A 138,820-nucleotide genomic window follows, 5' to 3' on the forward strand; every position below is an offset into this window, starting at 1 on the left:
CCCAAATAAGTGAAATGCAAAGGGATTTCTAAAGCTCACTGAGATAGAAAAGCAGTTACCTTTTGTTTTTGAAGAGAAAAAGTTTGAAGAAATCAGAATATAATTTTTGGCTTAGGATTGGTGTATAAAGATGAGAAAAGGAATAGAGGATTGTAAACATTGACATCAGAGTCAGAGAATTGAAATGTGAACTAGAGACTGGAGTTTCATACAAACATAGTTCACAACCATATTGCATACTGGGACAAAACAGCAATGGGACATTATAGCTGAATCACTGCTTTAGACTGAAGATAAGAGAGATCCATATTTAAATACATGCTAAATGTTAAAGTCATTCCAATTTTCTTTATTTATTTATTCCATCAACATTTCAAGCTTTACTCTGGTCTGCTCAGTAAGGTTCTTCTGGGCTAAAATAGGAGTGATGTGATATTCTCCCTTCCCTGCCCCCCCCCCCCAATTTTTCTTTATTGAGGTAATCTCTTTTTTAAAAAAAAGTTTTTTATTTTAAACATAGTTAAAAAGACATACATAGACATACAACATATACAAGAATCATAATTTCTTTTTCAGCTACACAACAGTGATCCATTTCTTACTATATATAAATATTTACAGATATTATAATGTTAACTTATTCAGCCTTTTTCTCCTATTATATTTCATTTCTACTAACATGTTAATTGACCTATCACATTTTTTTCTCTTTCCCTTCTTCATTCCTTTAATTTTATTTCCTTATTTTTCAGCCATTCATACCAATTATTCCACACTTTATAGTATTTGGTTTCCTCTTTCCCCTGAATTTCTTTAGTAAGTTTATCTAGTTCTGCGCATTCCAAAATCTTTTTAATTATATCCTTATCTGGTGGTAATTCTTCTTTCTTCCAGTATTGCGCATATATAATATGTTCTGCTGTCAATATATGTAGTATGAGATACTGTGTTTCTTTAGCATAATTTTCTATTGATATCCCTAATAGAAACTGTTCAGATTTTCCCTCTATTGAATTCTGGATTATTTCTTTGATCCAATTTTTAATTTTCTTCCATAAATTTTTTGCCATTGGGCATGTCCACCATTGGTAATAAAATGTTACATAATTAATCTTACATTTCCAGCATTTCAGAGAATTGCTGGGGAACATTTTCGCTATTCTCGCTGGTGGAAGATGCCATCTGTGAAACATTTTCATCTGGTTTTCCTTGTATGTAGTTGAGATTGTTAATTTCATATTTGTTTTCCACATCTTCTCCCACTTCTCCAACTCTATCGAATAATTAAAATTTTGGGCCCATTTGATCATGGGGTAATCTCAGTAAGGCTGTTGAATTTTTTTCATGATCATTGCCAAAAACTGACAGCATCTTGTCCTACTATTTTGTTTATAAATCTTAAAATACATTATAATAGATTTTTTTTGGGGGGGGACCCAAAGCCCCCTGCCTCACCCACATTTGCAACACAGCTCCATTTATTTGATTGCCTCCACTTTCCAAGGGTGTCTTAACTGTGCTCACTAATGTTGAATTGTCATGACAGAAGCATAGCTTCATTGGAAGGCTTCTATGCTGGAGAGGGGGGTTTCTATGTTTAATACAACTGGGATGCTGAGCCTTTGTTTGGCCACTTGCCTGAACCTGCCTTGTAGCAAATAGTTAAACACTGTGGGGCAAACACCTGCCCCCCCACCTATCCTTTATCAAAGGGTGTGATATTGTGGTCCCAAAGCGCTGAAATAGTAACACCTTCAGCGAGCATTCCAAGTTTAGAAACACATCTTTGAGGCATGCCTAATTAAAATTAGAATAAATTAACACAGAGTAGCCCAGGTCCCCAGATGCAATACATTAGGTGAGATGCGTCTAATTTACACTGGATTGTTTGTGCCGAGTTTAAAATGGATTGAATTCTCTTTTATCTGAGACTATGGATGATAATTTTGTACTGGTTATCAGGATTCACATGAACTTCCTTTATTTGATCAACAAATGCCAGGTGATTTGGCCTGTTATTTTGTCAGTTGTTTGTACAAGGCTTTTGAAGAGCCAGAGGATTTGGGAAGGAAAGTCTCATGGCAAGAGATAAGAAGGGTCCATCTACTCAATCAAAGACCATTGAATCAAGCGTTCTGTCCCTGGAGGTGCTGAAGGCAGACTGGAGAGCATCAGCCCTGTCCTGTTTGTATTCCCAAGCAGCTGGCAGGGGTAGACTTACTGCCTTTGTACTTGGGATAATCCATAGCCATCCTAATATTGGATACCATTACCAAAACTGCATCATGATGTCTATAACCTTCCGCAAAGAAGACTGCAGTGGATTTGTCACAGTTTGCAGCAATCCAACCAGCACACAAGTAAATAATTCAGCAGGATTCATTTATAGAAAAAACGTCTTTATATACAATAATATAAAACATGATGTATGTATACAATATCCATGCAGCTCTTGCAATGTAGTAGCAAGGACAAGAAGTAGAAGTGGAAGCAAGAAATCACAGAAGCACAGACTCTATAATCCAAGGATAAAACTAACTCTTATATAGAGACCAGATAAGCTAAAGCATGCCCAGGCTCTGAGCTGTCTCACATGGCTCACAACAGATCCTGTTTCTTAGTCACCAAACAGTTCCCATTGGCTGACTTGTTATGGCTATCCCAGCTCGTAATTTCTTACACACTGACAGGGTTGATTTGGTGCTATAGCAGGGGTGAAATGCTCCCAGTTTGGACCGGATCACCTGATTCGGTACCAATGGAGGCGGCTGGTTTGGAGAACCGGTAACAAAAATTCCTGCCCACCTCCCATGCCCAGCTGAGCCACATGATCATCAGAGGCCTTTTAAAATAAAAATTTAAAGCATTTTTTCTACAACCTCTTCGGCCAAAAAAATCTATGCCTAGGATAATCTATGTCTAGGATAATCTATCGTCAATTTCTGGAATAAAATATCAAGGCCGAGTTCTCACTAGATCCACCAATGACCAGGTCCAATACTTTGGACACAAAGTAAATAAATATCTAGCTGTCCGGAGAAGAGAATGTTGGGGAAAGATGAAAAGAAAGAGAAGAGGATGCCCAATAGCAAGATGGATGAACTCAACATCACCACAGTGGTGTTTGTTAGGAAATCTGAAAGACTAGGTTAGGGACAGATTGCCATGGAGAAAATCTATGTAGTTTGGTGGGATATAATCAATCAATCAATCAATCAATCAATCAATCAATCAATCAATCAATCAATGTAAGCTAGAAACACACACACACACACATACACACACAAGAATTTAATGGCAAATCTTTCACATTTTTGCTAAGAAAGCTACATGGACAAGTCTACCTTGTCATCAGAAGTCAAACAGGGAGATGTTACCTTTTAAAAGTTTTTACTAGAGGGAAGGTTGCAGCAGATTGAAAAGAATACAGGCTTTAAATGCAGAAGGTCTTTATGTTTCATATTCAGAATCTCCAAGCAGACTAGGAAAGTTTAAAACTTGAAGAATTGCTGCCTGTACAGTAAACCATGATGACTAGGAAAGGCCGATGATTTGACTTGGTATAAAGCAGATTTGGTTTTGTATAGACATTTAGCTTACTGAGGCTGATATTTTACATCCACTTTCCCAGCTAGGGTGAATGCCATAGAAATAGAAGCATCCCATAAAGCTAAAAAAATCCTAGTTATTGAGCATGCCTCATAAAACTTTCTAGATTCTATATTTTTGGGAAATTTCAGGAATTAAATGATTATATGAATTGGAGTCAGTTTGGTATAGTGGTTAAGTCGCCAGACTAAAAACAGAGAGACCATGAGTTTTAGTCCTGCCTTAAGCATAAAGCCAACAGGATGACCTTGAGCCAGTCACTCTCTTTCAGCCCTAGGAAGGAGGCAATTGAAAACCATTCCTGAAATCTTGCCAAGAAAATGGCAGGGACTTGTCCAAGCGCTCTCCAGGTGTCATTACCGATTCAAAGACACACATACACAAATGAATTAGACTGTGATTCTGATAATGATGAGAGTCTTTAATGCCCAATTAGTATCTAATTTGTGAGATACCAGGACCAGAACCACATCAGAAGCTATATCCTTCAGTGCAGCACCATCTCTCCCTACCAGCAGAAAATGGGCTGCTTGCATGGAAGGATTTTTTGAGGAGAGGAATGTAGAGAGCAATTGGCTTTGATACTTTCAGGCACTGGAAAACAAATCACGCGGCTAAACAATAGTTAGTATCAAAAGATTCTTCTGTTGGAATACCAGAAAGGTGGTGGTGGGAATAAGAAAGGGAGCCTCTGATTATGGTATGAACTAAACATAGTTTCATGTTGGCCATATTGCCAAGAGTTACCTTCCCTCATCCGTGATGTTCCACTCCCGCACCCACCCCATGGAAACTGTAACAAGCATCTCATCAGAAAGTCAAGAATGTGTGTAGTCATGGGAAACAATGAGCTCTCAGAGGGGACAGAGCTAAGCAAAGAATAGCCCGTCTGTCCCATCGGAGGGCCTGCTCTGCCATCTCTCAGCTCCTTGGAGACCAGACATAACTGCGGTATGAAAGCACCTGAGAGGGCAGTTAATGACAGAAAAGCTGAGCTGGGGGAAGAGAGCGGCAGCTGTGGACTGAATTAACTGACACCTAACAAATATTTGGGGTGTCCAAGATGTTATCTTCTCCTCCCAGCTCTTGATTTTTAGAAAGTGGAAGTCCACAGTTCCAGCTGTTACCGAGAAGAATTGCTGGAAGATCTCTGCATTTATGGCATGTCTTTGAGATGAAAGGCATTCTGAAACCTAAAATAATCTAGAAATGTGCCGTTCCAGTTTCAAAGCTTCCTTTATCATTTCTATCCATTGGTCTTTTAAGGGAGGAGTGGAAAAGGTTAGCTGGTAGATGTCATTACAAAACACCCTAAAAGCTCCAAAATCTCCTGATAATGTTTTTAAAAATCTTATTTGTTCCAGGATTTCTATGTTGCAATCCCACAAGACCTCCTGATAATTTTAAAAATCTGAATATAAACCCCACACCATTTATTTAAAATTAATAAACATCTACCAGCACAAACCCTGGCATCAATATTAAAGTCACTATATAAAATGCTCATTACAATTCATTGAAATTATTTAAAAGCTCTGTAGGAAAGCTTTACTTTGATAGCTTTCCTAAATGTCATCTGAGAAAGACCATGTAGATCTTTGGGAGTAAATATTTTTAAAGCAGAAATACTTTAATTTTATAAATGTAAGCTCAAAAAAGTTTGCAGTGTATAAAATGAGATAAATGATACACTACATACTTTTCTAAAAGTGAAAATAATTTGGGAGTGGGGAATCTCATAAGAGGTGACATATTTGATTCATCCTGATAGCAAAGCACAATCTCAGAATTGAAACAATCAAAATAGTAAATAGCAAATTGTAAAATTGCAGAGTTGTCAGTTCTCTTATTTTTTTTAATGTTACTCTTATATTATTGAAACAATTTTACCAAGAGTTGTCAAACAAAAATTGATCTAACTTAATTATAATCTCCTGTGGTGACCCAGCAAGACTTTTGAGTATGCTTTGGGGTGGATATTCAGAACATTCATAAGGACTTTTCTGCTCCTTTTATTTCATACACACACTTATTAGGAGGAAAGAAGGAAATAACATTTTTTTAAAAAAAGTGCTATAGCTGAAATTGTTTTGGTTTTTTTAAAAAAAATTGGACAACACACTTTTCCCATCAGGTCCAATGCCATCCATTTTATTTTCTGCCAAATAGTTCTGCTTGAGTTTTTGTGCTGATGTTTTGATTAGGGATATACAGGCTCTCTGATTCATCCTGAAAATGAATCAAGCTTTTTAAATGCTCAAGATGAATGCTTGCAGAAAAGCCTTGAAGTGTTTTAGGCATTCAACTAAAACACACATCAAAAGCCTAATTTTCCCCAGTCTACTTAGTAATAACCATTTTCTTCAACATAAAAGTCCACAAGGGTGGTCCTCAGTTACTAATGGCACTTACTGACCAAAGGATCAGAGGGTTTGGAGTAGAACAATGTTTCGACAAGAGTTCCACCATAACTATGAAAGGCTTCAGCCAGTTATTACTAGCTATTCCTTCCCTAAAGTGTTTTTTTTTCCTGGATAAATGTGGCAGAAATGGCAGAATAAAAATATAAAAGCAAGGGTGTTATTCAGCAGGTTCTGACAGGTTCTGGAGAACCGGTAGCAGAAATTTTGAGTAGTTTGGAGAACTGGCAAACACCTCTGGCTGGCCCCAGGAGTGGGGGTGGGAATGGAGATTTTGCAGTATCCTTCCCCTGCCATGCCCACCATGCCATGCCCACCAAGCCACACCACACCCACCAAGCCACACCCACAGAACCGGTAGTAAAAAAATTTGAATCCCACCATTTAGACGGTATAAAAGTCTGAGTTGGACTAAATTCTATGGAAGCTTGACTATGGGATAGGATCAAATGGAGTTCCTTCTTGAGTTATCATATTCTGAAATTCTGGTCTTCTTTCGGTTCTATTTCAAGGAAGGGGGTATACCTTTTATGGCTAAGTGCTACAAGTTACTTTTGTGGGAAGAGCCATATGAGGGAAAGAAGGGAGAAGTAGATGTATCTTAGTTAAATATCTCACTATTGTTGTTGTTGTTGTTAGTTGCGAAGTCATGTCCGACCCATCGCGACCCCATGGACAACTTTCCTCCAGGCCTTCCTGTCCTCTACCATCCTCTGGAGTCCATTTAAGCTCACGCCAACTGCTTCAGTGACTCCATCCAGCCACCTCATTCTCTGTCGTCCCTTTCTTCTTTTGCCCTCAATCTTTCCCAGCATTAGGTTCTTCTCCAGTGAGTCCTTCCTTTCTTCTCATTAGGTGGCCAAAGTATTTGAGTTTCATCTTCAGGATCTGGCCTTCTAAAGAGCAGTCAGGGTTGATCTCCTCTAGGACTGACTGGTTTGATCGCCTTGCAGTCCAAGAGACTTGCAGGAGTCTTCTTCAGCACCATAGTTCAAAGGCCTCAATTCTTTGGCGCTCAACCTTTCTTATGGTCCAACTTTCACAGCCATACATTGCAACTGGGAAAACCATAGCCTAGACTATACACACTTTTGTTGGCAGGGTGATGTCTCTGCTTTTTAGTATGCTGTCTAGATTTCCATAGCTTTCCACCCCAGGAGCAAGCATCTTTTAATTTCTTGGCTGCAGTCCCCATCTGCAGTGATCTTGGAGCCCAAGAAAATAAAATCTGTCACTACCTCCATTTCTTCCCCACCTATTTGCCAGGAATTGAGAGGGCCAGATGCCATGATCTTAGTTTTCTTAATATTGAGTTAATATTGAGTTTCAAGCCAACTTTTGCACTCTCCTTCTTCACCAGCATCAAGAGGCACTTTAGTTCCTCTTCACTTTCTGTCCTTTTCCAATCCTGTGGCACTGTTGAGTTCTCCAAATTTGCTGGCAAATTGAGTGTAGCACTTTTACTGCATCGCCTTTTAAAATTTTGAAAGCTCAGCTGGAATACTGTCACCTCCACTAGCTTTGTTATTGCTCAGATTTCCTAAGGCCCATTTGACTTCACATTCTAGGATGTCTGGCTCGAGATCAGTGACCACTCATCGTGGTTATCAGGGACGTTAAGCTCGTTCTTGTATAATTCTTCTGTGTAATTTTGCCACCTCTTCTTAATCTCTTCTGCCTCTGTTAGGTCCCTGCCATTTTGGTCCTTTATCATGCCCATCTTTGCATGAAACGTTCCCTTCATATCTCCAATTTTCTTGAAGAGATCTCTGGTCCTCCCTATTCTATTGTTTTCTTCTATTTCTTTGCACTGTTCTCTGGAATTCTGCATTCAATTGGGTGTATCTTTCTCTTTCTCCTTTGCCTTTCGCTTCCCTTCTTTCCTCAGCTATTTGCAAAGCTTCTTCAGACAGCCATTTTGCTTTCATGCATTTCTTTTTCTTTGGGATGGTTTTAGTTGCTACCTCTTGTACAATGTTGCGAACTTCCATCCACAGTTTTTCAGGCACTCTGTCTATCAGATCTAATTCCTTAAATCTATTTGTCACCTCTACTGTATATTCATCAGGGATATGATTTAGTTCATACCTGAGTGGCCTAGTACTTTCCCCTACTTTCTTCAATTTAAGCTTAAATTTTGCAACAAGAAGCTCATGATCTGAGCCACAGTCAGCTCCTGATCTGAGCCACAGTCAGCTCCTGATCTTGTTTTTACTGACTGTATAGAGTTTCTCCATCTTTGGCTGCAGAGCACATAGTCAATCTGATTTCTGTGTTGACAGTCTGGTGATGTCCATGTGTAGAATCGTCTCTTGGGTTGTTGGAAAAGAGTGTTTGCTATGACCATCGTGTTCTCTTGACAAAATTCTATCAGCCTGTGCCCGGTTTCATTTTGTACTCCAAAGCCAAATTTGCCTATTATTCCGGTTATCTTTTGGCTTCCTACTGTAGCATTCCAATCCCCCATGATGATAAGGACATCATTTTTTGGTGTTAATTCTATAAGGTGCTGTAGGGCTTCATAGAACCAGTCAGTTTCATCCTCTTCAGCACCAGTGGTTGGGGCATAGATTTGGATTACTGTGATATTGAATGGTTTGCCTTGGATTCGAACTGAGATCATTCTGTCATTTTGGGGATTGTATCCCAGTATTGCTTTTCCTACTCTTTTATTGATTATGAAGGCTACTCCATTTCTTCTGAGGGATTCTTGCCCACAGTAGTATACCTGATGGTCATCTGAATTAAATTCATCCATTCCTGTCCATTTTAGTTTGCTGATTCCTAAAATGTCGATGTTCAATCTTGTCATCTCTTGTTTGACCACGTCCAGCTTGCCTCGATTCATGGATCTTACATTCCAAGTTCCTATGGAGAAAAAAACTTTACAGCATCGGACTTTCCTTTCACCACCAGATGCATCCACAGCTGAGCATCCTTTTGGCTTTGGCCCAGGCGCTTCACTCTTTCTGGCGCTACTAGTACTAGCCCTCTGCTCTTCCCCAGTAGCATATTGGACACCTTCCGACCTGAAGGGCTCATCTTCCAGCATCATATCTTTTTTTCCTTTTGGTACTGCCCATGGGGTTTTCATGGCAAAGATACTGGAGTGGGTTGCCATTTCCTTCTCCAGTGGATCACGTTTTATCAGAGCTCTCTGCTATGACCTGTCCGTCTTGGGTGACCCTGCACGCCATAGCTCATAGCTTCATTGAGCTATGCAAGCCCCTTCATCATGACAAGGCAGTAATCCATGAAGGGGTATCTCACTATACGGAGACTCTAAATATGTTCCATAAGTTAGCTTCTTCTCCAGTTTTCCAACTTTTCCAAATCTAAAATAATGTGTAGAAGTATTCATTGTTTAGGGCTGTCACCAGAGACGTCTGTATCTGATACCCTGTAATAGTCATTTGCTGTTGGTCAAGAATGAATCAGGTCCAGTCCATTAACAAAAGCTAATTCCACTCTTGTTCAATAACCGTTGCCTATTAGCCAGTCTACTTGCAGTTATGTATTAGCTATCATTCCCAGTGATGGGAAGATAGCCCTTTAAAATTGAAAATGGCATTTTACAGATCTATTACCACTTGACTGGCTTTACTACTCACTTTCTCTTTTTCAAACAACCTCAGTATTTTCATCCCTCTGAGAAGCAAGACTGGAGAAGCCCAATGAAGCTAAAAAAAACTCTGACAATTTTAGCAGGCTTCCTTTGATTTATAGTAGAGGTGGATGGAAAGATTGGTCAATGATACAATTTTAAGACAAATAAATGAATATCATAGGTTGATAGGCAGATATGCTGAATTTGACAATTGTTCTTCCATAGCAAGCTTGGCATCGAGAAAATGATTTCTTTTTAATGCTTATGGGAGGGAATAGAGAGACAGAATTTTATACAAATGCCAACAATTTAGCTGAACTTTCTTCTTTTTCTAGTTTTGAAAAAAGCGCTGAAATTATTTTTGCATCTTTAAAAAGTAGTGCTGTAATTCAAGGATAATGCCTTTTTACAAAAGCGATTAATCTACACCTAAAACAAATGGTTCATTGGTTTCTTGTAAATCCAGGCAAGGTTGGAGAAAATAGTAGGCAAGAAAACTCCTTGAGTAGGTTTCACTGTAAGACCTTGGCAGTTAAATATCCCCGTTATTGCTACATTCAGGTTTCTGCATTAATTAAAACCAGAGGATTCTGGGTGCAACTTGAGAGCATGCCTCACTGAACTTAATAGGGCCTGCTTCTGAGAAAGTATCTGGGGGTTACACTACATGTGTTGTTAGCATTGCTGTCCTGGATGTTCTGCATTTCACATTTATTTAAGAGTCTGTTTTACCCTACTGAACCATGAAGTGCTACCCAGGCAGGCAGGCAGGCAGGCAGTGGAATAGTGAAAGCTAACTTTGATCTATGATCTTCATGGAAAACAGTTTGATCGAGCTATTCACAGAATTTGGTATTAATGATATAACCCAGATACATGCCCTGCATTTTTTTTAAAAAGCAGTGCCTTAAAATGAGGTTAGATTTATTAATGCTACACATTGCAGCAGCTGTTCTTGACCTCATCAAATAACCTGTTATTTCCTGTCTCCTGTTATTACTCCTCTACTGTATTCTACAAAAGAAGGCTTGAGCACATTCGTTGTATCCAGTAGGATATAGTAATACATTACAGAGCAATTCTGCATAGGGTTACTTTGAAGTAAGTCACCGATGAGTGGGATTTATATTCATGTAAGTCTCCATAGGATTAGAGTGTTGGTCCCTTATCACAGAAGTAGGGAAATTACAGTCTTGCAGAGTCTTTGGAATTATGCCTTTAACCATTTTGATAATAAATTCTACTAATAGGTTATAACTAAGGAAATTCTTAGTTTTTATTTTAAGAGTAATTTATTAATTGTGTCTACTTTGAAAGTGCCCTAATTCATTTTAGTACAACTGTTTCGTTTTTGGTAAGGTGGTGAGCTTTGAAATATTCTGTTTTTTTAACATAATTTAGTTGGAATTGGAATCACATTTGTGCAAATATTATCTTATGAATATACCTTTTATGAATATCAGATCTATTGAGCTCAGCATTGGTTACTGTAAGAGTGAACAGATTTTTAGAAGCAATGTTGCAAAGCCTGATGCCCTCCATATGCGCTGGACTATAACTGCTCCCATTCCAACAATAAGTTTTACTCTTGTATGTTTTAATATGAATGGTTATATATTTCTGAATTTGAATTATATTGTAAATGATTTATTTTACCTCTGATGTTTATTGCTACCTTTCTTCGTATTGGATAGGAAGATACAGTAACCATAAAAATAGCTAAAATATTACAGCCTTCTTCCTATTAGGTAGGAAGTGAGGCTGTTGTGGAACTACTAATTGGTGTATATAAAGTAGATTTTTGTATTATGTTTTGCTAATCTGGAAACCATTGATTGACTTCAGAATGGAATAATTATTTTATATATATATATACATATACATATACATATACATACATACATACATACATACATACATACATACATACATACATATATATATATATATATATATGCATATTCTTTCTAGCCAGGTTTTACCTACGTAAAATATGGACATAAATACGTAGAATATGCACATAAAATATGCACATAAAAATACGTAGAATATTCACATAAAAGCCTACGAAAAAGAAAAAGACATATACATACACACACACACACACACACACACACACACACACACGGTTTAACATATATAAAACCAGAGACAGAAATTCATATTTTACCATTCATATTTTAATATGTCATATTTATTTTAGTAATTCTCATTTAAATGGAGTTTGGAGAAATTTGCAAGTTGCCAAATGATGAGTGGAAGGAACCACAGTGAAAATAGAAAAACATGATTTCTGTCTATCAAGGGAATTTAGGTATTGAAAAAAATAGGTGTGTCTCTGTGTGTATCTTATATATTTTTAGAGAGGAAAAGAAGCTAGAGTATGTGCAATTGAAATTACCTGCTCTAATAAAGATCAAACATAATTAATTTCCAGACTGGAAAGTTATCTTCTAGTCTCCCAGTTAAGTCCATCTTCTCTTTTCATCATGCTGTTTGGGAGTTACAGCCTTTGCAATTTCAAGACATCTGGTGGGCATCAGATATTGTGAAGGCTAAATTTTAAAAATCAGTAAGGCTAATCCTAGTGCATCTGGCAGCAGTGATGGGGAGATGGAGGGAGACTTAGTAATTATTAGACATCCCAAAGATGCGACTATTTCATTTGACCATTGAGTTCAAGGTAGTCAAATAGGAAAAGCAGTGTTGAGAATGTAGTTTGCAATTTTTAAGAGCTGTAGATTCTGAGATTTCATAACTACTTTATTCTAACTCTCAGTTCTTATTTTGCACCCTGTAAAGGGTGGTACAAAAAGATAAATGTCCTTAAAATTATGATCCATCAATAGAAAGTACAAATGTATTTTAGATTAGAGATGAACTTACTTTGGTTACTCTGCAGATCAAAGCTTCTATGGTATTTATTACTAGAAATTTCTGATGGCTTTAGTAGCTGGTTCTCCATTTGCAAAGTGGGCCCTAGGACTCTTCGTAAGTCTGTTGTCCAGAGAGCTCATCCACACAGCAGACAATATGCCCCTCCTAGCTTCTTGAGGTAAAGGAAACCATAGCAGAGGAGCTACACAAGGCAGGAGTTAAAAAGCACATTCAGTACCAAAAGATCTAGGCATCCAGTCAAATATTTCTTTTGTTTGCCCCTTGTCCAGCTGCCAGTAAAGCCCTTTTGGAGAAAAAGAAAAGCAACTACTGACTTCAATGTTCTCAGGATGCTAAGCCTGGACTGAATGGATTTTGTAAGGTGCTTAGTCACAGCAAGAGAGGGGAAAAGCTCATAATAGAAGAGGGCTCTAAGGCATAGCAGAATATTGATGCTGTCACTTCAATGGTTGGACGACTGATAAAAGGCAGGGATAAGTGTCTGAATCTCATCCCTGAGAATATCAAGGCTGGGAAGGCACTGGGTTTGGGGCAAGGGGGAGCTAAGTGCAATCAGAGGCTCAAATGCAGAGAAGGAAGCAGCTGTGACAAGACAGGGATGGGTGAGCCCTTTCTGCTATGTCTTAGCTTAGGGAAAACTTTCCAAAATGGGAGGAGGAGATTTCTCCCCAGGTTCTTGGCTTCAAGAGCTTAGCAGGAGGGACATGACTAATACACATCCCACTGGGGGAGTTAGATCAAAGGTACTGAAGTAGATACAAGGGGTTTCTGCTTCACAGGATCTGGTTAAATACAGCCTTTGTTACTAAGGCCCTCCAGAGTCAGGAATGGAGAAATACCTGATCTCTTCCTGCTTCTTTCTCTCCCAACTACGCTGCTCCAACCAAGGGCTTTGATGCAGAATCAGCTCAAGTATGAAACACAACAGTAGCTGCTTGGCTACTTCTGGAAGGGAGGGGCAGGGGGGTGGCAGGAAAGGGAGGGGTCAGGGGCTTCAAAAATGAGCCAAGTTGGGTTAGATACTACTCACATTTCTAAAGCTAGGAGTGGTAGAGTGGGAAGCAGCATCATACACAGGGCTTGCCACCAGCTGGATTCCTTTGGTGTTTACCAGGCAAGCAAAAGAATCTTTACTCTTTGATAGAAGCCGGTGTGCACAGCTGCAGTGGTGCTTGCAGCTGTGGTTCTTAAGGCCTGCATTTAAGCCACTCATCATGGCATACAGTAGTCTCTGAGGCCAGGAGGTTTACCTGCTGAAGGTGAGGTCATCTGTCTTGGGTGGGTTGACCTAGAGTTTTAGTGTTAAACCTAGCTTCCATCTGTTTGCAGCTCTTATTAAGAATATTGTTCAGTATGCTAAGAATGAATTAGTAATGATAGCAGGCAGAGAAGGGGTTCTAATTGTCACCTTGGAGGGAGTATCTTTGAGATTACTCAGGATAATTGGACTTTGATTTGATGAAACCACACTTGTGTTCCAAATTGCTTTGTAATATTTTTGTGTGTCTTGCTATATTCTCTCTGCATGTGGTGCATAAAAAGCTAATTGCAGTTATTTTGTGCTAATTCACCTGGAATAAAATATTATAGCATTCCAAAAATCATTTTAAGAAAGACTTTTTTTTTAAAAAAATGAACTGATATTGTAGCTTAAGATTATAATCATTATATAGTATTTACTTGAGAGTGAGACATTCCGAACTTGGTGAAACTTGCATTTTGGTAAATTATACACAAGATTGTACTCTATGACTGGATGTATTATTCTAATGTGCTAATGATAAGAAAGACAAAGATTTAATATATGTTCTAAACCAATGTGGCATTTTCATTTCAGTTAGAGGTGTAGGAAATAGAAAAACTTCTAAGCCTTGTAGGTAACTAAGTAGCAAAATAAATATGTACATATCTCACTTTGGAATTCTTTGGTTAGTATTTAATGTTACTGTTAAATACTAACTAAAGAATTCCAAAGTGAGATATGTACATATTTACTTTGCTACTTAGTTATCTATAAGTCTAGATCAGTGAGTCTCAAACTGTGATCCACCAACCATTGAGGTTGACTAGAATTGACATTACATGCATTGCAAATCAGTTGGGCAGTCAGTTAGCCGGCCAGGCCACAGCGTGCTCATCACCCCATCCATGGTCACTGCCACTCAGCTGGTTTGCAAAGAAGGATTAGTGGTGAAAAAGTGAAGTGTATAAGGAGATAATACAAGTAATAGCAGAAATACTAAAATTCAGGAGATTGACAATAATGAACAGGAATGTCCACAAATTATATGCTAAGTAAAACTATGATCTTGCCTAGCTACTCCAAAAATAAAAACCTGAATAGGAAATATGATAATGCATTTATAAAAAATGGATTTCAGTCAGCTGGAAAGCCACTTGCATGTAGTCATGTAATATGGAGAGATTTCTTTGGACAAAATGTTGAGTATTTTTATTTTTATTTATTTATTAAACCTCTATGCTGCCCTTCTTGCCAAGGTGATTCTCGGCTTACAATCATTTAATAAAAAATGCCATGTAAAACACTAAACAATAGATAAAGAGTATAAATTTAAAATTTAGTTAAAATTCAATGGATCATGACGGAGAGGAAAGAAGCAAAGTGTGTCCGGGGAGATGGGGAAGTTTGCCTAAGTAGCAAGTTTGTATGAAGAATGATTTGAATTATGGCATGGATTATATAAAATAATTCAGGTGGTAAATCTTTATGTTTGGATTCATTTTTAAATAATTTTTAATATTAAAACTTCTTTTAAAATGGAAAAAAGAAGGCATATATAAATGCAACTATAGTCATATTATTTGCCAAAAAAGAAAAAGAACTCCCATGCTCTTAAAAACAAGTTTACAGAGAGGAGATATTTGATCAATTGGGGTAGTTTGTGTGACATTTTCTGAATGTTTATCCAGAATGTTTGAGGAACGCAATTCTAGATTTTTGTTATGTAGAAGTACAGCTCGCAGAATAGAGTTCCTTAAGGAGCAGCTGGACATGAAATGCTGTCAAATATCACCATGGATAAAGCTTTTATCACTAGAGAGGTTTGGCAGCTTTTGTGATTTACGTTATACAGTTCTTGATACAAGTCTTGGATTTTTGTGACACGCCATTTTGTTTTTTCTTCCTTTTTGTCCAACCATAATTCAGAATCCTATCATCTTAGAATGAACAGGCCATTGGGGGAAAAAAGAGAAAACAGCATTTATTCTTTATAACTTTAAGGTTATAAAGTTCTTCCATGTATAGAGTAGTAAAACTCTTGAGGAAAGAAGTTTGGGCTAGAATTCTTGGTCTCTGCTCAAGACAAAGGGGAGAAAGAAGTCTCAAATGTAGTGTAGATATATTATTAATTCATTGCAGTATTTCAATATACTAAGTATATAGCTGATTATCTCAAATAAATTACTCTGGGCTGCTTACAACTGCTAAAAACCAAACTAACCCAAACCAAACCTAAAAGAATGCAATATAAAAATATATTAAATCATATTAAAAATTGATATGCCTCATTCAGAAGTAAAAGAAATAATATATCTTCCAAAGTCTTCAGCTACAAAACTGGATTACTAACAAGGAAATTCATGTTGAAGAAAGTATTCTTATATTAAGCATATGTGTCTCCTTCAAAAAAAAAAAAACCGGTATAGAAAAGATTCAGCAAGTAATATTAGTAAAAAAAAAAAAGGAGATAAACTTGAATATTGCAATTTAGACAGAGGCCAAATTTAGAAATAGTCATATTACATAAAAGCATGGTATATCTCATTATCGTATAACCTATTTGTGAGCAATTTCAAGATTTCCACTGTTCCTTCTTTTAAAGTAAACAGCCTTCCAAAACGGAAGCCTTCAGATATTTTTCTTGGACAGTCTTTTAAATGGAGGACTTCTGTTCTCTGTAAAATAAAATATGTTTTATAAGCATGTCCTTGTATCCTTCATAGCACATATAAAATTGCTTATGTCACCTAAATAGACCATAGCTCAATTTTTTTTAGTAATATGGAAGTAGCCATCTTAATATGAAATATTTTGCTTATTTATTTAATTTATATCCTTTTTTTTCTTGGAAAGTTTAAGATGGAGTGTGGTAAAATCTCCCTAATTTCAGTAAAAATCCTGTGAGGTAGGTTGACTTGAAAGACAGGCACTTCCCCAAAGTCCTTCAGTGAGTTTTGTAGCCACCTGGAAATTTGTACCTGGCTCTTTCTCTTCAATACTTTAAGCTCTACTCTGCAGTGTTACAGCAACACAGCTATAGTACATACTTTTTACTGTACTTAAAGAGCAAAACATGTATTTTTCTGATTTTTGTAAATACAGATAATAGTAGCAACAAAAATGAAGTAAGTATACAATAAAGTTGGGCAAGAGATTTTAATCCCACTTTATGGCTGAATTGTTGTCTTGGAAAATAACAGTAGCTTACCCTATTTTTATGTTGATTTGTGGATTGTAGCTTGTTGCAACTTTTTCAATATTAGAGCACAATTTATGCTGATGGGAGCTCTACCTTTCTATCATCTAGTGCAGGAACAGGAAAACATGTAACACACAACAAGTTATGGTTATTTTTCAAGATTCCTTTGAATTAAGCTTAATTTCTGGTGACTATATAAAAATGCTCATGTTACAGCAGAATGGAAGAGAATTGCCATTGATTACTTTCAGAATATCTTTCTGACTTATCAAAATAACTTACAAATAATTTTTTTTTGGTGCTTTGGCAGAAAATTAGATAATTATGTGGGGATGAAATCCTTTCAAGTTTATAGAAATCAGTGCAAGGATCTTCATCTTTATACTCTTCACAATCTTGAAGTTAATGGCCACAAACATTTTGCTTTGTGGGGAAAAAAACGTGCAATAAAACAAGGGTATTATAATGGGATGAAGCATGCTACATTTATAGACATTAACCTGGAGTGGGTTTCAGGTCACATGGACCTTTGACTGTAGAAACTTCTTACTCAGTTCTAGGAGGTGAGGGGAACACTGCTCAGAAGGTCAAAAGCCAAGAAGATAGACCATACATATGACAATACTTTTAATTATTTACACAGCTCAAAAAAGAAGCTCGCAATAAGTAATGAATTATTTGCAGGAGGGATAAATGAACAAATGAAAGAAGCCCAAAGTAAAAAAATGCAAACTCTATTATATTTAAACAAAAGATTAGAAAATAAAGAATTAAGAAAGAAACGGAATCAGAAAGAAGAAAGGAACATTGGATAAACAAGCTAAACTGAAGAGGAATCAATGGACTGTGGGGATGAAAATGATGAAAGAAAGAAAATCAGGTGGCTGCTCGCAAAAGCAGAACACAACCATACATACACACACCTGCACTAGAGATTATCTTGGATCACATTGAGACATGGTGGCAAGCATGGGTATCTCTGTGGTGGATGTGGGAAAGAAGAGAATGTCATGATATACATGCCTGCAAATGTTAGATTTTGCATCATTTGTACAATGTCATCATGAAACATGACGTCTAGCTGACTCCTAACTGCAATGGCAATGAATGTGCATAAATCTCTCTGTCTCTACTCTCTACAATTTGCCATAGCCCAAAGGCTACAATTGGTCCAATTTATTACAAGGGTCACTTTGATTTGAGGACAAATTTATCAAGCAGTTAGTCTAAAGCTCTTGATTTCCACCAAGTTATTATGTGAGCAAGAACCCAAAAAAGTGTCCAGCATGTCCCCACCCCCACATATGTTGTTGGGTGCCATTTGTAGCATACTGAGTCCTCCAAACTACTGTATGTATCATCATTCTGTGGAAGCTTTTGTACAGAAGAAAAGACAACTTGATATCCTGGCTCTCTCTTGAGGGAGTTGAAAGCCATCTCGAATCTCCTATTCTACTGACATTTGTGTTTCATGTTGAATTTGAGTGCAGTCCTGGAATGTAACACTCTTAGAATTATGAGGAAAGAAATATTCTGAAAGTTTATGGATTCACAGTGCATAACTGACTTTTCAGAATATAATAGCCACAGGGAATGTATGGCCATAAAAGCTCCTGCTGAAAAACAAGGAACATCTCTAACAATGCTTCTAATGGTAAGCACAACCAAACAATTTCATCTGCTAAGGCAAGCAAACAACTGATCAAAATTTTATAACAGAAATTGTTTTGTGTTGTGAGTACTTATAGAATATTAAGCAATTTTTGTATTATACCTCGTTACTCTGTTCAGTTACTGGTGGTCCTTACCTTACGACTACAATTGGGACCAGAGTTGTTAAGTGAATCACACCTGATTTTATGACCATTTTGTCATAATTGTTAAGTGAATCACTGAAGTTAAGTGAATTACACAGTCATTAAGTGAATATGGCATCCCACATTGAGTTTGCTTTGACTTGTTGAAAGCCAACTGGGAAGGTCACAAATGTCAATCACATGACCCCAGGACACTACAGGTACTCCTCAACTTACAACCACAATTGAGCCAAAAATTTATGATGTTAAGTGAGAAATTTGTTAAGTGAGTTTTGCCCCATTGTATGACTTTTCTCACATTCATTGAATCACTGCGGTTCTTAAATTAGTAACATGGTTGTTAAATGAATCTAGTTTCCCCATTGACTTTGCTTGTCAAAAGATCGCAAAAGGAGAATCACATGACACTGGGATACTACTCCATCATAAATGTGAATCAACTGTCAAGCATCTAAATGTAAATCACATGACCATGGGGATGCTGCAACGGTCATAAGTGTGAAAAGTGGTTATAAGTCACTTTTTTCAGTGCAATACAATACTGTAGACTGAGAAGTGGTGGTGACTAAGCAAAGTACATGTATGACTTAGCTTTATGGCTGTAAAGTTCTGTAAATTCATGTGTTGAAGGGACTGGGGACACATAGTTCTTCAAAGTTACTGGATGACAACTCTCATCATTTCTGACCTATTGGGCTGATCCGATTCTCTGGATTTGAGGGGTGATGGAATAGTTCATATGAACTTGGTTAGATTTTGCAGATTATTTACTGTACCCTTTTCTAATTAAACATGTATTTATTTATTACAGTTATTTATAGTTGCCTTTCAAAATGACAATCCTCCGAACATGATTGATGAACTATATAATAATATATATATAAGCAAACATATAAGAATATTGCTTAAAAGCAAACTTCCTTTCTTCCTAGAGGTTTGCTTGTGATAACTTCTCTGTGTGAGAGAAGGAAAATATGCTTAGATACTCAGCTATCTAATACTTAGATACTCAGGTATCTAATTTAGATACTGTGCTTTTCAAGATATAAATCCCTTTTCTTTTGGAAAGGAATAAATGTTTAGATTTCTAGAAACCACATATTAGACTAGTAGTCCTATAGATCCAAGTCAAGCCTCTGAATCCATACTCTAGGATGCTGCTTTCACTGCTTGAAAAGGACATGTTTCTGGGGTTTTAATACAACATTTTCAAAAGGCTAATCCAAAAGGTGGTGAATATAGGGAAGATGCCTCCCATATCATCTGTTCACCTCCTGTCTTGATAAGTTAGTAAATAAACACTGTTGTTGAGCAAGCATGAATCAGAGCAATATTTGCAGAGAGAGAGAGAGAAGGAAAGGCAGAGGGCCAACTCTTCAGCTGCGCAAACTGATGTAAATTCATTGATTTTCACTGGCGCTGGGCAGATTTAGTCCACAAATTCCATCTTGAGCACAAGGTGCAGACACATTCATTAAAGAGCAGGAAGTGTTCCCATCTGTAGGAAGGAGCACTGGGGAGATTTTGTTCTTCTCTAATTAAAGCATTTTCCTTATTCCAAAAGCCCTTATTTCTTTTTGAATTCCCCCTGAGAAGCTTGTTTGAAAAGGCAGCTGAGAAGAGAGACCATCCACCTGAAATGCAGGAGGGAGAACTATACACTCAATACAATTCTCTTTATCCCTTTTGTACGGGAGTTACAAAAAAAGTTTTGTTTTGCACACCTTTTAGAGCTCTGCATGCCAGCATTCATTCGTTTTCATGAGTAATACTTTAATCGGGTCTCACATTTCTTGCATTTGTAAATGGAATGAAAACCTGCATTGACCAGAAATGTACAGTTAAGGGGTTTTTTTTCTCCTTTCTGTCTTGCATTACATTCACAGATGACACACATCAGAAGAAAAGGTACTGTAACGTATTTGTGGAAACAGTTCTTAATTGTGTGTGTCTAGTATTCAAAACTTTTTAAATGGGCATGACGCACAGTGCCAAGAGATGTTTCAAATCCATGCTTCTCAGGAAGGACTAGAAAATAATACATTATAGAAAGAGAATCAAATGGCTTCTCTTTGACAGGCAATTACCTTTCCGCTTTGTGCAGGAAATTGCCAGATGCATGCTTTCAGCTATGTCTCAGCATGCATGGCCAGAGTGTTGTGCAAAAGAGAACCTATGACTTGGGGTATGATTGCTATATGTGTGAAAATGTCCTAGGTCTTGTTTGATTCACCATGTAATGTGAATGTAAATCAGTTTGTAAATATACAAACTGAATTGGGCCCTAACATCTAATATCTGCAGTGTTATGTAGACAATTGCCCCTGGCTTTTGGCAACTTGTCATTCAATACTTCAATATTTGGCTTTTCCAGATTCCATGTATGTAGCTTTTTCAGGTTCACAATCATTTGTTTTCATTTCATGACAAGAGTTTTCAAGCAATGTTTATGGGCATTGAAATGGTTGTGTTCAATAAATAATGTATTTTCTTTATCTACAGATGCATCAGATAGAAATTTTTAAATTCATAGAGTACCTTATGCATTGAAGGTACCATTTTTACAGGGATGACTTCCGTGGATTCCAGTGGCAGTCTGACAGTGAAATAGGATTTCAGGGTTCTGCCTTGGACATTTGCACAACATGATCTTGGTCAAGTTTCAGATGGCATTCAGAAGAGCAGGAAATGCATCTTTATTTTTGGAACTTCTCAAAATTATATTTTTCCCTGTGTATTGCTGTGTATTGTTATGCTGAGCCCTTTAATTTAAGCCACAAGGACTAAGGTTTTTGCGTGGCCTGTGGATTATGCAGTATATGACTCCATTTGCTCAGACAATCAGTCCAAAGTAGCACAATCGTGAACTGTATGGCATTTATCTGTCCTTGTTCCAAGACATGCCTTCCTGTAGGAAACAGGATGGGGCCACTAAAAGCTTATTTCCCAGTGAGTACAAACAGGCGCAAAGTAAATTTCATTAGATATGAGCCCAGACTGTGCTGGAAACAATCAAAGTAGGTGAATTACTAATGAGATGACCAGTCAAGAGAAAATTTCCAGGAAAACCTCTATGGCATGGATTTGGTTAAGGTGACCGCAGTTTGGAAGATTTATTTTCGTTTCTTTTCTATTTTCCAGAGGCTTTCAGCTTATCTTTCTTAAGTCCTCTGCTGTGGTCTATGGCTTTTTATTCCTATGTGATTGCTTTTTATAATTCATGTAGGGCTAAAAGCCATGGGTTACACAAAGGAATAATCCACTCTCTTGGGTACCTCCAACAAAGCTGTGTGAAATACAGATTCCTGAACTCTTTCCTCCTCTTAAAAAAAGAAACCATCCACATTTATTTTGGATGAATGTGACAGACCCACTCAGCAAGAGAAGCTACAGAAGACTAGAGCTCATTTCTTTCCTTTTTCTGAGCTGCTTCTCTCCATTCAGAGATGAAAGGAAGACTACTTCAAAGGTGCAAGGTGCAGTTTAATACATGTGAGATGTTCCCCCCCCCAAAAAAAAGAAAGAAAAAAAGCACTGCCTTTCAAATATAGGTTCCAAACCTTCCATTACCTGGTAGATCCCCATAATGAATGCTTTAAACAGAATGCAGTGCCATTTCCATAAAAAGACCCAGTGAAATAGCTAATGAACCGTAGAGAGAACAGCTAGCCACAATTACAAGCTCTTCCTCATGGGTTTAGAAGTGTCGAGATGAGTTGAGATATTTATTTGGGAACATAATGTGCAAAACTTGAGGAGGTTGGTGCAGAATAAGATTACCTATCTGTTTTTGTAGCTGTTTCTTTGAAATTCAGGAGTAAGCAGGTGATAATGTTTATCTCTGCATTACACAGAAAAATATCGCCCTGGCTCTGCCTACGCAACATACGGTTATCCATAGTTAGTGTATTCATAACCTACTCAATTCAATTTTCTGAATTTATATCGTACACTGCCTGAAGCATAAACTATCCACAAAGGCGGAGTTTGCAGAACAATTTTTGCTAAAATGTTACTGTCTGGCATGTTATATATTTGTTGAATGAATGCAGCCACGAGAGCCCTAATTTTAGCTGCTTCATGCCATAATAAATTAATAGTCATCATATTTCTGGATAGGATATCTTGAGATTTCCTTCTATCAAGATTGCCCCAGAAAGGCTGTCTGAGTTCCTTCAGCGGATGCTGTCTTTCTGAGAGCCATTGCCAACTGCAAAGGTCATACCACACACCTGCTTGTCTGATTGTACTTGCTTGTAGTGGTGAATGAGTGGGACTTGGATGGCCAGTGCATAATTAACTAGCAATAATAGGAATGGGGTGGAGAGGATAAAGAACCCATTTAACCAGCTTCTTTATTGCAAACCAAAATGTTTTCTTCTGCTGGGAAAGTAATGAGCAAAATCCCATTTGCCTTTAGCCCAGTCTGAATTGGAACAAAACCCCTATGGAATGTGCAGTCCTGTTTTCACTGTTCCATCTTACCGTCAATTGTATCCCTTAATGATCAGGGCAGCTGCACTGGGGGCCCAGGAGTCTTTGAAGGCTAGGCTTTTAAATGGTCAGCATTGCTAATAAGGATTGAGGAACCTTTCTTCTCAAACACTGGTCTTTCCTGTATGGTACCTGCTCAGATTTGTTTCTCTCTGATTTCTGAGTACATCTGAAAGAGCCACCGGTGTTGTCTGCTGATTTATTTTATTTTTTAAAGAAAAGAACCATGGGGACAGCTGTGTAATACCTCTTAGGATCAACCAAGTGTTCACAAAGCTCACTGAACAAGCTTTTGAATTATATAGAACTTCTTTGTTGGCTAGAGTTTTACCAAAAAAAAAAAAAAAAAAAAATCAAGAGAAAGAAAAGAAAAAGAAGAAGATGGTGATATATAGGAATATACATATTGAGCTTGCTGTATAGTTACATGTCTCCAGATTGCTGCGTGGCTAAGTGGGACTTGAAGGCTAATTAAAGAACTGTGCTGGAGGTTAGATGAAATTCTTAGGTCACAACAGGAGTATGTATCCTTTTTAGGTGAGCCCTTTTTATTTTTGAATGGCTTTCAATCATATAAGTGAGAGCAGGACAAAAAATTGGGAAGCAAGCCAGAATAAAAATGTAAGGTCAGTTAATTTTGAATTCTCTTAATATAAAATACATAGTTAATAAAATTAGTGTCTAATTAGTGTCTGTGCAATGCTTTGGATGTGATTTGAAAGAGGTTCTTCAGAATATATAAGAGCATAGAAGCAGCTCATATGGCTGATGCATTAGAGGAGCTACATTTGCTGAGGAGCTGTATTCACATCCTTACACACACTTCCATACTAAATCCAAAGGCCTGCGTGGCCCTACAGTCTGTGTGTTTAATAATGTCCTCTTGCTATTTGTTTAAAATGTGCGGCCTAAAATGTGACTATGTATGAAAGAGCTCTCTCTCTCTCTTGCTGTGTGTGTGTGTGTGTGTGTGTGTGTGTCCTTGACTCTGGATAGCTGAATGTGGCTCAAGGTTTCAGATTGTGTTCTCTAAAGTTCTATACAGTAGAAGGGTGCTGAGATTAAAGTTACCAGGAAAAATTCAGCCGCTTGTGCCCCTGTGGTTATAACAGCAGCACAGATTAGCAGAAGTCTCTCACACAATCAAGATAAGAATTGCCAGCTATTAATAATACTCAAAAATATCAGTGGTAAATAAGAATCTGAAGATCTCCTCGTCACAGATACAAATTCTAGCAGCTGAACGTAGTCTTAAGCAGGACTGAAGATGTCTTATAAAACAGAAAATAGAAGAAATAAGCTGGCAATCTTTGTATTAGTAAAATCAAAATATACATTGTAGTAAGGACTGAATACTGAGGCAATAGAAGCCAAATTGAACAGATTTAATTAGAGGATAGAGGACTAGAATGCTTTTCCGCCTTACGGAGACAATTCCATCTTTGAGATCACATAGATGGTAAAAAGTCTGGATAGCATATTTTTTAATTCCACATAATTGTAATGGTTCCTCAGGTAATCTAATAGACAGGGACAATTTGTCTCTTTATTTAATTAAATATTGAGCATCCAACATCCTTTATTTATATTCCAGACACAGGAGACTGGCTTAGTCTGTCTTCAGAAACTAGATACGATTGGACCTGGTTAATCCATCGATGGGAAACTAATAGGGCATACTGGGGCTATTAGCCTAGCCCTAGACTAGGAAGTTGAACAGCAATCTCTGTTGACAAGAATACTGCATAAATATTTCATACTAATTACGTACAACTAAAGATGTACCCATTAATTGGTTTATAAAACTTCAATATGTTTTTGAAATATGTTAGATTCTTGTCCCTTTCAATTTGTTATACTATTGATCTGTTGGGGTTTTTTTAGCAACACAGGTAAAAAAAGAAACTTTCAGCCATCTATGTTTCTGCAAATTATTTGACTGCAAGAGAGATGCTGTAAAAGAATGTTCATTTTCTAGGACACTAACAGAATGTTGAATAAATTAGCACTGGAGTGGCTGATAGGGAGAAAAATATGGGGCCCTGAATGGATCCCACCTATGACTCTGTTAAATTCTAGCCAACTGAATTTCTCTAGATTCCCAGGTTTTTCTGCTTTCTACCGTCTGTAATTTGAGTACTGGTTTAGCATTCTTGTACATTCTCATTCATTTGCCTCCGTCTGTACTTGGCGATCAAATGAAATCCAAGTCCTTTTACAGCAGAGGTTTATATCTGATCATTTAGAATTGAATTCCATACTGTTCTGCCTGGACTATATTTTTAGTAAGAGGATTGCAACCTTTATCAGTTCTGCTGCTCTTCTAACAAGCAGATATACTCAATTTGTATATGGACCTGTCTTTGTATATATTCACTGCACTGATTATGGATTTATTACAAAATATCAGTAGCACAATGCATCCAAGTATTGTAAAATACATTTTTATATTTCGTCAAACCATTCTTTAAGAGTTAAAGGTCCATCAGGAGACATCTAACTTTGAGTAACTAATCCATTGAGGCACTGAGAATATCATTAGGCTGATAGTTGGAGGAAGAACATCTGAGCCGCCTTTGTGCTAATTGCAAATTTTACAAAGCAAATTATTAATGAAAGAGAATGCAGATGAGAAAGGCAAAGAGCTTTCACAATATAGGTTGCATGAGAATGAAATGAATAAAATCTCATATAAATATTAGATACTTATAACTGAAAGTTTTCTGGAGGAAGGTATTTCTAATTGGGAAGAATTGGTAAACAGGAACAGCAAAATTCTGTCACAATTTGGTGCAGCTTTTTATTTGCTGTTTTCCTTGCTATTTAATCACCACAGTGAAATACTTCTGAGCTTGCAGGATATATTGACTGACAAAGTAGCCAGCCATATTTTAGCCTCACATATTGTGCAAATCCAGCTCATGGGTTAGTTTATGATTCCTTGTTGTACAAACTGAGAGATTTTATGAAATTTATTTGCCAGCCATCTCATATCCAATGACAATTAGGTTTTGAAAAACTTATTTAACCTTGGTGACTACCCTTGCAAATCCTGAATTTAGCACCAATGTAGTCTTCTGTTTGGAAAAAAAAAGTACTTTTTTTTGCATAATATCAGCCATGGACTACTAGAGTAAGCTGATGTATAAGTTTTTATAATTTACTGTGTCATCCCACAGAAGAACCTGCATATCATGTTGAGTCACATATTGGCCAACCTCATCTTATCATTGTTGTATGAAGCCAACTGATCTGAGAGGCACATCAAGATTTGCCTCCATTGGGCTGATATCTAATAATGGTGCTGGCTATTCACTAAGTTATTCACTAATGATAGAAATTCTCTAGATCCGTGATGGCAAACCTATGGCACGTGGGCCAGGGTGGCACACAAAGCCTTCTCTGCTGGCACGCGTGCCATCGCACCAGATCAAATCTCCATGGTAGTTTCTTTTCTGAGTTTCTGTTTCCCTGCAAACGACCAAACAGAAGCTCATGAAAGAAAAAGATCATACCTCTTGCCACGCTGTTGGTGTTGGGATGCCCTGCCTCCCGCTGGCCAGCTGGTCTTTGGGTCTCTGCTGCGCATGTGTGCATGTCTGTGCATGAATGCATGTCCACGCATATGCTTGCATGTGTGTGCATGCCCATGTTCACGCATGTCTGCACATGCATGCGTTTATGCACACGTGCCCACCTTTCATTTTGGGCATGCGTGTGTGTGCGGTTTGGGCACTCGGTGTCTAAAAGGTTTGCCATCACTGCTCTAGATAGATATTAAAAGCTATCTGCCCGTTACAAATTTGTCAGACTTGCTTGTGTGCTAGCCTTAATTTGGAAAGCCCTGACATTTCTTTTTACACATTTGGCAAACAGGTGTGTATAAAGCTAGAGTGTTCATTACAAATTATTTATTTGTCTCTGCCTCTTTTTGGCAAGAAAGCTGTGATGGTGTTGAACCATAGAAAAACCCTCTTTCTTTCTGATAGAAAATGGCTTATTAAGTAACAGGCTACCCCACTGGTGCTGACTCAGGCAGAAACTAATGAACACCCTGGCTGGCCATTTGAAATTTATTGCACCTATTAATTACAACCATTAGATGCAGCCAGTGAAATTTTTATAATGAGGACCCTTGCGACTTTGCTTTCCTAGCAGCAAATTAACTGTGTATATGAAGGCTGAGGAGGGGAGAGAGGGTTAGAATCAATGGCATCAGCATACTTTACAGAAGCAATGTTTTAATTAGTGGTTCTCTGCAAACACTGCAGCCTGAAACTCCAGCTGAATATGCATCATTATTTCCCATTAAAGAGACAATGCTTCCTTTTACTAATTGACTTTATTTCCTTTTAAGATGTTTTTTTTTTAAAAAAAGCAGAAGTTGAATACTTTATGTCTGGGGTTGCATATATTGGGTGAGGGGATTGTTGTTAATGAAATTCAGAGTTAATAATTAAAATAGAAGTTAAAAATAGGGATAAAACAAAAGGTGAAGTATCTCTATCTGTCTCACATTAGCACTCCACCTTTATTTGGAGGTGCTCAAAGTAGTATCATATGTTGCAATGATCTCATAGTTAATATAACCCTGTGGGGTAAACTTAAATTGAGTGAAAATATATCTTTATTGGTCGTGGAATATAAATTGAATTCTAAATAACTTTTAGTGCCTTAGTTACCAATTATTTTCATGGTAATTCTGGAACCAATTAGAGGCAAGTCTGACCTCTAATTCAATACTGGATAGCCATGACCTACCAGCTGGATGCTAAAGTCTCAGAAATTCCCATTCCGGCTGCAAAGTTCCCTAAAGATTTCCAGCAAGCTACCGGTAAAAGAGTATGAGTGTGACAATATTTTCAGCAAAATTATACAAATCCCACTTCTGCTCTAAGAACACATTTTGCCACATCATTGTCCATTTCTACTTATCAGCAGTCCATGATCATTTGTCTCTAGTCAGTCTCTAGTCTCTAGTTTTGCTCTTTCCCAGCATTAGGCTCTTCTCCAGTGAGTCCTTCCTTCTCATTAGGTGGCCAAGGTATTTGAGTTTCATCTTCAGGACCTGGCCTCCTAAAGAGCAGTCAGGGTTGTACAGGACATAAATGTGGGATGCCCCTTGTGGTAAAATAGAAAATTCAATCATTTCAGTGAGGGATGGATTTCATCTGATTTGATGGAAGGACTAGCCAATCTCAGTCTTGTATTACAAGGGTTAGAGAGATGCATATCATCCCAAGATCAAGATTTTTCATGATAGCAGCAACAAAATGCTTAAATATGTGATGACTTTATGGTTCCTGTATGATCACTATGTATTTTTTAGAACAAGATAACATAAGTTGGAATGATGATGTCAATTGTTTGCAGAAAGATAATGGCTATCAAAACCATATTCCAGGAACAGAGTTCACCCACAATATTTTGCAAATATTGGTTAATCATCTGCATTCACAGATACTATTAAGTAGTAGAAATAATAATTTAGTAATGATAGCTGTGCTTGACAGGAGGGCTGAGGACCACATTACTCATAATGGAAGGACTGATTTTAGTAGGGATTTAAAGGGGGTTGTTAAGATGACCAGTATAGTTTTCACCCATTTCCTGTTAAAAATGGGGAAAGATTCCATTCGTTTTCAGCCATGATATACTGCATATAGCTACAATCATTCCAATTATAGTTTAGCACATTCTATATATCCAACTTTTGTGGCACAAGTCAAAATAAGAATGCAAAAACTGCCCATTCTTTGTCCCTGGCTTAATGTGTTCTTTTTGCTCCAGTTTCTCACAAAGGGTTTTAACAAATTGGATCCCTTCCTTTCCTCATTGCTGAGTGAATGTGTGAAAAGAGTAAAGATTTCCAATTTCAGCAGCAGGGGCTTAACTGTTAGGAAGAGCAAAAACCTGGCGAAATCGGTAATTGTTGGTCTAAGGAATTGGTCTGTCCAGCTGGTTCAGAAAGACATTTATTAGGGCTCAGGAAAAGTGACATTATTAAAGTGAGCATGCTGATTTCAGACAGCTCCCAATTCATCACTCTGACAGTGACAAACACAGCCTGAGGTTAAGCAAATGACTACAGAGAATTCTTTGGCTTTACATTTTTAATATTCACTGTGTTTTCTTGGCTGCAGAGAGTCCTATTCAAAGGATCTTCTTCCTTGAATAGAAAGGGCAAAGCAGGGCCATGAAACATGCTTGGATTTTGCAAATCAAGTAGGGCCTCTGTCATTCCCCTCACTCTAGTTCATTTATCTTGCACCTGAATGGAAAGTGGAGGGTCAATTTTTAAAGGCTCCATGTTACAAGCTTTCCTAAATACACTAATAACTCCCTAATGGAATTGGGATTTCTGTCACTCAGACCACCCAGTTCTCCAGGCAAACAAATGGTTTCTGGTGCTTTTGAATTCTCAATTCTTCACTCTCCCATTTCTATTCCCAGGGAATCTAATACTGCAATACACAAAGTGCCTTGTCTCTGCTACCATCCTCCTCTCACCGGTAACATGATGTACTGTCAATGGAGCTATCCTTGAAAACAGTTGAGAAGCAAAATTGATAACACAATTTTGGCAATACGCATAGAATCAGAGGCTATCATTATGACTTTGTAGCAACTGTGGAGCCTGTGATGCTTTATGAATTTGCCTGTTTATTTGCAGATGTTTCAATACCTGACTATATAACATGATCAGTACTAGCTCTGATAAATTTAGCACTGATGGTACCGAGTCAGTTAATTAAAGCAAGCGATCAAACAGACAGACAGACAAGCTCTGAGAATACCACAGACTCCACAGTTCAACTCTGAGCTACATTTATTCTCTTCTGTTCTACCAACTATACTCATTATAATCGGACATCCAAATGTAATTCTAAATACATGTTTCTTTTGAATTTAAATGCTTTAAATGTCCTACAGCCACTGGCTTGAAAGATTGGCTTAGTTCCTTCACTGCATTATGCTTCTTCCCAGAGCTTTGGTAGATATCCATGGCTTTCCTCAATCATTTTTGTCCTGAGTTATCAGCTGAAGAGAGGTCAAAGGGACTATTTAGGTCTTTGAGTATAATCCTTGTCAATTTATCCAGCTTCCCTTTTTACGATGAAATTTTCTTTACCCTTAATAGGTTGAGATTAATAAGCCAATGAAGGTTTGAACTAAGGTTTTCCTAGTCCACTATTAATTACATAATAAAGATCTTTTTATCTACATACTGCTAAATTTTTCCTTGCTTGTAAACTTCAATTACCCCAAACATTGCATCATAGTGCAAAATGTTTTGAATCATGGTACCTCAAATCCTCTAAATCAGGACTGTCAAACGCATGTTGTCATGGCGGCATCACATGACATATCTTGACTTTTTCCCCCTTCTCTAAACTGGGCGTGGGTGTGGCCAGCACGTGACACATTCAGCCCGCGGCCCGGGAGTTTGACAGCCCTGCTCTAAATGCATACAAAATCCAGGACACATTACTCCTGTTTGGTTGAAATTTTAAGAATCTTCATTCTACTTTTATTAGCAAAATTTTGGCTGCTGCAGCATTGCCACAATTAACCACGGTCACATGACTGTGATTTCTGATGCTCCCTGCCAGCGTCACACAAACAAAGTCAATAGGGAAACCAGCAGGGAGTCAGAAATTACTCCTACTTCCTCTATTTTTTTTTTTGCTTTTCCATGGTCATTCAGCTTCTCTGTTTAGGTAAGGAAATATCTCTGAAAGGCTCACCCAACAGATCATGGCTTGTCTCATACCTTTATAAGTTTAGGTAACCCAACTTCTCCTTGAATGAAGGTGAATATATGCGTCCCAGGATAATGTTACAGGATCAATTCTGGGTCCATCACTGGGACAAGAGGTTTAGTCTTCTGAACCTTTGGACTCATGCTGGAGCCCATCTCAATTAGTGCAAGCAGTACTGTCAGCACCTCTCCAGGAACTAGAACATAGGCTCTAGCACAAGTCTGAAGGCTCGGAAGACTAAACCTCTGGTCCTGGTGACTAATCCAGAATTGATCTGTATCAATGTTATCCACCTTTGTTTTTTATGTTTTACTTTAAGAATCAACCATTAGGGATCAAACTAAAGGCTCACCCAGTACAGAATTCTGTTTCTGTAATGGCCAACCGTATGTCTCTGGGAAGCCAACAAGCAGAAAATGAAGGAAATATCATACCTCCCACTCAAGCTCCTCAGTTTTATGTTTTGTCTATTTTTGCTTTGATTCTTAAACTTTGTGTACATATGTTCCTAGAAAAAGAAGACAGATATGTTTAAGATATGTTTATAATAAATACATGTTTGGCAATGCTAGAACTGTATTTCAAATTACAACCTGTCATCTAGAATTGGCAACCAGATTAAAGGCAGATTATCATGTTTTTATATACCATCTAACAATAAAGTTATCTGGCTGGCTTATCATAAGAGTCATTAAAATATTAAACTGTAAGTATAAGTCATTAAAAAATTAACAACAAAGTTTTAAAATTAAGAGAGGATTACATATTTGCAGAGGGAGACAGCAAGCAAATAATACATGCATCAAGATATTGTACAAGTAACAGAACCTATGTGATGGACTTCATAATGCAAATTAAACAATCACATCTTTTTCATAATGACATCATAATGAACATGTCATCATTTGAAATTATTGTTGCTTGGAAAAGATATTTATTTTTTTCCCAATGCCTATTTAATGTATTTAGATATGGTAAGCAGGAACTTATCACTTAAAAAGTTCTCTCTTACTGAACCTCATTTAGAAATAACATCTGGAAAAACATATATCTCAGTTGCATGATCCATATAGTAAATTACACTAAGATATTATTTTCTCAGCTATAATTTGTTAAGTAAATCACTATGGTTGTCAAAAACATATGCTGTAATACAAATCATAATGGCTGAATTTATACAACCAGATTATGTATGAACAATGTGCAATGTATGAACCCAGCCAAAGTCTCTTAGTGAATATATATGGAATTCTGACATTCAATAATAAAATAGGAGATAGAAAAACCCAACTGCAGAATCTGTATGATTTGGTTAGTTTCCCAATATGGTAAAATAAATAAAGTTTCATACTGAAACATGGTAATACATGTAGAATGTGAACTTAATCATAGGCATACCAGTAAGTCTAGTGCAAAATTTGAAGCCTTCTTAATAGAATACCAACTATATATTCCTCTCTTCTCTGTCAAAGGATTTAAATATATGTATCATTTTAAATATCTATCTATTCTTAGGTATTGATTGAATGTGCATAAGATCACTGCAGCCTACTTCAAGTCTCTTTACTTTCCTGCTATATTAATCTATAGCCAGAATGTGAAGACAGGCTTGCCATATAATTTACCAGGTTAGAAAAGGTTGTACTACTAAATGGCAGGAAGGCAATGGAATCAGAACAGAAGATCCTTTTTAGGACCAACACAGGAAGTTCCATTTTATTTAATTATTGGTTTGATTTATATGCCGCCCTTTTCCGGAGATTCAGAGCGGCTTACAATGCGTTAAGCAAGGCTTAACCATAAGGCTGCTGTCCATCCAGCTTATTATTCACATATCTGACTTATTGACTGACACATCTTTGTGCCTTGCCAAGATTCCACATAGGATTCCTCCTTATCTGGAAGTGTGCAGATCTGAACCTGGGAACCTCTGCAAGCAAAGCCTATATGATGCTGCCGTACCATAACTCTTCCTTTTTCCATCCCATTGTAAAAATTACATATTACTGGTATATAGAAGCATCAGTAGACCAGTAAACAAAACAATCCATATTTTGTTGATTTACTTACTAGTAGTTATTCTTCAAGGGACGTGGTGGCTCAGTGGCTAATAAAGGTAAAGTAGAACCCACCCCTGGCACACATACTGTATACAGTTACAAGCTCCTAGAAATGGTTATTTACTCATTTACCGTATATCGAAAGTCTTATAGTTCATATTTAGCTATAATCTGCTTCTCTACAAACTCCACCCATAAGTTCCTGTTCTCTATAGACTAGCAAAATCCAGTGCAGCTCTGAATGTGCCTGAATCACCATATAGCTTCATGTTTAGCCCTACAAATGGCCATTTAACTTCCTTATTTTTTGATGGTTGTGAGGCTCTGGGAATGTGTGCATAGTTCATGCATCTCTCTCTTGCTTGAAAGCTTATGTTTTAAATTAAATTTGTTAGATGAAAAAGCGGTTATGACAGAGTGACGTTTTGCCCAATAGACTAACATGACACTCATCTTACAATGCTGTATCATAGGATTCCACAATCTGAGAACAGAGTCCGTGTGCATGTTTTCTTCTAGACTTAACAGCAAGTTGAGCATCTATCCTGAAAACTTTATTTAAAATCTACATTAAGTTTTGAAATCTTCCATTTGGAACTGAGCCAGTGCCACCCAGTTGGCTTTCATGCCTAAGAGAGGCCTACAGTCTCACAGTCTCTTGCTTTTTAAAACAGTACCTGTTATTCCAGTGATACGGCATTCTGCTATAGTGAGTTGTGATCTCCGTCTCATGTTGTAGAAATGGGGTACTAAAAAGTTATGATTGTGGTTGTGACTGTGTGATCAAACATCCACTCCCTTTTTGCATGCAATACACCTAAAAAGGGTGTATCCCATGATCACAGCCACCATCTTGAATTTTTTGAAACCTCTCTAAGGATGCCCCTGAATGGATAGTTATGACTGGATGGATGGATGGAGCAGTATGTATGTATGTAAGCCCTACATGCTACAGTATATATCAAATCCTTGTGTTGTTATTTTTCTACCTTGGTCCTTGATGATGATTAAGGTATTCTAATCCTAATTGGTGGCAGCAAAATTGCAGTTGGGTAAGGGACAAGCTCACCTTGTAGCTGCCAAACCAACCTTCCAAAAGCTTCATTTGACTGATCTTTGCTTTATTCCAGCTGTTACATCCAGAAAACCTTTTTTTCACAGAATAAAAGTGGCAGAGAGATGCAGTAAAATGAGGACTGTCTGTTTCACAAACCTTGCAGACAGGAAGCCTCATTAAACAGCCTCTTTTGCCATTGTTCTGTGCCTTTCAAAGGAAATATCTAGACTTTATTTAAAGCAGGAGCCAGGCAGACAGGTATACAGAGAAATCTGTCAAATAAAGCTGATGGGGGAAGGGTAGTGAGAGGCTGCAGCTGCAGCCATGAATTAAAAGGGCTGGGCTTATCCGTATTGGGGCTGCTTTGTGCTGAAGGCAGACTCCTTCTCTGGAAAGACAAGGTCAGGCTGAAGCAGAGAGGATAAAAATGGTGTCGGCTGGTTCCCAGGTTACTGGATGGGAGGGATGCAATTGTCATTGCCGTGTGGAACGGACTGATCTAAGGTGCTGAAGGGCTCTTTAATTAATGCTGAGCGGTTGTGTTTGAAGCTAGAAGGTCAGTCAAATATTCCCGGTAACCTTGGAGGGCTTAATCATGCCCTCAATACTAGCAGAGCTATTGAAAAGCAATCATCTCAAACAGGATTTTGGCTTTTGCTGCCTCTTTTTTTTTTCTTTTTAATCTGTCTGAGGTAATTTGCAGATGTCGAATGCTTCACTTAGGTGGGGGCAGTTTTTGGCAGGGGTGCAGTCAAGCCATTTAGGCTTGGCATGTTTGGTTTTGCTTCACAACCTTTGTGCGAGCCAAAGAATTATTAGGCCTCTGCTAAATGCTCTGTGACCCTAACAACCAGTTCTGGCTCTAGATTTAATTTTTAAAAAAAATAAAAATAACTAAAGCTCATTAAGGAGAGGGATTGCTGAGCAACAGTTCATATTGCCTTGTGTTACACCTTGATAAGGCTGGACTTGAGGCTAACATTTCTCTGGAGACCAGCAAGAGAACCTGGGCTGCCTGGAGCAAAGAGAAGTGTCCCTTCCCAGCTGCCCAGTTTGGCTGCTGATTTTCCTTCAGTATTAGTGATAGGCAGTGCCTATCACTAATACTGTAGATCTTCTACTGCACCCTGAGCATCAGACCAGCTTAGATGGCCAGAACAGACCATAGAGCAATTCTGTTTTCCTACCTTTGCTACCATTCTGCCTGGTACTGCTTTTCGGTCCCTTCAGACAGATGCTACAAAACAGTCCACTTGCCCCAAAGGTAGATCACAGAGGATCCTCATCAGGTCTGGGTCATAATAATAGTTTCTCCCATCCCCTCCCCTTCCCTTCCCAAAGGTGTTTTTCAAAAAGGAATTGAGAAAGTACATATAAAGCTGGATAGTAGTATTATCAGCCCAAATCAATCCACTGCTTGATCTCTTGTATGGATGTTTGGGTGGTTTAGGGGTGGGAAATTTGTGGTGTGTGTGTGTGTGAGTGTGTGTGTTTGGGGATTGTTATGTGTGTTGGACCTGGTCTTTGGGTGTTAAGTGAATTTTGTTGTATGGGTATACTGTGTATACACGTACAATGACAATAAAGTTATTATTATTATTTTATAAAGACATTCTTGCTGAAGTTAAAGAGCATAATCTACCACACTGTTACTATGTGTTTTAGTTTGTAAATATATGGGTTCCCTTTTCAATCTAAGCCCAAAGTCATCAGACAATTTCCATGCCTAAGGGAGGATGAGAACCTGAGTCTCCCCAATATCATTCTATCACCTTAATTACTACACCATGTTAGCTCTCACACATCTCTGTATATATAAGTTCCAAAATCTATGATTTGAATTCCATATGTTTAGGAAACCTGGCTACTTAATTCATGAAAACCAGGAGTGGAGTAATAGGGTAAGTTATGTCAGGATTGTTGCTGAAGATAGTGCATATGTGACTCATGTACCAGCATAGTTTGAGTTCTTCTGTGCTCTTTTTCATAGAGCTTCTTTCCTTTGATTGAAGCAGGATCCCTTATCAAGTGTCTTAAAGCAATGCTGGCTTAGGGAATTCTGAAAGTGGAAGCTCACACGGCTTAGAATTGCCAAGGTTGAAAAACATTGCTCTAGAATAGATATATTCTCTTCCCACCTTTGATTCAATAAAATAGAAATGCAAGATTTTAACAGTTCTGCTCTGAACGCAGTTATGCGAAGCATTCAAATACATGAACTCCAGCAGGTTTTGAGGTTATTGAGTAACCCATTCAAAAATTTATAAAATTTGGGTGCAGGAATGGCAGAATTTATAAAAGCAGCGTACAGTTATAACTGAGCGATTCAAACTGAATCTCATTGTAACTCATTCACTTTGTATAAACATAAGAATTGCTATGTTGGAGCTGATCAAAGACCACAGGTAATTCTATCACTAAATACAATTTTATTCTTTTTTTGCTTTTTACTTCATAAAAGGCTTCTGCTTGAAAAGTGATATGAAAATATTTTAAGTAAAATATTGCACTGCTAATCATCACAATGGATAATTAACTACAGAGTCCTTTAATACTAATATTCAGCACAGTGTACTATCTTTCAGATCCTTGAGGGGGTTTATATATTATTCTAGTTTCTGGAGAAGTGCTGACTGTATTCACTCTGCTTGCACTAATTGAGATTAAGTTTGGGGCAATATTGTGTAAGTAGTCACAGGGTGATGCAGGATTCTATATTCAGAACATTGTTCGTAGCCAAAATTGCTTGGATGTCTGCAAAACAAAGATAATCACTGTATTATGGAGAAAATAGTCCTCATAAGGAAAATTGAGAAGTATTACCATTAGCCTATTATCTTCTACAATCTCTTAATCAGAATTTATTGAATAGAGAAGATTGCTTATTAAAGGTTTCTTTCCAAAATACTGCTTAATTGAAGGGGAGAGTCTGTCCCCCCAAATCACAGATGCAATAAAACATATAGGCTGTTCCTAGTCCTTAATGAGTCACTGGTAGCCGATTTTGGAATGTTCCACCAGCCATCAGCACATTGATTTTATGTTTTTATGTTTTTAATGCTAACAATGAAATGTTCTTTGTGTTCACAGTGAGACAACTCTAAGGCTTTAACTACAACAAATTACATTTTGGCTTAGTGTATTGAGTAAATATATCAAGTATGTTGCGGCTTGTAAAATGTGATTTATAGTATATTTTATTGTACAAATCCAGCCAACAAATCATGGTTAAACAAGATATGGGTGAGCATAATGTGTAATCTCAGCTAGCCAGGCTAATAATATAAGGGAAATGAATACTTACTGTACAGAAGTGATACTGAGAACCAGAAATATGTAAAAATCAGACAAAGTAGTAGTGGAAAAGTTTAAGATGACAATTACTGAATAGAAAAAAGAGTGGAAGTCACAATTATATATTTATTCTTTAAAAAAAACATTATTGCTTCTCTATTTCTTATTTTCTATGTTTGCTTTTATTTGTTTTGTATATCTTATTACATTAAAATTCTAACAAGAGAGTCAGAAATGTATGAGGGCTTTTATAGCAGCCACAAGAAGATAATATATGAGTCACTGGACATTGATTAATTGATAACATGGCATGATAGAGATGGGACTAAATAATAGAGCTTCTAATTCCTAGTATGAAATACAGAATAGAATGAACTGTGTTTTTTTTAAAGCTATATTTTTAGAATAATAATATACTTTTGAAATTAAGTTGCTGGTTGATTGGAGGGGGATAAATTAAAAAGAGAGAAAGATGGCTTCTTATGTTTGAGTACCAACTGAGTGATGTAACAGTAGCTTCTCATGTTTCAAAACACATTCTTGTAATTATTAGTTTGTATTTATCTCCTGTGGAGACAAAACTGTTTTTCCCATCCTATTTCTGGTTATATAAAATTCAAAGAAAGGAGTACAACAGCCAATGAACCCTGAAAACAGATTTAGTGATGATTCATATAATAATGATTTCTCTTAAAAATGTAATTTGCAAATTAATCACCTTTTAAAAAGTTAATGCAAGGTTATAAGATCCTTCATATCTATATAAGGAGTAAATTATATTTAAGTAATAGCTATATTCAAATCTCATCTCACCTAATCAATCATCTCACCTAATCAATATTACTGGAAATTTGAGGGAATGAATCTGGGATTCTCTGTGTGTAAAACATACTCTGCCCATGAACTAAGGTCTCACTCTAGATGGAAAAACGTTAGATGCACACACAAAAAAAATCCATTTTAAGATAGAATGTTTGTAATTTCCTATCTGACTAGCAACCAGAAATATTGATCCAAATTTACAGCAGATGTCTTGTTTGATAGAGGGGAAACATCCCAATCCTTTCTCTCTTTTATCTTACTCGGTATAGATTTCCTTTGGATGCTCCTGTCCCTTGCCTCTCCTAGGGGATGCCCCAGTTCACTTTTGCTTGCTTCTGTGGACTCCATGGCTTCTGCAAGATGAAGAGGAAACACGAGGAGTCCAGTTCTGAGCAAGAAACTGCTGTTTGAAAAGAGAAGGCTTTTCTTTTCGGGGTTCACTTAAATGTGAATTGGAAAAGCATGCTTACTGCAATAATTTGGTATGATGTTCTTGCCCCTTTCTTTGAGGCTTTCTTTCATGGCTTTCCTTTTCCAGAAAATCCTCTTGTTCACCCATTGGGCTGCTTGTGTCAGTGGGTTGGATAGGCAGAAAAAACATTAGTGTGACTGCATAATTTTTTTAAAGAGTATCACCTTATAGATTTAGAAATGTCAATGAACTGATAAGGAGCCAAAGAAATGATATGTATCCTACAACATGATTCTCTCTGTGAGTGTGTGTGCGTAAGTGTAATTGGGCTTCACATTCTCTACAGAAAAGCTGCCCTCCCTCTTTGGGGTCTCCCATGGAGTTTGATGGATTAGTTTAGGAAGGTACACTGATAGGAAGAGATGAACCCGCTATAAATGATAGCCTTTTTTATCAGCATCAGGAATGGGAAGAAAAGAATGTGTGTGAAAGACATTAATCTGCTTTATTACATTTATTTTTCTCTCCTCGTTTTTCTTCTCTACAGATTATGGAGGTGGAGGAGAAATGACTCAATACAAAGGACAAACATTACAAAGGAACATCCAAAATCTGTCTGGGGAAATGGCCGTTCTACAGTTTCCTAGTTTGAATTACATTGACCTCTAGAGACTCTAGATATTGATGTTTTTTTAAAAAATTCAATTAATTTATCGAGATACATCAGCCATCTCCAAACTGGAATGTTTTATAAATAATGGACAATAAGCCAGCTGGGTAACTTTGGGCCAGTCACACTCTTTCAGCCCAAACCACCTCATAGGGTTGTTGTTGTTGTGGGGAAAATAGGAGTATTTAAATATGTCCACTGCCTTGGGTTATTTACAAAGTAGTAAAGGTGGGATAAAAGTTAAATAAACAAACAAGCAAGCAAACTCCCTTTCTGGCTGGGACTTGGAATGAAGCAAGTTAAGGAAAACTACCATATAGATTTCTTTAACTCTTTTGCTAGAGAAGAGCCTTTGACAAAATCAGGCTGCCTTCTTGGTTTGGTTTAATTCAAACACACAATATTGCTCAATAATATTTAGAATAATAAAGATGGAATAGATCGGTTAGTCCATCTAGTCTGCCTCCTCTGATATAATCAAGTATATTTGAGGTATGGTTAAGAAGAAAGGACTGCATTAGATTACAAGCGAATCCATTTAAGGCTTGTTTGACAACACAGCAGAACATTCATATGTTTGTACTGGGTTATTTTAATGACAGCTTTGGCAAACATTTTGATATATAAAATCTGGTAGATGTTCCTCTCATGATCGAAACGTGTTCAGCCCATTTCAGTCACTGAATGCAAACAAGAAAGATAAGGTAGTTTTCATTAAAATTAAAATGCTAACCAATTCCTCTTACGTGTAAACTATATACATACTAAACTTCAGCCGATGTTTAGTTAATTGTAGGTTTGGGTTCATATTTCTCTTTAAAAATGCTGCTTTTGTATTAAATAAAGCATTTTTCTCGAATCACAGAACGACAGTTTGGATGAAAAGGAAGCAAAAAACCCCTCTATTTTTGTAAAATAAGGAAGGAAAGAGTAGAAATCAGTCCATTTTTTTTTAGCAGAAATAAATGAAGAAACATGCAGTTAAGGCACTATGGGAATAGTTGTCTGTGGGGAGTAGAACAATATATATGGCATAGTCCTATTTTCTCCATTGTTTGCCATGCATTTCTTGTTGCAGAATAATTTTCTGTCAGTAAAGTAGGCACCTTTTCTTAGGACTTTTTGAACTTTACAAAGCAGGTAGAAATCCCACTGACTAGAGCTACATAATATGTATTTCTATATATTTAAGTTTGGGGCTATATACCAGGTTTTCCTGAAAATAAGACTCTGTCTTATATTTTTTTAACCCTGAAATAAGTGCTTGGCCTTATTGCCATGCGCTCAAAAGCCCGACTGGGCTTATTATCAGGGGATGACTATGTGGGAAACAGGGTAGTTGCAAACCTCTTACTGGTATTCATAAATATAACCTGAAATTTTATTTTGTTGAGACACTCCAAAATAGTTTCCTAGGAGGCAAAACTTAGGTAAAATTTATATTACTTGAATCTATATATAACTTCAACTGGTGCAAAATGTGCTGGCATGAACAATTATGTGTTCAGGTAAAATACATGCTCCACTCTGCTTTAGGAGTTGCATTAGTTACCAGTCTTAGTCCAGGTCCAATTCAAGATGCTGGTGTTGATCTTTAAAGCTCCTCATGGCATATGACCAGGTTTTTGGAGGGACTGCCCTTCCTGGATTTCATTTGCCTGCCCCAACAGATCCAGCAGGGAGGGTCTCGTACGAGTTCCATCGGTTAAAGAGCTACATTTGGCAGGTCCTGGCCGTGAGCCTTTTCTGAGATGGTACCCACACTATGGAATCTTCTCCCTCCTGAGGTAAGTTTGGCTTCATAATTTCTGTGCTTCCAATGATTCCTTAAAACCTGGTTATGCCAGCAACCCTGGGAACTCCAAAGGATGGGTGGACTTGTGAGGTGGCCTTATTATTAACACAGCTTTGTCTGTCGTTTCCTTGTACATTTGTTTTTATAGTTTTCAATTTTTATAAGTGGTTTTAAGTATTTATTCATTATTTTTTACCTTTATTGTACACTGCCCAAAGTCACTTTAAAAATTGAAAAATTGAATAAAAAGATATACTATGTAAATGTAGGTCTGCTTTGGAGTAAGAATGCGATCAAATATTTAATTTGTAGGACACTAGTTAGCTACAAGACAGGAATATTTATGATGGAGCTATCTCTGAACTGTGCTTTTAATTTTTTGTTTGCTTGTTTGTTTTGACAGAGTTGTTTCTGCCAAGAAAATGAATTGCACTCTTTTAACAAGTTTGTGTGGCTTGATGGAAGTATAGAAGACATGCACAAAGTATGGAAATTAAGACAGGAAAGAAAAGCCATTCAAATTCCTTGTAAACTCTTCTTGAAGATTACACAATGATAACTATATGAAATTACATGTGACCTTCTCCCTAGTATTCAATATTCTGTTTGCATGACTAATGCAGGAATTTTAAACCGTGAAAAAAAATGAAGTTAATCCAATAATTCTAGTATTGCCAACTTTGTAATTTAAAAATTAATATATATATCACATGTATTATAATTTGTACAATTACTGAATTTCAGGATTATTCTAGGTAGAAAAGATCATTTAACAAAATAATTACCACAGGTACATTTGGGATTTTATTTTTAGGGTTTTTTTTTTTCTATGAAGGTGATATATTACTATAAGAAAAAATATTTCTGATTAGTAATTATTTCTGAGTTAGTAATCATTTTTGGGGAGAAATGAATTAAACTAGAATTTAAATGTTTTAATTATATGACTGCTCAGGATGTTGCTCTTAAAACACAAAAATTAAGGAATCATATATTTCTTGCTCTAATTGTACTGACAAACAACACTGTTTAAAATGAAGTGCCTGGGTGATCGTTATGATATAAAATTATTAAAAATTCAAGCTTTCAAAAAAAGATTGACATTTACCTGAACATTCAAACTATAACCATTTTTTTGCTAATTCATTGATTAAAATTTCATTATCGGGATTTTTTTTTTTGTTTTTGTTAATACAAAATAAGACAAAGCCAAATCTTGCAATACTATAGAAGCCAATAGACCTTATATATGCAGTATGCAAAATTGTATGCTGTAATGTTTTTACATTTGTGGTTTATGAAATTATTGATAATATATATCTATTGAATGTATATGCAGTTAGTTTGCACAATCAAATGTATGGGTAACTAAATGATACACTTACATAGAGACAATACTAATAATTTAATCTATTAACTATTGGTAAATTTTTGAGTTATTTATATATAGATATAGTCTAAATTTCACTTGAATTAATTATGCTGGTGGTTAGGAATTTACTATTTCATGTGGATTTCACGATCTGCTATGTCCCCAGAAATAAATAAATGTCACTTAGAAATCGGCCTGAATCAAACCAAAGGGGTGTCTGTTTGTGTGTGTCTGTGTATGTATGTATGTGTGCATAAATATATACACATACATAAACACATACAGTATATGTATTCTGTGTGTATACATACACACACACATGCATGCATCCATGCACATGTAGAGCAAGCATGACAAGGTAGCTGTTCTCGGGGAAAGAAATGAGACACATGTTGAAATGTTTTTTGTCAACCACATGAAAGCAAGCTCTTTCTCTCTCCTGCCTCCCCTTTGAGAAGCTTTGAGAACATTCTATATAATTTCTATACCTCTAACCACATCTTTCTTGTGGGAACAATAATATTGGCAGCTTTGAAGATAACAGTGATATTGTGTGTATTTGGGACTGAAGATAATACACAAAAGGTAAATGTCACTAAGCACAACTTTAAATCCATTGTTTTTCAAAAATAAGTTAAATACATATTTTGTGTCTAGTTTTCATCAATGACCTTTCCGGAAGTGTGCCTCCTAGCATTTGCTAAATGAGGGGCTAATTATAAAGGTCCGTATTTTCTGCTATTGCAATTTAAGAATGCTGTAACTAATTGTCAAATTTAAAGTTGTGTCACATGGGTGTTGCTATTCACTCTGTTGTAGACTAGATACCAATATTCCATATGTAAACATTTTCAGGGGGCTTTTGGATTAATTGACTACACTGAGCAATTGACACACCCATTTCACAACGGTTATTTATTTATTTGTTCAATTTTTGCGCCACCCATCTTGCCTGGAGGCGACTCTAGATGGCCTAAAGTCATTACAAATCAATGAAAACATTAAAACAATAAATAACATTAAATTAGTTTAAAATTGACAAAGATGAGGAAGGGAGCAAGATGCAAAGAGGGCTGGGGGTAGATTCTTATCAAGTCCATTAATTACTACCAGAATAATATGTCTCCATTGGGGCCCCAGGCCAGTTGACAAAACCAGGTCTTCAGGTCCTTTCAGAAGGCCAATTTGCCTTCTAAATATGCCGGCATAGGTAAAGCAGGCCAATCCCATTGGGATTAATGATTCCTCAGATAGCTTGGATTTGTGCTATGAATGGCTTTAAAGGTGATAACCAACACCTTGAATGGGACCTGGAAGCAAACTGGCAATCAATGTAGTTGTGAAACAGCGGTGTAACATAGCCCATCCTATGTCTGCTGTCAGCACAGCTGCAATCTGTCCCAGCTGAAGCGTCTGAATACTCTTCAAGGGTAATGCCATGTAGACTGTATTGCAATAGTCCAAGTATGAGATGACTAGGGCTTGAGTGACTGAGTTCAGGGACTCCCAATCCACAAAGTGCAAAGACTCTCCTGGCCATGATTTCCACCCAGTGGTGAAATCTGAACCGGTTTGCTACCGGTTCACGTGCTGCGCATCAAATGCATGCGAGCGCACCAAACACATGCAGGGTGCGTGCATGCGCAGTACACGCCAAAAGGAGGCTTGGGAAGGTAAGTGGAACAGTGAGAGGGGGATCAGCTGTGTCAGCTGTGCCATGCGATTTAGCACGATTTAGCAGGATTTCCTGCTTTCTAGCAAAGCTAAACCGCGCGGCACAGCTGATCGCCGGAAATACCGGTTCAGAGAAACCAGTAGCTTTTTTAAACTACTGGTTCGACCAAACTGGTAACTTTCTTTTACTACCAATTTGCCCAAACAGGAACGAACTGGTAGCATTTCACCCCTGCTTCCACCTGCTCTTCGAGTAGTAGTCAGGTGTTCAGAAGAACACCCAAATGGTGCACTGGGTCTCTCTGAGGTAGGGCAACCCCATCCAGAATTAAATATGTTAAAGTCCTGACTCCCAAAGCTCCATGCAGTCAAAGCCACTTGATCTTACCAGGATTCAGCTGAAGCCTGTTGTCCCCCATCCAGAGGCCCACAGCATCTAGATACCAAGAGAGGCAGCGACAGCAGCCCTTGGAACATCAGGGTTAAGAGATGTAAAGTTGAGTTTCATCAGCATACTGATAGTACCTCATCCTGTGGTGGTGAATTATCTCATCCAACAGTTTCATGTAGGCGTTAAAAGGAGTGGAGAGAGTAGTGAGCCCTGTGGTACATCATAAGTGAGAGGCCATCGACTGGACTTTTCACTCCCCACCAATATTGATCCGGACCCACCCGGGCCAAATCCTGCAGCCAGCCCAAAAGGATACCATAGTCAATGATACTGAAGGCCTCTGAGAGGTCAAGGAGAACAAGGATGGATGCACTACTCCCATCTTGCTTTCACCAGAGATGATCAAAAAGGGCAACCAATGCTGTTTCTTCATTGCTGTATTTCCTAGATATGAAACAAAATCTTAGATGTTAGTAAGGGTAATGAATATTTAATATATATATAAATAAAGAGATACCATGTAAATAGCAAAAATAGGCAAATTAAACCTATGCAGGGCATCAAAAAGAGAAAAGGCAGTTTAGAGTTACATGGCATAGAAATTGGTATTTTTGCTAGCAACTCATCTGTTTCGGAAATTTGTTTTCTGACAATCAATGAGGATTGGCTAAAGCTCTGCATTAATATATCAGCTGCCTCAATCAATCAATAATAACTGTCTTTCATTTTCAACTGCTCAGTCCTGTTATGCCTCTTTTTTAAACAAATTTTGAAACCACTGGGACCAAATCATAGCAACTAGCAAGAAATGAATCATTAGCTTATGTCAAGATACATTTCTACATCAGGGAGAAAGAAGCTTTAGCATAGCTTCCTGCAGTAGATGTTAAGATTTTGCAAATCCCAAACCAAATCTTATGAAACCATCCTGATTTGGTTTCATAAGAAAATCTAAGATGCAATGGCACATGAAAACAGTTGGCAAGTATATTCATTATTCAAAATATTCCTGGCATGTCATCTTGCTTAATCTAATCTGAATTTCTAGCTTGTAACAATAAAAGCAAAGCAACAGCCTCATTGGATCCGAAGGCTGAGACAGAATATGTCTCTGATAAAAGTTCCACTTTTTCTCCTTCTTCCTTTTTGCTCTCTAGATTCCATCATGGATTTAGAAGTGGGAAAATTCCTCAGGAATCTTCTGATCTCATTAGCTATAGAAACCAGCAGTTTTACATATTTGCATGATAAATCACTTTTTTTACAATGGGACAATAGTTTTAAACCATCTATATAAATTGTATCTTATATTTCTAATAAGACAAGAGTATATATGATCTTGAAGATAGAACATCTATATAGATTATTCACATTCTATTAAATACCCTTTCAAAGAAATAAGTAGGACAATTTTTAGTACAGAATCTTTGTAGTTTTGAAATATGTTTTCAGTTTTAGTAGTGTTGGTCATGTTTTCTTAATATACAATATTTATACTTTCTTTTAAAATCAGCTGTACAAAAAGGATGAAGTGTTATGATAAACGAATGCCATTGCGAATGTAACTGTAAACAATAAAGAAAACAGTTAATAGCATATTTATTTTATGGAATTCTGATTTTAACTCCTAAGGTTTTTATAAAATAAAATGCATCCACAAATGTATATGGATAATAATCACTTTATATTTCTCTCTCTTTTTATCAAGTGACTTGATAAAGAGAGAGAAATATAGCTGTAATGCAGAATTCTTCTCCAAACATTTTTCAAAATTCTTATAATTGGAGATTTTGATACATTTAGCAATAGATGTAACAAATTTTTATTAAAGTTTTATACAATAGCCTCAGGATAAAATCATAACATGTGATATATATAAGTGATAGTTATTTCAATTCTATATGGAACTCTTGATTATTTAAATTCACTACACTGAGGAGCCAGGATTTCTAATTTCTCTATAAATAATTCTTCTATTTATGTAATACCCATTTCCAAGATATTTCAAAAGGTTTGGTTGGTTGGTTGATTATGATTCTAATAACATTCAATCAGATAAATAATTCTGCATTGCATAGTATACAGTATTTGAAGGTTCAAAGGGTAATATGCCCTTTAAAAAAATCATTGGAATTTTATAAACTGAAAAAAATGTGCTAAACCAGCTATATGGAAAATTGCATATAAATTGCAACTGGATTTATTTTTTTTGTTGGTTTAAGATTGGCATCCAAGCAGCTTCCATAATCTGAGCAAGTTTGTTAGGCAGACTGTTATTGGAATGTACCAACTCCTCCTGCCTCAACCTGAAGATTTCTTTCCCCAAAACTGTGAGGTTAGTACAAGCGGAGTTTAATTTAATTTAATTTAATTAATTCAATTTATATGCCGCCCCTCTCTGAAGACTCAGGAGTTGGTACATTTCAATGACTCTCTGCCTAACAAACTTGCTCAGACTATGGAAGCTGCTTGAATGAGCAGTGAAACATCTCAAACTAACAAGAAAATAAGTCCAGTTGCCATGATGCTATTTATTTATTTATTTATTAATAAAATTTATATGCCGCCCTATCTCCAAAGACTCAGGGCGGTTCACAGCAATAAAACAATCAGTTAAAATTATAAAATACATAATGTACATATATAAGTTATATTAAAACCCCAGACAATTTCCCAGACAACTCCACCTGGATTGAGAATCTTCATCGACATAAACAAGCAGTACTTCATGAATTATGTGTAAAACTATGCATACACAAAATGAGAGCCTTGGTGGGTATTATAATTACTTTGTCAAATTACTAACTGCATGTGGCAGACAGCTTAGTTGAAATAAATCCAAGAAATGCCATTTATTGTTATTTTGATATTCGCTTGCTGAATATGTTCTACACAGCCTAGCATTTCATAACATGAGTATAGCAAACCATCTTACCATCAGATCAGTAAAACTTTTACAGTCAGCTGATGGTTATTTTGGAGTTATAAACTTGTAAGGACATGGAGCCTAAAGATTTTTGCTGTAACAAGGTGTCTTACAAGGTTGCATTATAAATTATAGATGCTTATCATGTTTGCATCTTTCACTGAAATGGTTACCTATTGATTGGTCTTCTCGCTGATTAATTCCCTTATCTCCCTGGTGCTTGTTTTGGAACCAGCTAAATTGCTTGACTTGACTTTTTCTCTGTATGTTCTAAAATCTATGCTCTTGAAATAAACACTTTCTTGCTCTAACTGTGAAAGCAGTGCTTAGGAGGGCAGATATGGTAATTGCTGTAATAAACAAACTTTATTATTACATCTTTTCTCAGTTCACAAATTATATCTGCCTCCTTGGTGCTGTTCTTTTTTCTCCCTTTTTATTGCTGAAACTGATGAACTGAAATATTGGCCATACTCTTAAGCTTGAACAAAGGCATAAAGAAGTGATAGGAACATGAAGATAATGCTTGCTGGGTACAATCAAAAATAGAATGTAGAAGGATAATTAAAATGAAAGGCAAATTAGATCACTGTGGGATAACTCAGTTGTTCATTTTCCTTAATATTATTCTATGTAAAGAAAACAACATAGCACTAGTAAGATCATGGTCATGATTTTGAATAAAATTGTGGACCTATTTGCACAACATTAAAAGCAGAAATAACTGAAAAATCCAAAGAATGCTATTCATGGTAAGTAGCTACATAGACATATGTGATAGAGAAGCACACTTGTAAAAGATTAAATGCATTACATTCCCACCACAAATTATTTATATTTACGGTTTGCATAAGTTGCTAGTCTTACCTCTAAATATAAATATTCAGGTAATAGAGACAGCCAGAAATGCTTTTGCAGTTACAAATAGTATACAGATTATGCCCATTCTTAGAGATGATTATACATACTTCATGACTTGAATATCTAATATCTCCCCTTAGCCGTCAAATTTTGTGTATGTGTCTTATGTATGTATGTCATTATATAAATTTATTTAATCACGTAGAACTCTCTCAGGTATTCTAAAGCCATAGCAATCTAGATAAATGTTTGTCAGCCTCAGCAACTTTACAATGTATGAACTTTAACTCCCAGGATTCCCCAGCATTATGAGAGTTGAAATCCACCCATCTTAAATTGCTGAGGCTGAGAAACAGTAGGTTAGATTACTTCAGCTAACCTGGGCTGGTTGTAGGGAAGATATTGCTCTCTTATTAAAATTCTACACTATTTGTACTATTTTACTATTTAAACATCTTTCTTAAGCTACTTATCACTGAAATAATGCCTACAAATAAAAATAAAAAAAGAAATAGTCATTATTAATACTAAATTTTAAATTAATCAATATTAATTTAAAAAGCACCCGCTCTTTATGCAAGGAAAAAAACCCTGAGAAAATAGAGAGATATTAAACAAATACTGGAAACAGCACATTATGGATTCATGCATAGTAAAGAGAAAAATGAAAAAAAGCCTGTAATTCACTGTCATGTGATGTAAAAAAATCTTCCCTAATAATCTTAATGGTCTAATTGTCAGTCCTGGAAGCCATCTTTTATAGTTGGGCCTTCAGGCCTGCCACATTTTTCTACTGAGGGAAAATGGGAGGGGCGATTGTATAGAGCATGGGTAATATATAGTCAAAATAACATTCTTTTCTCAGAGAGTCAAGGCCATGGTGCCCTGCAGCTGCCATGAGGGAACTGGGAGGTATCTTCGGTTTTGGATGGTGCCTGATTGGATCATGTGATGGATATGTGGGTGCTAGGCAGGGACTTCAACTTTCTTTTGGGTGGGGAAAACCTGGAAGTTTTCAGATTCGGGTTTTCCCAGATGTGCCAATGTAACATCTTCAATAAAATGGAACTTTGAGGAAATTCAAGCCTCAGAGTCTTCTTTCGTTGGGGGTGTTACTTGGAACCCTGACACTAATAGGTTTGTATATGGGTCTATTAACCAAACCTGTCAGGATGTACCCGAGTGGTTTGAAATTCTCTCAGAAATATGGTGGTTTAGTGATTGTCAATGTGACATAAAATCTCTTCATAATAACAGTGAGAAATAAACTGGAAAATGAACTTTTATAACATCACTGGCATCCTTCAGTCTCAAGAGACTATGGTATCGTGCTCTGGAAAGAGGTCCTAAAACAGCATCTAGTGTGACTAAAAAGACCAATTTGAGAGTGGCAATCCCACACTGAGGGCAGATACATTCTGTCCCCTGCCCAGCCCCCAGATTTCATTGGTTCCAAGACTGCCTCTTTGCCTCAGCCTGCCGAACAAGTGTCTCTTCGAATTGGAGAAGGCCATGCTGCGTCTTTAGCCTCCAAGCTGAACGGAGGTCAAGGTTTCCCAGTTGTTAATGTCCATTCCCAGGGTCTTTAGGTCCCTCTTGCAGATATCCTTATATCGCAGTTGTGGTCTCCCTCTAAGGTTCTTTCCCTGCACTAATTCTCCATACAGGAGATCTTTCGGAATCTGACCATCAGCCATTCTCACAACATGTCCCAGCCAGCGTAGACGTCACTGTTTCAATACTGTATACATGCTAGAAATTCCAGCATGTTCCAAGACTGCGCTATTTGGAACTTTGTCCTGCCAGGTGATGCCAAGAATTCTCTCCTGCTGTGTGTAAAGGGTCCAAGACTCACTGCAGTACAAGAGTGTGCTCAGGACGCAGGCTCTATAGACCTGGATCTTTGTATGTTCCGTCAGCTTCTTATTAAACCATACTCTCTTTGTAAGTCTGGAAAATGTGATGGCTGCTTCACCAATACGTTTATTCAGCTCAGTATCTAAAGAGAGAGTATCAGAGATAGTTGAGCCAAGGTACACAAAGTCATGGACAACCTCCAGTTCTTGTGCAGAGATTGTAATAGAGGGAGGTGAATCCACATCCTGACCCATGTCTGGTGTTTTTTTCAGGCTGATTGTTAGTCCAAAGTCTTGGCAGGCCTTGCTAAAACTGTCCATAAGTTGTTGAAGGTCTTCAGCAGAGTGAGCAGTGACAGCAGCAGCGAAAAGGAAATCCCGTAAGCATTTCAGCTGGACTTTAGACTTTGCTCTTAGTCTAGAGAGATTAAAAAGTTTTCTGTCTGATCTGGTCCAGAGGTAAATACCTTCTGTTGTAAAGAGTATAATGGCAATAGTTAAATGCAGACCTGAATGTGAAATTCACTGAAAGTCATGATTTTAGAGGTATTAGGGTCTACAACAAGCTGTAGACAAACACTTGTAGGCCCAACAGTAACACTGTTCCATTGATGCCTAACAGTTTCTGCTCCATCTGAACTCTTTTTGAAAACATCTAATTAAAGCAAACAAACAAATGAACAAACAAACAAACAAACAAACAAACAGGAAGCCAACATGTTGAAAAGCTCTAGCCTCTAGTATGAACTTAATTTCTAAGAAAATCTCTGGGCTATAAAAACCATTCAAGCATAGTTGGAAATTAAAATATTTTAATTTAAGTCCAATGTTTTTTTGGTGGGAGGTACCCTTCTCCACCTGTATCCCTTTCAAAGGCAAACGAAGGCTAGGATGATAGAGAACTTACCTTGCAGAAATAGTGAGAAGGGCAGAAAATATTCTTATCAAGTTGCCTTTTAGTGTATATTCATGGTCACCAACAGGAAGTCAGTCTGTGAATAAGGAAGTCCTCTTTGGCAAACTTCTAAAGGTATTGCACAATAAGGTTAAAAACGGTGTGCATTTTCATACACTTCTCCCTTCCAAAATCTCAAGACTTTTAAAAAAAAAGTTGGAAAAAGATTAATCATTGATATATTTCTCTTTCTTTTAATGTCAGGAGCAATCCTGGGTACCATCTAATAGAGGCACACAACTAGGTAGAGCACAATCTAATTATGTGGAGTTCACTCTTACCTTAAAACTCAGGCTATGGAAACCTCATGATTTAAATATTTAATCAGTGTATTATGTGTGATATTGCTTTCATGGGTGCTGTAATTAATCTATTCTCTTAAGAGTCAACAAGTGTTAATAGTCAAGTCAACCAGGCTTTGCTTGTTGTAAAACATTATCTCCATTGTATCTGTCAGAAAGACTTATCATTAGCTGCCAAGAAAAACACCTTTTACAGTGCTCATAGGAGCATCCAAAATATAGTCATATCAGAGGATCATCCAAAATAAATTGAATTCATTTTAAATTATTTTAAAATGCAAGATGCTTATCTGAATGCCAAATATAGGGATATGCCAGTAGAAACAATATGAACAGTTTTATGCTGATATAAATGATGTGAAGAGTTTTATGAAGTCCTATACACACTGTATGGAGTTCGGTCTCTTGGGAATTCCTCCCTTCTGAGTAAAGATGATATAATTCTCATTATAGAGAAGGCTCAGATCCTGCAGAGATCAGTGGTACACTTGGAAGCTGTCGTCTGTCAGGGTGCTGATTAATCCCATTCTGCCTTTGGGATAATCGCACCTTGATTAAGAGGAGTGGATCGAGACTTTTCCTTGCAAGCATACTTTAAGAAAACAAAACCCGAAGATATATCTTCTAATAAACTCATTTATTTGTTGTAAAGAAAATAAAACATCTCACTAACTAAGAAAATTAATTGTTACATTTTTGAATAAAGTGTGTGCCGGCTGCTTCTCAGCAGTCGGACTTCTTGGCAAGAGAAGAAAGAAAAAGTGTGAAGGAATGTGGGTGGAAAGACATGCGCAGTTTAGCTTACTGATAAGGATTCTTGGCAAGCTACGGAAAGTCTGATAGTCCAGAGATGAGAGCTCAGCTGGTAAATAAAAAAACGCAGTGACATCGTCAGCCAGCCCTCAGCTATTAATGATGCAATTGGTCAACAGGATTTCTCAGGTCAACATAAACACCATGGATAACCCTCAGTAGCAGCTGAAGTCATGGAAGCTGTCAGCCAATCCCCAATGGCAAAGCCCCAGGGCAGGTACCTTACCACAAAAGATATACAAAGTCAGTGCCATGTATTTATAGAGTGCCATATACATGTATTTATAGAGAAACCCATCAGGTTAAGCAAGGATCCATCCTCAGGAAATTAAAGATGCATCCATAATATACGTCTACCAGAGGAAGGGCAATTGTCAAGTATGTGACAATCACTGAGGAATCTCACTGGACTAGGAGTGATATGATAACAGTCTTCCAATGTTTGAGGGGTTGTCACAGAGAGGAAGGGGTCAACCTGTTCTCCAGAGCACCTGAGGGCAAGACAAGTAACATAGGGAAGCTTATCAAAGAGAGATCCAACCTAGAATTAAGGAAAAATTTCGTGCCAGTGAGAACAATTAATCGCTGGAACAGCCTGCCTGCAGAAATTGTGGGTGCTTAATCACTGGAGGTTTTTCAGAAGTGATTGGATAGCCATTTGTCCAGAATGGTATAAAGTCTCCTGGTTGAGAAGCACATTGGACTAGAAAACCTCCAAAGTCCCTTCCAACTCTGTTATTCTCTATGGAAATATTTATATTTAACTTTTAAAGTTGTAAGCTGCCCAGAGTTGCCCCAAGGAGAGTTGGGCGGCAATGTAACAAATAAAATTTGTGGACTAAAGCACTGTTATTAACAACTGCTGCTTGCAATTACTGCAAGTTCAAATCTCACCAGGCTCAAGGTTGACTCAGCCTTCCATTCTTTCAAAGGTAGGTGGAATGAGGACCCAGATTGTGGGGGCAATAAGCTGACTTTGTATAAATATACAAAAGTATGAAGGCTATTGCTTAACGCATTATAAGATGTCCTGAGTCTCCGGAGAAGGGCGGCATATACATTAAAGCAAAATAAATAAATAAATAAATAAATAAATAAAAATTGTTAAATAAAATTCTATATTCTATAAGATACAACCGAGAAATCCTGGTGCAAAATCACTCTACCTGGTAGAGCCTCGTCCATAACGGATGTCAAGTTGATAAAGTAAGCTGCACTGCAGAAGCACAACATAAGCATGAGTTGCACAAGTCTAGAGCTATCAGTGCAATAACCACAGCATCTACACATTTGCCCAAAATGTGCCAGGACATTCCCTGCCCAAAATGGCTGACTAGTCATCTTCAGACATATCCCATTTAGTTTTAATATAACTAGAGGTGTTGAAGTCTTTATTAACCACAATGGACAAAGAACAACACAACAATTTATCTAATCTTTTAACAGTCAAAATAGCTCTATTTATTCTGGGATCAGCAAACCGTCCTTAATTTAAAAATAACTATTTTCGCAGGTTTAGTGCAGACATATGAAAGACATGATTAACTAGTCTCTTTTTGTATTCCCGACTGCCTGGAATAGCTGGGAGTCAGATCCGGCAAGGAAAAAAGGACCAGACAGTGCCATCTGCAGGACTTGTCTTCTTGCAAGGAAATCAGCTGGAGGTGGGGGGGTCATTTGGAAACTTATTACATTATTACATTCCCTGAATGAAATTCTCTGTGCCATTTCTTGGTCCATGTTAGAGATGACCAACACACAGGCAAAAATAAAAGTGGCAGGATTTCAAGTTTCTCTGAAATTAAGAAGGTGTGAGCTTTGCTGAGAAAGAAATAAAGCAGACATTTCATTTGGCACATACTCAGGGCTGGTTAAAACCTGTGGAGTGTATTCCTATTGCTCTTACAACAATGCTCCAAGGACTGAAGTACGGATTGAGTTCTTACTCTCACTTTGGGGACTGGTGATAATGATGAAGAAGCAAAGGTTTTGTAGCAGAGTGTGTTCCTCTATGCCTCTCAAATACACACACTCATCCACCTACCCACTGAAGATGACATTGCTCATTTTGTTCAGAGGCACAATGCTTCCAATGGATTAAAGTATATGTAATATAATACTGCCCAATTTCCACTAATACACATGGATAAGATTCCTAGGACTACAATATTACAGGTAGCCTTGCTTAATGACTGGTCATTGAGCACTTTCAACATTAACATTTCAAGTTTATAAGAGCCTTGGAAAAAACTCTTCTGGCCATTGTACAACATTGGGCTGCCTTCCACTGTCATGAGACTGTGATTTGTGTTGTGTTTTGCCATTTTCTGTTGGATATGCTGAATTTGTTTATTGACCATGGGATTTGCTTAACATCTGCCATTTGTTTTAAGGATTGCAGTGACTCACTTTATGATAAAATGGCCATAAAACTGAGTCATGTGGTGACCTGCTTAACAATCAGACTGCTAATTGTGGTTAAGTGGGAACTACTTGTATATAGTTTCTTCAGTAGCTCATGTCTGATAACATTAACTTTAGTTCCTGAAAAGTTCCACTGCAAGAACTATTACTTTAAGATGACAGAAGACGCTTTATTGCTTCAATGGAATCTCTACTTAAATCAGCAGAATTTATTTGAAGCCCAAATAAATGTGCATGTGCCTTGCCTCATGTTTCAAGTTTTACCTATGCTACTGGCTGTTGTATTTCAAGAATAGCAATTTGGTAAGTGGGTGACCCTTTTATATCCATCTTTATTTTATTCCATCATTTTCTCCTGGTGCCTTCTACATGCCATGGTGTTGCATGTGTTCCATTGATCATTAAGCGAATCCCTTCTTGACCACATCGGGAATGACATAGTCTGGCAGCAGATGGCCATTACACCAATAATAGAGTAAAACAGGAAGAGTGCTTTCAGTGGTATTGTCACATCCTACAAGCAGCCGCACACACTATTGTTTGCATTGCCTACTGTTTGCAAATGCCTGGTGGCCTGCATAGAAGATCAAGGCAAATATGTTAGAATACAACTGACATGGGCATTAAGATCCTCCTGTTGGACCTGGTTGCTATATTTGATTGTGTGAAATGGCATTTGTTGATCCAAAAAGCAGACCCTACATCTATGGGAAAATGCTAGGAAGAAGAAGCCTCTTTGCTGGTTTAGAAATTAGTCCAGAATATCTGGAAGCAACAGACAGGACAACGCTGCATCCTTTTATCTTATTACATTTATATCTTTCCTTTCAAAATGACAATCCTCCCAAAGGACTCATCCAGTGATGAAATCCATTTTTTTTTTACTACCAGTTCTGTGGGTGTGGCTTGGTGGGCGTGGCAGGGGAAGGATACTGCAAAATCTCCATTCCCACCCCACTCCAGAAGGATACTGCAAAATCCCCATTCCCTCCCCACTCCTGAGGGAAGAATATTGCAAAATCTCCATTCTCACCCTATTCTGGAGCCAGCCAGAGGGTATTTGCCGGTTCTCCGAACTACTCAAAATTTCCGCTACCGGTTCTCCAGAACCTGTCAGAACCTGCTGGATTTCACCCCTGGAATCATCATATCAAAACAAACAACCAAACAAAAATATATTATTCTTTTAACAGAGTCATTGAGGGCAACTATCCTATGGTATGGAAAGGAAGGAGCACAAATTACAAGATTTATGTAGAAATTCTTCCCCTCTCTTCAATATGCTCTTGCCTAATTAAGATTATAAAACTGGAGGGAAGAATCTAGTCTGCCTTTATTGAACTGTAATAAACCAAAGTAGGCTCATTTAGCATTGCCATTATTCTATTGGATCTTTTACAGCTTTTGAGCTTTTTCCTTACATTAAAATGATGCACTTAATACGGAGAGGTATCTTAAGTATAATAGCATTTTGCATGTACCTCCTAGTTCAGTGATGGCTAACCTTTTCCGGACTGAGTGCCCAAAGCGCGTGCCCGAACCCCCAAAATGCAATGCACATGCATTTTCCCTGCATGCACCCTGCCTCCATGCATGTGCACACGCCCCCGTGTGCCCCCTGCCCCCTGCACATGTATGCATGCCCCCCCGTATGTGTGCGGCAGAAACCCGAAGACCAGCTGGCCAGTGGGAGGTGCATGCGCATGTGTGATGAAGCTGAATTGGGGCAATGGCTCACATGCCCACAGAGAGGGTGCTGTGTGCCACCTCTGGCACGTGTGCCATAGCTTCACCACATTGGTCCTAGTTGGTGGAATGTGGACAACAGCAAAGACTAGCAATGCAATTTTCAGATTAAAGATTCTAACATGCATAGAACAATATGCGTGTGCTCAGAATAAATTTGGGCTGACAAATGGCATGTTTGGCTGTGCTAGTGGCATATCACCTGAAATATTTCAAAACTGACAACTATTATGTTCTTACCACCAGGTGGGAATGGTGCAGGTAGCATAGATTCAACTAAGGCTGTTAACCTAAGCTTCCCTTTCTTAAATTAATAAAAAAAACTTTTGCTGATTTAATGCCATGATGGGGTAGTGGTGATCAACATTCATAGTTCCTTCTGTTGATGATACTGGGAGACAGGATATTGCAATACAGAAAGTAAGAGGAATAAATGGTTAAATATGAATTAATGAAATAGAGAGAGAAAAAGAGAGATGATAGACAGACAGATGGCATGTTTTGAGAAACGAAGAAAAAGCTTAAATCTATAGAAGAGATCTTGAGAAATGGATGTGGCACACACACACACACCTACATCCCCACATATACTTTGAAATGAAGGCATAGCTTAATAATGAATTAAAATGCTTATCAGAAAATATGAATAGGAATTCATGTGCTGGATATGACTGCATGTTATGCTCCAATATATTTAGTGCATACATATTCACCATGGCATTTTTTTTTGTGGTAAGCAATATAAAAGTTAACTCTTTTTCTGATGAAGAGCAAAAAATCAAATCTATGTGGTTCCTAAGAATTGACAATGATTTGATGAATTGATAATCAAATCAATTTCCAGATAGATTCCAATTCCCATCAATCCATGTTCTGCTGGCTGGGGTAGATGCAACCTAAAATCCCACAATCTGTAAATCACAGATTTATTTCTTATTTTATTTATATATCCCATCTTTACTATTTTTATAAACATCTCAAGGCAGCAAACTTATCTAACATTCCCTCCTCCCGTTTCCCCACAACAATCCTGTGAGGGGAGTTAAGCTGGAAATGGAGCCTTTTTTGTCAAAAGCATCCCACAATTCGGCGATACAGAATTGCACTTCAAGCTGTAGTCCACAAGGACTGGGATTATCTGTTAGTATTACCATAATAAACCCGGTAGTCGAGTTTATACCTGAGAATTTGGAGAGGGTGGAGGGGAGGATGCCTGCCTTGATACGCAAGGAGCTACGATGTCCTGAAGAAATGCAACTTTATTGTTGCATTTAAAATTGTTTATAGCCGCCTTTTCGAAGTCTGGGCCTTAAGAAAATCACAGCACAACGCACCTCTCTAAATTTCTAGGGATCCTGAATAAAAACAAAAAGTTGTCTCCCCCCACTGTGCAGCGGCAAATGGTAGCGTCCGCTATTACTTCTCTTACCTCACTTTTTTTTTTCCTGCGGGAGGCGTGACCTGCCCGTTGATTGACTGGGTGGTGTCCGACCATGGATTTAGCCTTGGGGGTGGGTGGCATGTTCAGGGCTTGTTTCTGTACCCTCAGAAGGGATCGAAGCGAAGTGAAACTGTGGTTTACCTTTTTACAGAGTGAATTCAGTGGTAGAAATAAAGGGAACACAAAGCACCTTTGATCGACGTATTTAAATATAGAAGAACACAGGCGCATGCGTGAAGAGGAAAGAAACAAAAAAAAAATCTGAACCCGGACGAGCCGATCAGTCTCTTGGATGTTTGCTTCCAGCTTGAGCCGCAAGACCTCGTGGCGCAACGGTAGCGCGTCTGACTCCAGATCAGAAGGCTGCGTGTTCGAATCACGTCGGGGTCATGGCGTCCCTTTCCGAAAGAGGGATTTGTTTTACCCTAAATATAGGCGGTATCACTTTTCTCTTCCCGGTGCTCGTAGATTCTCTTTAAATTGGTCTCACGGGTTGTTTGTGGATTGCAACAAGGGGGAGGAACGCTAACACGTGGGAAGGACTGAAGTCAAGAAATACGTAATAAAGGTGTTGGGGTCACGGGAGGCGGCTCATTGTCCCGATAAAGCACGATGAATGTAATTGAAATCATGGAACATAGAAGATCAAACGGGAAATCCTGGAAGGAAAAATAAGCAAAGAAGGTACAGTTGCCACTCTTCAAAAGGAGGACAAAGGAAGCGAAATTTTAATAAAATAGAGCAGGAAAGAGAGATACGTGCACACATTTACCCTTTATAAGTATTTTGAAAGATTATAGTAGTTTGGTAAACGATCTCCAGGAGCACAATGAAAAAAGCACTTTAACTTTAAACCTATTGTGATTAGGGTTGTTCTGAAGAACACTTTTAATAGTAAAACAGGTGGGAAGTGGGTAAGAAAATTAAATAACAGTCTATCTGTTAATGATTATTAATAAAATGAAACCCAATGACCCTGAGTAGTTCAAAGACTTCCCATCTTAGAGGGTGAAGGGATTGGTTGGGGAGTCTACCTTTACCCCAATAAATCCTTAAATTGCCACTATAACAAACCAGAGCAAAAGGGAAATTAATCCCATGGTCTGCTGGCAATCTACATGCTGGTGGCAATAGTCCAGCAAATCAGGAGGGCCTTAATCTGACACCCCATTGTCCTGGAGATGCCCTCCAAGCGTTCATGCATCTTAAATAATCTTAAAGCAATATTGAGTATAAATTTTTTTAAAAAATAAGTGCAATATTTCCCACTGAAACAAAATATAAGGCTTGTTGGTTCTTAATAGTTTATGTGCATCTTTGCAAAACTGTTTAGCACTGTTGGATATATATTGAATTAACACAGCTGAGCATTTCTTTGGCTATTACCCAGGGCAACATCTGACTTCTATATGACTTATAGACTTATAGATTCCCATGTTAGGCTTCCACTGCAGTGTGCATTTCTTTACCCTATGCGTGTTTTTGCCAGATGGAGTCAGATAAAAACATTGAAAATTGTTTTTAAAATCAGTAAACAAAAACAGTATTACATTTCAGATTAAATAATATTGTGAGTTTCCAGTGTTTACATCACAGTTCTCTTAACATTTCCTCAGAAAAACACGGTATCAAATTTTGGCACCACAATCTAAGGAGAGCAAGTTGATGGTGTGGCTTGTAAACCGATACAGTGAATATCCATCTACCGTATGACAGTTTTTACCCCCTCCCCTCATAGATCACCAGTTTCTTAGAGGGTGGGGGGGGGAGCGTGGATGCATGGAAGACTAAACTGAACCCAGGACATCTGACTTGCAAATGATAGGGGTGTCCCTTTCAAAGATGTGATTGATATACATGGGGATGTTTCAGAAAATGTTATGAGTGAGAAAGAAAAGGTGAGATGTGATTACCAATTTTGACAGCAATGTGTCACATCCAACTGTCAGGTATATTATAGTTCCATGTAACTTGCATACTGTATCTTTTTCTTTAGAACTGGGATTTTTTTTTTCCTGTTTTTAATTGCCGGTGAAATATGCCACTTTATTTGATGTCTGTGTTTTTATGAATGTTCACAGAGCTGACAAAATGAAATTCAACATAGAGAAAAGTAAAGACTTACACTTAGGCAAGAAAAACCAAAAGTGCATGTACAGATTAGGTGAAACTTGGCTTAATAGCAGTAACTGTGAGAGGGATATTGGAGTCCTAACGGACAATCAATTAAATATGAACCAGCAGTATGCGGCAGCAAGCAGAAAAGCCAAAGCAATCCTAGGTTGCATTAACAGAGGGATTGAATCAAGATCATGTGAGGTATTAGTCCTGCTCTATAAAGCCTTAGTAAGGCCACACCTAGAATACTGCATCCAGTTTTGGTCACCATACTATAAAAAAGATGTTGAGACTCTAGAAAGAGTGCAGAGAAGAGCAACAAAAATGATTAGGGGCCTGGAGTCTAAAATATATGAAGAAGTTATAAGAACTGGGCATGGCTAGTCTAGTGAAGAGAAGGACCAGAGGTGACATAATAGCAGTGTTCCAATATTTATTTATTTATTTATTTATTTATTTATTTATTTATTTATTTATTTATTTATTTATTTATTTATTTATTATATTTCTATACCGCCTTTCTCCCGTAGGACTCAAGGCGGTGTACAGTCAAGAAAAATATAGACACACAAACATCATAAAATTGCTAATTAAAATTGTTACTTAGTTTGGTCAATTAAATAAAACCCAGAATTATATCACATTTAAAAAATCATTCGCATGTTTGTATGTTTAGCCCTGCCTGTTGGAACATCAGGGTCTTGAGGGCACGGCGGAAAGCACGGAGATCAGGGATATTCCGTATCTCCGGGGGCAGTTCATTCCAAAGGGTTGGAGCCCCCACAGAGAAGGCCCATTTGAGGGGCTGTCACAGAGAAGAGGGGGACAATCTATTTTCCAAAGCACCAAAGGCCAGACAAGGAACAATGAATGGAAACTGATCAAGGAGAGATTTAACGTAGAAATAAGGAGAAATTTCCTGACAGAACAATTAAACAATGGAACAGCTTGCCTTCAGAAGTTGTGGGTGCTTCATCACTGGAGGCTTTCAAGAAGAGACTGGACAGCCACTTATCAGAAATGGTATAGGGTCTCCTGCTTGAGCAGGAAATTGGACTAGATGACCTACAAGGTCCCTTCCAACTCTCTTATTCTAAGTTGTAGTAGTGCTGTAATAGTGTTCATTTGATAATATTGATACATCATTTTGAAATCATTTCAAAATTGGCAGGAATCCAGATGCATTAGTTAAGTAATATGTGTTTATTAAATACAAAAGCAATTAATGAATAATTTTTTCAAAGCATTGAAAGAAAAATTCTTAACCAGCATTATGCTTTCTTTCATAGGCCCACTATTTGGAGACATGGAGAATGTTACTGTAGATGTGCATATAAAAAGCAAGGAACAAGACATAGAAGGACAAAGTGTGAAAGAAGAAGTTGATATTAAAAGTCTGACTGACACTGAACTATGGAAGAAGCTTTGCTCATATGGAGTTAACCCTGGACCAATATTACGTATGTATCAGATCCAGTGGTGGGATTCAGCCAGTTAGCACCACTTCGGGAGAACCGGTTGTTAACTTTCTGAGCAGTTTGGTAAACTGGTTGTTGGAAGAAATCATTAGGGCAGAGAACCGGTTGTTAAATTATTTGAATCCCACCATTGATCAGATCCATGATGATCTTGGAAGATATAAAAGAAAGTTGATTCACTGCTTACTATTCACTATAACCAAGAGTTGGTATTTCTACTAGCATTTGCCCACCACTACCACCACTACTTAACTTGCAGGAAATGGTTCTTGAAACACATCCAGCTTTGAGGCAAGCTCATTTTGATAAGGGAAAAGAAATGCAACTGTTTGAGATGTCTTCTGTTTTGTGACTATATGCCACAACAGCAGAAGCAGAATGTGTATGTACCTTAGTTTATATTCAGGCATATATATTCTGTTTTATCTTGTGGGCTCTGACTATGCTTCTGCATATTTTGCTTCAAATTTTCCAAATCATGAATGTTGTTTAATGTACTCTTAGTTAAAAATAAGGACTTGTACATCCAAACTAGGCATTCTGAAATGATAAGCATTTACTAAATTCCCTAGGTTTTTTTAATATGGTAGTATTTTTTCTGTTCTTCAGTCAGGATTCTGTTCTTCCACTAATATTTTTCAGCATTTTTATGATGAATGATTTAGCTGAAGGGTAGAATGAATCCTTATTGAGTTTCCGCATGACATTACACAGGAAACACTTCAAAGAGAGGAGTACAATTCAAAATGGATATAGAAGTATCAAAAAGAGATTGTTTCTCATTTTTTATATTGTTTCTGAATTTGGATAAAAACAAATTGCACAATTGCAGGATGAGTGGCACCTGGATTAATGGAGATAGATGTGAATAGCATCTCAAGGTTGACAATTAGCTTTTGACAGGCCTTTTATAAGAGTATTATAGATAAATTGGATTGATTCAATACATGTCGTCAGATATAGTGAAACAAGTCCAGTGAATATTTGAAGTTGATGGTTATTTAGCCTACAGAGGATAAAACCAAGGTGGGGACGTGGTAATATTCTTCAAGTATTTGAAGAATGCTTAAGACAGCAGATACACTACAATGTTTAAGATGCTGGACTTGGCATGCAGAGATTCAGGTTCATATTCTCAGTCAGTCATGGAGTAGCACTGTAGGCAGTTTTAAGATAGGCATTCTCTTTCATCCCAACTTATCTCATAGGGTGGTAGGGATAAAATAAGGCCTCACATATATACTTCCTTGAGCTTCCAGAGAAGAAAGTGGTGTATAAGCGTGAGACGTCCTCTGTGTGCTCTGAATATTTAAAAATTGCATTCCATATGGAATAGAACAAAAAAAATCAAAGCGAAGAATCAGGTTGGTCTATTTGTTTTAGCTTCCACAAGAATCGTTTATGAAAACAAGCTTCAGCAATTGATGAAGCAATGCCCAGGAGCAGCAGCTGGAGAGAAGAGCCTAAAGGTTGATTGTGAAAAGGAAAATGTTGGAGCAAAAGGTAATGCCTAATAATCATTCGCTGAATGGAATGTTGCTCTCTCTGTATATGAATATAATGATTACTTAGTCTTTGCTATTATCAACAGACAAAATTAACATTAATTGGCTTTATTCATGTCTCGAGTAAGGTAATTTAAGGCCCATTGATTTCAGAGAATATACCGAGTGAATTATTTTGTACAACAAACGATTTATGTCTGATGCATAAGTAGCATGTTTATTGACATTGCTTTGTTCACATCCCAGAAACTTGTTCATTAGAACAAAATAAAAAACAGATCACCAAGCAAAACTCTGTAATCTTATATTTCAGCTGGAAGCTCTTTTCATATAAATACACGGTCCAGTTGTTGGACAGAATTAATTATACAGATAATATTTGAACAAACTTTGGGAGAACTGTCCAATTCTCACTGTGTCTGGAGTAGTCTATTTCATGAAATGTCAAAATTAATGGCTTTCTTTCACATATAACTGAATAATGATCCAAACTTATGCAAATAAACCCTAGCTAATATTAATCAGTTTTAGATGTAATGACAAGTAAACAAAGCTGCTGGCTTTCTCATGGCCACATTGAAGAAGCAGAAGAAATAGCTACTGCTTCTGAAATGGGTAATGGGAGAATTGCTCAAAAGATCTTATTCTACCATAGGACCAGCTGCAGAAGTTCTTCAGAACAGCAACTTCAGAGTATCAGCAGAATGTCCCTGTAGTTCTGATAATGTAAGTTACACCAATTATGGAAATCTTGTGTCTATAGATAAATGCAAGGCAATTACAGGTGAATATAAACTGATGTACTTTGTGCCAGACGCCTAACAAGTGAAGCAATTACTCCATTCACATAATTAGAAAGTATTTCAGTGGATTCTGTTAATGCATTAGGGCCTCAGGAGAACTGGAGCAAGTACAGTATTCAGGTATTTAAGAATGAGCCAATTTTATAAGATAATTCAGAAGGAATTATTACTAGAAAAGTGGAAAAACTCTACATATATATATATATACGTACACACACACACACACACACACACACACACACACACACACACACACACACATATATATATATATATATATATATATATATATATATATATATATATATATATATTAAAGAAATTAGAAAAAAACAGACATAACTTATCTTCCATTGTATAATTTTATGCTCTGTTTAAGAAATGCTAATCATGTCTGTTAAATGTTGATAGATCCACTGTTAGGTGTTTTGTGTCAGCCATGGCAGTCTCTTCAAAGGCCACCAGATGGGAGCAAAGAGGCACCTTTGATCCCACTGGTGGGTCAAGGGGCTCCAGCCCCTTCAGCCCCATTGGAGAAAGTTAATTGCCCTCCGGCCCCCTCATACACTTTGTAAGGGAGGGGCCAGGGACCTCTATAAGAACCCCTGCACAGGGGCTGATTCCCCCCCCCCCTTTTCCCTGCTCTTGTTCTACTCTCCTATGGGACTGAGCCATGGGCTCAATCCAGGCATGGATGCCTCCATGTCTGGGAACTTATTTTACTCTACTTTTACTTCTAAATAAAGACTTAATTTGATTGCATCCTTGCGTGCTGACCTTTTCTTGGAAGCGCCCTCAATGAACCATCGTTCTTCGTGAGATCTCTCACATCCACAATCTTCTCAGTATCTGTTGCAGTCCCAATAGATCGTTTCCTTTTTCCTTCTGATTCTAGCTCCAGGTTCAGTGGTTTTGCAAACTCATCCCCAGATGATTTTCATACTACAGTACTGTTTCCAGACAACTGAATGGTTTAACTGGTCCCTGAGGATTTCTATATAACTCCTCTCAAGTTTGTGGTGTTAGAGATTAATAAGGGGATACTCTCTCAGGAGTACTCCAAATAGTTCATGAGGTGAAAAAACATTTTGCTTTCAAATTCGTAAATTCTTTTCCTCTTTCTCTTTCTCTTTCTCTTCCTCCTCCACCTCCATGCTTGAGGCTCACTTTCCAAACAAATGGCCACAGTCTAGGTCCGTGATGGTGAACCTATGGCATGTGTGCCACAGGTGGCACATGGAGCCATATCTGTGGGCACACAAGCGTTGCCCTAGCTCAGCTCCAGCACACATGTGCGTACCGGCCAGCTGATTTTTGGGCCTTCCGGGCCCACTGGAAATTGGGAAATGGGGCATTTCCAGCCTCCGGAGGGCCTCCAGAGGCTTTCTTGGAGCCTGGGGAGGGCGAAAAATGGGCCTACCGGGCCCACTGGTAACCTTTTTGCCATCATGTGCCAAAAGCAGGAGGAGCACAGGCAGGCATTGAATTATGGGTGTGGCCACGCACACGCCCCCCCCCCCGTGATCCCTGCTTTTGGCACACGACAGCAAAAAGGTTAGCCATCACTGATCTAGGTGCTTTGTATCAGACCACACTGACGATACAACTGAACTGCCTCAGCATAAATTGTAACAATTGCCCCAACACATGGGACGTCTACGTAGACCAGTGTTTTTCAACTTTGGCGACTTTAAGTTATGTGGACTTCAACTCCCTAGCCAGTACTGGGAATATTCTGGGAGTTGAAGTCCGCATATTTTAAAGTTGCCAAGATTTAAAAACATTGCTCTACAGCAGTATTGTAGCATTCTGGAAACTACTGTGATGTCTGCTTCTTGACCTTGTCTACCTCAAAGGGCTGACAGCATTCCAACTGATCAACAAATGAGCTGGATTGTGGGAATATTGTTTTGGTCTTTGTGTTTCCCTGGGCAATTGTGGGGAAGAGGCTTTAACTTTCTTCTTTCCCCATGGATCCTTTCCATAGATCCTTTGCATTTCTCCTCTCCACCTACAATCGCTACAGCTTGCACAGAATGCAACTGGAGCTGTTGCATAAGCTGCCCTGGTTGCCAGTCTGCTTCTGGGTCCAATTCAAGGTGGTGTTTATTACCTTTAAAACCCTTTATAGTATGAGTCCAGGTTATCTCAGGAACTGTTTCACTCCAATGGGATTGGACCTCTCATTCTGTTAGAAGGGGTGTACTGTGGATCCCATTGGTCTAGGAATTCCGGCAGGCGGGGTCCAGGAGAAGGGACTTTTCTGCTTGGCTCCCACCCTCTGGAACATCATTCCCTTCAAGCTGAGATCCATCCCCACCTTCCTGACTTTCTGTAAGAGCTTCAAAACCTGGCTCTGCCAACTGGCCTGGAGCCTTGATGGGGAGCTCTTTAATGGATTAAATAGAAGATCTCCTCTCTACCCCATAGTATTCTGGTTTTATGCATTTATTTTTTGGATTTTTATCCAGCGTTACAATTTTAATTTATTTAATTTCTGCTTATTTAATGTCTAGTGTTTTTAGAATGTTTGTAAACCTCCCAGAGTCTCTTGACAATGAGATGGGCGGAATATACATTAAATAAATAAGTCCCAATTTTCTCAAGATTAGAAAATAAATGAAGTCTTTTTTCTAAGGAAAGGGAGTCTTCATTCTTCTCCATCCAGCAGCGAGAACCTGAATGTTTGTACCCATAATTTCTAATCCAACAATTAGCTCTGCATGTGATCAAAAGATTGTTTTGCTCTGTGCTATTAACTGGCAAATAAACTCCTTCTTAACAATCATAGGGATCACTTCAGGAGAATAACCTACCGGTACCCCAGAGAATCGTCTTTATTGAGCATTGAATGGCAGCTGTCTGGTTTCATTTCTCCATGTTTTCAGCCATTACATTGTACCTGTCAGAATCCAAATCAATGTAGGCTGTGGCAAAAGTGTTGACTTTAACAATTTATTCTTGTGACTTCAGCCCATCTAATATGTCAGCAGACAAGAGTCCAAACTGTATCCCCTAGAGGCCATAAAAAAGAAGTTATTTATCTGTAATGGATGCTTTTCGAGTGAACATTGTAGTCTGTAGATCACTTTTTAAAACTCCTCCTTTATAGCCAATACAGAAAAACGTTTCATCTTCCAAGAATTACTCCTGTGTCTAAATAATGGGGAATGAGGGAGGCAGAGCATGGTCCATCTCTCAAAACATGCTCCTAAGACATCCTTCTTTGGGGTTGTATCACTAAATATACTTTTTGAATTGTGGTGTGGGTAAACATAGAACCCTTCTATGTATGGCTATACTAGCTACAGTTACTAGTTACCACCATGTGAAAGACATAGGATTTTTATAGCCTGCTGCTCACATTTAAGAACTTGTACTATCTCAGGACTATGCACTTTATACAAGTCTTACCTTTTTGCAACCTCAGTTATGCTTTCTCTTCTACCTTAGAAAGCACCTTTAGATGAAATAACAGAACGCCAGAAGAAACTCTTGTCGCCTGATTCTGAGCACAGTTTAGCCAAAATAGTAGCAGAAGTAAGTACTGTAATTGCTTGATCAGGTTCCCAAAAGATGTAATGTGTGTTCTGATACATACTTTGGCATCTGTGTCATTTTTTTTTCCAAAAAATGAGAAGCTGGTATATTTAAAACAAACTGGCACTCTCAAATAGAATTATATTTCCTGTAGTGCCAAAAAACAAAACAAAACAAGTAGACTCTGAATGCATTTTGGGATGGAAAAAAGTGGGTGGCTTGGCATATTATTTGGAACATAACCAAACTGACAGAAAACAATCAAACAAAAATGAGCTGGCCATATGTAGAATGCAGTGATTTTGTGAGATAGTCCATAATATTCACTTAAAATCCCAGAAAGAGCCTCTGCAGTGTTTCAGGGTCAAAGAGAAAATGACTTTTTGATGACTATAGGGCGCTTACATTGCACTTGTTGGTAACTACTTAAAGCAGCAAGGGGTTTTCCCAGGTGGCACAGCTGCCTTCCACAGCAGTGGTGGTGGCAGCAACACGATCCCAGGAAAATATATGTTTGGTTTAAAGATTTGCTGACAGGTGCTATATGAGTACCTTTGCATCTGCTAAAGCCCCTTTATTTCCTTCAAATTGAAAAGTCAAAACGGCCCTAGTGTTTTTTAAAGCAGGTAAATTTTAAATTGACATGCAGTTGTACTCCCAATATTTCTGAAATTTGATCAGAGAAGATAGATATTTGCCATGGAAGTTTCATGTTTATGCCCTGTCGCAGTGGTGGGTTGCCCTCGGTTTGGACCGGTTCTATAGAACCGGTAGTAAAACCGGCGGGAGGCTCCGTCCACTGACCCTGACATCATGAGAAGCGATCTACTGTTGTGAACCAGTAAGTAGAACCCACCCCTGCCCTGTCAGTATGTTTCTTCATTACTAATAACTTGTCTATTAACAGCTCCAAGAGATATTACCAGAAGGTAAAATGGCATCACATCGGTCACAAGGATTAAGGAAGAAAGTTGGCAACAGCCCTGAGACTAGCAAACAAAAGGTACCTTTTCAACACTATGCAAAACACAAACATATATTTTTATTAAACATATAATTTGTTAAGGTAGAATTTTGGAACAAAACATAAAAGAAATTATTATTTAGGAATAGCACATAGCTCTAAACAAGTCAAATGATACGTTTCTCTTGAAAATGGTCCAGTTGCTAGAACTTTCTTTATTTTATTAGTTTGATTTATATGCCGCCCTTCTCCGGAGACTCAGGGTGACTTTGAACTCAACTAGACCAAAACTAAAAAACCCTGCATCAGCAGCAATTTAACATTCAGATCAATTTAACATTCAGATCAAAAGAAGTTATTTGATTTGGTCACACTTGACTTGGCATATGGTAGCCAAATCTAGCTCCCTCAAATTGAAGATTTTGGATTAAAATATTGTAGGCACTGAGGAAGCATCATTAAAGTACTTCTTTTTTTATTTACATATAATCTGGGCTACTTTCAGATGGGAGGTTCACTATTCTTTCTCCATCTGAAGCATCCTTATAGTACTGTGTAGGCTTGCAGAGCAGTAGAAGATATTCTGGGGTTTTTTGGGGGGAATTCAGCTTGGGGCTGAATGACTGCACCTTTTTTTCATTCCCACTCTCCAGAAACACACTATATCGCAATAAACTGCTCAGATCCAGGTTTACACACCAGTCTCGACAGTGTTTATTTTTTTTATTTTTTTAAATTTGATTTATATGCCACTCTTCTCCGGAGACTCAGGGTGGCTTACAATGCGTTAAGCATAGCCTTCATACTTTTGTATATTTATACAAAGTCAGCTTATTGCCCCCACAAACTGGGTCCTCATTTAACCTACCTTAGAAAGGATGGAAGGCTGAGTCAACCTTGAGCCTGGTAAGATTCGAACCTGCAGTAATTGCAGGCAGCTGTGTTAATAACAGGGTGCTTTAAACCACTCTACTACCAAGGCTCTTTTTTTCCAAGTGGATTTTCCAAGTGGATAGGGAAAAATCCCTGCCTTTTTCTTTTTCATCATTACTCAAAATCTTTTCATACACTTTACCATAAAGGTGAGTCTTACAAAGTGCTCTAAAGGTGCTTCAAGACAGAAGGCTCCTAATGCTATTTGTTAAGCATTTTGTATCATTTCCATTTCACTTGTGGTGAAAACTATAGAAGAGTGGAGAAAACAGAAGAGAATTACAAATAGAAGATGACGATGTCTACAATTTTCACAAAACCATGTGCTAACAACTTCTGGAATCCCTCTTAAACACTAAACTTTTTTTAAGCTTACAGTAACAGTAACAGAGTTGGAAGGGATCTTGGAGGTCATCTAGTCCAACCCCCTGCTCACGCAGGAGATCTATACTAGGGATTCAAACCGCTGAACTGCCGACCTTTCTGATTGATAAGCTCAGCATCTTAGCCACTGAGCCACCTAGCCAGGCTACAGAAATGACATAGCTGAGAAAACTTTACAAACCATCCAAAATATGTATAGGTCCTTGTTTTTCCTCTATGTTAAACCCATTTATTGTATTGAACTCCTTTCTTTAACAAGGAATTAATAATATTCTAGAGGCCTTAAATGTGTTTAAAACAGAGTAAGCTACAGGGAGCTGACCTTTTTAGTTATTCTTTAACTTCACTTTAAGTGCTTCATTGTTGTCCCTCCTGACCTCTTATTTCTTCTTGTACAGAGAGGATAAAAATAACAGCATTGCTGAAGGCTTTATTGGCACAAGAGACTTTAGATCATAAGGAATAAGAATGGCTTTGTTTGAAAAGCATTTTCACTTGAAGAATGCTTTAAAATATGAGATAAAAGTCATCCTTAATGTAGCTGATAATTTCTGAAATATTAGGCAGAAATGATTTTTAACACATTTTTCTCTATTGGCTTTTGTGACCATGGATAATGATAAAAGATAAAACCCTGAATGATTAATTCCAATCCACTTCCTCCAAAAGGTGAAACACTGTGGTTGTATCTAAAGACTTTTGCATGTTCTTTTATGGTTTCCTTTTTCTATCTCAGGGAAATGTGTGGCATGCTTAGTTTATAGTGTTAGTATAGTATCCTTTGGATGAGATATTCTTGAAGATTTTTGATGTCTTTGTAGTAAAGTCTTATTATGGATTGTTGCAGATTAATACTAAATTGGTTGAAAAGTTTGTACATACAATGGCGAATCCGGCACAGACAGTCAGTTCTGTAACTACATTAAGTTAGATCCCAAAGCAGAACAACTCTTATCATGCTGGCTGGAGAATTCTGGGAGTTGAAGTCCAGGCATCTTGTCAAGGTTGAAAAGAGAAACAACAGCAGCTCTTCTAATAATTCTTTCATCAGCCACCAAGTATTCTAGGCAATCTCCTTGAGGCCTTCACTTCATTGTTTATTTTCTTTTCATGCCTGAAGGCTGCGGTTTGTGTTCATTAGGATTGGCATTTCTATTATGTTATTTTAGGGTAGGCAAGTATGTATTTCAAAGCTTAAGCTAGAATTTGGAGAGCTCAGTGGGACAAAACAGTATACTGAGAAAAAGGTACTCAAGAGCAGGAAGAAAAAATTGCATCCAGTAAAAAGACAAGATTTAGCTCTGAATCTACATCTAAGGACAAACCTTAGATAGTGAGCAAGAGATAGGTCCTTGCTTAAGATGAAAGCAATATATTTCCTCCTAGGGACCAACATCAGATTTGAAAACTATAGTGAATATGTCAGTTGGAATAGTGGCGGTTAATCAAGGACTGCATTTTATTAACTGGATATATATTTTGCCTTATCCCTGGCAGCTAAGGAACTTTCCTTTCATTCATCTCCCAATAATAATCCATTTTGGTAAATTTGGGCACTGGGACTGATTCATCCAAAGTCACTGAATAAGCTCTGTTGTAAATGAATCTTCCCAATGATGGTCTAGTATTGCCACAGTATTTGGTACTGGGCTTCAAATCATTTTTAGAATATATATTTATTGCCTTTCTTATGTTGGACATGCTTTTAACAAAAAGGAGGATTATATATTTAAAGATAATTTATTAGGCGGTTAGCTTCCGTAATAAGCTTTCGTTTTCTCTATTACTTTTCTGCATTTTTTACAAATTACTTCACTTTCCTATGGCTTCCTGGCACATGATTAATAAACTGGAGGACAATAAGATTGAGTAATTTTGGGCAATCCTTCAAAGTACTGCACATGTGTATTTTGTAGTGCCTGGCACAGAACAAGACTGCTTGACATCTTAAAAACAAATCAACATTAAAAATAATTAATAAAACCAAGATGAATACCATAATCTTATATCTAAGGATGTTTACCCATGTAGTATGGCTGTGTTACTATTATCCTTCTCATCTTTTCTACTACCTTTTATTGGTATCTTATGATTATATTACTTTGTTGTGTGTATGTACACTGACAACTTTTGCACCAGAGACAAATTCCTTGTGTATCCTATTATACTTTGCCAATAAACCTATTATTCTATTCTGTTCTGTACTGTTCCATTCCATTCCGTTCCTGTTCCTGTTCCTCTTCTTCTTCCTCTTCCTCTTCCTGTTCATATTCCATTCTCCTTTCTCCTTTCTCCTTTCTCCTTTCTCCATTCTCCATTCCATTCCATTCCATTCCATTCCATTCCATTCCATTCTCCATTCTACTGTAATACAAAGGCACTAATATACTATGTTGACTATTCATTCCTCAGATGCCCTTGGAATGGTCTTAAATACTTTCCCAAAGGAAACAATGAGGGTGCTAGCCAGACTTCCACAGAAGGAATGCTTTATAGGTTAAAACAAGGATTTTGAATTGCACCCAGAAATCTATTGACTAAGATTACAGCAACCCTAGAACAAATGTTGCTTAACTATGATAACTTTGATTTGCCAGAATGTGGCTTGTTATGTTTTGTATTCATTGCAATTTCTGAGTGGTCTTTAAAGGCTGCCTCATATGAAGCACATTGCTGTAATACAAATTGGTAGTGGTAAATGTATGAGTCCCAACAGCCTTCCCTAAAAAGGAAAAGTATGATAATTCTCCAGAATTATTGGATCAAAGGGTGGCTTTTTGAGGAGAAGGTGCATCATTGTTTCTTTCAAGGCCAGTGAAAACATGTCTTTCTCAGTGAAGAGAACTGTTTCCAGGACCAGAATTATCATAATCCCCCACTCTCCCAAAATAATCAGGAGAGATATGGATTATACCCTGAGAGATCAGATTGGCCCCAATCCTGCTGGCTTTTTGTAAGAGTCTGAAAATGTGGTTTTGCCATCCGTTGTGAGAACCTGGGAGTAGAATCTATACTGAGTGTGGTTGATCCATGTAACAATACCTTGGCTATGGGTTTTGTTGTATGATTTTTATAGTTGTTTATGTTTTTATTATTCTTAAATTGTGTTGAAGGAATTGTCAAATCCATTGATAGTTCCTTACGTTTACAAGAAAAAGAATGTGCATTTCATGTTTTTATAGTCACAACAATTCATAAATCCATCATTCTTTTTCAGAAAAGTGATAAACTGCACATTGATTATGGTCGTCCCGATGCAAGCACCGTAGGAACTAGGTAAAGTTCTTGAGAATTATCTTATCAGTGAAGAAAGCCCAAGAAGTTCTTCAATGCCTTTCCAAGTGTCCTCAGCCATAATGAAGAAAAATTACTGCCCATTAGGCAATCCTCCCAACAAACCTATTTTACTGAAACAAAATATGATTTCCACAGAAATCAGCTATAGCTAGTTGCTCTGAAAAGCAACTATTTTATACTCTGAAAATATTAAAAACAATTTGTCTAGTTGGTGATTACAAGCTTCCATGTGAATTAAAAAAGAGAGGGTCAAGAAAAGCTCCAAGGAGTGAATTTATAATATTTTAGACTAAAAATGAGTAAGATGGTGGGAATGACTTTCTAATGAGAAGAAGGCAAATGTAAGCTAAAGGCTAGTTGAGATATTCAGTGCTTCAGCAATTAGCTTAACAAAACAATTGCTAGATAAAAGGCCGTAAATGCTGTTAAAAATAGGACCAAAAACTGTCACTTTGCATAATTTTTTTTTCTTTCTTTCTTTTTCCTGTCACTAACTTGTGCCTGTTATGTACAAGCCTCATTAAAATTCTGCGGCCCCAGTTTCTTTGTGTTATGTGCTATTATGTTAATTTTCAACCTATTGTGAATTACTGAAATATTAGTTATTTGTTTATCCTTTCATAAACATGTTCTGATTTGCAGCAGCTGAAGTTCTCTAATATGCCTGTTTTCCAGGTTAGGCAAATATTGGCCTAGTCAGACACTACATATCTCAACAGAAAAATATTAGCATTTTTTCCTTTTGGATTTTAAAAGTATAATCAGCTAATATACTGCCTTTTGTGTTTTTAGTTCTCGAAGAAGAACATTAAGAGAGACTCCTCCTTTGATTAAGAAATGTCCTGAAAACAAACCACAGAAAACATGTGAAAAACCAGCTGAAGGACTTATACCAATACGGATAAAGATTGCTGTGTTTTGTTTAGTTGTTTTCCTTCTCTTTGCGTATGTAACTATGGAAACCAATCCATTCACAACTGTCTTTAGCAGAAAATGAGTGCCACCCTTCTTGAGAGATGGGTGGAAGACCAAGGAAGGCAATTTGGTTAGCTGTTTAGGAACAAGTGATTTCAGTAACTCATTAAACAGCAATTGGGCTAATCCAGTTTGTGTGTGTGTGTTTTAAAGCATTTTTTTTAAATAAAAAAAAAGTTTCTCTAAACTAGAAGATGAGGCAGCATTTGATTCTTTACTATTTCTGTCTTAACTGCATAATTTGCAGGGAGATTCTTAATTAGTTTTATGAAAGCACTTCATCTGGTATTTTGTCCCTATTTTAATTTAGAATTTAATTCTAAATTTAGAATTTAGAATTAATTCTTAATTTAGAACTGCCAGGTTCCATAAATTAAGAAAGACATGCTGAGGTTCTTCTAAGCAGTTTCCTTTATTGTTCCTTGCCTATAGACAAAAACCTTTCCAAATTAAAGCAGACTGCTTGCACCATTAAACACATAGTCTGAGAAATCCTAAGAAGGAACCCTCTTAACCTCTCTTCCTCCACACAAAGTACCGGTATCTATACCTCGCTGTCTTTTGGTCCTCTCGAATGCACTCCCTCCCTCCTGTGAATCCGGACTACATTCTACCACATGAACGATTCTCTTAGTAATTTCTCCCTTCTCCCATCCTTATCTGTAATATATGAAGAGATCTTTTTGTCCCCCAGTGCAGAGAGCTGTCAAAAAAAGTCACTATTGCAACCACCCAACCAACGGCCCACCACTCTGATGTGTGTGACATGTAAAAAGGGGCCAGAGATCCAATTGTGTGGTTGTGGCTGACATATTGCCCATTTAGGATGCTGTAGGTTATTCTACTAGAGAATGAGGTTAGGTCCAATAAGGTTCGCCTTGATTTCTTAGCTCAATAGCAATAGCACATACTGCTTCATATGCTTTACAGCCCTCTCTTAAGTGGTTTACAGAGTCAGCATATTGCCTCAACAATCTGGGTCCTCATTTTACTGACTTCAGAAGGATGGAAGGCTGAGTCAACTTTGAGCTGATCAGAATCGAACTGGCAGTCGGCAAAATTAGCCTGCAATACTGCATTCTAACCACTGTGCCACCATGGCTCTTCAAGCTTTAGCAAGAGCATTCCTCACTTTGTATTGGATAAGGGTGCAGGCCAGTGGTGAAATCCAATTTTTTTTTACTACCGGTTCTGTGGGCGTGGCTTGGTGGGCATGGTGTGGCTTCAACGTGGCTTGGTGGGCATGGCAGGGGAAGGATATGGCAAAATCTCCATTCCCACCCCACTCCAGGGGAAGGATACTGCAAAATCCCCATTCCCTCCCCACTCCTGGGGGAAGGATATTGCAAAATCTTCATTCCCACCCCACTCGGGGGGCAGCCAGAAGTGGTATTCGCCGGTTCTCCGAACTACTCAAAATTTCCACTACCGGTTCTCCAGAACCTGCTGGATTTCACCCCTGGTACAGGCTACTCTGGCTGGATCTCAAAGGAAGAAGCCTCCTAGGTTACCTCAGAGAGACAATAAACTTACTCTATGAGAAAACGTTCTTGTTAAGGTTTGCAGGCATTGTTTTAATTCACCAAACTCAACACAGAGTAAGCTTTATTGCTTGCTTGCTTGTTTCATTTTGTGATTAGTATTCTAAATTTGGCATAAGGATTTAATTTCAGAAAAGTTTTTTTCTTAAAAAGTTACTTGTACTATGGTGATATTGTCCATTCTGGACTCAGATTTTGATCTTAAATGCATGAAAACTGTATTCATAATTGCCTACCAGCTTTACAAACTTAGACTTAAGCTTTTTAAAACTACCTTTTAAAACTAAAAACATCACCTTAAGGTTCAGTTCATCCTTTTTTATTTTAATTGGTAGAAGAAATTGAAATACAAAGTTGATATTACAAAGTTGAAAATATAATCACAGGAACTCATAGATGAGAAGAGCTGAAAAGTTACTCTCTGAAAATGTATTTCCTACAAGTGCCAGGTTCTTTGTGCAATTTCTACAGTATCTAATGAGGTGCTTTATTATGCTTCTCTCCTCCCATCTTTCTAAATTGCACACCTTGTGGCTTTATTCTGTAGCAATAAAAGCACAAGCAGCAATCTAGTTGTCATAGATTTCCAGTGAATGCTTCCTATGATTACCTCTTGACATAAGATTTAGTGAGAAGGAGAGACTGTTTGACACATCTTTACATTTCCATACTAATGATATTATACTATTGCACTGTAATAATGTACATACAAGAATAGAGAAAATATAAATGAGTTTAAATCTAATTTTTATTTATTTATTCATCAATGTTATATGGCTGCCCATCTCACATAAAAGTGACTCTAGGTGGGTACAACAATTAATTAAAACAATTACAAGGAAAAAAAATTAAAAATCAAACTGGCTAAGAAAGAAGAGTAGATGTTAATAACAATGGAGCTCATCTTTACTTTACCAGTGCCCACGGTGATTCAGGAAGCCAACTAGGCCACGCCCCCATGTCCACGCCCACCCAGCAACTGGTCAGAGAACCGGTTGCTAACATTTTTCAATCCCACCCCTGGCTGGAGGTGATTGATTGAATGAGAGACAAAAGCCTACCCTCATATGGTCAGCGCTCTTGGTTTTTAATTTTTATTTAATTGTTAGTTTTAATGTTTCTAATGCTTTAATGCCATTGTAAGATGCTTGGGGTGATTCTGAATAGTGAGATGGGTTGTATATACATCAAATTCATAAATAAGTAAGTCCACTTAACCTCTTATTTCTAATAACGATAAGAAAAAATGGCATCAAAAATATGTGCATGTGATTGCATTTTGGACCCTTGGCAACTGGCATGCATTTCTGGCTATTTGTAGCATCCTGAGACCACCTGACCATGATTGTCAATGTTTTTTGCTGGTTTCAGGTGTTTACTTCCAGTTTCTGATTTTAAAAAATGCCCATTGGATAAAATGGATTTGCTTAACAACCATGATGTTCACTTAATAGTCACGGTGTTTGCTCAATTGCCACAAAAATATCATAAAACCTCAGGAGACTGTCTGGCATCACTACCCAATTTTAACTGGGTGGGCGACCATGCTACCATTCAAACCCTTAGACTGGATTGCATAGCTTGTCACTGTTACTTTTCAATATATACCTGAGGCCTGGGTGCATGGTCCAGAAACTTTCTTGGAAATGAAAATAATACAGAGGCTGGCAGCTCTGCAGCATGCCAACTTTCTATTTACAATTCTTTTTTCCTTTCAATTTGAAACCACATTTAAAAAAGAGGGAGAGTTGGGACAAGCAGTCTGGCAGATGCCAAATATATATGCTTGAATATTGTTATGCACACAAGCTAATTTATGCTATTACGATCATTAACTTTTGACCATACAGATTGTATGTTAGAAGTCAACTATGCTGTTAACCCAGTATGATCTCTGGGGAAGGAATATGCAATGTACAGCATGCAATTCATGTTTAATTTACAAATCCAATACATTCTTTTGCTCCTATTCCCATGGAAACAAATGCTGGTCTTTTAAAAAACCCACAATCCTTTCATTTTTGCACATGACAAGCCACAGATATTTAACATAGTTATAATTTAGCTCTATTTTCACCAATCTGTGAGTTTCACTCACACACACACACACACACACACACACACACACACACACACACACCACGTTGCGCAAGAGCTAGCTCTGGAAACCACAGAGCCTCTTTTGTTCAGCCAGCGCATCACATCCCTGTCTCAGTGTCACAGTGAAGCATGAGCTTTCTGTGAGAGCTATACAGCAGCTGGAGACAATGAAATCTGCCTTCTTAGCTACATGCAACTATCCTGATAGTGTTTCAGCTTAATAAGCTGCCATCCAAACATTTCCCTGCCACACACAGTGCACTCGTTCTCTCTCCCTTTTCCCCTTTAATAATCTGACTCTTAAATCTTTGGGTTGGAGGTGTTTCCATGGCACTAACTGTTATCCATCCCTACACAAAGCTTCCCCTTTCCCACACCCAGCTACCAGTGAAGGCAAAGGAGGCTCACTTCTGCGTGTCCATGTTATCTGTTGAAAAGGACCAGCTACCCAAAGTCCTTTTTCTCTTTTTCCCCTTCCTTTGTGTCAAGTGTCTAATATTATAGCGGCATGGCTCTTAAGTGACAGCTCTTGTTTGTCAGCGCTGAGCCAGGCATCGGGAAAACATCAGTCCTGCACTGCACACCTTGGATTTTTGTATCGTGACTGAGATGATTGTCTTCCCATGTGATTCAGCCTTTTATTTGGTACTGTCCTCCTTTTTCCCTCATTTATATTTTGAGCTGGCATTTCTCTTCATGGTAAGGTAAGCTCATTTAAATAAATTGTCAAGGACCTATCGCCCTCAATTTCACTGGCGATAACATTTAATGATATGTTTTACCTGAAATGAGATAGTTGCTTATAAAAGCAAAGACTAGAATAATCTTTACCATCGATTCAAACATAGATTGATTATTATTATTATTTTTGCAAACAAGGCTCTCTGCAAGTTTCCCCCTCTTGTGTGGCCTAAATTTCAAGATGCTGCAGAATTGGACATTGGGGTCTGGTTTCTTTAGGATAGAATGTGATTAAGCAGATTTCTAATTTTACAGACCTGGCACAATATATAAAATGGAATTTGAGGAAGCCATTAAGATGCCTTTACCAAGAGTTTCTTTTTATTTTCTACTTCTATGTTTATGTCCATTATGGGTAACTAGAAATAAGGTTAGATCATTTAGAAACAATTGTGGAAATTTCTTATAGATGAAATGCCTAAGCATTTTGTTCTGACAATGAGCAAATTCATCACAGGAATTTATGGAGAAAATGCTAGGGCTCATTCCTGTTCATCTTTTAAATATGGAACTATGATGTGTGATTTTATATATGCACATAGGAAAAATCAAATTTATACTATGCATGCTAAATATAATGGCAATACAAATACACAGATATATTATAGCTCCTGATAAATTTTGAACTGTAAAATGGAGGGATCTATTAAAGCTAATGTGTTCTCCCATCCCCTCCTTTTTTTCCTGTCAGGGCTCTGTGATGAATAAAGCTTAAAGTCCTGGATTCTATCAATTGTTAGAATCCTAGAGTGGACTCATATACGGCAAACTCACTTTTACATTCTGATAGGAATTTAGTGAAACAATTGATCGCACTACTTAATATGCTAAGCGCTTGTATGACTACTACATTATTTTAAATTGAACACATGTGGAGACTTCAGCAATTTGACATTGTCCCTTCTGAAAGCATTTCTATTTGTTATTCTGTGTTGCCCAGCTCACTGGAAACACTGGTGATTGGTAATGAATTGTTTCTCAGTCATGTGGGTTTCACTGGTGATATCAATACCATTTTAAGGAAAGGAGAACATAAAAGAAAGACCTTATAGTTTTCTGCAGTTGTTAAAGTAATACTGTTGCCCGTCATACAGGATTAAGTACGCATATCTGGGTACTGGATTCAGACTAAAATAAAGGGTTCTGAGTCTTTGAAAGCTAAGCATAGACCTAAAGAATTCTCAAAACAGTATTTTAAATAGCTTTTGGTATAGCTTGCAGGAGCTGTCCAGCAGTTCTGCGGTGGCTCTGAAATTGTTTAAAAAAGCAATGTGGAAGTTAAATAGAAACATTTCTATCACTAACTTAAGATCTTAGTCTTCACTGCCATTTTTATGAACCTTATATAATAGCTACTGATGTTTAATCCAATTTACTGTTACCTTGGCTGGGGTAGGAGAAATATAATGTGAACATAGCCTTTGTGTTTGCAAAGTCTTGCCACTTCAATTACAGTGTCAATGTGACAGGCAAAAGGACTCTGGAATTCTCTATATTGTGGGCAATACAATTATTTCACCAATACACCTGAATAAGCCTTTGTAGAACAACAGTTTAAGAACATATAAATTCTATTGTGTTTTCTATTCCATAATTTTATATTTGCAAATGGGGCTTTAATTTGTATTTTAGCATTTTAACTTAGATTAGTTGCTATCAAAACCAGAGCTATTTTAAACATTGCCAAAAACTTTCTAAATAAGCTATATAGATAAGGGGGAAATAGTTACATTTGTTTCTCAATTTTTTTAAAAAATCCTTTTCATTATTGATCATAACTGCACAGAATCATTTATGCTTTTGACTACATCCTAAATTCAGCATTAGCCTAAAATCTCATGGAAAGTTAATATGTGAATATGCAAAAGTCTTGCAGTAAGCTAGAGTAAATATGTAAATCTTAAACTTCTTTGGAGGCCAAAGTGTCATGTATTTCATGCTATCATATGGGGTATTTTAAACCAGCGGTCCCCAACCTTTGGAGCTTGGTGACCCAACTGCGGGGGAGGGGAAATGGACTGGCTGGCACTGGCTGTTTGCACATTCAGCCCTTGAACAAGTGGCAGGCCAGCATGCACATACGCAGCTCGATTTATATGTGTGGCGGGCTGGTGTGCATGCACACGAGGGCCCGCCACTCATGCAATTTGAGCTGCATGCATGCATGCGTGCACACTCTAGCCAGCCACTTGCATGGCCCAATTCCAAATAGGCCATGGCCCAGTAGTGGGCTTCAGCCCAGGGATTGGGGACCTATGTTTTAAACAGACTATGTGATTAGACTGCAATTGTGGTGCTGAGCCAAAATTATTTCAGTAGCATTTCTATAAATGAAAAACTTCCATTCATCATAAATGAAAAATTTCCATTCATGCAAGAAGCAATGGGTGGAAACTAATCAAGGAGAGAAGCAATTTAGAACTAAGGAGAAATTTCCTGACAGTTAGAACAATTAATAAGTGGAACAACTTGCCTACAGAAGTTACGAATGCTCCAACACTGGAAATTCTTAAGAAGATGTTGGATAACCATTGGTCTGAAGTGGTGTAGGGGTTCCTGCCTGGGCAGGGGGTTGGACTAGAAGACCTCCAAGGTCCCTTCCAACTCTGCTATTCTATTCTATTCTATTCTATTCTATTCTATTCTATTCTATTCTATTCTATTCTATTCTATTCTATTCTATTCTATTCTATTCTCACCTGTTCAAAACTGTTACTATAGTTCCAGTCCTAGACCCAAAATCTTGTCTACAAGGAGTTTCACCAACACCCTAACAGTTACTTGCCTCTCTGAGTTAATGTTTATACCTCCCTCAAAGTTTACCTTTACCTTGATTAAGCAAAAATTTCCTATGAGCTAGTGTGGCACTTTTTATGCAGGACTTCATAATTTTATAATATTTATAAGTTTTATAATTGTCACTTAGGGAATGAGCAAACCAGTTATGCTTTTATGTTCCATTTTTGAACAGGTAATTCTTGATATCAAAATCAAACCAAAACATTTCTTCTCAGCTTAATACTGCTGAAACCTTATAGTTCAGTCTCCAATGTCTGGCATATCGTCCTTTTTGAAATGCAACTTTAGAGAATTTAAAGAAAGCTGTTCTTATCTAGTGATGCAATATGTATTTTATATGATAAAATTACTCAATATATACTTATAAAAAGATAAGCTAGGCAACTAGATAGGTATCCTGCCATAAGCCATTTAGACCTTAGAGTCTACATGGCACTTAGCCATTTAACTTAAAATTAACTAGTTTAGTTAACTTTAGAAAGTTAGCACCTTCTCTAAGCAAAAAACCAATATTGACATAAAAGAGAAATCAACTTCTCTAAAACTCCAATTACGAATCTAAACTATCCAATGACAAATTTCATAAGTAGATGATCTATAGCCCATAAGTTACATGTGGTCCTCAAATGCCTCTCATGGACTATTCTGAGTGCCCAGATTGATGATCTCACTCTTGCTGACTGAACAGCTACAACAAGGAATATTAAAATCTGAGATAGCATCTTCCTGACTTCTCAAAGAGCAATGTTAAAATTGCCAGGAAGAGTCTTCATACTCATGCCCAATAGCTTATGAACAAGAATTGAAAAAGTGAATTGCACATAAGACTCTGAATATATTTTGTAAAATATCATTTTCCCATTAACTTTCATCACCTAACTGCTTTGGGACAATTGAAATAAGTCCCATGAAATCAATCACTTATTGGGCATACATTTTTATTTGGATTCTTCTTACAAGTACTTCACAATTCCTTCCTGCAGTCTAGCATTGTGGAAAAGGACAGTATTGACATCCTGGAGGAAGAGAGATATGCATTATGCCATCCCCATTTTTACAGTCAAAGATGAAGATAAGAATGTAACAAATACTGTACATGTCTGCTTTTTAAAAATCATAACACCAGGGGGCTCCTGGGTATTCTTTGTCAATTAATCAGGTTCAGCTGTCATAAAATTATTTTTTCCCAAGGAAGCGAGTTTAGGTAATCTGTATCTATCAAAATGCTTCATGAAAACCAAGTATTTGATCATTAAAGATTATTACTTTTCTCTTTAAAAAAATAAAAGAATTATTCAACTATTGTAATAACATTCTCTGACACATAAGAACCAATTTCTCATTTGGTAAACTCTTGATTTTACAAACCTTGATTTCACAGAATCTGGATGTAATGGATAACATCTGTATTTCAGGCAATAGCCGATTTTACCCCAAACAAGAGACCAAGTCTGTGGTTTGGTGAGACAATCAGAACAATATTTGCTACTTCTCCTAAAATGTGCCCATGCTTCTGCATATGCTTCATTTTAAAGTGAAGACTTAGCTAAAGCTGAATGCTTTCTTCAAATTAATAGGTTGTCCAATATCATCATCATCAATTAAACCAGTATCTCCACAACAGATACTAAAGGTAAGGGTTTTTTCTTCATGTATGGACAGGTTTTGCAGCTAAAAAAAAAAAAAATCCAATTTGCAATGGAATGAACATTTGGAATTAATGGACATTCCATCCCCTGGCTATTCAATTGAGGATTTATTACATTTGTAGTATGAGAACCTCTGATTCTTCAGATTAATGGAAGACAAAAGAAGCCTCCTGTGTTTTTCAACTAATTCACATTCAATTTGATTTTTGAAAATAGTTTAAAAAAAGTATTGCAGAGGAGAAGCAAGTAATTGAAATTCTTGTGGATAGAATGTCATGTACAGTATTTGCATTATATACCTATAGTGTAACAGGTGTATATCTCATTGTCCTGTCCTTCCCTTATACAATTTTTTTTTAAAATTTGATTTATATGCCGCCATTCTCCGGAGACTCACAGCGGCTTACAATGCATTAAGCAATAGCCTTCATACTTTTTGTATATTTATACAAAGTCAGCTTATTGCCCCCACAAACTGGGTCCTCAATTTACCTACCTTAGAAAGGATGGAAGGCTGAGTCAACCTTGAGCCTGGTGAGATTCGAACTTACAGTAATTGCAGACAGCTGGTGTTAATCACAATGCTTTCAGTCTGCTGAGCCACCAGGCCCCTATCTCCCCAGTGATATGTAGCCTCCCATGTTTAACCTAAATCTTTATAGAAAACTCCAGAATGAAACTTTCCCCATTGCCTTTTGAGTAGCAGTACCTGTGTTCCCAATAAAGGAGAGTCAGCTGGAATAACTTGGAGAAATGTTCTATTTTCTCTACCCATATATTTGGAGAAGAACTTCAAAATGCTATTTGTGCTCAGAATGGCAATTTGCCGCAGTCTGCTTGCCATGACCAACTGCCACAGCCAACTCACCATGGCCAACTTGCTGTAGGAAAACTTGCTGCGGGACAAGAGTTACATTAATATCAAAGAAATGATGGAATAGAATCATTAAAGAAAGGATGAAAAAAAAGGGACAGAATGAAATGTGAATGGCAAAAATTAAAATCATTTTTATTTATTTTAAATAATTAAATAGAATTGTTAAATTGTCCCACAGTGAGTTGTCTTGGCCATAGCAAGTTGGCCGTGGTGAGTTGGCCATGGCAAGTTTGCCACAGCAAGTTGTCCCATTCCCATCCCAGATACTGTGGGTAATTGTAACTCTGAGAATTGTAATTTAGCAATACCTGGAGCAGAGGTGGGTTTCAGCAGGTTCTGACAAGTTCTGGAGAACCGGTAGCAGAAATTTTGAGTGGTTCAGAGAACCGGTAGTAAAAATTCTGACTGGCCCCACCCCCATCTATTCTCTGCCTGCCAAGTCCCAGTTGATCAGTACGAAATGGGGATTTTGCAGTAACCTTCCCCTGGAGTGGGGAGGGAATGGAGATTTTACAGTATCCTTCCCCTGCCATACCCACCAAGCCACGTCCACCAAGCCACATCCACGGAACCGGTAGTAAAAAAAAATGAAACCCACCACTGACCTGGAGGGCAACAAATGTCCAGATCTCATTTAAATGCATAATTCGGTGCATGTGTTAAGCTTACTTAGTAGAAATAGATTCTACTAATAGCAGTGAGTGGATTGCATATAGTATAGAAAATGCAGAACATGTAGTAACCATTTAATGCCCCTAATTGGGACTGGCAAACCCATTGCTAACCGACAGACTTGTAAAGTAAAAAATTATGACTATGCTGATTTACAACAGCAGTTCTAGCAGATCTGGTTACAGTCATTGAATGAATAACCACAGGTCCTTATGTGCAATATAACACATATGTGATTTTCAGCCACCTGCTAGTTTTCCCACTGACTTTGCTGGTCAGAAGCCTGCTGGGAAGGTCACAAATGGTGATTGCCATGTGCTGTGACCATTATAAATGTTAAGCACCAAAAATCACAAACACCTGATTACAGGGACACTGTGACAGCCACATCTTTGAGGATTGGTTGTAAATCTGCTTTTTCAGTGTTATCATAATTTTGAATGGATGGTAAATGAATGGTCATTAAGTGAGAACTGCCTGTATAGGATGAAATCTAAAAATTCCAGTTACCAATTGGCTAAAAAAAACCATTTGCACTAGAACAGTAATGCCTGGTAATTACCATATGTTCCATCCATTGCAACTATTAATCTGTTATAGAGATTTAATATTCAAGTTTGACTTTTAAAATTTTTACATGAAAATGGCTCTAGGATGAATATATAGGAGAGCACAAAAGATAATTCTATCTTTTATCAATGCATATGTGCAGATCACTATGTGAGACTACCTACTGTCTTCAGGAATATATTTTGAATAGTCCCCCCATACATTTCATTTTTATAACATTATTTATGATAGAGAAAATGATGATTATTAATGCCACAGCACCAAATATAGCTCTTCTAACTTGGTTATCTATAACTTGCTGTATATCTACTTTTAGCCAAAAGGCCAACAGCCTATAGTTCACTCCATCTTTGTGATAAGGCTTCACTATGGTCTGAGAGGCTTGCTGGGATGGCTCAGAGGTGTACAAGAGCCATTCCTCTTGGAATATTGAGGAAATGAAAGAGATTCAGGCAGTCCCCAGGCTGCAACTTTTAGCATTCCTTTTCAGGGATCAAAAAATCATGAACCAAGAAAAGAGATGTGGAAGGTAGGTCAGTCAATGCAGTAGATCTAGTGAGAGTTTGAGAGAAAACTTGTTCCGTGGCCTTTGGATCCTGTCTGTTGCTTTTGCACTGTTTACCACAGTGTAAAGGGGGACAGGAAGAGATGAAGAATTATAGCATTAAGGGAGCCTCAGGTGAGCTAAGCATTTCCGGTGACTTTGAAAAGTGATTGAAAAGGTTATTTTGGTAACTTCTTGGCAGGCATTGATTAACATCACCAAATAAAGAACTATGGGTCGAAATGAAAGATTATTTGCTCGGAGATATGACAGTGTCTTAGATCTCATGTTGTAGACACTATTACTAAAGCATGCTTTGGGTCCTGGAATACCTGTGACATATCAAATAATAGTTTCTGTGTAATTTGAATGTACAGTTGGTAAAGTAAATGCAGAATACCTCCAGTAGAATACATTTTAATCTTGGGAACTAATTGAATTGTACACAAGTAATTGGTCTAAGCTGCTATAATTGTTATAACTGGATTTGTACATATTTATTCTAAGGCTGAATAGAACTTCTTATGGTTTGAAAGCTCTTCGTGATTTTTTTTTCATCAGCATTTCTTCCATTTTCACCCAACCCTGCCTTGCATTCCAAATGGAGTACCCCTCCTCCTTGCAATTTGCCACGCAAGAGCCTGCTGGAAAACTTCCTGTGCACGCATGGGAGCCATAAAAGGCTTATTCTGGCTCTTGTAATTCAGTGGGTTTTTTTTTTCTCTTCTCGCTTGCTCCTTCACTCCCTCCCTCCCTCCCTCCCTCTTCTTTAGTTGATTCTAGCCTAGGAACTGAGAAAATACAGGTCATCTTAGTCATTGGGAATACTTTTGCATATGACTGTATTCCAGAGCAAAACCAAAGGGCTGGATTTATTTAGCTGGGGGATTCTTTTCTGCACCTTTTCTTCTACCAACATATAATCTGCATCACTTTTGGATTTACTTCCCACTTATAAAGGACTGCAGCCTCCAGGGAAAACAGAGCACAGATGTGAGTAACCATCCATAAATGCAGTTGGAGGGATTAAGGGGGCAAATGAGAGAATGACAGAGAGATTTTGGAGTTCAACTTGCTATCTTTTTCTTTTGCGAAAGGTCTCATTTCACAAGGATATATATAACAGCTGGCTCTTCAATATTATATGGGGGGAGGGAAGGCTTTTGAAGCAACAAACACAAACTCCATGCTGTTATTTTTGCATTTCTCTCTCTCTGTTTTTTCTTTGCCTGTGGAGCATCTTTTTTTTTTGTGCACAACTTTCATGAGATCTTATATTAATTTAAGCATAAAGGTTATCAGCGATTCATTGTAATATTCCTCAGTAGTTACTGAAAAGAAAAACGTGACTTGGTTTGGCAAGCTGTATCCTTGATTTGTCGAAAGTCATTCTATATTTTAAACATTCGGGAATATAGATATGCATGCTATAACTGAGGAAATTGCATTTAAGCATGCGAAGCTGAGTTTACAAGCCAAGAAAGAGATGCATTGGATATGCAGTTGGGATGCAATATCTTTTTTTTTTTTTTTTAACATTTGCTACCCAGGGTGAATTTTCTCCAAGGGCGATTTCAAGCAAAGTACAGTCCTTGCAAAAAGTGTTACTGCAGTGCTTTCAAGAGATGTGAGAGAAAGAGGCAGAAAACACCAAGCTAGGAATGTTATTGGTAGTCATGAAAAAAAAAAAGCCAAATTTTCTCGCAGAAGGAATTGCATGTCTAAGATATACAAATAAACTATAGGAAGAATTAAATAATCTGATCATATTCAGTATTGAAAGAATATCAAAATAGGAATAAATGATTCCTAGCTATGGAAACAGACCTTGGTTGGAAATAGCACCTGACAGTAAATCTTATGAGCCTGCGCCTCTTGTGAATAGAATAGAATAGAATAGAATAGAATAGAATAGAATAGAATAGAATAGAATAGAATAGAATAGAATAGAATAGAATAGAATAGAATAGAATAGAATTTTTATTGGCCAATGATTGGACACACAAGGAATTTGTCTTGGTGCATATGCTCTCAGTGTACATAAAAGAAAAGATACTGAAGTGGCTTCAGGTACAAGATAGATTGACCTGAACTGCCATACTGAGTATTTTGAGTTCTAACTGGCAAGAGCTATCTTTATACCTGGTATTTTAAAACTATAAATATATTTTATGATCTTTTGCATGCAGAGTATGTACTTAAATACATTGTTCTATGGTTACTTCCCTGTATGTTTACATGAGAAAGGAGTTATACCAGAGTGAGATAATATTATATAGTCCAGATAGATAAATCCTTATGCAAAAGAATGGTCACAAAATTAGCATCAGAAGCAATAAGAGGCAAGCAGGAGAAAATGTCAACCTTCCCATGACATTCTGTTTCAGCCCTTTTTTAAAAAAGAAAGTCAGATTGGAGAAAAGGTGAGTTGTAATTTATCAAGTGTTTAATTCTATTATTTAAGGCTTCAACCTAGAGACTTATTTTTAACCCCACTGTAGGTGTTAATTAATTCAGCAGTGAAAGGTTCCTTATAGTGAAAGGCACTGTGAATGATCACTGGGTTTGGTTTCTACACTTCAAAATAATACCCTGTTTTAAGTTTGATTTTCCTTCTTATTTTCACGGCCATTATTTTGTTTTCCTCTTATAAATTAAAAAGGAAACTCCTTTGAGGTTGATTTCAAGTGATTTCATGGCTGTATTGATGTACTGATTGACACAATACATCCACCACAGCATGGGACCATTTTTGCAATGATTTTTGACCTACCCTATTGCTTTCTCCTCCATCTAAATACTAACCCGGCCAAACCATCCCACTAAAGCTAGACAAACTTGGCTTATTCAAACCTTTGATCTAATAACAGACAAACACATTGGACATTCTTTTATTTTAACACTTTGTTATTTGATTTTTTTTCATTAAGAACAAATGAATTTGATAATTGAACTGGCCTTCTTCCCTAGCCATTCTTTTCCCAGTTTGGGTTGAAAATCCCAATTATTGCATTATAGGCAAATGTATTCTGCAAGGGAAAAAAGCCCCACTAATATTTCAAAGTTTAAAACATTGTTCATCAAATTCATATGTATGTATGAATTCATCTATATGTATGAATGTATGTACACATAGTTAACCCTTTTAATATAGGCCTTTCCTCTGTTCTATGTTACCCTCTGACTTAATCATTGGGATGAATTTATTCTAGGATGTTTCTAGGTGCTTGGTTAAGAATGTTATCAAACACCTGGATCTTCTTGGGCATTGGGAATATACTTTGCAGAAGATGGATGGTTAGGAGAGCAGTTTTCACATACTTTAGTATTTAAAACTAAGGTAATTTGGATCTAACTAATAGTTGGATGGGAACACTGGGGAATTTGAGTGCTATTGTTATACCGGGAAGTTTTTTTAAAAAAAAATCTCAGAAGAAAATGTTCATAAATTACTTCAGTAATGTTGCCAGAAATGATATGTATGTGTGCAAATGTTAGGGTGCTCCTACACTGGAGGTTTTAAGGAGCAATTGGAGAACCACTTCTCTGAAATGGTATATGGTTTCCTGCTTGAGTAGGGGGATGGACTAGAAGACCTCCATGGTCCCTTCCAACTCTGTCATTCTGTTAAGTGCTTTTATATATAGTGCATTCAGAAAGTATTCAGACCCCCTTCACTTTTGTCAATTGTGTTATCCTGCAGCCTGATTCTACACTTGTTGAAATTCATTTTTTTTCTCTCATTAATCTACACTCAGTACCCCATAATGACAAAGCGAAAACAGAAGTCTATATCTATAAAGTATGCTGTTAATCTACTCACTTTCATTCTAGTTTACCACATTATCTTTTTTGGAGATGGGAAGAAGGAGAGATGATCTTCCATATGTTGTAAACAATAACCCTAACAATTCCTGCCAATATAGCCAACAAGTTCTTCAATGTTAATGCATCTTTACTTATGAATTAGTAACTTATATCTGATGCACATAACTGCTGGAAAATCAGCAATTTATAATATTCCATCAAGTAAGAATTTATAGAGTCTCCAAATTTGTCTATGGGTACAAATATGGGCAGGTTTCCATGAAGTCAGACATGCTAATTTATCAAGATTATTATATGCGTACTCTAATTCTTACTTACCAATAATATAAAAGCATCTTGGATCAGCCCACAAAGTATCTATCTTAAAAGCATTTTACATTCAACATGTTACATTTCTATGGTGTTATTTATGGTGTTTTCATTAGTTTGCCACTGGCTATCAGTTAAGGATGTGTTCTGAGTCCTGAAAATACTGCATGGCTTAGAACTGGGATTGTGTTTATTTTTTCAGGGTCACAACAGGTAAGGAAGTGTTGATAGAGGTTCTTCCCTGGTAAGAAAAACGTAATAATATTCCCATTATATTTTGGTATAAGAGAGATATTTGGGAGGGGCAGTGAGGAAAATATGTGCTTTTTTGTGAATTATAGTTTAGCAATTGTCAATTAAAAAGTGATAATATATACAATGTTGTAATACATCTGTATTTGTGAGTGTTCTTGAATTTTTTTTCAGGAGGAAGAGGTAAAATACAAATTCAGAAATCAAATAAGCCAAGTCAAATAGCGGCTGATGATAGCAACAAAGCCTAATTAATTTATCTATGGATTTTATTTAAATGTTTATAGATTTTATCATATTAAAATTGTCAAAGTCCCACAGACCAGTTAAAATGAATTTTCTTATCGGAGGAAGTTAATATTTAGTAATGCCATCTATTCTACTTGTAAGGAGGATCTCTTCTCCATGTGTGACTATAGTATTGTAGTTAGCAGTATGGTACAACTTCAGTTTAAGAAGTCATTTGGGGGGGGGAAGGGGTATCTATTAAAGCAAATGTCCATTCAAACTGACATAACTGATATTTGCATCAATTTACATAATTTGAACAATTTTGTATTTCACATTATTTATCTGATTGGCAGATAGGACTTAAATGCCATCAATTGTTTGAACTGCTGTGGAAAGAATAGACTTGGTGTGTTATTTGGGGGTGAAATTTCCACTGATGTTTTATCCATTGCATCTGAAACGTGCTGAATAGGAGTTTGTAAAACTGAGTTTTTATTGTACAGTAATTGAATTTAAAAAGCAAACAAACAAATAAAGAATTTAATTGTTTTTTTCCCAATCTTATACATACTTTATAAACAGAATACCACTGCTTAAGGCCAGATTTCTGCCCAAGTTGTTAAATTTATTTAAAATAAACAGTTCACCCTAAAACAAGGTCAGATGAGTATTTGGAGCCAAAAGGCACATCAGTTGACACAATAGCACATGTTGAGATCATATTGTGGAAATTCTTGAAAAATTGTTGTCTTGGTGGGTGTGGCTAACAGGAATACTATTCTATCAGAAAGTAATTTGGTTAAAACACTGGAAATTAAAATGAATTATTCTATTCATCCTGCAGTTAGTTTTACAGTGCTATAACATTCCCTTTGCAAAATAGAAAAAAACAGGAGCACTAGACTAATTCATTTGTTAACATCAACAAAAACTATCAAGCACATGCCAATTTATCTTCTCATTTTTGAAAACATGAAAAGTCTGGTGCTTTTTTTAATAAACCATTGTGTGATTGTTGGATACAGAGCAATATATAATCTGGGCCAATGCTTATTCTGCTATAAACCAATCTACTTCATTTAATGAAATGAGTTCTGGTTCCTGAGTGTATGGAATAATAAATGTGCTATCTAAGAGGCCGGGGATTAGATATTATTGTCATAGCCCAACAGGGCTGTCTTTTTAAAAATACCTCACTGCCATCCTTGTTTTTTCATGATCTATTTAAATTTCGGTTCTACAGTTTACTCATTTTTTCTGGATTACATGTATGAAGCTTTTCCTTTATCTTACCTGCAAGAACAGTTGCATGCCAACTTGGTGGGAACCCCAGTTACACACATGTATTTGCTTACTTCTTTAAAGCCACTTAATTTCTTCCATCCTAAAGAAAAAAAATCTTGTCTGGGAAGAAAGCATTCAGCCTGAGCCTGCTTATGCTCACATGGGGACATTGGAGCAGCTGCTGCTCGCTGTAAGCATAAGCAGCTGGGTCCATTTCTCCCTAACCTCATTTACATACTTGTCAGCTGTTCAGAGCAAGACGGGAAAAATAATCCCTTTGCTTGTCATAGGAGTTCACAATTTTGACTGTGCCCTAATTAGTGCACTGTTTCCTGGTGCTCACAGTTCAGGGCTGTGCTGCACGATGCAGCAACAATTTATCGGAGATGAAGTAGGTGTGAATGAACCAGGAAGACAAGAAATAGGGGCTTCAAAGGAGGGGCCCAAGAAAGAAGCAAAGCTGACTGGAGGAAAATCTTCAAAGCTAGATTTGCATGGAATTTTGGGGATGCAAGAACAAAAGGAATAAATATAACTTATCTTATTATTTAGGATCAATACCCAGCAGACAAAGAAATGGAGGATTAAATGAGAAGACCCAATAAAAGGTATGAGAGTTATTTGTGTATCTATAGAGCAAAGGGGACAACCTCCTCTTGATGTTAGGCCTTCCAGATTGATCCCACAATCAGCATAATACCCAGAGCCAGAGGTTATAGGAGCTGTGGTCTAACATTAGTATTTGATGGGCCCTAGGCTATAGAACCTGTTTAGTGTAGTGGTTAAAGCATTGGACTAGAAATATGGAGACCAGCAGTTCTAGCTCTGCCAAAGCCAGTGACGTGACCTTGAATCAGTCACTTATCTCAGATCTAGGAAGGAGACAATAGCAAACCACTTCTGAAAACAACTTGCCAAGAAACCTGCCAAGAGTTTTTTAGGCAGTCTCCAAGAATTGGATATGATTGAATAAAGAGGGGGGGAAAGGCTAGAGATGGTAGAAAAGTCATAGAAAAGTTAGCTGTAGGACAGAGAGATGCACCCATGAAATTCTCAAGTCTTGTGAAATCTGCATCCCTATGTTTGAACATCTTGTTTGCTGAAACTTTCTTATGTTTTGTTGCAGTATACATGGATTACTAAGCAGATGTTTCCCTGTCCCTGAGATGGAAGTGCCAAGCATCAAAGACTTTCAGTGGAAAACCCTAGCACCTTTGCCCAGTCCAAGAGTCTATTCTTCCCTGGTAGAGGCTGGTGGACAGGTGTTTGCCATCGGGGGCTGTGATGACAATGGTGTGCCAATGGACAGCTTTGAAGTGTATTCCCCAGAAGCAAACCAATGGAATTCTCTGCCTCCAATGCCTACAGCCAGGGCTGGGGTGGCAGTAGCTACACTGGGCAAGAGGATAATGGTGATTGGAGGCGTGGGAGCCCATCAGATGCCTTTGAAGATTGTGGAGATGTACAACATAGATGAGGGCAAGTGGAAGAAAAGAAACTCTTTGAGAGAAGCCTCGATGGGCATTTCTGTGTCAGTAAAAGGCAAGAAACTTAAAAAACTAAAATAAAGTGGGTAGTAGAAACAACTTTAGCTTTGAAGGCAATACCCCGTCCTTGGATATATTTCTGTTTGTAATTGGTGGGTTGAATACTTTTTTCAAATACAGAGGCCTAGTCTAGTCAGCAAGAAGCTATCAACTTCTTTTATACAGCCACTATTGTCTCATTTTGACCCTTTCACCTGAATTGTTGGAATAACCATCAATGAATTGCTCTGGTTGAGTTTATGTGGTTTTCAACCATCTGGCTTAGAACTTGCTGTGAAGTCTGTCTTGTAATTGCAGTATGGCCTGACCTTTTCTTCTTTTTCTTTTTAAACCCACACACAGCCAGGCACGTTCTGTATTCCTGCCAAATATGGAAGTCGTTGTTTATTCTGTTTGCTTTGGTGAAGTTTTTATAGCTCTCAAAGGACAGATAAATCAGTGCTTTCTAGGGCATGTGACAGGCTGAAGGTTTTTACAAAGCATGGATTGCCAAGATCATTCAGCAGGAATTTATATAGGAAGGTGAATGTGTGCAGTCGAGCGTCACTCTTTTTTCCCTTCAGTATTTTTACCCTCACATTACAACCTGCTTTTGAATGCTTGAATCGTTTTAGGTGACTATTTGCAATGAAAAGTATCAAATTACTGTTATGAAATAGAAAGCCAGAAGCTTCCTTTTACCCGAACAAGCATTTACTTGCTTAAATGGGAGCTTGACTGCAGGAGAGACATGGCTTAGAGAAGAAGTATTTGTTGAAATTTAGCCAAGTGCAATGAACACACATTTATCATTGCTGTTCTGCATGTGAACAACTCTTATTAGATGCAACTAAAGCCATAAATAAATTTATAGCAGAACTTGGTGGAAGTTTTACCCTTAAAGCAATAGTCAGGCTCTTCGATCTGTGGAACCTGATAACAATGGATGTGTTCCAGGGATGGGTTTTACTTACCTTTACTACCGGTTTGCAACAAAAGCGCGTGCACGCTCTTGCTTTGCTCGCTCATGCATGCGCTCTTCTACACATGCACAGAAGCTTCTGCATATGAGCAGATCATCAATTATGATGTCCGGGCGGGTAGGCGGAGTCTCCCACTGCTTTTACTACCGGTTCTAAAGAACCAGACAGAACCGGGAGCAACCCATCACTGATGTGTTTCCATTCAGGGATTATTCAGATTTTACCTTTAAAATGCATGGATTATAGCTCAGATATATTTCTGCCTAATAACTTTATCCTTACATCTCCACATATACAATAGGATAAACTCTTCCTGGCCTGCTGAAACTCTAACACCAATTTCATATTTTGTTTCCTTTTCTCTTCCTGTTCCAGACTACCGAATCTATGCAGCTGGTGGAATGGGAGCAGATCTACGTCCTCACAATTATATGCAACATTATGATATGCTTAAAGACATTTGGGTGTCCTTGGCAACCATGCCTACACCCAGGTATGCTGCCACCTCCTTTCTGCGGGGCACCAAGATCTATGTTCTGGGTAAGAGTACACCTCAAGCATCTTCCCATTTTGCAGATAACTCTAACCCTTACTTTAATTTGTCTCCACATACATAGTTCAAAACCTGTTTCTTCTTCCTCTGACATCTGCTTAAAATATACAGTGCTGGAAATGTCCTTTGAGTAAAAATGTCTGAGCAGTAACTGTCAGGTTTTCTACTGAAGCCATGGGTACGTGGCTGCATCTCTCCCTCATAGTGGAAGGAAATAGCATTTACATGAATGTCACTTTCCCTGTGTGATATTGTGAGATTAAGGAGCAAGAACCCACAAATAGGCTCTTGGAAAAAAATACTGAAGTGACATTTCAAAATCATCAGTCGTAAAATAAAGAATACTCTTGTGAATAGTGTATCCATCAGTTTCAGTCATTGTTGGTGACATCTGTGGCAGAAAATCTAATATTTGTTATGTCCCCAGAAAAGTAAAAAACAAAAAACAAATAGAACCAATTATTAGTCTTGTTTCTGCAAAAAATAAGACAATTTTAGCTCTTTTTTAAAAACCACTTTATGTAAGATCAAGATTACTATGTTCTTCAGTTCTACCAACCTCAAGAGAAACTGGAAAGACTTAACATTTTTTTTTTCACATGGTGTCCAGCTAATATAGGGTTTGCTGTCACGTGTTCAGATTGTATGCTTCAAACCAACTGTAGTCCACAGTGGTCCTCTGGTAATTCCGTCACAAGTGCCCCTCATTCATTAGCTAAAGTCAGTTTGCTGCCTCTGCCCTACCTCCCTGGGCTCACAAACTAGTCAGGAAGTCAGAGCTTGCACATTATCTAAATCCCTCTCCTCTCTTCATTACCAATTAGCAACTTTCTCGTGGCAGGGTATTTCAGGATTGTTGTTTCCATCAAGAAATCCCTTGCTTGAAGGGCAGGCATTTTGCTTGCTGGATAGCAGCTAGCATTATAGAGTGGAAAGAATATATAAAGAGAAAAACCTTTGCAAGAAAGAATTCCTGAGTCTAGTGCTTGAAATATAATCTTTATTTAGGAAATAACATGGTGATAGGAAACTCTGAGTTACTTTAGTCCAGGAGTCAGCAGCCTGCAGCTCTGGAGCCGCATGTGGCTCTTTCACCCCTCTGCTGCGGCTCCCTGTCACTCAAAGTATGTGTCACAACCACCAATGTGCGACACCTGCCAGCATGCAATTTATTGAGCTTTTCAATAGCCCTGGTAGGCCAACCATGGATAAATCCAGGAAAAGAAAAGTTTCAGAAGAAAACAGATCATTTAATTCAACTACATATTCTAGTTTTGTGGCTGCTCAAGAAATAGTCAGGCATGGGAAGGGTTTTGTGGCTCCCGGTCTTTTCTTTTCTGTGGGAAACGGATCCAAATGGCTTTTTGAGTGTTTAAGGTTGCAGACTCCTGCTTTAGTCTGTCTTCAGCTAAAATACTGTAGAATGCTCTTGTCCATTATGGAGTGATACCAAATCAGATGAAGCATACAGGTCAGAGACAGTATAGAAAGAAGGCAAAACTGAGAGAGAAGAAAGTGATGGAAACCTGAGAATAGCAGTTAAGAAGATATCAAAGCACTTTAGGCAAGGAAATGGGAGTCCCTCTTCATTCTCACTATATCTATTGCCTCGAAGGTCAGTCATGTTATCAATACAGAAGGTTGGTACACACAAAATTGAATTTGAACATTGATAATATAGCTAATAAAAAGCATTCAGTGACTGCAGTATCTCCCCTACACCCAACATACCTGCTTTCTACAAAGATTAAATCAAAGGGTGATAAGATCTGAGCAGAGTGAAATAATAAAAGGCATCTCTATTTTGATCTAGCTGTTCTCATTCTAAGACAAGAATAAAAAAGTATGTTCTAAAACTTCCAAAGTTGGGCCATGATCTTCTGTGACCTGCTTGAAACAGGGAATCTCTCACCCTCTTCATAAGTCCTGATACATAATACCCAAAGGTTAGTTTTTGGGCCCCCGAGGCAGAAAATCCCACATTTTCCCCTGGCAGTTCTAAACAGGACAGGGGTGAAATCCAGCAGGTTCTGACAGGCTCTGGAGAACCGGTAGCGGAAATTTTGAGTAGTTCAGAGAACCAGCAAATACCACCTCTGGCTGACCCCAGAGTGGGGTGGGAATGGAAATTTTGCAGTATCCTTCCCCTGCCATGCCCACAAAGCCACGCCCACAAAGCCACACCATGCCCACCAAGCCACGCCCACAGAACCGGTAGTAAAAAATATTGAATTTCACCACTGAAACAGGATGCCATCTATCTGCAATATAGGCAATCTCTGTCTCGTGGGTTTTGATGAGTAGGTGAGTTGTCTTCTTGATTAATAGAAGCAAATTTTGTCAACTTCTTATACACTTCAGTATGGTCTTAGAATGAGAGTAAATTCTGTTCCCATCTACACCAGAGCTAACACACTGTACTGAGTACCAAGCAGGGCTGGGTTCTACTTACCTTTACTACCTGTTTGCATCGCGCCCGCTTCTGCATATGCACAGATCACCTATTATGAGGTCTGGGTCAATGGACAGGGTCTCCCACTGGTTTTACTACCAGAACCAGTCTGAACCAGGGGCAACCCATCACTAGTACTAAGGCATGAGTAGATAAGTGCTGACTGGGGAAATCTGGGACTTGGTCCACACCTCTTAAAGTTGTCCAGTTTGAAAATGAGCAGACAATAGTTATCAAGCTTCCTGCAAGGGGAGAGCAAGAGCAATAGGAGAGGAAGTGAGTTTTAAAAAATTACTAAAGTAGTTACATAAACAGAACTTGCAGTAAAAGGATTCTTCTGGCTTTCGTTTGTTCATTCTTCCTGCAGCTGGTAAGCATGCTTAATCCTTCTTGGATGATTTTAAAGCAGATATATTTCTACAAATCTCAAGATCTCCCAGATGTGCTGACAGCTCCCTCTCATTTCTTACTTTTTTATTGCTCCCTTTTGGCTCCAGTTCTGTGTTGAGGGAGTGATTACCCACCATGTCTTGATAATCATTTTAGTTAAGGCCAACTGTAAATATAAAAGAATAACATCACCACTGGCACCCCCCCCCAACAGAACAGAAAATAAAATCTATTATCAAAGATTAAAATGTTGCTAATCAAAATGTAATATTGTATATTGGTGGAAGCTACTATGACATGCTTAATGATCATAACTGTAACCTTGAAGAAAATATGCAATCCTTTTGAAGCATAATTGATAGGACTTCTATGGAATAAATTTATTATCCTGCAACATCACATACTTTATGCCAAATATACAGACAGCGGTTTGTCTGATTTATGAACTTAAAGACTAACAGTTCTAAGAGTAATCATAATGATCAGTTGTGCCATGTGATACGTTAGCTTTATAACGGAAATGTTGAAGAGTAGCAGAAAAATCTGTTCAGCTGAGTGACTATCCAGAGAAAATTGCTTAATGAGGAGTAATTCTTTTTCCAAATATTTCATAGGTAGTCGGGTCTTGTTATTTCCTAATACTGGTAGGATGAGGAACAGGGGTGGGTTCTACTTACCTTTACTACCGGTTCACAACGGGATCGCTTCTGAGCATGCACATGATGACATCTGGGGCAGTGGGCGGAGCCTTCCGCCGGTTTTACTACCAGTTCTTGCGAACCGGTCTGAACCGGGGGCAACCCACCACTGATGAGGAATAAAAGGACATAAAACTGAGTTGGTTTTTCAGTAGCCCAGAGAATCCCTTTCCCCTCACTTCTAATATCATCCCTTTACCTGATTTTCCTCGGTTCCCATTCCCTGCTGCTTTCAAAATGATGAAGAAATAATCTTGGGATGAAGCCAAGCTGATCTTTCATTACAGTATCTGCTTTTCTTTACTGAAGGTGGAAGGCAGTCCAAGTATGCTGTGAATGCCTTTGAAGTCTTTGATATTGAGACCAGATCTTGGACCAAATTCCCCAACATTCCCAGCAAAAGGGCTTTCTCCACCTTCGTTTGCACAGAGAACAACATCTTTAGCCTTGGGGGGTTGCGGCAGGGCAGATTGTACCGTCAGCCCAAGTTCATGAAAAATGTGGATGTTTTTGACATCGAGCAAGGTGAGTTCTTCTGCGATTGCCCTCCAAATTCCAATGTGGCTAGGCATTAAGATGGGGGAGAACAAGCTTTTTTATAACTAGTAAAATGATTCCTCTTTTTCTCTGTGGTTTGCTAGGGATATTCAGCAATACAGTTTGGGAAGATTCTGAAAGCATAAAAAGCGGCTGTATATACCAGAGGTGGGTTTCAGCAGGTTCTGACCAGTTCTGGAGAACCGGTAGTGGAAATTTTGAGTAGTTTGGAGAACCAGTAAATACCATCTCTGACTGGCCCCACCCCCATCTATTCTCTGCCTCCTGAGTCCCAGCTGATTGGGAGGAAAAGGGGCTTTTGCAGTAACCTTCCCTTGGAGTGGGGTGGGAATGGAGATTTTATAGTATCCTTCCCCTGCCATGCCCACCAAGCATGCCACGCCCACCAAGCCACACCCATAGAACCGTTAGTAAAAAATTTTGAAACTCACCACTGGTATGTACCTAATGAACTGAAGGTTGCTTACCCAAGCCTTATAATGGGGTGTACAATCTGTGTTCCCTGGTTTGCATTTAACCTCTACAAAGTTTGGGATCTGTCCTATTGTTCCTAAAGAAATTACTGCCAAATTGCCATTATTAAATTGTTACTTTGAACTGGGCAGAAAAGAAAATTGCTAAATGCATGAAGAATAAATATATGAAATGTATTTATTATTAATATTAATTTTAATTAGAATAAAATGTACTTCCATTCTTATTCTACCTACTTGTCTCTAGCAAAATACACAAAAGTAAAAAGCAGCCCACATCCCAAAATGTTATGCATCTCTGATGTAATAAGGGAATTAAGGTATATAATATAATAGTAAAAACCCTGGATTGCAGCTTTTGATTTCACAACCCAAGTTGAATCCTGTTGTATACTGATCCCAAAATATTTGAGAAGCCCGCCATCTAAATTATCTTTTCAAACCAAGCGTTTGCATAGCAAGGCCTTCATTAGTTAATGTGATAACAAATGTAATAGTTTAAGTAGCAAACATTTGTATTCAGCTTGCTGACTGCCCCTTCAAGTATTTCAAGAATCTTATTTATAGCAAAAACAGTTTCTCCAGGTGCCAGAAAACTCATTGTTCCAATTGTACTGCCAATTGTTCCTAAATTTATATTAAGCTTTAAAGTTCAGATGTAAAACCTTTATGTGAAATTCACAAGTCCAGAAGTCAGTTTTAACTTAATGGAGGAGATGAGTCTGCGTAGAAGTGAAACAATTTATCATCTTACTGTGAACAGTAACTACACACCAGAGAGAGGGCCCCACATATTATTGAGTTAATGGAGGGGAGCAGCCTTTTATGAGATTCTCTTGAACTTCAGATTGTCATGCTTTTCTAATGCCATGGGCTCCAAATTTGCTGAAAGCCAGGAAGAGGTGGATGTGGAATGTTAACTTTTATATGTTAATGAACCTTAATATTTTAGAGCTCTGTGTGGAATTTTACTGGTAATTGGATAAGGAGATGTTACTTATTTGATTTGCCTATTGTTAAGAAAAAGGGGCAGCGTGGTGGCTCAAAAGTTAAGAAGTTGGGCTTGTTGGCTTTAAAGCCGGCAGACCAGGTTTGAGACCTGAGCAGCACATGATGGGGTGAGCTCCTGTTCTTGCCCCAGCTCCTGCCAGCCTAGCAGTTCAAAAGCATGCAAATGCGAGTAGATAAATAGGTACCATTTTTGTGGGAAAGTAAAAGTGCTCTATGATGTCATGCTGGCCACATAACTGCAGAAATGTCTTTGGAGAATGCTGGCTCAATGGCCTTGAAACAGAGATGAGCACTGCCCCCCATAGTCAGCAACGACTAGTGGAGTATAACCCACAGTGACTCCTTTATCTTTTTTTTTTTAATTGCTAAGAGATGGTTATGAGATGAAGTTTTATATTTATTAATTGAGAGAAGATGAGATTATGAATTTTTTAAATATTTGTTGTGATGAAGGTGCTGCTTTTTTAAAGAGGGGCTCTTATAAGAGCCGAGGTGGCACAGTGGTTAGAGTGCTGTACTGCAGCTACTTCAGCTGACTGCTAGTTCAGCAGATCAGCAGATCAAATCTCACCGGCTCAAGGTTAACTCAGCCTTCCATCCTTCCAAGGTGGGTAAAATGAGGACCCAGATTGTTGGGGGCAATATGCTATTTAGTATACTGTCGATTGTTGTAAGTCACCCAGAGTCCTCGGAGAGTGGGCGGCATAGAAATATGATTAATAATAAAAATAAATAAATAATAATAATAATTTTTCCTTTTTGCCTTCTTGCACTTTTTTCTTTCATTTCTTTTTTTAGTTTGCATTATGTTTTATTGTTATTTCTAAACTGTTTATTAAAATTATTATTAAAAAAAGAAACCCAGGATAATTTGTATGTTGATTCTCCCCATTCCTCAGCAAACTGGTATCTTTCCTCAGGCCTGCCTCAAAGGAGCAGAATTTCTCCGATAATAGTATATATTCAATGGGGTTGACTAAAGAGGGCCCCTACATTGCTGCACTAACTATTATTACCATAATAATTTCCCCAGAAAACAATGTCCATTTTTGCACATCATTGCACTCTGCAGAAGTTACAATGGCAAAGGGTGGGAAGTCAACTGAAAGACTTGGTAATCATGTCTGTACCAAACAGTAAAACAAGTATAAGGGGAAGGGAAATAGGATATAACAGAATGTATCAGTGGAAAAAAATATATTGAGTTATAGACATCTAACATGTTATTAACTGAAAAAAGTCAAGATCATTTAATATTGAATCAGGTTAATTTTCAGGGGGCTGGATGAAGATCGATCGCTCATTTTTTCTGAAGAAACGACGGGCAGATTTCGTTTCTGGATATTTAAAAGGAAGAATTGTTGTTGCAGGAGGACTAGGTGAGGATTCCCCCCCCCATCCCTTTGAAGTGAATTCCAGTTTGAACTATATTTTCCTGAAACAGTTACTTCCAGTTTTCTTTATATTGTGAATAGGAAATAGGCCTGTCCATGAGTCTACTTCAAAACGTCTCCAATAGTCCTGCTCTTATTAGTGACAACCTGCCCATTCCATGCCTATGGAGCCAATAGGGAAGCAGTTAGTCTTGAAATGAGTTCCTTCCTAAGCATGAAACCCAGAAAGTGCAGGTTAGAGAACTCAAGTGATGATTTCTGAGTAGAAAGCCACAAACTTCAGATAAATATGTCCAAGGCAGCAGACGATGGTCTAGAAAAAAATGATTATTCTAGGCAAGGTTGAGAGAAATAGAAAAAAAAAAAAAAAGAAAGATGGATGGATGAAATTTCCTTAGAAGAGCTTTGTATTATTATAAAAGTCTAGGCATCAAGCGTATCTTTACGTCTATAATTATCAGGAATAAAACTTGACTTAGTAATGCTAAACTAAAATCCATTATAGCTAAAATATTCTTAATTACAAAATGAACTGGAAAATTGTATGTTTTAATTGTGTGAAGTTTGGGTCTGGGAAGAGAGATATACAAGATTTAAAATAGAAAAACTAGAAATAGTTAAAGCAGGGAAAAAAATCCACACAAATCTTTAAGAGCTTATACTGTGGACAGTTATGATAGCCAAACTATCTGAAGAAATGTTTAAATTCACAATTATTTGTGCAGCTGTGAATATGATACAGGACAAATCAAATCAATTTCTTCTGTAAAGTGAGAGAGACAACTAAATCTATATTCAGGGATAAGAGGAGTGTGGGTTTGTCAAAGCAGAGGAAGAAAATCACCTTTTTCTGAAACTGCTCTTTGAACATGGCATGTAATTAATTCTGTTTTCTGTCTAGGAGAATAACAGCATTAGAAATCCAGCTGATTTAACTTGCTTTCTGTGGTTTCTTAAAATCAATTAGTTAAGAAACAGCAATAATTTTTCCAAAAATTACAGTTCCTACAGCATTTTTTTCAAGTTTGGGAACTTGAAGATGTGTGGACTTCAACTCACACCAGTCTGGCTGAAGAATTCTGGGAGTTGAAATCCACATATCTTAAAGTTTCCAAGCATATATCCCAAAGAATATATTTTCCCCAAATATGCATACATAAACACATAAATACATATACATGTATATCCTTTTTAAAATAAGTGATCAGTAGAATGTTTATTGAATGACTTTGGAATTCTGTGCATTTTTTTAATCTGTCTGAAATCATATTTTTCTCTAACCAGGAAATCAGCCAACTGTTCTGGAATCTGCTGAGGCCTTTCACCCTGGAAAAAATAAATGGGAAAGTTTACCACCTATGCCTACTCCACGGTGTGCTTGCTCCACCATTGTGGTAAAAAACTGCCTTCTAGCAGTAGGTGGAGTGAATCAGGGTTTGAGTGACGCAGTAGAAGCATTATGTGTCTCTGATTCCTAGCTGGTATGTCATTGGATGCTCATCATTCACAGTGATCTACAGACCAAGAAATAGTTTTGCAGCCTTTAAAGCTGGGCCAGTGTCTTCAGTATGTGAAGAGTTTTCCTTCACCATCTCTTGCACTGCCTTGCTTTCCTCTAATTCCCTTTGTGATGTCCTTTGGAGACAACAAATTCTCGCTCCATGTAGCTGCACAACTTTGTGGTTCTGTCAGCTGGCAGAAGCTCTTTCCTAGGATGATGTCATTTCTGCAAGCATTATGGAGCACCACTGACTCATGAGTTTATAGGGCACTTCCATTGTCAACTCTGAATGGCTGAAAATCAGGCCAGTTTTGTAATGGAGTAGTCAAGGTTCATAGCCTAACAAGAAGTTTCATCCAAAGATGAGGAAGCATATCATCTAGGACTGTGAGAAGATTTTGCCTTCCTCTGAAATATCATGTACTAGTAACAGCTGTTGAACAAAATCCTTAAGATTCTGTGCTGGGCTTTTCCAAATACTTTTTGAAAAGTAACAATGGAAACAACAAAGGGAATCTCACAGAGCTAGAGTGCAGTGTGCCCCAGCGTTCCTGAGCTCTTAAATACTGCCATTATGGTAATGAATTTAATGTTTTTCTGTGGGGAAAAAACTTGAAGAGTTCGTAATCTTCAAAATTCCCTACTGTGGTATTGGACATACAGGCATTCAAAACATCTTGCATGAATGTCTTCCAATCATGCAGATTATGATATTGAAGTCACCTCAATTTGTGTGAGAGCAACAAACATATTAGCAGTATATTCTGTCATTAGAATAGCAGTTTGTTTTGTCCAAGGGTCTGAAAACAAAAGGTTAAAGGTGAAGAATCAATTTCAGGAGAAGAATGCCTCTGTCCCGGGAACCAAAATATTTCTCCCTTCCATGAGCCTTCCTTCCTTCCTTCCTTCCTTCCTTCCTTCCTTCCTTCCTTCCTTCCTTCCTTCCTTCCTCCCTCCCTCCCTCCCTCCCTCCCTCCCTCCCTCCCCCCCTCTCTTTGTGTGTGCATCTATCTACCATTCACACATTCTTCAACTTCATTGTTGGTTCCATCTAAGGCACACAAGGTGTGGTTGAGTTTAATATAATTTATGTCTGAGTAGCAGGGAAGTTATGGACTTGGCTCATAGCCACTTTCACATGTCCCATGGCAACAGTAACACTTGGGTGCAGTCTTGCCTGTCTTTTTTTTTAAAAAAAAAATCTGTTTCATATATTGTTTATTTTACTTAACCTGTAGGGTGAAATTGTCAGTTTGATTATTGATCAGTTCTGGTTAGTTATTAACAAGCAACACAATTAAAATCTATGTTCATATTGTAACTTGAATAATTCCTATGGGCAGTTAGTGTTCTGTTCTTATACAGAAAAAAACACAGAGCCTAACGTTTATAAGAATACTATTCCTAGTGTTGATTTAGCTACTACAGAGCAATCATACGCATACACTAAGGGTTTTTCTGCACTGCAGCCTTAAGCGGCTTAGCTCTTCTGTACATACTATCTGGAAATGAAGCAGGCTTAAGAAATCCATTTTCAAATTTCAACCTTTCATCCTCTTTGGTTATAATGATGGCCAGGTGTCTTATTTGGGTTGTAGTTACCACTGGCCCTGATTGGTGGATTCCTACTTTCTTTATCCCTCCCCTCCCATTCCAGGAATATACTGCAAATTGCTTTCCTTACTGTGGGCAACAGAATTTGAGATTCTGTAGTTTTGTGTGAGCCTCCCCCCAGCCTCATTGACTCCCCTTCCCTTTCCTGTCTGGTACAGCCACCACTTAAAAAGAAGACATTACATTTTTATCATTCCTGCTTCACTTGGCTGCAAGGGAAAACTGGCAGAACTCTTATCAAGTTCACCTGGTTAAACAAAAAAAAAAAGGGGGGGGTCACATTTCACCAATCTGATTGTGAACTAGTAAAAAAATGAAATAAGAAAAGAAACAGTAGTTCACCATTCTGGTCCTTGTAGGAGGAGGCAGGAGGGTGAGCAGCTCAGAACAAAATGACACTGAAAGGAAGGGTGCATGGGAATTGTGCGGAGTGGGCAATTTAAGCACATTGAAATCCAGGGTGCAGTTGAACAAAATGACACAAGTCAGAAAACACTACTTTTAAGTATTGAGAACAAGACTGTGCATTCCTGCTCTGAAGAAACAGCCAATGGCTTATATTCATGAAGGAAAACCTGTGTTGCTCTGTAAACCAGTCTCAGTCACTGCTCCCATCATGTGACCTGTAAAGAAGTCATATTGCTACCCCCACAGTGAAGGCCTAAAGGAAGCTTTAGATGAGATGATACAGTCACTCAGGACTAGCATGAGAGATTTTATCGTTTTAATGGATGTCCCATCCTCAGATAAGCAAACACAAAGACAAAAATATCAGCATCTTTCAGCCACGATTTTTTTTAACCTCCTTGTGACACTGGCTTTTTAATTATGATTAGGTAGCTTGGTAGTACTATTTTGCTTTTTAAATTTCATAGGATTTTTAAAAATTCTACATATCAACACAGCTCTCGCCATAGTGGTCCTCTGGAAAGCCCAGTTTCCATCAGGTAACTAAATCAGCCAGACGGTAAAAACAGATGACAACAAAATAAAAAGCCCACAGGAATGAAAACTGCAAGGAAAAATTCTTGCATGACATCAGTCTTTGTGAACAGAGTAAGATACTGAAAAAATAAAAGATCTCTGAATGGCATCAAAAACATAAAAATTGGGATGCCAGGTGAAATTGTCTTGGAAGAACATTCCAACTGAGGGACACAATAGTTGAAAACCCATAGTGTTTCCCTGCCATTTATCTCATTTCCAGAAACTAGGGATTTTCGGAAGAGATTATCTTTGTGCTCAGACTGACTCACTTGGGATGATATAATCCTTCAAATACTTGGGTTTGAAGCAATGCAGGTTGTTAAAAGTAAGCATCCAGTTTTTTTGATTTTCAAGATTTATTTATTGTTTTGAATGTATGCCCCACTTTCTGTTATGGTAACAATCAAAGCAGAAACCTTGGAAACCACTGTTTCTATCAGGTAACTTAATTAACCACTCTGACAATTATCAACTAGTTGCTTTGAGAGGCTTAAAAAAGCAGCACTGTATACAAAGCAATTCAGTGGCATAATGTCATCGTCCAGGAGACTTCAATTATCTCTGGCTAGTATAAGTAGTCTCTGCAGCTTTCTGACCCAAGATACTTTCCATGCATATCACATAAAATTTGCAAAAACATGAGAGCACATCATAATTATTTAAAAATTTGGAAGTTTGTCCTTTTTCCCCCTGTGTTACAAAGATGTTCTTTGACAGAGTGTACAGGAAACAAAACTAGATTAAAAGAACACATCACAGTCCAACTCTGTTCCAGCAAAACTGGCTTGATTTTATGTGCAAAATTAAATATAAGGTTACATTTGTTCCTACTGGAATAAATGGGGTTTGCTTACTTTATCAGGTTTGTGGACAGAGTATAAAAAGGGTACCAGAAATATCCAAAGCACTGGAAGCAAATATGAAAAAGAGTGCCCTTTAGATCGGGCTCATTTAAAGGAAATATCCGTGTGTTTTACTTTGCAACTGTATTGAAGTGAATTGCCACTACCTTCTTCTGCCTTCTTTCAGCTTCTCAGACTGCTTTAATTTGAAAGTCTTTGATGATTGCCTATCCTAATCCTGTTCTAGATTCAAAGCCCAGAGAGAATTGTCAAAGTGCTGCTATACAAGAGTAAGCACAATTTACAGCTAAGTTTTTTTTAAAAATCCACTTCTTCTAATTGTAATGCTGCTATCAGAATACCTCTTCTAATTTTCTTATGCAATAGTAGTTGGTCTTTTGCAATTGCACGTCTAGAAGCCTCTTGGCCTGACAGAGTTGCAATCTTAGCCTGGATTTAGTAAAACATATTGGGAATGAAAGAAGACACAAGAAATTGCATGGCAGCTTTAATACAGTGCAAACTGACTGCTTGCTGTGGTTGGTTTTATTCTTCTTTCAAACTGGTAAGAGCTATAACAAGAGCTCAGGATGCAGTACACAAAGGCAGACTTTCCTCTGGCAAGTGGGTGGAACCATCTGTGATAATCTTCTGCCCATAAAGAGCTGGCAGCATCAGCAGATGACGCAAATACTAGCAGGGAAGCCTCTGAAAAGCCCCTTTCCTGCTGCGAATCTTTTGCAACCCACACATCAGAGCGAGGGAGTTAAAAAGATGAATATCCTTAGCTTAAAAAAATAGTTAAGGCTGCTTAGCACAGAAACACATCAGCAGACAAAATCCATCTGACAACATGTCCAGGCTAGGGATTGCTCTGCAATCATTTCCCAAGTTTTAATTGACAGTGATTTTCATTTATAGCATTCCCATATTTTCCAACTGTTGTCCATCTTTTTTCCCTGTACAAAAATTCATTAGACAGGCCAGGGCAGAATAATTTTGCAATGTGCTTTGTACTTGTATTCCAGAAACTATCTAGAAGCATTGCAGATGTTATATGTTTCTTGTGACAAGCATACAGATGTTGGGAAATCTACCAGTTACCATGGTTTTTCAGTGGTGGAACTTCTTAATGGCTCAATAAGTTTATGTTTTCTTATGAGATGTAGCTGAATCAACAGAAAATGTTTCTTATACGCCCAATTGAACCAATGTGTAGTGACCATAAAGAAGAAATGAAACAAAAATCTTCACATATTTAGGAAACAACAGATTAAAACAAAATTTTAACTGGGGAAAGTAGGAAAAACAACAATTTTTAAAATTATTTTCATATATGTGAAAGATTTTAGAATGCTTCAATACAAGGCCGAATCTGATCTCTTTTAAGACTTCTATAAGACCAATCATATTTTCCTATCTTAATATGCATATTTTTAGAATATAGGTCCATACAATACATTTGAAGTCATATTAATCAAATGTATATAATTTCATAGAATACAGCACACACTAATCCTTTCTCAAACATCAAAGGCTTTGGCATGAACATTCTTTCTGAAGTTTTCTTCTGATAGTCCAACATTGATATATCCAATGATCTAATTGCAAGGTGGATAACCGTGAGCACAGATTTAGGGAGGATATAATAAATGAAAGAATTCTTAGATAACAACAGCATGAGTTGCAAAGACAATTGGAAAACAAAGGGCTCGGTTGTGAATAACATCAACAAAATTCAGAATGAGATGAAACAATATAGATTTTGATGAATTGTGAGTCAAAAGCCCAATGACTATCAAGTATCCTAAATAGCACTGAAGCCCTGCTAAGCAGACCTTTCACTATTTCAAGCAAAAGTAACTATACATTAAGCAACAAAAGAATGTATAATATTTCTATATGCAATCCTTTACTGTACAGATCCCTATCATGGCAAGCAAAAACTGCTTTGCCCCAATGTTATGTATTAAATACAACTCTACTATAAAGGCTAGTAATGGGAGGTGTAACTTCTAAGCCCATTTTAGGCATGAAAGCCAGCTGGGTGACTTTGGGCCAATCACTTTCTCTCGCTCCAGCCGATGTCATGGGTTTGTTGTTTTGGGGAAAATAGGAGGAGAACAGAGTATTAGCTATGTTTTCTAATTAGGTCAGACTGAAACATCTCTTTCTAATGTGCTAAAGATATGCATTTTTAGAAGAATTCAGATATATTTTGTCATTACAATAAGGGAAGAAATTATTGATTAAAATAATGAACTATATATTAGTCAAATTGTGTATAGTCAGCTGTGTTTGGCCAGACAGATTAATTTCAAATTAAGGCACATAAGAGCTGTTGGCACATTGACTGCCACATCTTCTTTCCTCAAGGTAAATTAGAGTTAAGAAGCTTATTAAAGGAGTTTTCTGCTAGTAACATAAATATTAGACGTTGGAATTAGTTGGTTTGGTCTTGCCATGAAGAATAATAGAATAATAACTAGTATTACCTGGATGATATAAAAAATCCTGGCAGATCATAGGATACTAATGGCACTTTGGCCAATCTGTTATTTTAATATAGTGGTGGGACTTTGTGGAATTAAAATTTCAGCAATGCCAGCCAGCATGGCAAATGGTCAGGATGTTGGGCTGTAATTCAATTTATGGAAGTTTTCTATTCTGTTGTAGTGCCTTAACTCTATTATAACTTTGTTGTATAAACAGGCATTGAATAATGTATAATAAATGCATATAGTCGTAGATATTCATATGGGTAGCTAAAAAATAGGAAAAACTCAAAAGAACAAAGTGGCTCCGAGATTGCATTCTTGTGAAGCACATAGGACATCTTGTGGATTTTCTTGCCAACAACAGTTGAAATTTATCTCATATCTGGAACAGCAGATGGCAGCATCTATCCAACCATAGCTCAAGAAAAATTAAAGTCAGACCTAGTATTTAATATTTGAAGAGGGGAGAGCTCTCCCGGCTTTAGATTAGCCTGGGAATTGAAATAAGCAACTCAGAAGAAATTAATGGTCAACTATTTGCACATCAGTGCCTAGAAATCTACATGGGTTGTCTGTGAAATCATCTAGAATTGTGACTGAAATGAGACTTTGCTTTTTTATTTCTAGTTCAGGAAAGAACAGTTAGCAAGATCACTTTGCATTCCACAGCAATATTTCAACAATAACAAATATCCCTTTTACATTTATAACAAAAATGAGAGCCGAGGTGGAGCAGTGGTTCGAGTGCAGTACTGCAGGCTACTTCTACTACTTCTACTTCTGCCAGCAGTTTGGTAGGTCGAATCTTACCAGGCTCAAGGTTGACTCATCCTTCCATCCTTCTGAGGTGGGTAAAATGAGGAACCAGATTGTTGGGGGCAATATGCTGACTCTGTAAACCACTTAGAGAGGACTGTGCTAATGCTAAGTGCTAAAAGCTGGGACTCCCTGCTATCTTATAATTCATACAAGACCAGTTGTATTGTCACTTAGCACAATGTTCAGCATTATACATGATATGATACATATGGGGGAAAGAGTTGCATATGTCAAAGACCCTGGCATTATAAGGGACATTTGCCCCTCCCCTGAATTAGATGTTTATATACCTAAAGTTTACATTTCACTACTTTATTTAGCAAATTTATATGGCTATTCACCTCACAGAAAGTGACTCTGAGTGGCATTTTATTATATAACATATATATAAAGACAGGACAAGAGTTCATGTTGACAACGGATGCAGCAGCAGCAGCTGGAAACTGAATATTAAAAACTGGTTTGATCTGTTCTTATTCAAATTTGCTGTTCTAACTAGTTTTCACTAGCTCTTCCTGCCATGTTCAACTTCTGCTTAATTTACCTTTACTTGTTAATCTTCTTTTGGCTAATAATTAAACAGCCATTTAGTGGAGATATTCAACTGCCCAGATCAAGAAACTATCTGTAATCTAAAGAGAAGGTATAAAAGTACAGTAGGCCACTTTTCCTTAAACTGGTGCTTTGCAAAGGCTTCCAGCCATGTACCCACTGATTATGCTAGCTTGGAATAAAAGCTATTTTAGTTTAGTACTTCTTTAAGCCACAGTTTTGGAATGTCTGAAACATGCTTGGAAAACCAAGGCTCCCTAGCTTTTTTTTTTTTAAAGTGGTTTACTGAAGAGTTAAATCCATGATAATGAATTAACCTTATAGTAAGTCTTCCAGCTTAGTCATTGAAGTAAATTGATTGTGACCCTGAAAAAGCTGGTAGAGGTAGAAATAAATATTACAGATTCCCATCCTTGAAAATCATAGTTCACAGCATGTAGGAGAGGGTGAAGCATTCCACTCTATTTGTTTTTGTCACCAAGAAGCCCCTTGATGTGCTGCTGCAGCAACAGCTGTGAAATGGTGTTTCTCTCTGATCTTGACCTGACACCTCACATGGATGAAAGGCACAAGACGTTTACTCTGCAGCTGACAACACAATCAGCCCTTATTTATATCCCACCTGCTTGGCTTTAGTTAAGTAAACTGACAGCAGATGATTCCCTTGTTTCCACACCTGGGGTACCAAGTTATGTTCTCATCCTTTTAACTTACTAGAAATGATCAGACAATTGTCCCCATAAAGTCTTGAAAAGAATTCGGTAGGAACGAAATGGAAATGAGATGTTTGGATAAAGTAGGGATTCAGGTTCTCAAACAGTAGGAAACTTCCTCTTGCCATAAAATGGAGGGCAATTATGTATGTGCCAGGCTGTTCAGGTTAATGGGCAAAGTAACCCTTTACTTGGCATTCACACCAGTTCCATCCAAGTTTGCGCCCCTTTTCCTTATCCAACTAGACTTTGGGGATAAATGTGTGGGGGGGGTGGAATTAAACAAGCAATGAAGAGAAAAAGGGCATATTAGATGAACTGTGGTGACACAAGGGTTAGAATGCAGTATTGCCTGCTAATTCTGCCAAATGCCAGGAGTTCAATCCTGAACGGCTCATGATAGACTCAGCCTTCCATCCTTCCGAGGTCGATAAAATGAGGACCCAGATTGTTGGTGGCATTATGCTGGCTCTGTAAACCGTTTAGAGAGGGCTGTAAAATAGTATATAAGTCTAAGTGCATGTGATATTGCTATATTATAAAATAGAAGCACAGTAGAAAATGTTTTGGGTTAAAAAAACCATCATAGATTCTTCCAGTATATGATAAAATTATATTGTGGTCTAAATTATGTATCTTATTAAGTCCAGGACAGAGGCATTAATAACTGAGACAAGTAGTTACTCTGTAATTTAGATAAATATAGTTTAATCTTGGTTGGATTAGTGTGCTACATATTTCAAAAGTAGCCAGAAGCTGGAAATATATGTGTATATAGTGGTATTTTACTGGGCTTATAAACTGCTCCAGTCATGATTGACTCCAAGTGGCATATATCCCAATAAATATGGGAAATGAAGAGATTAAAAACACTGCTACTTTTTTGGGTGATTCTTCCCTGGCATATATGTGATGCAGAGAGATACTATCAAATTTAGAGTAATTTACTCTGGAGAGCTTCAATAGATTTGAAGGTTACCAAACTGGTAATAATTGTTAAAGCCTAGACAACGACTAGTGTACTCATTTGGGTTTAATGAGATTTTACTTCCATAGAACCAACCATAGGATCAGAAGGCAAGCTCTGAGTAGACACAATTGCACTACCCCAAAATGATGAGTTCTCAAGCTGTCTCCTGTATAGACAATATCATGGGAAAGGGGAGACAAATGTCAACAAATTATTTAAGATAAAATGGGGATAGTTTGTAAAGCTGCAAGAAGAAAGGTACAGAGGTGACTATTTAGATGTAGTTGTGCTAAGAACCTATGATTCTAATTTGTTACATAATATGTGAATTGATCAGATATTCCTTCTCTAAATAAATACTGGAAATTTGTTTTTATAGTAATTTTATTAAGAAATTTGTTTTTATAGTAATTTTATTAAGAATTGCAACAGTAAAAAATTAATGCAAATTGAAAAAAGCAAGAATAAAAATAAAAGTTGCAGGAAAAAGGAGAAAAGAAAAAAAGAATATATTAAAAAGAAAAATATATAAAAAAGTGGCTTCCCACCTTCATCAAAATAAACAATTTTAGTAACTTATCTTCTCTTAAAATACAGCAAATGATTTCTTATTCCCATATCAATCTCTCATCAATAAATAAATCCATAAAACCACATCATTTCCAACCTGATGTCCCTTAAGGGTCACGAGAGATAACATATGTATTTTAATCTTGATCAAATAAAGTTTATATTCCTTCCTTTTACTTCTAACAATCCTGATTTTTAATCCAGCCAAATAATGTCCTAGATTAGAATTTAATTTCTTTCTTTGTTTTCTTTGTCTCTTCTCATAAAATTCTTCAAAAACTTTAACAAGCCTCGTTTGTAACTTATAGTAATATATGAATTGACATCTATGCAATGTTTTGGATTCAGTTCCCAAAAACTGCTGTGGACACCATGGAAATGTGAATATTGTTCCTGTCTGCAATTCTGTCTGCAAGTACATTGCAAGATCATGGGAGAAAGTCATGACTATTGTAAGAAACAGATGCTATATTCATATCCTCATTCATTTCAAAGGACTTAAAAGTAAAGGTAAAGGTTCCCCTTGCACATGCGCTAGTCATTCCCAACTCTAGGGGGCGGTGCTCATCTCTGTTTCAAAGCCGATGAGCCAGTGCTGTCTGAAGATGTCTCCGTGGTCATGTGGCCAGCATGACTAAATTCCAAAGGCGCATGGAACGCTGTTACCAAAGGTGGTCCCTATTTTTCTACTTGCATTTTTTTACGTGCTTTCGAACAGCTAGGTTGGCAGAAGCTGGGACAAGTAATAGGAGCTCACTCCGTTACGTTGCACTAGGGATTCGAACTGCTGAACTGCCGACCTTTCGATTGACAAGCTCAGCATCTTAGCCATTGAGCCGCCACGTCCCTTTACTTACAAAGACTTAGAAGCCCTCAAAGCCTTAACATAAACATGTATTTCTGCATGTCTCCAGGAAGTCCTGGAACAAGTTTTCTCTGTATATTTTCTAGGGGTGGGAGGCAGTACTTACAATTACTCTTCAAATTATAATCTAAGAATTGTGAAAATGTTAGAATCTACATCTCTCAAAATTTCAAATCAGATCTGAAATTCACATGGATCATATTACTCATTGCTTTTTCCATCTTCCCACCTCTAAAGTTGCAATGTCATTGTCTGAGTCACCCAAGATTTGTTTTGCAAAACACTCTTTGGAATGTCTTCCGGTTGCTAAAAATATCCTGACTTTCTTAACAAAGGCTAGACCTCAGGGCAGATATCCAGGGGTTAATGGGAGCCATAAATAACCATGTAGACAGTTACAGGTAATCATTGAAATGATAGACAAGTCTGGCATCAATGTCTAAGCTAATATGGGCATATTTATCCCCATCAAATTGAGGTGCTTTTTACAGAACCCTTATTCTTACAAAAAAAAAAAAATTCATAGCTAGGAAATATCTATTAGGCATGTACATAATTAAAGATACAGAAAGATTTTTAATGCTCCATCAGACCTAGGCATTTTACGGCCTTTTGGTACCCTGTCCAACCTGAGATAAATCAAAAATTAGAAATCAAATGTAAATACATGTATGCCCTGCACACAATATAACTGCATTGTTTTTATTTTGAAAGTGACTGCCATATTTTTCTTTCAATTTACTTATGTGTGTATGTGCCTATGCATCTTTAGTCCCCGTTTCTCCTGTGGCCACTTGGGAAAACTAATTGCCCAGCCCTGTTCTAGATCTACTTGAAAGCTTCTCAGCCACATCTTCTCAACCAACAACAAAGGAATTAACATGAAGTGGATGAATCTTTAGCCTGACCCAGCAAGATGGTTCTTCTATTTTCATGAAAGGGTAAAAAAAAAATGTGCTGTGTTCATTGTAAGGCTAAATCCCCCTACCATAATTATAAGTAGAAACCTATGCTAAATTTAAAAGTTTGTCTGTAGATACGAAGCTCTCTGAGGAGAAGCATGGGAAGGTTCACAAGGAACTTTAAATTATAACTTGTTCGTACAGTGATATGCAAATATATTGAGAAAGAAATGTATTCTTTGCAATATACAATTTCAAATTATGATTTGAGAATGGATTGGCAACTTCCATTTGGCAATTTGACAGAAAAAAAAGAAAACAGGCATAGACCGAATCAAAGGTGGGTTTCAGCAGGTTCTGACCAGTTCTGGAGAACTGGTAGCGGAAATTTTGAGTAGTTTGGAGAACCGGTAAATACCACCTCTGACTGGCCCCGCCCTCATCTATTCTCTGCCTCTTAAGTCCGAGCTGATCGGGAGGAAATGGGGATTTTGCAGTAACCTTCCCCTGGAGTGGGGTGGGAATGGAGATTTTACAGTATCCGTCCCATGCTACACCCACCAAGCCATGCCATGCCCAGTAAGCCACACCCACAGAAGTAAACACATCACAGGAGTAAAAAATTTTGAAACCTACCACTAGGCCGAATATTCAAGGATTCATTTGATCACTTAACATTATTTCTGATTCCTAATAGTATTATGTTATCCATGGATTAACCACAAAACCAGAAATAGCCAGATTCAAACAGTGTAGAGTCACAGTGATCTTCCAGTCACAATAAATGGTTTTATGAAATACGCTAAGTTAATGGTTTAATATGATTTATAAATCTTGTCTGTCATTGGTTTGTTTTTTCCCATTTAAAATTTATCCCATTTTAGCATTATATTTAAGTAGGACAAATAGGTAAAAAGTAATTATAATGCGGCTAAACAAAGTATATTTGCTTCCAAATTCTAATGGGCTAAAAATTCCATGATTCATGTGATTAGGCAGAATTTCCCAAGACACTTAGACATATTCATTCTACTCGTTTCACTTAATTGAAAGGTGGGAAGATTGAATGCTGTTAAAATAAATACCTTTTCCTACAACTCTTAATGACTTATGGAATGTGTATTGGAGTGTGATCAAGAATATATCAAGCTTCTGGGTTTTTTTTAAAGTACCCCTGTCCATAGGAATGGCTGGGCTAGATAAATAACTTAAAAGTGTTAATTCGTCTGTTCACATACATTGCGACTGTAATTATTGAGATTAAGTGAAACCTTTTGTAAGGCAGATTTTCCACATATTTTGTATGTCTTGTTAGTAAAACACCGTCTTACAAAATATCTTGTATTCATTGCTTTTAAAAAGGAAAGATTCCTTCAAGTAAAGGTCATCATCGGATGGCAATTACTTCTCAGAGAGACATGGTGAGCTGGACTTGGACATTACAGCCTCCTATGATGGAATACCAGTGTCTCTGTGTGTGTGTGTATGCAAAAAAAAAAAAAGGAGGGAGGGAGGGAGGGAGAAAGAGAGAAAGACAAGGAGAGAGGGAGAGAGGGAGAGAGACACAGAGACACAGAGACACAGAGAGATAGAGACAGAAAGAAAATGAATGATGCATGTAAGATTCTTTACTGATAGAGACAAACCCCAGGATACCTTTCTAATTCCATCATGCTGATAGAGACAAAACAAAAAAGCGAAAAGGCAGCAGTAACCACCACTTCCTCATGCGTGCATACTAGAATCGGTGAAGAAAAAAATGACAACCCAGTTGTGTCATAGTTGACGCATTACATTGCAGTGACCATGCTATGTTGGCTTGGCAACAAAGCATCATTAGTCAAAAGAACTTATTAAATAATAAATCTGCTTAGCCAAAGAATTGCTTTATCTTCTTTTTTTTCTTCTCCCAACAGTAAAGCCAGCTTTTCTTCCCTCTTTCAATTTATCTGCACAGAATAAAATATCCCCCTTTGTCCTGAAAGGACCTTGTTTGCAGGAGGCTGTGCCTTCTGTACTTCTGCCTTTTCTCATTAGATTTACAATGAGATCTTCTGCTGAATGAAGCACAGAGGCTTCTCTTTTGTTGTTGTTGTTGTTCACTTGTGTTTGCCTGTGTGCTGTCAAGTATCACCCAAGTTGCCTGCCACACATTCAGAGAAGAGAACCTGGAAGTCAACTCCCAAGAAGGCAGACTTGACTCTCCTCTGGAGGGAAAACTAGGGCTACCTGCAGATGTACTGACTCACAAGACATCTTTCCCAGCATTTTCTTGTAGTTGAAAAAGTAATCTTCTGATGATTATTTTCTTACAATCTGTTCTTCTGGGCTTTTGCATTTTCCAAAGCTGCTTCAAGGATATTGATCAAATTGAATTTAACCCTAATCGCTTTTATTTTTAAAGCAGAGTTTTATTATTAACTCAGTAGGAAGATGAGCCTTAGTTTATAGAAATCATTGCTGAGAACAATGGGGTCCAAAGAGGAGATGTTGCTGCTGAAATATTAGCCATTCCCTGGGCGAGTCTTCTTGCCCACAGAATTGAAGCCCTTTTGCAATGCCCAAACAAGTTTCTCTCCCTCTCTCCCTCCCTCCCCCCTCTCTCTCCCTCTCCCTCTCCCTCTCCCTTTGCCTTTATCTCTATTCTGCACTGGTCTTTCTCTCTCTCTCTCTCTATCACCCCTCTCTCTTTCCTTCTCTTTTAAACAGCTCCCTCTTCCCTTCACCTCATCTTGATCCTGCTGAATTTTTGTTTCCTTCTATGTTAGTAATGCTACAAGAAAGGAGTAGAAGTTATGTGTGTATGTGTGTATGTATGTATGCATGTATAGAGTGTGTGTTAACATATTTCTCAGTGTGAGAATGGCTTGTGTATGAGAGAAAGATTGGCCTATGCAGATGAAAGGTCAATTAATTATCTAAATAGCAAGCTTACTTTATAAGCAGTTCATTTTAATTTGTGCTATTAATTTAGCTCATTGTTTTTGTTCTAATCCTATTAAGGTTGGAGACACTTGGGCTTTTGCAAGTAGAAATATAGAGATATACATATGCCTATATATATATATACATTCAGCACATATATACAACTATGTAACATACAAATTTCTTGTGTTGAGAAGAATATATAGGGTTGAGCTTGAAATTAGCAAGGCTAGTTTGTTGTTTTTTTGCTATTAAGTCATAGTTTTGCATAGGCAGAAAAAAAGGCTATTAAAGCTCTCATAGCTAAGACTTTCCTTGTTCACTAAGCCACTTTTAAACAGAGAACTGTTTAAATTGAATTGAATCCTTTTAATCAGGGGTGAAATTCAAAAATTTTCCCTACCAGTTCTGTGGGCATGGCTTGGTAGGCGTGGCAGGGGAAGGATACTGCAAAATCTCCATTCCCACCCCACTCTGGGGACAGCCAGAGTGGAGTGGGAGTTGAGTAGTTCTCCAAACTACTCAAAATTTCTGCTACTGGTTCTCCAGAACCTGTCAGAACCTGCTGAATAGCACCCCTGTATTTAATCCTTCCCTTCAAAAATGCTGTCTGGTTCTATGTTTTTTTATTGTGATTGTTTCCCTTATTAGAGATGGTATAGATATATAGAAAAGAAACTTACATGAAGTTTCATGCTAGGATTACATGTACTTTGAAAATAATTTGGCAAAAAGGATATAGGCCTCACACAAGTGCAATCCCTCTCTGCTACTAATTACAGCAGCCATGTTGTTTTTCAGGCTTCTGCACAGGCCTGGAAACTGCTATTATTTTCAGAAATCACACACTAAATATTCTTAAAGTGACAACATTATTAAACTCATGCAGAAGTTGGAAAAAAAGATACGCTGCTTTAATTTCCAGCAGAAATTAATATAGCAATTAAATGTGCTATGCTCATGTGACACTACCTCATCACTCTGAAGGGTAAAGAGCCCTATTCTACCTTGAGAACTACAGGGTAGAACCTAATCTCCCAAGTTAAAAATAGCAGCACTTGTCAGGTAGCAAAGTCTTGATGCCTCATGAATACTAAACCAGGGCAGAGAAATCCAATCTATGATCTGGACAGAAGAATATACACATGATGTGATAGAAGGCTTCTGTACTTATTAATAAATAATAGTACTAGGCTGTTCTGCTTCTAGTGTTGCATGCAGATGGAAACACAAAAAGAAATCATAGAGTTTAGTAGTAGCATGGTATTTTCTTTTTTTAAAAAATTAAATTCTATTAGATCATCTGATAGTAACCAACACAGCTATGCTTCCATCTCATTGATCAATTGAGGACCCAGTTTGTGGGGGCAATAAGCTGACTTTGTATAAATATACAAAAGTATGAAGGCTATTGTTTAACGCATTGTAAGCCGCCCTGAGTCTCCGGAGAAAGGCGGCATATAAATCAAATTTTTTTTAAAAAAAATCTTCCCTCCCACTGGACCATATGGAAATCTCGCATTCCATCTCTGAACAGGGACACCTGCTGTATATCCTCTGGCCTTTCAATGAAGCTATCCCAGGGTTGATGGAATTATGTTTGAAAGATATGCTTGAAGGCAATTACTGAAATATAATTAATTGAACTGCTATAAAGTTGGAGACTCAGTGAACAGCTTGGATGCATTCCTTCTCATTAGCAAAATCAAAATAAACTAATACATTATTTATTGTGAAAATCTTATGCATATCATCAATTCCCTTATTTTAATTTTTTTATAATGTGCAGAGAGCTGCAATATTTTTTTGGTCTAAGAAGAGTATATTTTAACAATGGCTGTGATGGTTATTCATATGATAGCATGTCTACTAACAAAACTATCTTACTTCAGCTTCATTAGATCCTTAGGAACTTTGAAATTACGGTGATGATTTAAAAATTATGATAGCAACTGCACAACAAACTGAAAAAGGCTGTTTACACACTCTTTTGTCAAGCTTCTCCGTGTACGTATTTCCCCAAATGTTTCTATGTCGTTTTTCTCCAGGGGTGTTACCAAATAGATCTTCTATTATGCAATTTTTCCAACATTCATGGAAGCTGAAAAGGGGACAGGACAGATCATATTTCATGAATAAATATTCATATTTTTCATTGCTTCTTTACTTACTAAGATCAATTAAAAATAGAAACACAAAACAGTCATACAATGTCTTTGCTGACAGTTCTACAACAGTTCTGGCAAACTTGGTTTTTGTTTGGTTCTTCTACAATCAGGCTCTGACTAGCCTCCATTAGTGCTGATGAAGTCCATTTCAAGATCTGTTTATGCTCTGGGAGGGAATATATCTGCAGAGATGAATAGTGTATGTTTATGAGAATAAGATTAAGTGTATGCGTAAAAATTGTAAAAATATGCAAAAATTGCATTCATATAGGTGAACATAATAAAAGCAAGAAAGGATGTGTTCAGGATTAAGTGTCAGATTAAATTTCCCAAATGTGCAATAAATAAAGCCAGTAGATCAAAATCTAGTAAGATCCACATTGTTTTTCTAGGAAGGCTTCCTTATGTTTTAACAGCAGTATGTGATCTCTTTCACTAACTATTCTTCTCCATGGAGAAGCATCACCTATTCAACATTGTGCAAGTGCTACAAAAATGTTAAAAGCACAACAAATCCTTCTAGAAACAAAGACATTTGCTTCTAGAGGCATTGTAGGAAGAGAACCATATTAGTCTATGATAGCAAAAAATCAGGAGACTGGTGGCATCTTTTTTTATTAACTTTTTTAAAGCTTTCAGGATCTATAGCTCACTTCATCAGATGCCTAGAGTAGCTTGACTGATGTGGGTTTTACAGTGGGAGGAAGGGAAGATTGGTTATGTGGATGCAAGGTACATGTGAGACAGATTACAAGTACTTTATGAATTAACAAATGTAATGTGCTAAAAGCCTGTTGTGTCTGTTTAGATAGCCTGAAACTTTTTGAGGGATGTGAATTCAGCAATCTCTCATTCAGTTTCAGTTTCAATTTATATAGCTGCTTTTCTTGGCAAAGTGACTGGAGAATGGTTAATGGTTCTAGCAGTCTAATTTTTCCAAAATGTTCACTGTGAAATAGTGCAATCGAGTGTCCTGAGGAAATTCAAATGCTCTGATATTATTTTGTCCTTGTTTTGAGTCAAACTTCAGTCCATTATTTTTTTCCCTCAAAATTTGGCCCATATATCTTAAATAGAATCTTACGTGGAATCCAGAGGGACAGTACTGTCATACATCATTAGACAAAGAACATGTGAAGCCACCTCTGATTCTATGTGTGATTCTATTTTTGTGGTTTTAATTGGTCCTCCCTGATGGCACTCCATGCAGTTGATGAAACTATGGCTCACAAAAGCATATGCCTTTTTAGTAAAATGTGTTAGCCAGAAAAGGTGCTGCAAGACTTTGCTGATTTTTACTTAATGTAGCAAAACTTTAATTGTGAAAGCACCATTTTTAAAAAAACGAGATTATCAATAAAAACCAGAAGTAAGCAAGACTGAGATTTGTGTCATTGCCAGACACAAATAAGTGTAGGCATGAATTCAGCAAGCACTATGGATGGCAAATAAATTATCCCTTGAAATTTAAGAATGAAAGGAAAGGATCAAAAAGGAGAGAAAAGAAATAAAAGATCAGACGCTAAAAAAAAAAAAAAAACAACCCTCCACAGGAATGTTCCTAGATCAAGAGATGTATCAAAATGTTTCTTTCCATTAGCTTTGTGAAGGGCAAGCAATCAACAGCAAATCAACAGCAAATTGGTTAAGTGATCAAAAAGTCTTTGAACAGTAGTCTCCCCAAAATAAGTCAAGGTCTGAAAGAAATTGCCACATTATATTTGGTAAAGAACAATTCATAATAACAAGAGGCAACCAGATCCTTTCTCCTGCCTTCAAGGTAGCTATCCTGCCCCCAAGGTTGATCTACTTCTTCTTATCACAACAATCTGGTCAGTTTGTTCAGCAGCAGGAGACCTATCAGTAAAACATACCAAGAGAGAGAGAGAAGAAAACTGTCTGATGCTGATACACATTTGTCAACAAAGAAATACAACTGTTGATATCTAAGGCCAAGGCACACATCAGAAGAATGTAATCCATTCCCCTAACCCGTAATCCTTCAGGAAAGTTGCACTATAATTATAATAATCCTCAGCCACTATCTATCTGAATTCATCTCCTAGGAAAGACACATATTTTAAAAATCTGATCAGACTACTGCTAATGTTGGTAAAACTTGGAAAAGGAAAAAATTGTATTGAGATAAAAAGTGGATTAAAAAGGGACTAGTCGTGTATGTCCACTATTTCATATTTTTAGCAGTTTTTCAGTATTCATCAATTATCTGGAATTGTACATGTAATTGAATAAGTATTTATTTAAGTGATGTCTTTCTATTATGAAGAATACCAAACTCTGGATTTTGCTTGATTGTGTCCAACATTTTTTTTTATTTGTGAAGGGGAGGAGGATATAAATATTTATAATAGAATACATCACAAGTGTAAGTATATATATATAGAGAGAGAGCTAGTCCTCAACTTACAACCATTCATTTAGTGACCAGAGTTACAAAAGTATTGAAAAAAGTGACTTACGACAGTTTTTACATTTACAACTGTTGCAGTATCGTCATGCTTACATGATCAAAATTTGGGAGTTTTGTAATTAGCATGTAATTATGACCCTTGCACTGTCCTGGGGTTATATTATCACCATAACCCTCCCAGCTGGCTTCCACCAAGCAAAGTCAATGGGGGAAGCCAGATTCACTGAACAACTGCATGATTCACTTAACAACTCCACTGATTTGCTTAATAACTGTGGCCAAAAAGGTCATAAAATGGGGTGCAACTCACTTAATAACTGTCTTACTTAGCAAAGGAAATGTTGGGCTCAATTATGGTAAATTGAAATAGCACCTGGTGTCTATTTGTTTCTTATGCATCATATGCAGAGATCATTTCTTAGAAAGAAAGTATTCAACGGGTGCTTTATTACATTGTTTGTTTTAAATGACATTTTAAAAATCCAATTATAAATCATATATAATAATATGCACATACCTCAAAACAGTTTACACAAATTTCAATTAAACTCTGAAATGGAGCATTACTTTTTTTAAAAAATGACTATTTCATATCCAATGTTACATTTGTGTAAAAATGTTTTTAAATCATTAGAAATATTGAAAAACTTGCAAAATAGAAAATGGATTAAAATCCACCCTCTCTCTAAATCTTTGTAGCCTTAGCCCTGGTATTATCAGGGGTTTCCCCCCCCCCCCGCCTTTCCATTCACTTGTGTCCAGTTCTCAGAGAACTTGGATAAGCCTCATTTCATTCCCAGGATAGGCCTCACCAAATGACTCTTGCTGATTACATTGTTAGAGTTCTAACAATCCTGTTTTCTACAGATAGAGAACTGGGGTTGAGAAATGGTTGTTGTTGGGTTTTTTTTACGCAACTCAGGCACCAAAATCCATGATACTCGTTCTCATTCTGCATCTGATGATTTTCATCCACTTTGCCTCGAGGGTTAGTCCTGCTAGACTTTTGCAGCAAATACAACAGAGAATCTTATGATATATTACTTTGATTAGATTCATATCTCACCTTCTCTACGGGAACTCAGGGTGGTATAAATAGCACTTCCATCTCAACTTTTCCCCACAACGATAATGTTGAAAGGTAGGCTGAGCTGAAAAGGAAGGATTGACCCAAAATTTCCCAAAAACCTTACAGGCAGGTGGTGCTACGAATCTGGGTCTTCCCCATTTTGGTCATAACCTTCACCACTATACCATATTATGTTTTAGCACTGCAGAGCTTTGTGGACCCATATTATCATTACACCACATATAATATAAAATTATCACATAAAATCTGATATGATTTTTTTAGACTGTGGAGATTTATTCTCTTCTTGGTAAGATCCAGTGCCTTTTAAAAAGCTATGTTACAGTACTAAAAAATTTTGCTCAGCATGGTGGTTTAGAATATGAAATATAAGACTGGTGGAAAAATAGAATCATTCTTCAGAGAACAGTTATCTAAGCAATGGGAACTGCTTAGACTCCTTAGAGGAGGACAGGAATGACCCAGAAATCACATATCAGCAATAAATATTCTCCAGGGGTAAGTCCTCAAAACAGTTCTAGTGATATGGTCATATTGTCTTGAATGGTATGATGAGACCAATGTCTGCTTTTGAAATGCCTTCACAATGTAGGTTAATTGTTTTTTTTCCCTGCAAATCCTACGACATTTCAATGTTTATTTGAGAGAATGTCTATGACCTGTATAAGACCTATGACCTATAAACAGAATACCTGGGCCATGCCAAACTTCAAAGTTAAATTTTCTTTGATCTTCCATCTATAAATCTGATAATCCATACTCAGGCCAGCACTGAGAAAGTATGTTGTCTAGCAGATAGTGTTGGACTTGGAATTCAGATTCCCTTGAACTCTGTGGGTGGCCTTAAAGCAAACCATGCCTGTGCAATATCTGTTGCCTATCTGCAAAAAAGGAGCCTAAATGAGAAAGAATAAACATTTACCTTCTGTACCTTATAAAGAACAAAATTTTGCTCTCTTTCTCAGATAAGACCTCCCAGTTGTATCCTGATTATCCAAAGTGGTGTCAGTTTTCTTTGTTCTTATCATTTTCATCAACCAAACTTGAATTACCTTTTACCCCTCTTGTGATTCAGTTTTAGAAGAGCCGATTGTGGTTCTTTGCAATTAGTAAAGTCTGTACTTGGCATCCACAGAAATGAATGAAATTCTTGCAGAGGCTCTAAGACTGCTCTCCAGATTAGGAGCCAGGCAGTGGTGCAACTTCAGGCTTCTGTTCCATTCCAATGCATTTCCCCCTATATAATATAGGTGTTAACATTCAGGTTGGAGGCAGACTACTTTGAACTCTTGAGATATATATCCATAATAAAAAATAAAAATGATGGTATAAACAAAATAAGGCACAAACATGAAAATGGATGTGCATGCACACATACATGTACACACAAAATGAACATCATATACTTTTAATATTTTAAGTTTTTTTTAAAAACATAGGCATTGTATAGTTAGGTTTAATTTTTCATGATTTTATAGAGATGGATCACTTCTGGATCTGTCTCTAGAAGTTGTAGTTGTTGATCAAATTCCAGTATTATTTCTTTGATCTGTTCTTCCATATTACTTGTTGTCTTTACTTGCTACTCCCTTCATCCTTACCAAGTGTAATAATTGTTTTTAAGCTATCACCCACTTGCATCACATACCCAAAATACAGTATGCATTGATCATAGTATTAGGGAACTTTAAGTCTCTACTTGACCCAAGACTGACTGACTAGTTCTTCTTGCAGTCATTGGTGTTCCTGGCAACTATCTTGGTCCCATAATTAGAAGGCAGCTTTCTTTTGTTCTTTCTCAATGTGATACACTATACTAATATGACAAAATATTGCTTTAACTATTCTGATGTTTGTTGTTATAGAAATATCCACATCTTTCATGGCCATGTCTAAATTTGTCATTATCTTTTCCTAGGATTAATACCCTCTCTATTTCTTCAGCACACTGTCAGTCAAGAGCCCAAGAAAACATCTGTTCTTGAGCCCAAGAAAACAAAACTATCACATTCACTTCTTCACTTGCAATTGTAAATTCAACAACCATGCAGCATGACATTCCTTTTGCTTAATAGTTAACATTAACCTGATATTTTCTCTTTCCCTTTTTATTTTCATGAGCTCTTGCATGTCCCTTTTACTTCTGCCAACAATTTCATCTCCATTTTTCCCATTATTAGTGTTTCATCCCCCAGCTCTGAATCCAGCTATCATTTCTTCCAACCATGCCATTCTCATAACCTCTTCTTTTGACCCTCTGAAACGCCGCTTCACTGATTACAACAAAATGTTTGACTATATAGATCATGCATGATCTACATACTTAAACATTTTGTTGTAATTACTGACACAGAGGTTTCATGCAGAGGTTCAAAAGAAGAGGTATTTATAACAGTTCCAATGTTGTCCTTTGTTCTTATTTATCCAGATTTATATATTCTATTCACATTGCACCTTTTCTTCAAGAGCTCAAGATGAAAATCTTCCCCCTCCCATATTTTCTATACAGCTCTGTGAAATAGGTTGGGCTGAGAGAGAATAATTGATTCAGAATCCCAAGTGATTGCTTGTTTTGAGAGCTGCCTCTAGGAACTTCTTAGAAATTTTAATTCAGATATTTAATTCAGATACATGTAACATATTCCAAAATCTTCTTGAAGGAACCCTTCTGTGTTCTTTCCTATTTTGAGTGGATTGCAAACATTTTGTCCTTCATCCATGTCCATCCCTTCTTTTATACACATATGTAGCATGAAGGTCATTTATAGGAATCAAACAGCACAGATCCAAATATGTCATAATTATGTAATAATGTGATAGAGCTGCCCTTTTACATTTTCCTCTCCATTATTCATCTTACGTCCCTCTGATTTTTCCTTAACAGTATTTACATTTAGTATCTCTTTTAATGTATACATCTTTCATAGGATTTTAAATTAAACTTTCTGACATTGCGACTCTTAGAATCTTAAGGCTTTCCCCCCCCCCCTTCTGTTTGGTCATATCTAATTCTCTGAGATGTCCTGGACAAGTCCCTGCAGTTTTCTTGGCAAGATTTTTCAGACGTGGTTTGCATTGCCTCCTTTCTAGGGCTGAGAGAAAGTGAATGGCCTAAAGTCACTTAGCTGGCTTTGTACCTAAGGCAGGATTATAACTCAGGTTCCATTTCTAGCCTAATGTCTTAACCACTACACCAGACTGAGTCTCACATAAGCAACAGTATACTAATATTTGCCTTCCTCTACAAATATTTCCCTTTGGCAATTTATGAACTTAATAGCAAGTTGCCTTTCCTTCTTTTTCTGACTTTTTCTATTCTACAATCTTGTTTGTAATAATGTGGTTGTTAAAGAGAGCTGAATAGCTGGAAAAAAAATAACAAATTGGATGCATTTTCTTTGTTGATACTAATAAAATTATTGTGTCGGCTTGGATTTCACACTGATTTGAATGGGCTGTATTATAAATGTCCATTTCTTTATCAGAGGTCCTGTACGGTAGCTTTCACACAGTTTTATTACAAGTGGCAATCAGTAAGTTTTTACAAGGTACCAAGGGGACAATGATAGGGAAATTTCAATCAGCTGTTAAAGCTATTATAGACTTCCTGCTGAGGAAGAAGAATCAAAGTTCTACCCTTACTACTATTCAAGCAAGCAACCAACCAGGAATATGGAACACTATAGTGTGTTTTCATCTAAATGAATATAATTTAAGACTAAAGCAGCAAACCAGGGCGAATAGTGTATATTTCAACTGTATTTGTGCTTCTTTATACAAGCTTTTGATAGACATATTGTGCAGCTTAGTGAGGCATCCTATAGAGAGCAATATAAGGTGACCTACATTCAGAAGTTCTTCAATCATTGTTATGCTGATATGTTTAATATACAATTTTGCCGATTCGCTGCCATGTAAAACTTAGATGTAAATGTCATTGTAGTAGCAGCCAATTGATAGATTGATTCTTTGTGAACTTCTGGTCTCCTTTTAAAATAGTAGCTACATCAGCGGTATCATATCTGATAGCAACAATTTCTATATTTGATATATGTGCTTAAGTGGCTATATATATGTGTATGTGTGCTTAAGTGGCTATATATAATTCACAAAATTATAAGAAAAATTCACACAATCTCACCTCTGGAATTCTCAAAAGTGCTTTTTTTCCCCCACTAAAGGCAACTGGATTGTTTTTTCCTTGAGAAAGAGGAAGAAAATGTTTCACTTCTCATCCAAGAAGCTTCATTAGTTCTGATGGTGTTAGGGGTGGGGAATGGAAGGATAGGTTCTGGCAGTTGAGACTGGCCAGGTGGGGGATGAGGGGATGTCGTGAAAGGATAGGTTCTGATAGGGGATGAAAGAATAGGTTCTGATAGTATGGAGGGGGGATGGAAGGATTGTATTTCTTTGCAGTCATCTGGTCCTTAGCACTCTCTGAGAACTGTTGAGGGCACTTGGGTTCACCTGAATCAGGGTGCAATTGGTTGTGGAATCTTCTTGGAACTACTGCAAAGTCTGCATTGTAAACTGATAGGTAGTGTTTTATTTCTTCTTCTTCCTCAAAGAAAAACAGTCCAGTAACCTTTTGAAGAAAAAAAGCACCTTTGAGACAACTTTGATCTGGATAATTGAGAATCTCCTCAGACACTTCTGGAATTCATTCCTGAATTATTGTCTTAGCCATCCTGGATAGTATGCTTGGATTTATAATCAAAACCATAAAGAAATCAGTAACAAGATTTTTTTTAAAAAAACATTTCTAATGGTACATTTGAAGTTCCTTCTAACACTGATGCGCGTTTTGGAACATCTTGAACAGAAGCAGCATAAAATGTGTTAAATGAATAGACAAGGTCTATCTAGCATGGACAGCAGAGGGCACCAGATATCCAATAGGAAAATTAGAAGCCTTTACATTAAATTTTTCATGTCAGCTTCTAGAATCCTTTCACAACTATTTTTAAACCCCTCAGTCTCTATGTATTCAATGTATCTATGTATTCAGATTACTAAGGATACCAGATCTCAGCTGGAAAAATCTGGGTGAACCCTAACCCTATCTCAGCGATACAAAATCCCTATCACCACCACCTCCTCCTGCTCTAGCTGCCATTTAATGATTCTCAAGGTTTTGCTGCCTAAATTTCATTGCCCTATAATTTACAGGGGACTAGATTCTTCCATACTTCACCTTGAAAGTATATTAGAACACTAAGATTTTCCTTCCTGAAAACTTTTAGGTGTATATTATAGATTTTTGGCTGCTAATCACACACACACATTTGTTTGTTTGTTTGTATGTATGTGTATGTATGTATGTGTATATATACTTAGTAAATTAGTCACATTAGTATGTGTGTGCATGTGTGTATACACACTAAATTTGACTAATTTACTAAACTTACTAATTTTAAACATATAAAAACATGGAACTGCTGTTGAAGCACATCTACTACATTAACTACAATTGGAATATCTGTGGAGATCTAAAAGTAGTGGTTCCACTGATTGGAATGCAGCTTGGATATACCAAGTAGTATTGTTGTCAACCCTGAAGTTGGCTGAACTGAGGCCATTTTTATTTTTCCGCTTCAGTGCTGACACATACTGGAGCTGAGGGATAGGGAAGGGGGAATAGAGGTAGCTGGGGTGCTGTAGCCAAAACAAAATGCTTTCCCTTGGAAACCAAGGATATTCCCGCAGGTGTTCAGGAAGAGGAGACTGAGGTCGTCTAGCAACTGGGCCGTATGCTGATTGGACCATGTGACTGAGGGGCTGGGGGAAGTAACAAACTTTCACTTTTAATTAGGTGAAAACCATGGGAACTTTTAGAGTCGATTTCAGCATATCTGTGCCAATATGATCTTTCCATTAAAGCTATTCCTTGAGGACTTCACCTACCTCAGAGTTTTACTTGATATGGGATTATTGCTTGGAACCTTGACGTTTGTTGAATATGCAGATAGAGCAGCCGTGCAAGAAAGTAACATCACATTAGGAAAAAAAAAAGGCCATTCTGAAAGACTTTGGTTCCGGGACAGAAAAATATGAGATATAAACCCAACAAAGATATTTTTGCCTCCAGTTCATATAAAACTCAGACTGATGAAAAATTTTGTGGAAAAAAAAAGTGAAAACCTCCACCTACAAGGAAAACGAAGGCTTTCATTATTTGAGACAAATATTTCCAAGAATAACTGATGCCAAGATTAAGGAAGGCATTTTAGTTGGTCTACAGATCCAATATGTCACCAAGTTGTGACAAGATCTATTACTGGGGTCAGAGAAAATTGCCTGGAATGCATTGACACCATGCATTCAAGGATGGTGTCAAGAATTTTCTTGGCAACTATGGAGCACCAAACTACATTCAGCTGGTTGACAAACTTCTTACAACATACAAGATCATGAAGTGCAATATGTCACTGAAGATTCATTTTCTGCATTCACACGTGGATTTCTTTCCTGAAAATCTAGGTGTAATCAGTGACAAAGATGGTTTCACAAGGACATTGCCAAAATAGAAAAATGGTATTAGGGCAACTGGAATTCATCAGTGCTGGCTGACTATTGTTGGACACTGCAGCGAGATGCATAAGACACGGAATACCAACAAAAATCAGCAGCAAAAACTTTTGGCCCTGTGGAACTCATTCAGCATGTTGAAAACATTATACATTATAGTCATTAATAGTTCATTTCACTGATTCCTGTGTGATACTGTCATTCTGAAACTATATATATATATATATATATATATATATATATATATATATATATATATATATATATATATATATATATATATATATATATATGAATTTTTTTTATTTTTAAACAAAACATAAAATATAAATTCATCATCCACTACAATTGCAAACAGTGTGTCTGTCGGTTACAAGTCTTTTGTGCTTCATTCCCATATTCAAAGTTGACTAATTATCTAATTTCTCATATTGTCAAACAAATAAACATCCTCATTTATCATTTATTTAACTATGGCTTTATCGCTTCAAAAATTATTTTTGAATATTATATTTATAACATTCATTTCATGTTTCATATTTCATTTCCATGTTTTATTATCTAGCCATCTGAAACTATATTTGTATTCAGTTTGAAGGAGTTTATCATAATCACCAAAAGTTTTTCAGGAAGCAAAACTTTTGAAAAAATATTGTTATCCAGTGAATCAGGAGATGAATTTATTCACGAGTATGCTCTAAACTAAATACACAAGGAAATCCCTCAGCTCAGATTATTTTCAATAAATTGGCTTAAGGATACTATAAGAATCGCATGGCAGCATTCTGTTGTTAATTTTTTGACAATGCGAAGAGCTTTAAACTGGTCTAACATGTTTAAACTAGCTGACTCCTTAAATTTAGCAGTATAGGAATGATACTCTGCACATGCTTAGGGGGAGATGCTTTTATTGCTCTTTCACATATTATAGGTTCATGCCAAGTTGAATTAAGTCCATTTCAGCAGCTGGTAATTATGCCTGGCCATTGTTTCCAGTTCCTTATCACAAATGTAGGTTTACGTATTACAATGTAAACATCTATGGTTCACTTACTACAGTACCTTGAACAGGAAGAACTTGTTATATTCAGATCATTCCATAATAATTGTTTCTCTTTGCACCTACCCTTTATTGAAGGGGAATAAAAACCTTAATCCATCACTAAACCATAAACCATTGTTTATTTCTGAACAACTGAATATACAGTACCACAATGAACTGGGTCACACAGTGTGAAGTCAGAAATCATAACTTGCTAACCACAAAGTCTGGCATCATACACCATACCTATCCAAATAAACAAGATTCTGGTTTAGCATGAAGTGAAAACTCAAGCAATTATCAGCCTTCTCCAACTTGATGCTCTCCAGATCTATGATGAAGCGGATTTTAGATTGCCTCATTTGGCAGGAGCTAGAAGAAATTCCACTTTTCCTCCTCAGAGCTATCTTGCTTCATATCTACTCAACAATGATTACAAAGAGGAGAAAGGAAACGTTTCATTGTTTTAATGCAGCGTGCAAAAAAGGGCCATGAAAGTGATCAAGAGTGGCTTTCCTATGAGAAATGGATAAAGTATACAGGTATTAGAGAGCCAGTTTGGCATAGTGGTTAAGGCACTGAGTCACGTCCAGACAAGATGGGTGGTATATACTGTAAGTTGAATAAAGCAGTTTATAAGTTTAATAAATAAATAAATACCACTAGAAACTGGGAGACGGTGAATGCTAGTCCCATTTTAGGCATAAAGCTACCTGTAAATTTGTCCAAGCAGGCAGTCTCTGAAAATCAGACATAATTAAACCAAAAGAAAAAAATATAGCTATTAAGCTTGGAAAATGATTAAGGATTAGGGTATTATATAAAATTATACACGAGGTAGAAAGAGTTGGTAAGAGAGGTATATATTAAATAAAAGCACTTCCACATGCTATTGCAAACCAGTTTAGTTTCCTGGATCTTCATACACTGAAATTTATATATTGAAGTTTATAGGGTAGAATGGGTTTTTCTTTGATAGTTTTTCTCTCAGACTCATTTTATAAATAGAATTTTATCTTTTATCAGAAAGTAAAAATAGGACAAAATGTGGGAATATCCTGGAGAGGAATAGCAAACAGAGGCTCAACTAGCCTTTCTCCAGGAGGGAACCTGATATAAATGATTGTCAGTGCCAACAAGTGATATACTTCTTGCTGGTGATGTCTAAGGCAAATTATATGAGTCTTTTTTGCAAGTCCATGAGGAAAATTAAGTCTATTTTTCAGCAGTGGGATCAGAGAAATTTCCTATCTTTGAAAATGATACTTGATGGATCTCACCAGGCCCAAGGCGACAGGAGAAAACATAAACCAGGCAATTTAAGCTGGTGATCAAACCAGCTCTATTGCACAGGGTCTTTGATCGTAATTACTAATTGTGGCAGAGTTAGTTATCTTTGCGAGGTTGATGGGAAACTGCTTGTCAGGATAAAACATTAAAATAAAAACCTTCTGTCTGCCAAAAATATAGATATAAGCATATCTAGTTGCTTCTGAAGTCTCACCCATAAAGACCTGGGATATGATGATTTGATAGATTATAGTCTAATTGTGCTTCTGCAAAATCTCTGGACTTCATGTATTGACAGAATGTATTTATACATAAATATGGAATGGCCTTTGTGCTCGAGTGTGCTTCCATACTTGTGCTTGTGTTTAGTATATGTAGTGTACCTATTTTTACAGTATTTACTTCATATAATTTGATTTCTAAATAACTGCAGCATTTCTTAATGACCATGGTGATCAGTTTATGACTGCTGTGTGTGCTTGATGACCACCACAAAAATGGTCCTAAAATCAGTCACAGTCACATAATGAACCCAATTAACGACTGACACAACCTTCAACTATAATTGTGGGTTCCTTTACAGTTGTTAAGTCAAGGATTCCTGTAACTAAAAGTAGTATATGTAAATGGACTCTGGCTTAATCTGCCTGGACTAAGACGGAGCGTGAAGACATTGAAAATGAACAGTGGGCTTGTTCTGTAACTTTATAGTGTCAGATGATACAAAAGTCCTATCTTCATATCTCATGCTAACCCTAGCTAAAGAATCATAGGCAGTGTCAACAGGTGTGAGAAAGTATATTGGCACAATGTCATTAAATGTGACCAATGGTATTGTATGTTTAAAATTTTTAAGAAATGAGAAACCTCTATCTCCCATGATCCAAAATAGGAGAAATGCTTTTGTCTGGGACAGGAGAAAGACTCTCATTATTAACTGGAAGCAATTCTCTGGGATTGAAGATTTGTAAAACTTTTTTTCCCCAAGAAAGCAAGTAATAGAAACATGGCTTCTCCACAACAAACATGATCAAGGTCCCAAAGAAAAATCTGATATGAAGATTCCTGTACATCCTGATAGCTTCTGCTTACACAGGAAGTTGATTGATATATGATGAGTTTGGGAACAGACAGCATTGGCTGGATACAGTGCTGAGGTAATTGACCTCTCATGCAGATGGCTGATTGTGATTCACGGACTGAATTTAACAATTATGGGTTTTTATAGGTTTGTTCATTCCAGTGGACTGTAGCTATAATACATAAGGTTACATACAAAACCTGTCTTTTATTTCAACTTTAATAGAAACAGAGAATGGCTTTGGAGCAGACAAACACAATTAGAGCCCAAACAGACTTCAGATAGAATCCTTAGTACTGCCAAATCAAGATGCAACTTGCAGTTACAACTGCACCCAGAGATTTCAAGAGCTGGTTTGTCATTCTGTCTCCACTAGCTCACAGTGAGCCTCTGAGCAGATGGTACCGGCTGGGATGTTTGTTTGTTTTCCTACCACAATCTGCCAGTGTAATCTGTTCCTAATGGGACACAGGTGCTGCCCCTTTGAAGTTCCCTTTTATATAACTCCTAGCATTCAATATTTAATTTTTAGCTTAGTGGCTTGAAATAAGAATTTTGTTGGGGAGTTCAATCAAACAGTTTCTGTTTTGAAAAGAGCATTCTTAGGGGTGAAAGTCCTGAGTTTTGCAATCCAGAAGAAGTGGGCACAAAAATTTCATCTGAAATACAAGGCCTTGTCTCAGTGGAACTGAAGCAGATATTTTCAATGCATGATTTCAAAATTTCTACCAGAAATATATCACAGACTTGTTTTGCATTAGAATCATCAAGGAATTCTGATTAAGACTAACTTTATGTTATGGCAGGTAGACAAGAAGTATTCTGCTTAAGTTTATAAGCATAGCAAAGAGCTATGTTTGGCTTAATAACATATGGAACATTGTGGGGTTTCAATGCCATAGGAAGAAAACTGTGAGTTCTAGTCCCACCTTGGGCAAGAGTCATCTGGGTGACCTTGGGCTAGTCCTTTCTCTCAGCCGTAGGAAAGAGACAATGGCAAACCACTTCTGAAAACCTTGCCAAGAAAACTATAGCAATTAGTGGCCCGGTTATACTTGTCTTCATTATGACATAATTACTGTACTGTACTGTACTGTACTATTTGTGCTAGGCTAACACATTTTCCTACAAGATTTTCTAAATAGCTGTTATTCAATTTGATGAAAGAGAACTTATTATTGAAATTCTTTCAAAGAAAAACCTTGGTGAAATAACCATGTCTGGTGGTGCACTCCTGTATTTATTTAATTATCAGGTGGCCAAAGGATGCAAGCGCTTTGTCTTGTCCAATTTTCTCTCTGCCATCTGCAGCCTCCTTGGATTCCTATGTTTCCATTTAATCCCAAAGGGGAAAAATCATATAGGACCTTTTCCCATCAGGATTTTCCTATTGCAACCATTATTACTAAGGATAGTGGTGGACGATTAATTTTCCCAAGGGGCCACTTGAGAAACTGGGACAATTGTGGAGGGTTGCCTCTGCCACCTTCGCCCCACTGCCACAGGCCAGATAGGGACAGTCAAAGAACCAGATGTGACCTGCAGACCGTAAAATGCCCAAATTTGGCTAAGGAGGACCCTTACCCTTGAAAAATATTCTGAGCATTCACCTTCCCCTGGAGAATTTCAAGGAAATAATTCCTCCAATTTTTCTTACTACAAATTTGGTGCAGAATGTTAATTTTGGTCTACATTTGCATCTATACAAATGATTCAGCATAAGCTCACATCAGTCAAACTTCTATCCTCACTTGTTCACTTTTTGGGGGGAGGGGGTCAAAGTCTGTTTTCCGACTAATGGTAAAACTCTATTAAGTTTACTAAACATCTGGTTGTCTAGATGAAACATCTGAGTCATAATTTGCTTTAATTAGTTTTTTTTTTACACCAACCAGTAACTTCTCTTTACCTAAGTCAGACAAAAAGCAGGTGTGAAATTCACCCTCCTTTGAAGAACAACCAAGGCATTAGCTCTAATCTAATCTTGCCAGTTTCAGTGGCAAATAGGGCAAACCCATTAACACTACTAGGGAGAAACATTTGGGGAATAATTTATAGCTTTCCAACTTAATTATTGCTATTTGGCTACTGCAACAACAGAATCTCTCTGCCAGTAATACAAAGCATGTTCCATCCTGCTAAGTTTTTCCATCCAGTTCTATAGGATCAAGTATTTGGGGAGAAATGGGCAAGTAGAATTGAACTTACTATGCCCTGGCTTAGCTATTTATAAAATTATCTATTGAAGGTTTTCTTCTGCTTAGTTCATCAGCTTTATCAGTTTTTCAGTCAGGCAAGCCAGGGAAACTCTTCATTGAAGAAATTATAGCATTTCTTCTCCAGAGATTTGTTCAGTCATGAAATGAATGACTGTCGTTAGGCAACTTATTGCCTTGAGAGGATAAACCATGAAAATATATTTGTGTAGGCTGAGCAATGAAAATCTGATCAGGAAATAAAGAAACTGGCAAGTTGGTTGAAAGTGGCCCAGACACTAATTCTAAGGGATTTTTAAAATGTGTATGTTTAAATGTTAAGACTGAAGTTATATAATGTCAGAACTTTCCACAAAAGAATGTATGTTTGAGGCTAGGATTCAATGTGCATATTCATATTTATGTGCAAAGTGCATTTCACTCTAGTTGTTTCAGATTCATCATAAAGGATCCTCACCATGTACAGATAATTTTTCTAAAATGAAATGAGTCCTACATGTAGACATACCCATAGAATCAATCCATCCCTTTAGGTCACATAAGCAGAGACTATTCATGTACAATTATATCTTTTCCTCTTTCTCCTATGGTAGTCTTATCCAAACTCAGGGCTTCCAGATATTTTGAAGTTAAGCTCTCACAATTTCTAGCCAGTCCTCCCATAATGAAAGACATTAGCCTGAGGAAAGGTGTTTGTTGTATGCACTGTCCTGAAAATAAATCTTAGGGATTTCAAAAAGCTTAGGTGTGGTTTGTGGAAAGCATTGTGATTTAAGGATGGTGGAACTCTTCTATCAGCTAGTCAGTCTGTTGAGTTACATCTGGTCATAATTTACAATGGAGATATTTGTACTGCTAACAATGGTGCACAGAATCCTATATCAGATGGGGTTGCATACGTGCCATGGGCTTCCCAGTAACTTCAGCTACATTGGATGACTACATTTGACAGCATTTTAATTGCCCATGATGTCTTCAGCTTGTGCCATGCTGAGGCGCTTGTCCTATTGTCAGATGAGGAGACACACCAGAAAACACTGCTGCTCAAGTTCTCCCCCAAAAATCATCTTGGATCCCAGTTATGTCCCATTAAATTCCATGACTGAAAAAAACGTGAGTTGCAAATGTGCACATGGAAAAATATCCTGGGTTGGGTTTATTTTTATTGTTGTAACATAAGATGGATATACAAGGTTTTCCAAATAGCGTACAAAACAACCCTGAAAGGAGGTGATTCTCATCCAGTAAGATTTACAATTGTGGAACCTGGTCTCCTAAAATCTACTCTAGCATATTGTGTTATTTTCAGCTGGCAGAGTTAATCAAAGTCATGAGGATAATGAGGATGGAAGTAGATGGGGTTAAACACTTCTAATACAAGACGTCCATCTTATAATATTTCAAAGTGTACATATTTTAAATGTATAACAATACACAGATTTGTATGACCCAATTTAAAAATTCCCTATGATCCAATTTATAAGTGGAGACCACAGGATCTGCTTGAGCCAGGTTTATCTGAACAGTATGAGGGACAGACCACAAGGCTCTGCCCACTGGAGGAGGGCACAAACAACCTTTATATAGTTGTATAATAAATGCTGATCAGTAAGGACATCAAACACAAACAATATGGTTTAGATTTTTCTGCTTCTAGTGAGATAACCAGAATAATAAAGTGGAGGTCAGCACCACAGTAGTCATTTTTTATGATTGTTTTCTTTCTAATTTTCATATAAAAATACAAGTGCTGATTTAATATGATTTGTGAGCCAGCATCTGCAAATGCCTAAGCAAAGCTATTAAGAAGGTTCACTTGAGTCAAGGAGTCTTTGGAAGTATGGAGACTTTTGTTTTACTGTTTCAATGCTCTAAATCTTCTTTAATAAGAGGAATAATATAAGCCGTATTTTCACCAAATACTCAGCAAATAGAGACAAAATGGTTCAGAATTTTCAAATTCTGAGATTTGTTTACACTGAGGTTGCCTGGTGGTTTAAAGGTTGGCACCAAATATGTGAGTTCATATTATGTTCTCACGTTTCAAAAAGTACAACCAGATTATACATCAAATTAGTTTTATCCAACATTATTATAATCTCACTGATTTAGAGCACAGACTCTTATGTCAAAATATATATGTTATCTTTCAAGTATTACAATACAACAAAGAAGGACTAGGGGTGACATGATAGTAGAGTTCCAATATCTAAGGGGGTACAATAAAGAAGAGGGCATCAACCTATTCTCCAAAGCACCTGAAGGCAGGACAATGGATAGAAACTAATCAGAAGAGAAGCAACAAGAAGGAGAAATTTCCTGACAATTAAAACAATTAATCAGTGGAACAGTTTGCCTCCAGATTGTGAGTGATCCAACACTGGAGGTTTTTAAGAAGAGATTAGACTGGAGGTTTTTAAGAAGAGATTAGACAACCATTTATCTGAAATGGTATAGGGCAGTGTTTCTCAACCTTGGTAGCTTGAAGATGGGTGGACTTCAATTCACTGGAGGTTTTTAAGAAGAGATTAGACAATCATTTATCTGAAATGGTAGAGGCCAGTGTTTCTCAACCTTGGTAGCTTGAAGATGGGTGGACTTCAACTCCCAGAATCCCCCAGCCAGTGCTGCTGGCTGGGGGATTCTGGGAGTTGAAGTCCACCCATCTTCAAGCTACCAAGGTTGAGAAACACTGGTATAGGGTTTCCTGCTTGAACAGAGGGTTGGACTAGAAGACCTCAAAGTCCCATCCAATTCTTGTTATTCTGTTTTTCTGCTTATGAAAAAAAAAGTTGACAGTTTATCTCAGTTTATCTCTTCAGTCTCCACTTTTTCATATAATTAAGTATTTTTAAATTTTTGATAAAATTATTTTCTACTACATTTTTCCATCATTCCTACAGCTAGCTCAGTGATCATATGGAGTAAAAAAAAAAAAAAAGCACCTATAACAATATATTGGATGTGGCCAGCAGCAATTTCCCTTGTGACTCAGATAAAAGGAACTTCAGCTGTGCCTCCAAAAATGGGCAGCAATAAATACTTTTAAGCACAAAGGAGATAACAAAGCTGTGTTTATTTTTAACATAATGCAACCAGAAAATCAGAGAAACCTTGACATTTTTTTTACAAACAGGAAGCTGAGGAAACACCTCCACTAAACTATTATCCACTCATCCTTTTTCTTCATTTATCAGATAAGTTCCAGCAAACAGTCTCTGTCTGGGCTGTTATTTTGAGAATGATTTCGCAAAGCTATGCTAACAACTGTACTGTATAATTTCTCATGGCTGGTCCATCTTAAAGTCTCTATATTTTTCTAGCTTCAATTTATGACAGGCAAATTTGTTTTAATTTTTTTAAAAATGTGTCTGCCTATAGTATAAACTCTCTCACCCCAAGTTTTATGTTCAAGTGGGTTTTCAGCTATTCCACTAAGTAAGAACTGAAAAGAACTTTAAGAAAACACTATGGTCTATACATTCTTCTTTCTGGACCTTTGCAGGTTTTGAACACAGTAAATTAAAATGTGACTTGCAGTTTAATCCTCAAGTACCTGTGTGAATCCAATCAATGTGATTGTTGTTCAACATTTGTGCAAAATTTGAAAACTGTGTTTATTGGAAAAACACTGGTAAATTAACCATGGGTTAGCATATTATATGAACACAGCCATTATCTGTACTTCAGGCATTGTTGGAATTAAACACTCTGAATTTCTTATGGTATCCAGAATAATATTAGGTAGGAAACAATATGAAAAATAAAAAGATAAGTGCAGTATATCTAGTTCCCTGTAATGCTTGAAGTACTAGGCAAGAAAAAAGGGCTATGGGAGGTGGAAAAAAGTGGCCAGAACCTGG

The 138,820-nt window shown here is 37.3% G+C and overlaps 3 protein-coding genes, 1 long non-coding RNA gene and 1 other non-coding gene across 9 annotated transcripts; 4 read left to right on the forward strand and 1 right to left on the reverse strand.

Annotated features, from left to right (window-relative positions):
- Positions 1-37,341: 37,341 nt before the first annotated feature.
- On the reverse strand, positions 37,342-58,142 carry LOC148114570 (uncharacterized). The gene is made up of 4 exons (XR_015733041.1): positions 57,910-58,142; positions 44,914-45,041; positions 44,595-44,673; positions 37,342-40,045 (listed from the first exon to the last, which is right to left on the reverse strand). It is a non-coding gene; the product is annotated as an uncharacterized LOC148114570 (long non-coding RNA).
- Positions 38,593-47,898, forward strand: BLACAT1 (BLACAT1 overlapping LEMD1 locus). The gene is made up of 3 exons (XM_060689746.2): positions 38,593-38,765; positions 39,243-41,152; positions 41,564-47,898. Exon 1 carries the CDS (start codon positions 38,593-38,595, stop codon positions 38,692-38,694), a length of 102 nt encoding a protein of 33 aa, XP_060545729.1. The 3' UTR covers positions 38,695-38,765; positions 39,243-41,152; positions 41,564-47,898.
- LEMD1 (LEM domain containing 1) lies at positions 57,982-74,044 on the forward strand. Its single transcript, XM_034414423.3, has 8 exons — positions 57,982-58,605; positions 61,329-61,499; positions 62,901-63,020; positions 63,678-63,748; positions 67,279-67,365; positions 68,273-68,368; positions 72,864-72,922; positions 73,736-74,044. The coding sequence occupies exons 2-8, from the start codon at positions 61,346-61,348 to the stop codon at positions 73,938-73,940; spliced, it is 792 nt and encodes a 263-aa protein (XP_034270314.1). The 5' UTR covers positions 57,982-58,605; positions 61,329-61,345; the 3' UTR covers positions 73,941-74,044.
- On the forward strand, positions 58,240-58,311 carry TRNAW-CCA (transfer RNA tryptophan (anticodon CCA)). Its single transcript has one exon. It is a non-coding gene; the product is annotated as a tRNA-Trp (tRNA).
- A 3,789-nt stretch (positions 74,045-77,833) lies between the features above and the next one.
- KLHDC8A (kelch domain containing 8A) lies at positions 77,834-104,181 on the forward strand. Of its 5 annotated transcripts, none has more exons than XM_034414425.3 (8): positions 77,834-78,263; positions 82,677-82,732; positions 91,868-91,923; positions 92,442-92,857; positions 94,200-94,364; positions 98,227-98,442; positions 101,237-101,338; positions 102,638-104,181. In XM_034414425.3, exons 3-8 carry the CDS (start codon positions 91,904-91,906, stop codon positions 102,829-102,831), a joined length of 1,113 nt encoding a protein of 370 aa, XP_034270316.1. In that variant the 5' UTR covers positions 77,834-78,263; positions 82,677-82,732; positions 91,868-91,903; the 3' UTR covers positions 102,832-104,181. The 5 variants fall into 5 exon arrangements, with proteins under 5 accessions (XP_034270316.1, XP_034270317.1, XP_060545733.1 ...); XM_087889437.1 differs by lacking the exons at positions 77,834-78,263; positions 82,677-82,732 and adding exons at positions 86,154-86,404; positions 88,624-88,751; XM_034414426.3 differs by lacking the exon at positions 82,677-82,732.
- Positions 104,182-138,820: the final 34,639 nt, after the last annotated feature.

The sequence above is a fragment of the Pantherophis guttatus genome, chromosome 3 (assembly GCF_059756535.1).
Source record: "Pantherophis guttatus breed Tessera chromosome 3, ASM5975653v1, whole genome shotgun sequence".
Lineage (NCBI taxonomy): Eukaryota > Metazoa > Chordata > Lepidosauria > Squamata > Colubridae > Pantherophis > Pantherophis guttatus.

What these genes read in the sequence shown, in the direction of transcription:
- BLACAT1 (XM_060689746.2), top strand. Translation starts at nt 38,593, where the DNA reads ATGCCCCAGTTCACTTTTGCTTGCTTCTGTGGACTCCATGGCTTCTGC.
- LEMD1 (XM_034414423.3), top strand. Translation starts at nt 61,346, where the DNA reads ATGGAGAATGTTACTGTAGATGTGCATATAAAAAGCAAGGAACAAGAC. An exon ending in TAACCCTGGACCAATATTAC is followed by an intron (nt 61,500 to 62,900) that starts GTATGTATCAGA and finishes TATTTGTTTTAG; the next exon opens with CTTCCACAAGAATCGTTTAT. An exon ending in TAGCCAAAATAGTAGCAGAA is followed by an intron (nt 67,366 to 68,272) that starts GTAAGTACTGTA and finishes GTCTATTAACAG; the next exon opens with CTCCAAGAGATATTACCAGA.
- KLHDC8A (XM_034414425.3), top strand. Translation starts at nt 91,904, where the DNA reads ATGAGAAGACCCAATAAAAG. An exon ending in CATTTCTGTGTCAGTAAAAG is followed by an intron (nt 92,858 to 94,199) that starts GCAAGAAACTTA and finishes TTCCTGTTCCAG; the next exon opens with ACTACCGAATCTATGCAGCT. An exon ending in TGTTTTTGACATCGAGCAAG is followed by an intron (nt 98,443 to 101,236) that starts GTGAGTTCTTCT and finishes GTTAATTTTCAG; the next exon opens with GGGGCTGGATGAAGATCGAT.